We start from the raw sequence: 123940 nt of genomic DNA on the forward strand, positions 1-123940 counted from the left end.
CCCCCAGGTCTCCACCCTCCTGGGCTCCGTGACTCCTCCCCCCCCGCCCCAGGCCGCCCCCTCCCCCCAGAGGCTCAGCTGGCCCGTCTGGGGGGGGTTCTCAGGAAGAGCAGCGAGGACGCCCGGAAGGAGCGGCGGCGGGTGTCCAGCCTGCTGAACATGATGGAGCCCGAGCCTCCTCCAGTTCTACGTCTCCCGGCAGTGGCTGAACAAGTTCAAGACGTTCGCAGAGCCGGGCCCCATCTCCAATCAGGACTTCCTCTGCCTTCACGGAGGTGCGGCCCTGCCGGGGGGGCGGGAGCCCTTTCCCGAGGCTGCCCGGCTGCGGTGCTCCTGTACCCCCTTTTCCCAGCTGGGGGCAGGCCTAAGGGGGCTCTTTGGGGGTCTGTGGGAGCCTGAGGCGTCTCTGTCCACCTCCCTAGGGGTCCCCCCACGCAAGGCCAGCTACATCGAGGACCTCGTCGTGATGCTGCCTCAGAACATCTGGGACAACCTCTACAGCAGGTATGGCCCCCGCGCCGCACGGCCATCATCTTGGGCCTGGGGAGCGGCGCTCCGGCCGAGCCCGGAGGGCCTCTGGGAGGCAGAAGACCACGTCCGGCTGGATGGGGGGCGAGGAGGTGGGGAGATGGTGAGAAAAGGAGCAATCGAGGCAATTGGGACAGCGGAAGTTTCACTGGGGAACACCCCAGCTCTAGCACGGGCTTTAGGCCATCTTGGGAGAATGTTCATTCAGTTGTGGAAACTGGGGGGCAACCCAGCCCATTGTGACTGGAACCCAGAAATCGGACCCTTCCCAAAGGACCACGAGAAAGCCCAGACACTCTCTGGACATGCCAGGGGGCCCACAGCGACCCTTCTCATTCCACAATCCTGTCCCACAGTCTTGTTCCACATTCCCCTCCCATGTTCCCATCCCACATTCCCCTCCCACGTTCCCGTTCCACACTCCCCTCCCATGTTCCCATCCCACATTCCCCTCCCATGTTCCCATCCCACATTCATCTCCCATGTTCCCATCCCACATTCCCCTCCCACATTCCCATCCCACATTCTTCTCCCATGTTCCCCTCCCATGTTCCCATCTCACATTCCTCTCCCATGTTCCCATCCCACATTCCCCTCCCATGTTCCCATCCCACATTCATCTCCCATGTTCCCACCCCACATTCCTCTCTCATGTTCCCATCCCACATTCCCCTCCCATGTTCCCGTCCCACATTCCCCTCCCATGTTCCCGTCCCACATTCTCCTCCCATGTTCCCGTCCGACATTCCCCTCCCATGTTCACATCCCACATTCCCCTCCCATGTTCCCGTCCCACATTCCCCTCCCATGTTCCCGTCCCACATTCTCCTCCCATGTTCCCGTCCAACATTCCCCTCCCATGTTCCCATCCCACATTCCCCTCCCATGTTCCCATCCCACATTCCTCTCCCATGTTCCCGTCCCACATTCCCCTCCCATGTTCCCGTCCCACATTTCCCTCCCATGTTCCCATCTCACATTCCTCTCCCATGTTCCCATCCCACATTCCCCTCCCATGTTCCCATCCCACATTCCCTTCCCATGTTCCCATCTCACATTCCTCTCCCATGTTCCCATCCACATTCCCCTCCCATGTTCCCATCCCACATTCCCCTCCCATGTTCCCATCCCACATTCCTCTCCCATGTTTCCATCCCACACTCCTGTCCCATGATCCCCTAGTTGCTCATGGGCACTGATGCTTCCTGACCCCTTCCCAGCTCTGGGAGCCCCAAAACTCCAGGCTGGCGCTGGTGGCTTTGAATTTGCCCATCCCATTTGGTTGATGGTTTTCACTGCATCAACGTCCACCTTCCCCTGGACTTGGGCTCCTGCAGAGGAGCTCCTGCTCCTCCTGCGAGACGGGGGCCCGGGGCGGGCAGCGAGCAGCCAGCTCCTCTCCTTCTCAAGCTTCCCTGCGTCCCCGCACTGATGCTTGGCGGCTCGACTCCCCGGGCCCAGACTCCCCTCAGGCTGCCTTGGGGTGTCAGTGCTGCCCCCCTTCCCTTGTGCTCCAGGTACGGGGGAGGACCGGCCGTCAACCACCTGTACGTCTGCCAGACGTGCCAGATGGAAGCCGAGAAGGTCGAGAAAAGAAGGAAGGCGGAGCTGGAGATGTTCATTCGGGTAAAGGGGGTTCTCTGGGTGCCCAGATAGAGATGGGGGAGTCGGGAGGGTCTTCTCTGTACCCATAATGGAAACGGCTCCCCAGACCAAAGATGGGCCTCGGCAGAGAAGGCCCCCCTCCCTCTTGGGCCCCTAAGAGCCTTGGCACGACATCCCGGGCTAAGTGTCCGGGCCGGCCCTGGCACGTGGGGCCCTGGAGGGCACCCCACAGCCTGGTCCGGGAGACGTCGTCAGCCAAGCTCCGACCCTAGCTCAGACGCCGTCGGGGAAGGCCGTTCCGACCGCCCGTCGTTTCCTCCGTTGTCTCAAGATCGGGCGCCGCCCAGCCGGGCCACGGGTTCTGATGGGTCTGGGCCATGGTGCTGGATTGGGTCGGCGGTCTTCCTCTGGTGCCAGCCCAGCCCCGTGGGGGACGGAGCAGAAATGCCGAGACCACAGGGGACGGGCGGCTCGTGTTGGCCACCAGACGGGCGCCGAGGCCCGAGTCTTGGGGCAGAGAACGAGGCTCTGCGGGTTGGGGGGACGAGCCCTCGCGTGAAGATGGCGTCGTCTCGGGCTCGGACCCCCCACGAGCTCTGGAGCTCACCTGCCCGCCACGCCGGGCCATTCCCTGGGCAGGCCTGGGGTTTGGGGACAGAAGAGGCCGGACAGAGACGCCCCGAGGGAGGAGGGGAAAAGAGAGGCTGGGCCCAGACTGGGGGTCAGTGGCGGGGCCCGTGGCCAGAGGAGGGGGCCCTCGGCGGGCGGCCTCGGCCGAGCTGCCTCTTGAACCTCGCTCGGCCTCTCCCTGGCAGCTGAATCGCGCCTTCCAGGAAGAGGAGTCTCCGGCGGCGTTTTTCTGCATCAGCATGCAGTGGTTCCGAGACTGGGAGGGCTTCATGAAGGGCAAAGACGGAGGTGAGTGGCCGGCCGGGGCCCCCCGCTCCGTCCCGAGATGCTCCCCAGAGCCCTGGCAGTGCCGACGGACGGTCGCCTCCGGCCTGCTTGCCCAGATCCCAGAGGACCGTGGGCAGCCCCGGCGATGGGGCGTCTTCCGTGGGCCGCAGAAGCTTGTTTTCTGGGGTCTCGACCTGGAGGAGGCCAGGCCAGAGAGGGCTGGACGGGGAGCCGATGAGGGGGTCTCCACTGGGCTCCTGAGAAGACCCCCAAGTACTCTTGGGATGACTATCTCCCCGGGCTCGGGTTCTGCATGGGCCACTTGGTGGTTCTGGGACCCCTGCTGGACTCCGAGCTGCCCCCCAGTCTTCGCCCCGTCTCCCCGGTGCCCGAGCACACACAGCCAGGGAGCCGGGGCAGGGCACGGTGGCTCGAGGCATCCATTCATTTGTCGTCATTGCTAGGACTTCAGCCCCGTGACCACGGGTCCCTTAGTACGGTTCTGCCCTCTTCCTGAGCCCCCAAACAAGCTCCCTCCGAGAATCGCACTGACCTTTTCCATCGGCTTCCCCAGATCCCCCCGGCCCCATCGATAACACTAAGATCGCCATCAACAAGGGCGGGAACGTCCTCCTCAAACAAGGTGAGCCGAGCATCTTCCACTCGCCTGCCTGTGTGGAGCTCCCTAGTCACGTGGGCTTCTTGTCTTCATGCTGGATGTCATTTATTGGAACGTTGTGACATTCCAACAAGGAGGAAGGCTGCTCCAAAATGGGAGGATCCCTCCCGCTGGGCTCCCTGTTCCCAGGCTACCAGGCCCTCTCGGATGGATGGATGGATGGATGGGTGGATGGGTGGATGGATGGGTGGATGGATGGATGGATGGATGGATGGATGGATGGATGGATGGATGGATGGACGGGTGGACAGAGGAATGGATGGATGGATGGATGGATGGATGGATGGATGGATGGATGGATGGATGGATGGATGGATGGATGGATGGATGGATGGATGGATGGACGGGTGGACAGAGGAATGGATGGATGGATGGATGGATGGATGGATGGATGGATGGATGGATGGATGGATGGAAGGAAGGCTGAATGGATGGATGGACGGATGGACGGTTGGATGGACAGCTGGATGGATGGAAAGTTGGCTGAATGAAAGGTTGGATGGACAGATGGATGAATGGCCATGGACAATGGAGGGTTGGGTGGAAAGACACCATCTTCAAGGGTCAGGGCTTATGTTAGCCTCTCTTCAAGGTCGACCAAGGAGTAATAGATAATATGCTTTCTACAAAGCAGTTTTGTCTTCATCAGTGATGGTTTTTTGGACAAAGGAATTGGGTTGGAATGCAGGTGGAAGATGTTGGACCAGGTGGGGAGACCAGTGGTTTTTATGCTCTGGGTGATTGATTTTTTTTCTATTTTGAGTAGATGTGTGTTTTAGATTTGTTGGATGCTCTCCTGCACCCTTGTTCTTGCTGAAATAGGCTAGCTACGATGTCACTGATTTCTTCCTCTTGAGTCAAAAGCCTTTTGGAAGCTCCATTGCGCTTGCTTGCGTGTGGGGAAGGCCAGGAGTGGCAGCCTCCAGTAGCAGAGGCCCAATGGGATGGTTCCCTGAATTCGCTGTCTGTAAAGCCTGAAGCTGGGCTGGACTGCAAGAGACACTAACCTCAGTGGGTACTTCTTCCCCCAGGGGCAGACTCGGGGCAGATTTCTGAAGAAACCTGGCATTTCCTCCAGTCCATCTATGGTGGAGGGCCAGAGGTGATTTTGCGACCCCCTGTGGCCCCCATGGATCCTGACACCCTGCAGACAGAGGAGAAGATTGAAGTCGAGACTCGGGCCCTCTAACCAATCACGTCTAAGGAACATCGTTTCCACTTGCACAAATTGAACAAAATCATTCCTGAAAGCATGTGTATTTTCCCGCTTTTCCCCTCCCCCGTCCCCCTCCCCCCGGGCATTACAGTTGTGGACGAGCGCATCGAGACTCAGCGTCGGCCGTAGGTTGATGCGTTTCATGAGAAAATTTACTGTGAAACCTTCCAATGTCGCATTTTGAAAGGGACGAGCTCCGTGGCCGGAGATTGTTCAATCAGTGGACAGTAGGTCGTTGATCCTTTTTTACTACATGTAAACCGATGATATCCTTTGTAGGCTTGTCAAATAAAACTGCTTTGAAAACGTGGTCCATCCCCTCATCCCGTGATTCTGACCACGCTCGGGGGACCTCGGCCAAGGCAGCCGTGTGAACGGACGGCTCGGAGCAGGCGGACTCCACGGGGCCTCCTTCCACGGCCAGAAGCTGGAAATCGGGCGATGGGGGAGGACTTCCTCCTCTTGCGCTACCCTCTGTAATTACGAACACTTTCTTACCCGGATGTGTCAGTTTGTCAGCAGCTGTCGTCATCGCTGTGGCTTCACGTGTCCGCCCGTCGGTGCGGGCCCGGCAGATGTCTGGAGAGCACCCGGTGCGTCCTGCGTTCCCGACGCTGCTCGAGCCCAAGGGCCCTTGGGAACGTTTGTAGTACATGCGTGAACATTCCTTCCGCGTCATCCTGGTGGGGTGGCAAGATGGCAAGGCCGCGCCGGAGGACTCCTTCGGGCGTGTTGGGGGAGGGACCAGTTGTGGCTGCCACCAGCTCAAGCAATGTTCTGAACTAGCTCAATAAAGTGATTTTTAAAACAGTCTTCTGGAGGTTTATGGAAAAAAAGGGGAACCTTTTCCTGGCCGGGTCCCCGCGTGGCCCACGGCCTGCGGGTTCTAGGAAAGCTGATTGGTGGCGATCCAGAGCTCACCTGGCTGCTGCTGCTAGGAATCATCATGCGGAACGAGCGGGGTGGGTGGCAGGACCCTGAGCACGGGTCCTAACGGCCTCTGGGAAGGGCGGGGGCCCTCGCACAGCGAAGCACCCAGTGGCTTCCTGGGGGGCTCGGGCCCTCTTCAAGGCTGCTTCTCCAAACGTTCCCCTCCACTGGTCTTCGTTCAGCATAGATGGAGGACTTCCTCGCTTCAAGGCCAGCCCCCCTTCAGGGAAGCTCTCGGCACAATCAGCGTTTTGGGGCAGCTCAGCGTGCGCCGAAGGTCTCTCGCAGGGGCTGATGAGACCTGCGATCCCAGGAACTCTGCAGGTCCTTCACAGATCAAATCCATTCGCCTCGGCCCTGTTGTTTCCCCTCCGGAAAGCTGCCAAGACGTTCTGGCGCCCAGCCCTGTTGGCTGCTGTGGGCTCTCCCAGCCAACGGACAAAGGGGGCCATCTTTGCCTTTCTTCAGATCTTTGACAAGAATGTTGACAGCACAGGCCAAAGGTCAGTCCCTCGCTGCCTCAGACCCAGGGATGGCTGCTCTCTCCTGTCACTGGATGGTCTGCTTGAGGTGTCGGCCAGTCCACTTGTCCATGTTTGCCAAAACTTCCTGCCGATTTATGCCTCTGCCCAACAGGGTCTTCCCTCTGACTCTTCTCCCTTCTCCAGGATCCTTGTCATTTCTGCCTCTCATCTCCTTGGAGCAGTCCTTCCGCCTGGCTGCCTTTCACGCCGAGATTCTGTTTCCCGATGCCAAGAACCCCCTTTCTTCGTTTGCTGTCGCCTCACTCATCTGTTTTCTGGACTGTTGGCTTGCCCGCTCAATCGAGCCTCGCTTTTGTAAGTTGGGCCCCAAAGACTAGCATGTTCCCTTGTCACTTTTCACCTGATCTCTGCGGTTTTCCTCACATCGCACCCAGGAGTCCTCTTGGGACCGAGGATGTCTGACCCAAGTGACTTAGCTTCACGGTGGGCTCCTCCCAACCTCTTTCTTTGAACCCTCTTTGGGGATGTGGCAGACCTTGTCCAGGTTTCCTCCCTTCAGTCATCAACATGAAGGGATAGTGGTCAAGTCTCCCCATGGTTTGCCCCAGGTCCTCTTCTTCATTGTTCAAAATTGACTGCAGAGTCCAATTTCCCCTGTTGATTCCTTTGCATTTTTTTTAAACCCTTCCCTTCCCTCTTGGAATCAGTCTTGTGTATTGGTTCCAAGGCAGAGGAGTGGTAAGGGCCAGGCAATGGAGGTTAAGTGACTTGCCCAGGGTCACCCAGCTGGGAAGTGTCTGAGGCCAGATTTGAACCCAGGACCTCCTGTCTCTAGGCCTGGCTCTCCATCCAGTGAGCTACCCAGCTGCCCCCCTCCCCGCATTTTTAAAGGCAAAATGAGAACCAAGACACTCACAGAGTAATTTGTCTCTGCTATTGGCAGAGCTCTGGCAAATGTCTGGGCAGTAATTTTGAACTCTGCCCAAAAGATGCTACTGTAAAGATTAAAATTTAGGGGAGACTGAGGCAGGTAGAAATTAGTTTCTCTTTGCAAGGAGTATTATATTTTTTAGAGGTTTATTAAGGATTAAGGATTAAAGAAAATACAGGATAAGGAAAACATGCCTAGGCCAGAGGCCTAGACAAGACCTCACCTACATTATGGAAAGAGCCACGTCTGCTCCAAAACGGAAGTCCAAAAAGAGACTCAAAAACCTTTGCCACCAGCTTAAATCCTTCCTCAATCTCAGCCCACCTCAGAATTCCCGTGAGATTACAAAGCATTTTGGGGAAGTGGAGCAAGGGCTTGTGGGGATTGAAGTCCAGAGTTCAAATCTCAATTTTACACTAAAAGACTGTCTGCCAGTGCCATACCCATTGAACTTCCAAAATTTTTTTTACTGATTTAGAAAAAACCATAACAAAGTTCATTTGGAAGAACAAAGGATCAAGGATATCCAGAGAAATCATGAAAAAAAAATACAAAGGAAGGGGGCCTTGCAGTCCCAGATCTCAAACTATACTATAAAGCAGCGGTCATCAAAACAAGTTGGTACTGGCTAAGAGACAGAAAGAGGATCAGTGAAATAAACTTGGCATAAGTGACCTCAGCAAGACAGTCTATGATAAGCCCAAAGATCCCAGCTTTTGGGACAAAAATCCACTATTTGATAAAAACCGCAGGGAAAATTGGAAGACAGTGTGGGAGAGATTAGGTTTGGATCAACATCTCACACCGTACACCAAGATAAACTCAGAATGGGTGAATGACTTGAACATAAAGAAGGAAACTATAAGCAAATTAGGTGAACACAGAATAGTCTATATGTCAGATCTTTGGGAAAAGAAAGACTTTAAAACCAAGAAAGCTAGAAAAAAATCACAAAATGTAAAATCAATAATTTTGATTACATCAAATTAAAAAGGTTTTGTACAAACAAAACCAATGTAACTAAAATCAGAAGGGAAGCAACAAATTGGGAAACAATCTTCATAAAAACCTCTGACAAAGGTTTAATTACTCAGATTTACAAAGAGCTAAATCAATTGTACCAAAAATCAAGCCATTCCCCAATTGATAAATGGACAAGGGACATGAACAGGCAATTTTCAGTCAAAGAAATCAAAACTATTAATAAGTGCATGAAAAAAGTGCTCTAAATCTCTTATAATCAGAGAGATGCAAACCAAAACAACTCTGAGGTATCACCTCACTCCTAGCAGACTGGCTAACATGACAGCAAAGGAAAGTAATGAATGCTGGAGGAGATGTGGCAAAGTTGGACATTAATGCATTGCTGGTGGAGTTGTGAATTGATCCAACCATTCTGGAGGGCAATTTGGAACTATGTCCAAAGGGCGCTAAAAGACTGTCTGCCCTTTGATCCAGCCATAGCACTGCTGGGCTTGTACCCCAAAGAGATAATAAGGAAAAAGACTTGTACAAGAATATTCATAGCTGCACTCTTTGTGGTGGCCAAAAATTGGAAAATGAGGGGATGCCCTTCAATTGGGGAATGGCTGAACAAACTGTGGTATATGTTGGTGATGGAATACTATTGTGCTAAAAGGAATAATAAAGTGGAGGGATTCCATGTGAACTGGAAGGACCTCCAGGAAGTGATGCAGAGTGAAAGAAGCAGAACCAGGAGAACATTGTACACAGAGACTGATACATTGTAGCACAATTGAATGCAATTGACTTCTCTACTAGCAGCAATGCAATGACCCAGGACAATCCTGAGGGACTTCGGAGAAACAATGTATCCACATCCCAAAAAAGAACTGTGGGAGCAGAAGCACAGAAGAAAAACATAGGATTGATCACGTGGTTTGGTGGGGATAGGATTGGGGATGTGGACTGTAAACGATCACCCTGGTGCAAACATCAACATTATGGAAATAGGTCTTGTTCAAGGACACATGTAAAACCCAGTGGAAGTACATGTCAACTATGGGAGGAGGTTGGAGGGAGGGGAGGGAAAGAACATGAATCTTGTAGCCATGGAAAAATATTCTATATTAACTAATTAAATAAATTTTCCAAATGTCTATTTAAAAAAATGTTGTCTGGGCCGTAGAGTGCCCTCTTGCTTGGACTCTCCTGGGGTGGTAGGAGGGGACTGGACCTGTGATTGCATTGGTCCAGGGAAGACCCAAACAAAGACACCCCCCCTGCTGCCAGTGCCCACTGGCACTTGCTCTCAGTTGCCCACCCACACAGCCAGCATGGTCAGAGGCAGGCAGGACCTGAACCTGGGTCTTCTGGACCAAGAAACTCTGCCCTTTACCCTATACTGCCTCTGGAGTATGATGTGCTCTACACCAAAGGGGACCCCTTGTCCAGGCCACTGATTTCTTCACAAGTCTGTCTTCTAAACAGCCAGTGGTATCCCACCTTCTCTGGTAATGGCCAGCATCTGTAAGCCCCTTGAAGGCTTGCAAAGTGCTCCACATAGCTGACCAACCCTCTGCAGCCTCGTAGCAATCCTGGGTGAGAAGTGCTGTTGTTATCTCCATTTTTAGCTGAGCAAACTGAGGTGAGGCCTTCCTGGCTCCTGAGAGGGCCCTTAGAGGTCATCTTGCTGTCCAGAGCCAGGTTCTGTCACATCTTCTTTCAGCAGCTGAGGCGAGCGAGGATGCTGAGCCTCCTTAAAGCGCTGCAGAAATGCTGGTGCGCCCTGTAAAAATGGAGATTGAACTTCAACCCCCAGAAGTCCTCGGCACCTCCCAGAATGCCCTGTAATCTCCCCCGAGATCCCCACTGGGCCGAGAACAACATTTGCGCTTGAACTGACTGTACTGCCTACTTGGGCTCTCTCTGCTTCCGCTCCTAAGCACCCGCGGGCAGCTGGAAGCGGCTGTGAACGGGCTCCGTGCCTAGGCACGTGCTTTCTTCTTTTGTCTTTCTGCATCCTTGATTTCTAATCATCTTTAATAAGCCTCTAAAAATATAACACTTTTAGCAGAGAAACTAAATAATTTTACAGCTCCAAGGGCTGCCTCAGCTCTTCTCATCTCTCTGTGGAACCTGGGAGTCTCCACCTCCACAGCCAGACTCCCATCAATGCGTCTACCCGTGAGGTGCCCTGAGTCTACACCTGCTGGCTCCCTCCCTTCTCAGCCTTAACATCCTTGGGATCCCCGACCTCCGTGCATGTGCTTGGCTCTTCTCTCAATGGCTACCAGTAAAGCCTCTGGCCTTTCCCCCTAGCCTCTACAGTTTCTCCAGGGCTGTAGACATCAGCCTCCATTGGTTCTGTGGCCTTCTTTTCCAGGTCCTACCCAGTGGCCTTTGGTATTCATCCCTAGATGTCTCTTGACCACTAAGCATAGTCGATCCCTTTGGGATATCTCTCTTGGCCATCTCCAGCCTGGAGTCAGGAAGACCTGAGTCTTGAGTTCAAATCTAGTCTCAGACCCCAAGTTGTGAGAGCCTGGCCAAGTCACTTAGCTGGTTTCTTCCTAAGTAAGATGGAAATGATAGTGATGGCTCCTCCCCACCAGTTCAACAGGAATGACTCAACGGTGTCAGCAATTCAAACTTGATATGGCCAAAGAGAGCTGACTTCGTGCCCTCCGTCAGGAGCTGCATCCTGTCCATTTTACCTGTAGACTCCTCCTCCCTCCCTTTCTGGCCACTGATACCACCATCATGATGGCCTGTTCTTCTCTGCTCCCCCCTGCCTGTTGCCCACACAGCCACCCAAGGAGCCTCTGGGCCCTTCAGGTTCCTCCCTAGATGGCCAGCAAGTCATCTGATTATAAGACATGGCCGTCTGGCCTGAACCTGCAAATGGAAATGGTTGCTGTTCAGCCTTCATTTTTGTTTTTGATCAAATCTTCCATTGCCTGGTTCCACAGTGGAAGAGCAGCAAGAGCTGGGCAATGGGGGTTAGGGGACTTGCCCAGGGTCACCCAGCTAGGAAGTGTTGAAGGATGGATTTGAAACCAGGACCTCCTGTCTCTAGGCTTGGCTCTCCCAGAGTTATCAAAGTCCCCTGGCAAGATGGAAGTCAGGCTGAGAAGTGATGGCCCCAATGCGGGAAGGCCCTCAGTCACATATGAGCGAGCTTCTTGGCCGGAGCTAGAGTGCCCAAATGGAAATGGACCTGCTTGGAGTCCTGCTCAGGCCATGGACGGTCTCTGAACAAACTAAAAAGGGGATGGGAGGGGACGGCCCACTTGCATCTCCCAAGCTAAATGCCCCAGAGAGTAGCAGAGGAGGGGCTGGGTGGTCTTTTGAACATGCATTTCTTTCATTTCTCTATTTTTGGCTGTGGACCTTTTCTGTGATGGACATTTGAAAGCAGCCTTGGGCTGGTTACCATGGTAATGTTCCATTGGGAAGCCAGTCAAACCCACTGCCTCACTTCTTAGTTAGGGTAGAGTTGCCAACCTTTGCCCCCAAAGCCTAATTTAACTTGATTTTTAAAAATCCTTCTTTCTTTAAAATCCCAAATTGCACTGATTGGGATGGGGGAAGTTGATGGTGAGGGGAGCCGGTGTGGAGCTAGAGGACCCTCCCAATGTGGAATCTCTGTCGCAGCTGGGTCCAGGACTGACCACCTTCATGAATTGCCAGGTGAGTGAAGGTTGGAGTGGCCTGCTGGTCACCCAGCCAGCCTGTGTCCATCGTGCTCAGGCTGACCCCAATCCCTAGGCCGGGCTGTCTTTCAGCAGTGTGTGGGGGGGTGTTTGTTGGGGACCCTTCAGGATGAAGGACTTCCTGCTGCTGCTTGGGCAAGAGGCTTGTTGGCTGTTAGCCTGGAGTGAGAGACTCTCCTGGGCCTCTGGCTGGTGTTGGGTGGGGCTGGCCAGACCAGAGCAGGCCCTTTGTCCACTTGGCTCAGGGGTGCCAGCCTGCTGGCTATTGGACTGGGGGAGCTCCCCCCCGCCCCCACCAAGGGACCATAAAAGGCAAAGCCAGGAGAACTGGAGTTGCTCTGTATCCAGTGCCAGAAGGGGCTCTTCTATGAGTTCTATGAACTAGGAAGTTCCCATTTCCTGGCAGAGATTGCCTTTTCCTACCTGGTCTCTGCTCCCACTGCATGTCACGTGAAGCATCTGTGGCAGATTTTCTGACATTTGTCTCACTGTGTCACTCTCTCACTCAATCACCCCCAGGGCTCCCTATCACCCCCTCCGCTTGGCGACCGAAGCCCTTCCTCACCTGCCTCCCTCTCCCTTCCAGGCTTCTTCCACCTCTGGGTGGTCCAGCAAGCCCAGCCTCCTGGCTGTGCGGGGAGCCTCGATGCTGGGCATTTCCTCTGGCCGTTGGCTCGCCCTGCTCCACTCGGACTCCTGACCTTCCCAGCTCCTCTGGAGATGCAGCTAAAGAAGCCTGTGCGGAGCCCCTGACCTCCAGGGCTGCCCTGGGTTGCAGATGCGAAGGCAGAAGGAAGGCTGGCTCAGAGGAGAAGTCGGACGTGCCCCAGCCTCCCTCTTTTCCAGGGATTTCTGATCTAGAATCATGCTTTGTGACTAGAAGCTGTAAAATTGAGATTTGAACTCTGGACTTCAATCCCCACAAGTCCTTGCTCCACATCCCCAAAATGCTTTGTAATCTCACGGAATTCTGAGGTGGGCGAGATCGAGAAGGCACTTAAGCTGATTGCAAAGGCTTTTGAGTTCTCTTTCATTGTTTTTGGACTTCTGTTTTGGAGCAGACATGGCTCTTTCCATAATGTAGGTGAGGTCTTGTCTAGGCCTCTGGCCTAGGCACGTTTTCCTTATCCTGTATTCTCTTTAATCCTTAATAAACCTCAAAAAATATAATACTCCTTGCAGAGAGAAATTAATTTCTACCTGCCTCAGTTTCCCCTAAATTTTAATCTTTACAAAGCTAAGCTTGAGACCCAGTTGAACCCGCACCAGTAACTTTGGCCCTTTTCCCCACATGTGGTCAAGACCTCTGCTGCTCCCCCTGTGGGGCCAGGGCAGGTGGCAGGCGGCCAGCGTGGCCCATTTGGAGGCATGGTTGGCTCATGCCTCCCCCATTGGACTGGGAGCCCCCGGAGGGCAGGGACTGCCTTTGGCCTCTTTCTGCCTTCCCAGAGCCGAGCACGTGGCAGCCCTTCACAAAGGTTTGCTGACTGCTTTGGGGATCCTCGAGGGACTGGCAAGGAAGGGTGGAAAAGCACCCCGAAAGGGAGAGAGAAGGGGGAGCGGAGGGGGCATCGGGCGCTGGGCGGGAGCAGGGCTTGGCCTGGAGAGCAGAAGAGCGAGAGAAGAGACGGGGCAGACGGTGGGGAGGCCAAAGGGAGCGAGGGCCGGAGTGCAGTCAGGGCCATCCTGCGGCTGGGAAGTGAGGATGCCCAAGCCGGGCCAAGAAGAGGCTGAGGGAGGCCTTTCTGCATCACTCTGCCCAGCGAGCGGGATCAGCTGGACTCTGTCCCACAGCCCCTTCTCTCTGGTCCAGCCCCTCCATACCTAGCCCAGTGTGGGGCCTGCTGGGAGGTCTTCAGCCCCCTGGGCGTCTTCCTGGAGGGCAGCCCCCGAGCCAGGAAACGCTGGCATTCAGAGCTCCCTCTGGCCCTGCAGGCTCCTCCCTCCCTCCCCATGCTCTGGGCCTGGTCCTGATGGCAGGCCGCTGGCTTGCCAAGACCCTCCGGCTCTGAGCTTCATCCCCCTGCTGGTCACGATCGTCCGGAGCCTGCTTTGGACAGAGCCCTCCCGGGCCAGGGGCTGTCTTTGGGCTTCTCGTCCAGGGCCTGGCGCACAGTAGGTGCTTAAGAAGCACTGCTCCAGGGAGTGAAAGTAAGGCTCTGCGCATCCATCGCTGGCGCCCTCCTGGACGCGGTGCTTCTCCCGTCAAGTTCCATGGCGAGCCCACTGGGGCCAAGTGCGGGGGCCAGAGCCTCCCCCTGGGGCAGAGCCATTTGGCCAACCCCTCAGTGCATCCTCTGTCTCCCCCCTTTCCCCATGGAGCCTGGGAGCAGCCATCTCGCCCACACCCATTCCTGGAAAGACCTTGCTGATTGGGCAGCCCTGTGACTCCACTGGCCCGGCCGCCCCCTCCCCCTTGAGATGCCCCCTCCTGGAGGCCGGGCCCCAAAGAGCTCTCCAGCAGAGCCTTCGGAAGTGCCTGGAGGGCAGGAACCTGGGGCGCCCTGAGCTGCTCCTGGCCTGTCCCCGTGGGTGCCCGGAATCCTGGAGGCTCTCCCAGAAGGCCATGCTGCTCCTTGCTGCTCTCCTGGTGCTACTGAATGGGAATTCTGTGTGTATGTGTGTGCATGTGAGTGTGTGCGAGTGTGAATGTGTATCTGTGTGCTGTGAGTGTGAGCAGCTGTGTGAGTGTGTGCAAGTGTGTACGTGTGTCTGAGCATGTGTGAGTGTGTGCCTGTGTGCGAGTGCACGTGCAAGTGTGTACTGTGTTTGTGTGTAACTGTGCATATGAGTGTGAGTGGCTGTGTGAATGTGTGTGCAAGTGTGTACGTGTGTCTGAGCATGTGTGAGTGTGTGCCTGTGTGCGAGTGCACGTGCAAGTGTGTACTGTGTTTGTGTGTAACTGTGCATATGAGTGTGAATGGCTGTGTGAATGTGTGTGCAAGTGTGTTCATGTCTGAGTATGTGTGTATGCCTGTGTGTGCATGTGTGTGTTTGTCTGTGTGCATGTGTTTGAGTGTGTGCCTGTGTGTAAGTGTGTGCACGTGAGTGTGTCTGAGTTTGTGTGTAGGTGTGAGTCCTTCAGGTCCTCTTTTTGCTTGAGAACTGGAAAGCACTCAGAGGACCCTTCCAAACCGAATCCTGGATCCGAGCCACTCGAGTAAAGGCAGATTCGGGGATGAGTCGGTGGCAATGGGCACGTGCCCAGCTTAGGCAGCCAGGTGGCGCGGGGAGAGGGTGCCGGCCCTTAGGCAGCGATTTCTTGCCCCTCCGAGTGCCGGGAGCCATCGTGCCTGGAGGCTTCGTCCTCAGAGGTCTCGCTGCTCCCCGCCAGGGAGAACCCCCCAAGTCATCTTTCCAGTTCGGAGGACCTCGCACTCGTTTCTCTGGCCTCCCTTCCTCTTGTGGGCGCCTTCTTTCTGCCCACCCAGCGTCCCATGAGAGCCGAAGGTCGTCCTTCTGTCTTTTGAGGAACGCGTGGCTCCCGTTCTGCCAGCCCGGAGACTTCCTCCTCCTGTTCCGTCCCCCTGCGTTAGGCCAGCCCGTGCGGCTCTTCGAGGATGGGCCCAGGCCCAGGGCCGGAGGTAAGGCCCTCGCGGTGCTGCCGCCGGGCTCCTCGGCCTGCTCCTGTTGAGCACCTCGTCCGGCCGTGGCCAGCTTCCTTCTTAGTCCCGACCCCAAGTCCTTTCCCTTTTGGCTGAAGCACAGCTTTGTTTAGTTGGCCAGCGTTCAGCCGCCTGCCCAGTTCCGTCCTCATTTCCCTTCTCCAGGCATTTAAGCCTTCACTTCCTACTTCCGGAGCCAACACGCTCTTCCTCCGTCCTGGACTCTGCTCTTCCGGCCTTCACAAGAAGTCGAGTCTGGACTCGGACACTGTTTTCCTTCCAATTTTCCTCTATCACCCCCCCCCCAGCCTCTGACCCTCCCAGCTTCTGACCCCCTCCAGCCTCTGACCCCCCAACCTCTGACCCCCCCCAGCCTCTGACCTCTCCCCCCCAGCCCTCCAAATCAGCTCCGGGTGTCCTTGTCTTCTCCTCGAGCTCAGGTTCTCGAGTCTCCTCAAGGCTAGAACTGGCTCCCAGTAGTAGAGGGGTGCTGATCGTCCGCAGCTTTGGCCAGTAGTAGGGCCGTCCGAGAGGCGGCAAGGAGGCAGAGGCCCGAGAAAGCCACTGGGTTTGAAGGCTGATAAAAAGGTTCACTTAAAGGGAAACTAGCTCTGAAAAGGGGGAATCAGATTTCGTTTCCTTTAAGTGAACCTTTTTATCAGCCTTCAAACCCAGTGGCCTTTCCTCGGGCCTCAGCCTCCTTGCGCTCTCGGCGGTCTCTGGCGTGCGGACGTGCACCCTCTCCTTCTGGGGAGCGTCCCCTTCACTCTAGCTTGTCCTGACCCTGCTCTGCCCGGGTCCTCCTCCTCTCGAGCTCCCTCTCCTTTTCTGGGTCCCGCCTGCTCCCGTGGGCTTCCTCAGGCTCTGTCCGGAGCGATGTCGTTGGTGCCCAGGGATTCTGGTGTCGAGTCCAACCGGGCATCCGGGCGGAGCCCTGGGCCAGCAGCCAGGGAAACCTGAGCTCTAAGTCTTGGCTGTGGACCCTTCCTGGCTCAGGGACGTTGGGCGCGTCCCTTCGCCATTGTATCCCTTTCTCAAGTGCGAAGTGGGGCTAATGAGAGCATCTCCCTCCCAAGACCATTGTGCAGCGAGCTACGGTGCCTGTGAACTACAGGCACAAGTGCCGGCCCATCGCCTTTCCTCCCTGAATCCTCAGTTTTGCTTGCCCAGTGCCAGCCTCACATCTCCGTCACCTGTCTTTTGGATGCTCAGTCGCCACACTGAGCTTGCCACGTCCAAAGGCCCTTCCTCCCCAGCCCTCCCCCTTCCTGGGATCACATCCTGTCCATCCTGGCTCATCACTTGGGCTTGCCTCACTCTCCCTCCCCCTCTCCCATCCCCTCCGTTGCCAGGCTTGTCCTTTCTCTCTCAAACAGAGCCTCTTCTTCCCTTCAGCACCGCTTCTACCCTGGTCCGTCACCTTGTGCCTAGATCCCTTCGGCAGCAGCTCGCTGCTCGATCTCTGCACCTGGAGCACCTGACCTTGTCACCTTCCTTTCCAATGAGCTCCAGGGGCTCCTGATCATCTCCAGGATCCAACAGAAGAACCTCCGTTGGGCAGTCAGAGCTGCTGTTCCTGCCTTTCGAGGCTTACGCCTTCCCCCTACTCTGCGCCCCACTCCTACTGGCTTCCTTGCTCTTCCTCGTTCAAGGCCCTCCACCTCTCACCCCTAAGTCTCTCCCTGGCTGCCTTTCCTCCTGTCATTGTCTCCCTCCATAGCTTTCCCTCTTTCCCAGTTGGTTTCCTTTCCAGTCCCAGTTAACATCCTGCCTTATCCAGGAAGCCTTTCCTGATTGATCTCCCTTATCGTGCGTGCTCTCTCCTGCCCTGCCCTGTTCCGATGTCGTGTCTCGGCCATGGCGGGGGCTCCTCGAACGCAGGGTCCCCTTTTGCCTCTGGATCTCCGGCCCTTGGCACAGTGGCTGGCAGAGCATGGGATGCCCTGTGGACTGTGGACTGACTCTGTGTTTCTGTCTTCAGCTCAGTGGGACAGCCGTCCCCAGCAAAACTCTTCTGTGTCACCTCAGCCTCTGGCCACCTTTTGTGATGTCCTCAGTCCAGCATGGAACCAGGAAAACCTGGCTCAGAGAAGTTGGGGCATTTCTTATTCTGGGTAACACTTTCTCCCAAATTTTCTAAAGGGCGATTGTTCTTCACAAGTCAACTTCCTAGTCAGCTGGGTAGCTCAGTGGATAGAGGAGCAGGTCTGGGGAATGGGAGTCCTGGGTTCAAATCTGGCCTCAGACACTTCCCAGCTGGGTGACCCTGGACAAGTCACTTCACCCCATTGCCTAGCCCTTGCTGCTCTTCTGCCTTGGAACCAATACTTAGTGTCTATTATGAGAGAGCAGGAAAGTAGCCCAGTGGATGTTGGAGGTGTTCTGGGCTTCTGTGGCAGACATCTTCGTTGTCTCTATGCTGGGAGCCATATTGTAGGAGGATCCAATGGGAAAACATGGCTGCGGTCACCATGCAATGATCTGGGCCAATTCTGGAGGACTGATGATGGGGAAGCTCTGCCGGAGTCACACAGTGCGGACGGGAGTGGGCTTTCAGCCGTGTGTTCCAGGCTCTCTCTCAGCCACGTGTTCTGGGCTCTCTCTTAGCCGTGTGTTCCAGGCTCTCTCTCAGCCACGTGTTCCGGGCTCTCTCTCAGCCGCGTGTTCTGGGCTGTCTCTCAGCCGTGTGTTCCGGGCTGTCTCTCAGCCACATTTTCTGGGCTCTCTCTCAGCCACGTGTTCTGGACTGTCTCTCAGCCACATGTTCCGGGCTGTCTCTCAGCCGCGTGTTCTGGGCTCTCAGCTGCATGTTCCGGGCTCTCTCTCAGCCGTGTGTTCCAGGCTCTCTCTCTCAGCCATGTGTTCCGGACTGTCTCTCAGCCGCGTGTTCTGGGCTCTCAGCTGCATGTTCCGAGCTCTCTCTCAGCCGTGTGTTCCAGGCTCTCTCTCTCAGCTGTGTGTTCCGGACTGTCTCTCAGCCACGTGTTCCGGGCTGTCTCTCAGCCGCGTGTTCCGGGCTGTCTCTCAGCCGCATGTTCCGGGCTCTCTCTTAGCCGTGTGTTCTGGGCTGTCTCTCAGCCATGTATTCTGGGCTGTCTCTCAGCCGTGTTCCGGGCTTTCAGCTGTGTGTTCCGGGCTCTCTCTCAGCCGTGTGTTTTGGGCTCTCAGCCACGTTTTCTGGGCTCTCAGCCGTGTGTTCCGGGCTCTCTCTTAGCAGCGTGTTCCGGGCTCTCTCTTAGCCGCGTGTTCCGGGCTCTCTCTTAGCCGCGTGTTCCAGGCTCTCTCTTAGCCGTGTGTTCCAGGCTCTCTCTCAGCCCCATGTTCCGGACTCTCTTGGGGGTCGGGTTTGTGTTTCTCCCAGCAGTGACCAGGGCGGAAGTGGGCTTTGCATGATAATAAAAACAAGGATGGTCTAGTTGATCCTGTCCTCCTCCTCGGCTGGCTGTAAGTAATCTCTGCCTGCCGGAAGCTCGGAGGATCTCTTCCCCTTCCCTGCAAAGCACGGAGGAACGTCGATCCTGGGGCTTGGGGTGTTTTCTGTCTGTCTGTCTGCCTCCTGCGGCAGGATCCGGCGGGGGATTCTGCGCTGTTTTCCCGGCCTCGCACCACCCTGTGTTCTCTGGGCTATGCGCTGTGTCTTGATCTGGCCAACGTGATCATTTTTTCCGCCTGAGCCTGGCCCTGTGGTTCTGTTCCGCCGCCACGCCGGGCTGCCACTTCCTTCTCTCTCTTCTGGCGTTCTGCCGCTGTCCTCAGGGGTGCTTTTGCCTGCTCTTTCCTCAGTTCTCCCTTCCAGGACCCTGGCAGAGCGCCCCCCACCCTTCACTGCCCCACCCCCACCCCACTTTCTAGCTCCCCTTTACATGCTGTCTTTTTCTGGCGGATGAGGAGGGCCTCGAAGGCAGAAGCTGCCCGGCGCCCGCGATCCTCCCTGGAGCGTTTCTTTCATTGGTGTCTGCCCCCTTGAGGGGTCGCACCAAAGCTGGCGCCCCACCCAGGGCCCCCCCACGGCTGCCCAGAAGGGAGCTCGGGACTCTCCCAAATGGAAATGCCGTTTTCCCAGCAAGCCCAAATCTGCCTACTTTCTCCTGAGCAGCCCCTCCCCCCCTCCAGTCAGAAAGAAAGGGCACCAGTCTAGCCATCAGAGTTTCAAGCCCTTCAGAATTGTTTGACTTGGCAACACGGTTCGGACTCCGCTCCCTCCCCGCCTCCCTTCTGTCCTGCCTGCCCAGCCACCGCTCTGTTCTCCAAGTGCAGCCGTGGCCACTCCTCCAGCGCCAGCTGCCGAATCCCAACCCCTTCCTCCCTTTCCAGATGGACCGCCCCTCCCCCCCCCGCCCCTCCCTGACCATGTGACATCATTTCCCTGCAGCCCCTCCCCCCCCCCATTGCGCTCTCCTTGCCCGGGTGTCTAGTCTTCCCTTTAAGCTCATTCAGTCACTCCCCAACGTTGCCTCACTATTAGAGCTGACCCGTTGATTCACCCACGTTTCCCTCCCTTCAAGATCTCCCTGCAGCTCTGCTCTGCCATTTTCCTCAGGAATGCCGGGAATCCTCTATGTCCCTAGGCAGCCCTTTTCCCCTTGTAGGCTTGGAGTCAGTTTTGCTGAGTAAGTTATTCTTGGTGGCAAGTCTAATCATTCACCACCCTTTCCCCCTTCTTTTGAAAACACCCTCCATCTTAGAAACAGTACTGTGCATGGGCTCCAAGGCAGAAGAGTGGTCAGGGCTAGGCCGTGGGGGTCAAGGGACACGGCTAGGATGCGTCTGAGGTAAGATCTGAACCCAGGACCCCCCATCTCTAGGCCTGGCTCTCCATCCACTAAGGCGCCCTGGTGCCTCCTCATTTGCCCTCTCGAGTATTATATTCCAAGCTCTCCGCTCTTTAGTGGTAGCTGCTAATATGTGATTCTGGCTACCGCTCTCTCATGCCCAAATTCTTTGACTCCTTGCAGTATTTTTTTCCTTCGGCTTACAAGCTTTCCATGTTGGTTGTCATGTTCGTGGGAATGTTTCTTTGGGCTTTCTTTCAGGGGGCCACCAGTGGCTTCCTTCTCTGCGTCTCGGGGACTCGGGCAGCCATCTTCCCCAGTTTCTGCCCAGCTTCTCGTTTCGGTCCGGCATGCAGATCCCACGGTGGCTCTGGAGGTTTTTTCTCTCGGATCTGTTTTCTAGGTCATTGGTTTTAGCCAGGAGATATCTCGTATTCCCTACGTCCAGGCTTCGGACTTCATTTGCCTTCTTGGAGTCATTCTCGTTTGCTTGTACGAGGCTTTGTTGCTTTTGCTCCATCCTGTTGGTCGCGTTTCCAGTTCTTTCCAGGGTCGCCTCTCCTGCGGGTGTTGGCCAACTCTGCGTGGAGGCACGTCTCGATGGCGCTCCTTTCTGAGGAATCCTGGAGCCAAGAATAGTTGTAACATTTTAAAATACAACAAAACTTTATTGAAACATGTAAAAACACATTGAAAATCTATTTTAAAAAGAGGCCTACTTTGCTCTAACTGTTTCATTTCACTAATAAAAACCTTGAAAAATTTCTCAACGCTTGTTATTTGCTTTTGTTCTTTCCTTCCATCCTTCTTTTGAAAAACCCTCTCCTTCTACCTAAGTATACATTTTAAGACAGAAGAGCAGAAAGGGTCAGGCAATTGGGGTCAAATGATTTGCTCATGCAGATGGGAAGCAAGATCAGACTTGAACCCAGGTCCTCCTGACCCCAGCCTGGTACTCTGCCCACTGTGCTCCCTGGTATCGTGGGAATTCCAGTTGAGTTTGTGCCCAAGACATGCTTCTCTTTGAGTTTCTATAGATGTTCTAGAGCGGTTCTCTTCTTTGAAGTTTGTCTTGAGTGTCCCTGCTACGAGAATAGCTTTTTGTGGGTGTGGGATGAAATTTTCACAGTATTCCCCAGCACACATTGATTAGGGTGAGCAATTCTAGATCGGCAGCTTCCTCTCGAAAAACAGGGAAGTTTGGAGCCCTCGAGCACTAGGAGAAGAGTAGGAGAACCCCCTCGGTGTGCATGAACACAAGCCTTTCCTATGGGAGACTGCCCCCCCTTCTATTCCCCCAGTGGGAAGAGCTTAGGGGCGGCCCAAGTTACAGTCTTGGCTCCGCCTGAACACTAGAGCCCAGAGCTGCGATGCCGCCGCCTGAGAAATGTCTCCGGGAGGGTTTTCAGCTTCAAGTGTTGCCATCTGCTGGGTCCTCGGACGAGTCTAAAACCCTGACTCAGCTGAAAACTGCAACGCTGAGGACTATCCCCTCTGCTTGGAAACATCACAAGCGCTGCCAGGAGAGGATTGAGGGTACAGATGATGGGCAAGTAGAGACAGCACTGGGATGGATCCCTCTGAAATCTGAGCAAGCCTGGGCATCGATGCCCAGCGTTCCTGGGCCCTCTCTGTCTCTCTCTCTCTTGTCCCACCCCCACCCCTTGTGAGGAATCCTGGCCATGCCCGGTCAAGCTCCATAAATCCCAGCTGACTTGGGTATTTTCATATTTGGCAATTTCCCATGGTGACCACTTATTTTAGATTTTAAGTCAAAACACTAAAATTATCTTTACAGTTTGGCCAAAACCTTTACAGAGTTTGGCATTTACAGGTTTTTAACATTTACAGTCTCCAGAAGCCTGTCCCAGTATATCACACTCTCCTTTAGAGGATCGAATTCGGGACCTTCAGCTTGCGAGACTGATGTGTGCTACCTACTGCGCCAAAGCTGAAGTGGATGTCTGTTGTCTGGCAAAGGGGGAAACCTCTCCTGTGACAAGGTCAAAACCTGGGCTTTCTACCTCCCAACTGGATAAGCTGGGGACGTCTAGATGTCCATGTTGACACTTCTTGTGATTTCCCACGGCTGTGAAAGAGTTTAATTGAAATTTCCTTTCCTTAATAGTTTTGTTTAAGCCTTGCTTTGTGTCATAGAATTGATACCGAGTATTAGTTCCAAGGCAGAAGGGAGGGAAAGGCTAGGCAACTGGGGTTAAGAACCGTGCCCAAGGTCACACAGCCAGGAAGTATCAGAGTTCACATTTGAACTCAGGACTCCCCCCTCTCCAGACCTGGTTCTCCTAGCTGCCCTTCTTTCTTTACTATCTAAAGACCTTTCTCCTGGTTGCTTGTAGAGTCTTTGATTTGTCTTATGCATTACCAAATCTAGCTGCTATGAGTTAGAGTTTGCGGCATCGGATTTGGTCTGAAGGTGACCTATGGATTCTTTCAACTGTCACTTGGTTCTCTATGATCAGAAGTTCCAGGCAGTTTTCTGCTATTCTTTCTTGCATTACAATATAAAGGTTTTACAATTTTATTGGATCTTAGAAAGCCCACAATCCTTAAATTCTCTTTCTCTGTTCTGCCATCGAGATCAAGATATTTTTCTTGGATAGAGAACCTATTTTCTTTGAATGTCATTTTTGCTTCACCCCTCATCAAGCTTGCCACTGTGGTTTCCTGTTTTTTGTTCTGATTATTTCTGATGTGCAGGCCAGAAATTCTGCTTTTACAACTCCTTTTTCTCTCTTATACCATTCAGGAACATCCTGCTGTAATTCATGGTCTCTTGAGCATACCCAGAGTTTGGACTCATGGAAACGATGTGAAGGCCATCTTCTTTCTGTGTCTGTTTATCTGCTTATGCTTAAGGGCTCTAATGAGTTTCTTTCCTCTGGAGCTCTTTGGGCATTCCAGTCTCTCTTCCTTACATTTCCCCAATGCTCTTTTTCTCATTACTTTCATTTTGATGGCGATTTCCCAAGAGGGCTGTCTCAAAACTGCTTTAGCTTCTTCACACTTCACATCCCTGTGTCTTTGCCTCAAGTGACTTCTTTTGGTACAGACTGGCCTAAGTGGATGCCAATCCCTTTGCTTTACGATTGGTGGACCCACACATATGCTAGCACTCTGTTCCTCAGTTCTCTGTGGGAACACTGATATCGCACCGAGAGCGGCCACTCTGTAATCCCCACCAAAGCAAGCTTCTGCCTTTGGGTTTTCCATGGCATGGGAAGGAGAGGGAGGCAGAGTAGAGTTAGAAAGTGAAAAGAGCAACATGATTACTACCTCGGATTTCTATTGTACTGATTTTTAAAAATTGAGTGTGCATCTACCTAAAATCATCTTCTTGTGTCCTTGAGTTGAGCTCAGGAATTTTGCTTTCCCTCTGAGTTAGTTTAAAGTTATGATTAATGGGATAACTTATCTACCACACCTTCAGCTCCTGGAAAAATTCCAAGACCTCTGAGCTTATCTTTCAGGCCTGAAGCTAACTCAAAGGGACTCATTGCCCCTGAACTGTCCTTGAACCATTAAAGAAAGTCTTATCTCCCTAACCCATCTTTCTAGGTGCTAGGGAGCCTGCTAACTCAGTCCACTAACAAGGCCTACCATATGTAGATGGGTCCCATATATCAAGAGAGAGGTGATTACTAACCTCGTTATAAGCAATTCTATTTTTCCTAGCCCCCATGATGTTGTCTACCCTGTAGCCAACTGCATTGTCTTCCCTACCTATTCAGTTTTGTACTCTCCCAAACTATGTGAAGTCTGGTGAGTCCTAACTTGCTTTTATTGTGGTCACTGAAAGAGGCCATTGCCCCAATTTACTGGCCACTACTAGACTAATACATTCATCGTGCTGGGAGGACCACCATCTCTCAGCTTACCTGAATTTTCAAAAAAACAGAAGTCTTGGTGTCCCTTGGGAGAGGAGTTACTGAGTAAGGGATATAATGTCTTTGTTGTTAGGTCATCTGGTTGTTATCTCATTAGGGTTCTTGGAGTCTTGGAATGTGGAGAAATTGCTTTACTTCCAGAGTTGAGTTATAAAGTGAAAAGATCAAATTATTATCTTGGATTTCTACTGTCGTGATTTACAGTGTAATTGATTTTCTGCTGAATTGATTTTTTCATACTTGAATCTGCATCTACCTAAAGCCACCTTTCTGTGTCCTTGAGTCAGGCTCAGGAATTTTGTTTTCCCTGGGAGTTCGTTTAAATTTAAAATGAATAGGAACTGTCCCACCACACCTCTAGTTCCTGGGAAAATCCCAAGATGTCTAGGGTTATCTTTAAGCCCTGAAGCTAGCTCTAAAATGGATTCTTATTTTGAAGAAGTTATGAAGGCTGAAGGTAGTTAGTTTTCCTGTTATATTTCCATATAAGAAGCCAAGAGCCACTGTATCCTAATTGCCTAGCCTTGCTAAGTAAATCTCCTTTTATTGACTAAGGATTCGGCAGTTCCCCATTTCATCCTGAAATCAAACCTGAAATGACAGGGTGCCATTGTCGTTCCTTCTGTATGTCTTTCAAAAATGGAAGAAGTTAGCCGTTGAGTTCCCTGTGCATCAAAACTGGTTCCCAGATAACTTCCATCCATTCTTTAATGAAATTGTTTCCTTTTGTTGTCCTCCTGGTCATTGTCTTGGTCTTCATCATCTTCTTCTTCTCATATTTTTTCAAATTACAAGTACTTTCCCCACCTACCCAACTCCCCCATTGGTGGAAAAACCACTGCCAAGAAAACCTTTGTAACTCATATGCATAATAAAAGAAAACAAATTCCTACACTGACCTCCTCCAAAAGTCCCAATCTGCATCTCTCTGGCAGGAGGTAGGGTAGTGCTTTACCACTGATCCTCTGGAGTCAGGTTTGGTCATTGAGTTAATCGCAGTTCTTAATTCTTTCAAAGTTATTTGTCTTTATAATGAATGCTGTTATTGCCCAAATAGTTTTCTTGGTTCCGCTCATTTTTCTTCATATTGGTTCACTGAAGTCTTCCCCAGTTTCCCTAAACTCATCCTTTAGGCCACAACAGTAATCCATGAATTCATATACCAAAATTTGTTTTGCTAATTGGTAGTGACCTCTTTTATTTCTAGTTCTTTGCTTTTATCATGTTGGCTCTCTCCTGAAGAGTGTGAGGTGGGGAGAGAAGACTAAATGGGTTGGAAGTATTACCAGATAATCAGAGGACTGTTCCAGAATGGCTATACCAATTCACAGCTTCACCAGCAGGGCATCCTTATGCCCATTTTCTCATCATCCCTCCAACATTGGTCTTTATTCTTAGGTCGTCTCTCTTTGTGGAACTGATGAGTATGAGTTGTTTAAATTTTAATTTTTCTAATTATTAATAGAGGACTAGGCTGTGTTTTTTTTTTTTAACATGGCTTAGATGTCTTCTATTGAAACTTGTCAATTTATATCCTTTGACCATTTTGAATTTGAAAACTGGTTCTTATTCTTTTAGGCTTAAATACATTCCTTGCATATCTTGGGAATGAGACCTTAATCAGAGAATCTTTCTAGAGTTTTTTTTCCTGGTTATTGATTACATTGTGGTTTTAATTTGTGTGTGGAAAATTTTTATGGCATCAAAATTATTCATTTTATGTTCTGTATTCCTTACTCAGGTTTGGTCATGAACTCTTTCTCCTCCTAGATCCAAAAAGAAATGTCTTCTTGGTTCTTCTAATTTATATTTAGGTCATCTACCCACTTGGAACCAACCTTGGTAGATGGTATGAGGTGTGACTTGTGTTAACTGGAAAAAACCCAGAACTATTAAATAGTCAAAATCACTCTTTAATCAAGGGCAAAAGGGGTTCAGCGCTAGGAGGCCTCAACACAGAGCTGCTCGCCACACATGACTCCACAGAGTCTGAGGATTAAACTCTGGCCACTCTGGTCATTGACCCCTGGAAGTGACAGCACGCAAGATGGACTCCAGGGAACAAAAGAATTTGATGACCTCTATACCATTTGGGGAATCCAGGGGCAGGGAAAGATGATTGACATCACTATAGCTACAAAGAAAATGGGAGGGTTCAAACTAAACTGACAGAATACAATCAAGTTTATGATGAATTCAAGGAATCACAGCTAGAGGCTGGGGTGTAAGGAAAGGGGCTGCTTACAGTGGACACTAAAGGATGGTTCCTGCCCAGGGGTGGGTCTTCTTGGGAAAAGTTCAAATACAATAGGGGAGATCACCTAAAACAAAGAGGGTCCTTAGCATCTGTTTATCTCACCCAGCTAGGACTGTCAGTCCCCTGAGGGTCTCCCATTCAGTCCAAACTGCCAGCCTGGGATTCCCTTCAGGGTGGATTCTCATGGGAACAGGGAACAAGGACAAGCTTTGGGGTCTCCAACCTATAAGCTAGTCCTGAAACTTGGGGTTCATCAGATCCCACTAGGCCACAAGTTTGGGATTCCTAGATTCCATGTTGACACTTGTTAACTTGTAAATAACACAGAACTATTAAATGGTCAGAAAAACCAAATCTTGAATCAGGATAGAGACAAGTCCAGTATTCAATTCTTTACTCAGAGTCTGGCACCACAACTTTTTCAGGGTACAAACCCTAGATTCTGGGGACCTTATGCCTGGGAGTACCACCAGGCTAGATGATGACTCAACTCAGCACAACATGGTGGGGCTTAAACCCAGGACCCTGAGATCAAGAGCCTCATGCCCTACCAATTGAGCTAGCTGGGGTGGTAGTAGTCTCTCGGTAACCGAGGATGACGATTGTCTTTGTGTGTTTTTGTGCACAAAGACACTTGTGCATGAAGATTTAAGTGGAAAAGTCGATGCACAGAGACAGTCCCACTCTCTCGGCATTGGAAGCCTGGGTCCATTGGCACAAAAAGTCGTTACACTTGGAGACTTCCTCAGCTGCATTGGATGGCCGTGTTGTCCTTTGTGCTCCAACACGCCCTGAGCACTCCACAGTGCTTTGCTGCGTCGCCATCTCAGCAGATGAAACTTGTTGTTGGTTTCTTCCACCTGTTCCACCAAAGCAGTCTTCACATGCTGGGTGAGCAAAGCCCTGGTTCACCAGGGGTCGACGACCCGATGGCTACCCTCACAAGGTTTAGCCGGCCTGTCGAAGCCATTGCTTGGGGTGTGGCCACTGCCGCATGCTAGCAGCTACTAGGAGCCACAAGTGAGAGCTAGGTGTCAGGTGAGGGTCAGAGGCTGGAGAGCTGCCCTAGGAGGGCATGACAAGCCCTCCATACCAAAGATATTACTCTTCCCTGAGCACCCCATACACCCCTAGCTGGGGACACAAAAAGGAAAAGACCCAGCCTAGGGCCAGGCCACCTGGGTAAGGACTTTAGCCTAGGGGGAGAAACCATTGGGAGAAAAGAGATACTTAGCCTCTGATGGGATTAGCTATTCCCACCCAAAGGACAGGATAGTCTATTGTTAGCCTGAGACCAGTGAAGTAGGAATTTCCCTCAGGGAGGAACTTTCACATGACAAGGTCAAACCTGGGGTTTCTGCCTCCAAACTAAATAAACTGGGGATCACCAAATCCCTCTAAGCTACACGTTTGGGGACTTCTAGATTCCATGATGACATACCCTAAACTGGATTTTTGCTGGATTGCTTTCGTTTCCCCAGGAATTTTGGTCAAATAGGGAGTACTTGCACCAAGAGTTGGGGTCTTTGCCTTCACTGCACACTTGCCTGTAGGTTCCTATGTTTTGGCCCCAGTCTGTTGCACTGATAGACCTCTCGACCTTTCCACCTTTGATGCCTACTACTTTGTAAAATAGTTTGAGATCTGGCACTAGGAGGCCCCTTTCCCACTTTGCCCCACTGTTTCTTTTGAGATTTGGTTCCTTTTCCTAGTTCTACATTGCAATCCTTCAGTGGCTTGTGTGCGGACCTGAAGAAATTCATGTTCCTTTCCTCATGTTAGCTAGACCTCCTCATGAGGAATTAGGATTTTTCTTTCTTTAGCTCTATGCTTCTATTTAGTGTATCCCTAGGGTCTCTTTGGGTGACTTGTTAGGGAGATTCCCAAGCATTTTCTGTATTCTGTCATTTTAATTGGACTTTTCCTCTTTCTTCCTGTTGGGCTTCCTTTGTGATATGCTGAAATGTCTGTGGTTTAGTTTATCTTCTACATTTTGCCTGAATTGTTTCAGTTACATTTTTAGTTGACTCCAAGTTTCTTCAAGTACACCATCATATTAGCTGCAGAATGTAAACAATTCTCTCTTCCCTCAATTTCTTTGTCTTGGATTATTATAGCAATAAAACCAGAGAGCTTCCCCAGGGACTCAGAGAAAGCCAGCCCACCACTGCCTCCAGAAAAAGAGCCTCCGCTTGAGTTTGAATGCAGCCTGAAGCACACGAGCTGTCCTGCCCTTCATTTTGGGGGTTTGGTTCTCTTCCCCAAAATGGCCGGTATGGAAGAAGTATTTTACAGATCTGCACAGGTCAAATCTATATGATTGTGTGTTGTGTTGGGGACGGAATTTGTGACTCAAAATGAAAACCGTTGTTTGTGCATGTAGTTGAAGAGAAAAGAAAATACTCAAAACCCCAGACAGCTAATAGCACTTCTTCAATTCTGTGGAAATAGTGGACATCTTTGCTTTCCCCCTGATATTATTGGAAAGGTCTCTTGGTTTATTCTCATTAAATACGATACTGCCTCCGGGTTGCTTGCCATAGATACTAAGGGAAAGCTCAACATTTGTTGGGTTTTCTGGGGATGTTTCTTTTTTGGTTCATTTTCATTTTTTAGCAGAAATGAGTGTGGAATTCTGTGAAAAGCATTTTCTGCATCTTTTGAGTCAGTCAGGAAACAGGCATTTATTAAGTGCCTCTTAGATCTAGGGCTAGGTGCGCAAAGACAGGTACAAGCACAACACATCAGAGAGGGAAGTGCTCTCATCATTTCCACTTTGTGTCCATCTATTGTGTCTGACTCTTGGTGACCCCATTGGGGGTTTTGGGGCAGGCCATTTCCTTCTCCTGCTCATTTTATAGATGAGGAAGCAAACAGTGGGACGTGACTTGGCCGGGATCATCCAGTCAGGAAGTGTCTGAGGCTGGATTTGAACCCAGGGCTTCTTGAGTCCAGGCTTCTTCTGACTGTGAGATGTATTGCTCTCCAGGCCCAGAACTCTGGGTGCCCAAGTTGCTACAAGAGAAATTTTCATGGATAAGACTTTTTTTGTGGTGCAAGAATGGGGCTTCCTCTCTCTTTCATTGTATCTTGGATGGGAAGGACACTCAAGTAGAATTCCTGCTCTCTCCCGATTCTCTCTCAAGAGGGAGGAAGGAGATTGATTCTGAGTCCCAATGGGCCCTTTCCTTTCTATTCCCCATCGTTGTGGTTCCACTTTATTGACTCGGATTCAGGGCACAGAATTGTACCCAGGGCTGTGTCCCCCAATTTCTCCTCATCATAATTCCTTCTGCATTGAGGTAGTATTATTATCCATTGATGGGAGGTGGTGGGCACTGGGCAGAGTCCAGGCCCTAGAATCGAGTGCAGCTTCACTTACTGAGTGGCTTCTGCCTGCCTCAGTTTCTTCCTCTGTGAAATGGAGACAATAATAGCCCCTACCTGTCCAGGTTGTTGCGAGGTTCTCTTCAATGGGCAAAAACGTAAGGGACCTGATAGATATGCCCAGTGACTGGCCCTCTCACCTGATGATGCTCTTCAGGAGCACCACATTGAGTCCTCTGGCGTGTGCTCTGGGCTTCGCTATTTCTGTTGTGGGCTTCTGGGGCAGTCAGCTATTAGGGCCCCACTTCTGGCGCTGCCGGACCACCGACCTGCCTCACCAGCTCGCCATTTTGGGCACCTGTCAAGGCTCCCCACTGGATCAATTGTTTTGCTGTGTGACCTTCGTTGGTTTCTAGGATCTTCCCCCCCCCCCCTTTCTTTCAGCAATCCTCACCACTGCCCAGGGTCACCCAGCCAGGAAGTGTGCAAGGCTCCATTTGAACCCAGGACCTCCTGTGTTCAGACCCCCTCTCTATCCACTGCGCCCCCTACTGGCCCTTCCCTTTCCCTTTTTTCAGTCACTCCTTGATTCAAGATTCCTTTACCTTGAAGGGCTCCAGACTTGAAGGCCGAGCTCTCCTGTAAGCAGTGACCCAGAGCCCAGCCAAGAGGCAGCAATTATTAAGCATCCACTGTGTGCAGGGCCCAAAGAGGCGGAGGAGAGTTCCTGCCCACAAGGAGTTTACCTTCTCTTTGCCCTATTCAAGGCAAAGTGCATTTAGGAAATGGCAGGCTGCTGGGGCGCCGGCCACTGCTCAGACCTGAAGGCGGTGGGGTACACGCTAAGCACCCCACCAGTGCGTTGGCCCTCCTCGGAGCTGCAGAGGAGGTCAGGCCCAAAGAATTTCCCAGCAGCCCCCGGGGGGCTCAAAGCTTTGGAGCGTTGGGGAGCCTCATGCTTCACAACGTTGTCTTCTCTGTCCCGGGGCTCCACTCTTCGGGGGGCTGCAGAGGATGATTCTTCGGGCCCTTCACGGCAGCCTCCACTGCTGAGAGACGCCCGACCTGGTCCAGTGTCCCCAGGCCATAGCATTTATCATGAAGGTCCCTGCTGGGGAAGCCGTGAGGTGGAGCTTGGCTCCATCTGGGGACCTGCGTGTCCCTGTGTGCCTAGGCTTTGGGAAGGAGCTCTCTTTTGAGACCCGCCCTTTTATTGGCTCCCTTCGTCTTCCCATGGATTTTATTGGATGCTGTCCACATGCCAGGGAGTTAGTGCTCGGAGCTTTGCTCCTCCCCCCGGCTGGGGCCCTCCTTGGCTGACCAGGGCAGGCCAGCTCTTACCTGAGGGGGGAAGTGCTGTTGCTGACCTCCTGGCCCCAGAGCTCAAATCCCAAGCTCTTGCAGGTCCTGAGGCCTGCTGCCCCGCCTGAGGTACCAGCCAAGGCGGGTGGCATGGGGAGGAGCCCTCTCTCTTTGAGCCTAGGTCTTCTGGGCACGGTGCCGCCCCCTAGCGGTAGAGGCTAAGCTTCTGGAGAGCAGGGCCCCGGCGCTGAATCTATGGGTGGGTGGGGGCTAAAACTGGAGTTTGGAAGGTATTGGGAACTCCTCAAAGAAACCTCACTCTTGGCCCCCGCACATAGTAGGTACCTAATCCATGCGCACCCCCAGCGGCCAGCCCGGTGCCGGCACACAGCAGGCGCTTCCCAAGACCCGCTGCCTGGCCCCAGCTAGGCAGATGTTTCCATTTGAATTACGAGGATCTTTATCATTCTCCGGATTCGAACCTGTGGAACAGAGGGAGGGGGCAGGGAAGGGGGAGGGGGATGAGCAGGGAGAACGGAGGGAGGGGCCGGAAGGAGGCGAGGGGGCGACAGCGGGAAGTGGCAGGAGCGGGAGGCGGGCCGCACCTGGAAGCGCCGCCGGGCGGGCGGGCGGGCTGGCGCAGGGGCCGCGGAGCGCGGCCGAGCTTCCGGGGGCGGCGGCGGCGGGAGCGGGGGCGGCGGCCTCCCTCTTGGCCTCGGCCTGGGCCTGGGCCTCGGGCCGCCCGCCGGCCGCTCTCTCCCGTCGGCTCCGCTGTGGCGCCCGAGGTAAGGAACAGAGCCGCTGGGGGCACGTGGCGGGCGGGGGAGGGCGATGGGGGATGGGGAGGGAACAGGACGGGGGAGGGGCCGCGGAGCCTGGATTCGGCTGCGCGCTGCATCCCGGGAGGGGAGGGGGCGATGGCTGTGTGGCGAAGCCCCCACGTGGGGCGGGGTGCGCGCGCCTGGGCTCGCCACCGCCGCCTCGCTTGGGGGCGGGCCGCAGGGCGCGCGCACGTTGGGTCACGACCCTACGTGCCGCTGGTGGCCACGTGACACGTAGGAACCCTTCTGATTTGATGTAAAACTTGGGTGTTGGAAGTTCTTAGCGGGTTCGGGGAGGGGGGGGAGCATTGTGCGCATGCTGCCCCCTGCGCCCTTCCCCTCGCTTCCTTGGCCCGGACTGAGACTCCCTGGAGTTCAGCTGCCGCCTCTCTCGCGACGAGCACTCCCCGGGCAGGAGTCGCGCTCGGAGCGCCATGTTGGCTCTTGCCTAGCCTCGCGAGATTTTGCGGGATTAGGCGGTCTCGCGAGACGGCCTGGCTCTCGCGGGAGGGGGCCGGCCGAGACCGGGGCCCTAGCCGGCGGCGCTGTCGGGGTTCCCGTAACCTGGGGAGCCGCCACTCTTCGGAGCAGGCAAGTGGCGGCGGTGAGGGCAGGGACTGGGCGGGCAACGGGGGCGGTCCTCAGGCACGGCGCCCCTCCCTCCGCGGGGCTCCCCGCCTCCACGGCATCCTGGGGGGAGGGGCCCAGGCGGCCCCTCCCACGTGCACGGCTGGGGGGGGCGGGAGGGCGGGACGCCTCCTTTGCCCCTTCTCTGAATGCTTTCACTGTAGACAGACAGACAGGCAGGGAGGCAGGGAGGCAGGGTCTGAGCAGGCCGAAACGAATTCCAGTGATTACAGCAGAGGTGCCGGACTCCTTCTGAAGCTGAGCCTTCTCCAGGCTGTCCCCGGGGTCCCTTGCTGGGTGTCAGGGAGGCACCACGTTTTACTCCGCCTGTTGGGCGCATCTCTTGGGTCCCCACCGGCCTCTGTAACACTCAGGCTGAGCCAACTGACTCCAACCGGCCGTCGGGGCTTTGAGGGAGCCCCAGCTTTGCTCCCTGTCCCCGCAGCTCCCTTGGGCTTGCCTGGAGCTGGGAAATGAGCCCCTCCATGGTGCCCCGGGATCCCAAGTGGGCCCTCCGTGCCTTTCCTTCTCCTCCCCAGCTTTCACCACAAAGTGACTGCACGGAGACTGGTGTAAGTGGACAGCTGACTTGGCAGGGGAGGCGAGGGGGTGCCGCTAGGCCGGGCCCTTAGAAATGGTGGGCTCTCGAAGAGACACTTGGAGTCTGGGAAGGCTGCTTGCCAGGCTCCGATGCTCCTCCAGGCATGCCCAGAGAGCTGGGGCTCCCTTCTGGTCCTGATCCTTCTGCGGATCATTTCTGTGCTTCCACACAGCAGCCGAGATCCCTGGTGTGCCTGGCTTCAGCTAGTTTTCCCGAGGCCTGGCAAAGGTAGCCTAGCGGGGTCAGGGACCTTTGTGATGACCCCCACTTAGCCCCATGCAGAAACAGGCCCAGAGTCTCCCCTGCAGCAAGGGGAACTTGGACCTCTGGAAGGACAGTGCCTTATGTGAGGTCCTGGCCCGAGCTGGACAGTTTGCATGGAGTGGCCAGAAGACAGCAGTGCAGGCCCTACTCACATTTAATCCTGCTCTCTTAAATTGCTGCTTGGGAAAAGGCTCGCCAGAATTTCGGCTGTTAGAAGTGCCTCATCAGAATTACGGTGACTGACTGTCTTGGCTCCCTTCCTTACCTTGAAGTTGGAGCCCCACAGTTTACTTCCAAGGCATCTTCCCGCCCAGTGTGCTTTGGTCATTAGTTAGGTGTTACAGCAGTGACAGGCAACTTCTCGAGCCAAGAGCCACAGAACAAGTGCCTCTGCTCCCCTTCCATCTTTGGATCCATCCTGTGTGCTGGTTCCAAGGCAGAAAAGCGGTCAGGGCTTGGCAGCAGGGATTCAGTGACTTGTCCACAGTCACGCCGCTAGAAAGTGTCAGAGGCCACATTTGAACCCAGAACCTCCAGGCTTGGCTCTCAATGCATTTAGCTGCCCCCACTAAGATTCTATTTTGAAAGATATTTGCCTGTCTTGGGTCTTATTTCAGGCTGTAAGGGCTTGCCTATTCCATGTCGTTAGTACTCTTTAAAAAGAAAGATGGAGTGTGCTCAGAGGAAGGGCTGCGAGAGCAGCGTCATGGAACCACAGAGTATGTGGAAGTGTGAGGAAGGGGCCCCAGTTATGAAGGCCTTCTAGATCCTGCAGGTGATGGGGAGCCAGTGCACTTTACTTAGTAGGAGGGTCGGAGGGTGACATGGCCCAGAGTGGGAAGAGACCTGTTGGCAGAGCTCTTGCCTGCTAGAGGTTGCTAGGTGGCCCGGCAGACCTGGCTGCGGTCGAGCCTCTATGTGGTAGGGCAGCCGGGCCACCCTGCCTGCTTTGGTTTCATCTTCCCTAAAACGAGCCTGATAAAAAGCGCAGATGACCCAGGGTGGTCATGAGGGTCAGATGAGCTCCCGTTTGTAAAGCAAACAATTCGTAGGCGCTCCTTTCTTTACCCTTCCCCGCGGTCGCGGGAGCTGCAGACAGGCATCAGGGGCCTGACATTGTGTCAAGGCTCGAGACACAAGAGTCTCATGGGCTGGGAGCTTACCCTCTGGGGAGGGCAAGGCTTAGCTGCCGGGGAGATGGAAAAGCCCCCAGGTCTTGGGGAACAGTGGCACAGTCGGGGATGCTCCTGCCTGTAACATCGCTACGGTCTCTGAAGTCAGGATGTTTGTTCGTGCCACCAACCCTGGTCTGGGGGCACTGTGGCTGTAGCACCTGCAGGAGGAGTCACTGGCTTGCCCGCGCTGGGCCCAAGAAGCCTTGCTCTTCTCCGTCAGATCCTAGGGGTGCCTCCCCGCTCCTTTGGCACCTTGATGACTGGAAGGCCTAGAGCAGGACCTGTGGTCTGGGAGGTGCTGCCACTCCCAGGGTCTCCTCTGCCCTGTGGAGTCTCAGGGGGCCCACTAAGTGAGGAAGAGGGCGAAGATGCTGCCTGGTTGGGGGTGTCTGTCGGGCTTCCCTAGGAGAAGCATCCCAGCGTCGGGAGGATCGTGGAGTCTGGGGGAGCTCAAGGAAGAGGGCCCGTGGCCAGAGAGTGTGACCCAGGACAGGGATCTGAAAAGGAAGCGGACTGAAGCCCGGAGGGACTTTGGGAGCCGGGTAGGGAATGGGCAATGGCAGCGCAGTCAGCTGTTTCTTTGGCCAGCTAGGAAATACTTCGGTCATCATCACAGGGAGGATCTGAAAGTGCGTCCAAGGAAGAAGTAATCTGTGAATCTCCTTTGCTGATGGGCTTTGACCCACGTGGGGCCTGTGGCGTTTTCAGGGGCAGGAGGGGCAGTGCGCACAGAAGTCCTCGTGGGTCCCGGGAGCCCAGGGACTAGGCGGGGTTAATCTCCAGGACCGCGTGCTTTCTTTTTGGGTAGACTCAGACGTCCATGAAAACCTCAGTAATAGCCGTAGTCTAGTGAATCACTTAATCTAGCAATTGTGACTCGTCACTGAAGTAACTCTTGGACTAGGTGAATTCTAAGCTCCTTCTGCCATATTATGCTTATCATAACCCAGAGCTGAAGTCTGGGAAATACGCCATCAATGAAAAGAAGTTTGGCATTTCTTTTGAAGAGTAACTTTCCACAGTGATCTGGGAATCCATTTCTGTTGCACCACTTCATTGAACGTTCACAGAAAAGTGCGCTATGCCTGGACTATGTGGACAGCCCTTATTTTAGTCTGCTCTGTACCTGCGTTTGGCCACTTGGGGAATACATGAGCCAGGCAGTGTTTGACACCTGGCATCCCGCAAGAGACCCTTGGACGCTGCTCCGTCCCCTCTTAAGAATTGGGAAAGCTCCTTCTCGTGAGCCCCGGCCTGTCTTGGTTCTTCTCTTCGCCTCAGTCCCTTAGTTTTGTTCTCTGGAACGAGAACCGACTCTTTCCTCAGGCTACCATCTCTCTTTTGCTGTTTTCCACCGAGACAAAATGATGTGGACCCAGATGACCAATTTCCTGGCTGGAAGAGAGTGCTAACTCTGGGGATATCAGGAAGGAGGAGGTGGTGCTTGAGTTGGACCAGGAAAGAAGGTGGAAGCGGGGGAAGAGGGAGAGCATTCCAGGCCTGTGGGATGGCGCTGAGGTTATAAGGAGGGCCAGAAGGCAGAAGCTAGAATATTCCTGTGTAGGGAGAACAATGCCCCGTTTGGCTAGAAAGTAGAAAGTGGGGAGGGGGATGGTAATGGAAAACTAGTCTGGGAAGAAAAGAAGGGCCAAGCTTGTAAAAAGTGCCTAGCACCATGCCTGGAACCTAGTAGGTCATCTTTTTCCCTCTTCTCTAGAGCACTCAAAGTTGATTGATTTATGTTTATTTTTGGAGAATTTTATTTATTTGTTACATTAAAACTTGAAAAGGCAGCATTTAACCAAAAACAAAAAGCAGAAGTGGGTGTAAATAGCTATGTCTTCTGTTTCTGCTTATCAGTTCTTTCTCCGGAGGTGGACGTTCACAAGTCACTCTTTAAAGATGAATTTTGTAACTGTATGTAATGTTTTCTTGCTTCTCCTCATTGGCTTTTTGTGTACTCTTGGAAGTTTTTGGAGAGGGGAATGGCATAGTTGGCCTTCTGCTTTGGCTATATCAGTTTGGTAGCTCGTGAGACTTGGAGAGGGGAGTACCTGGAAGCAAGGGCGATTGTGGCCGTCCAAGGCCAGGGAGAGATGGGATTCTGGCCTCGAGTGGACAAAAGGGACGAGAGGCCTCAGTTCCTTTAGGTGTCTTTCCCTTGTGTGATTGTGTGTTAGAGAATCTGATCTCGGTCTCCTAGCATTAGAACGGGTCCTCTCTGTTCTTGGGAGGCCACACAAATGTGAGCCGACCTCCTCTGTCTACACTATTTTTCTAGCATTTTTTCCATTCATTTTGGGGTTTCTGATGGCCGTAGTGTGCTCTCTCCCTCCTCCCTTTCATATTTCTCTGTTGCCCTCTGGATGAGCTGCGATTTTCTTCAGTGGAAGGAATGTGAGGTTCGTAAGTCTGAAGGCAGGCCTCACTCTGCCATGCTAGCTTAAATTCTTTCTCCCTACGTGAAATGGGGAGAGTGAGGGTAGCTTAGGGGACTTCGTGTCCCTTCCAGCTTTACACCTGTGAGCCTGTCGATACTAGTGTCTTGGAGATGCCACTCAGGTCGAAGCCGTCAGTCAGGAATCCCTTCCGTAGAGCCCCAGAGAATACCGGAGGAGCAATAAGTCCTTCTGAGGAAAGCTGCCCCCCAGTGCCCACTCTGGAGTTCCTCATCCTAGAATGTGATGGGGGAGCTTGCTGCCATTATGATCTCAGAGACAGGACTTGCATGCAGGCCGCTTCTCGGGGCTCTGTAATAGGACAGTAAAAGTGTTTATTTTGAAAAGAGGCTTCAAGTCACTGAGAGGCACGTCAAGTTTTCCAGATTCAGTCTCTTTCTGGTCCCTCCTATTCAATTCTCCCTCCAGCATGCTCTGTACAAGATTTCTGTCCACACAGCTTCCTATCATTAATTTGGCCCAAAGGCCATCTTCAGAGAAGAGAGGCCTTGGAGTCTGAATTGGAAGGGCCCTTGGGGCCAACATGCGCTGAATGAACCCCCTGACCTCACCATTTCTCTGGCTGAGCTTGCCCTGCTGGCATGATCTCTGGCCTTTCTAGACACATCTTCCACCTTCCCCACCTCCACCCTGGAACGTGGCACTTGGAGTAGCTGAGACTCATTCCTTCTGAAATGGCTCCGACAGAAAGGAGTACAGTCGCCTCTGTTGTCTTGGACTCTCAGTGCCTCCACAGCCACCTCCTACCCCCGCTTCCTTTCCACCTTATACTTTGCAAGCTTATTTTTGCAATCCCTTAGAACTTTTAGCCTTGATTCAATGTGGTCTCACATTCCAGCCCTTCAGGATCTTCTTGGAGCTTGACTCTGTCATCCCTCCGTAAACACGCCATCCGTGATAGGCAGAGTCAAGGGCAGCCTTTGGAAGCACTCTGCAAGTGTCTTCCAAGCTGAAAGAGAACCCTCAGTGTCAACAGCACGGCAGGATTTGAAATGCACGTGTCACCCCTAGTTTAAAGGTATTCTAAGAAATAGACGCTCGACTTTGATCAGGGCAGGCCTCTGCATGTGGACAGTTTTCCTTAAAAGAAGGGCGTTGTACTGTTTGTCACTCTTCTGGGGAGCTGCTGCTTTGACGCTACTAGTGACCCTTTAATCCCCCAATCCCCTGGCCTTTTCCTGACTTCTCTAAAGCTTTTTAATTCTGTTGTTGACCACTCCCTGTGGCGAGATGATTTTTCTACTCTCTGCGCTGGAGATGCCCCACTCTCGAGCGGCTTTCCTCCTCCTTTAAAGCCTTGGCTGACTTTCCAACTCCTGGCTTTCCTGTTAGCATGGCTCTTCCACTGAGGGCTGTCTTTGGGCCAGAAACGTCTCTGACAGGAGGCGCGCAACATGTTTCGGCGCTGCTTCTCCAGAGACACAGCTAAGCATTGTATTGATCTCTTAAGTCTTTCCAAGTTGTTTTACTTGACAGTGTGGTTGTTCTTGTATAATTGTTCTTCTGGTTCCGCTCTTCACTCTGCATCAGACAATAAATACTACCTACAACTACTAAAACCAAAACAAACTTTTTTAATGCCGTTAACATTCCTCTGCCACAGTTTATTCAGCTATTGTCCAACCGTTGAGCACCTCTTTGAGATTTTTTTTTCTTTTCAGAACCAGGTAGCTTATTTTGTTTGTGACTCTTCCCGCCCAAATATTTCCTTTCCTCTTATCATCCTCCTCCTCCTCCTCCTCCTCCTCCTTTGTTTCCCTGTTGAGTTTAATGTGTTTCCATACGTGTGTGTGTGTGTGTGTGTGTATGTTCACTCCTCCTCAGTCCCTTTCAGCTGAGTGAGGTTTGTCTGATGCCTTCTTCCCCTATCCCTTCCTTTGGGTTTGCGTCCTCTTAGGCCCTCTTGAGATCAGAAATAGCAAGCTCTTTTTCCTTTCTCTATTAATACAGTCCTTTCACAAACCTTCCAGTTAAACAATTAGTCCACTCTCATGTTCTCCGATTTTCAACTTTCTTTAACTCCCTTGATAACTTTACAAAATGTTCAGATTCTGAAGGATCACTTTTTTCTTTTTAGAATTTGAATACTATGTTAGTTGCTCAAATATGTACCTTTTAGTCTTTGTATTTGCTTCCTCCCCCCCCCCCCCCATTTACATGTAGAAACAATTTTTTTTAAACCCTTACCTTCTGTCTTGGAGTCAATACTGTGTATTGACTCCAAGGAGAAGAGTGCTAAGGGCTAGGCAATGGGGGTCAAGTGACTTGCCCAGGGTCACACAGCTGGGAAGTGTCTTGAGGCCAGATTTGAACCTAGCACCCTCGTCTCTAGGCCTGGCTCTCCATCCACTGAGCCACCCAGATGCCCCCTAGAAACAATTTTTGACAATTGTTTTTTGACATTTTAGAATTCAAGTTTTCTTCCTCATTTCCTTCCCCCCCTCCAGGTGGTGAATAGTCTGATATAGGTTATGTCTCTACTTTCCTGTAATTCATATTTCCATCACTTGTATAATAGAAATCTCATGAAGGAAATAAAGTGGAAGTGGCAGGCTTTGATTTGCACTCAGACCCCCAACAGTTCCTTCTTTGACTGTAGAGCATTTTCATCATGAGTCCCTTGTGGTTATCTTGAAGACTTGCTTTGTTGATAATAGTTTAATCCTTCATAGTTGATCATTATAATGTTTCATTTACTGTATGCATTGTTCTTTCGGTTCTACTCACTGCACTTTGCATCAGTTCATATGAGTCTTTCCAGGTTTTTCTGAACTTGTCTTATTCATTATTTCCTATGGCACTATAGTATTCCATTACAACCATATACCACAATTTGTTCATCTAATCCCCAAGTAATGGAAACCCCTCAGTTTCTAATTCTTTGAAATTATAAAAAGAGCTTCTACAAATATAAATATTTTGGACAGGTAGGTCTATTCCCCTTTTCTCTGATCCCTTGCATTTGCATCTGAAAGTTCCTTCTGGGTTATAATTTCTTCATTAGAAATGCCTCAAAGTTCAGTTCAAAGTTCAAGATGCCTCAAAGTTCAAAGACCCATTTTCCTCCCCTTTTGGATGATACTCCATTGCGTACAGTAATATATTCTTGGTTGAAAGTCTATCCTTTTTGCTTTTTGGTATTCCAAGCTGTTTTATTGTTTATAGTAGAAGCTGCCAAATCTCATTTAATTCTGACTGTGGTTCCTTTGCATTTGATTGCTTCTTTTTCAGTTATTGCTGTATTTCGTCTTTGAGAGGGGAGCTCTATATTTTTGCAGTGACATTACTAGAACTTTTCATGAATGATCAGTGGATTCTTGCTATCTTTGCTTTGGCTTCTGCTTTAAGTAGATAGATCTGGATAGTTTCCATTTGTGATTTTTTTTGAAATATGGTGTGAAGCTTTTTTCTAACTCATGGTTTTTAAGGAGTCCCGTGATTCTTTTTTTAAAAATTAAGTTTATTTTAATGAATTAATTTAGAATATTTTTCCATGGTTATATGATTCATGTTCTTTCCCTCCTCTCCTCCCACTCCCCTCCAATAGTCAAAAAGAAATTCCACTGGGTCACTGATCAAGACCCATTTTCATATTATTAATATTTGCACTAAAGTGATCGTTGAGTCTGCATCCCTAATTATACCCCCATTGAACCATGTGATCAAGCAGTTGTTTTTCTTTTGTGTTTCTTTCCCCACAAATTTTTCTTTGAATCCCATAATTGTTAAATTATCTCTGTGACCTGTTTTCTAGGTCGTTTATTATTGACATAATTTATATTATTACATACATTATTTACATAATTCATAGGAAATGAATTTGGTACCTCTGTCATGTTGCCTTGATTTTGCTATGTTCAGAGCAAAAAGAACAATGGTGTATGTAGTCCCACTGTTGGGTTAGATGTGTAGGAGTAAAAATGGATAAATATTCCTAGTATTTAAAAATATATAGAATTTTTAAGAAATCAAAAGAGAGGGAAAAGAAAAAAGGTTCTTTCAGTCAAGTGAGCAGAGCAAAGAGAGACAGACCACACCTACAGCACTTTACCAAAAGCACAAGCTCTGAAAAAAGAGCCTCTCATGTGTGGGTCTCAGCCAAATTTATCTCCCAAGCATCCTTAAATGAGGATATAACAAAAGGATGCTGGGAATGTAGCTCAGGTGTGCCAAAATTTCCACCTGCATGACCCCCTGTGATCCTTTGGGAGACCAGTCTACCAAATGGATCATTTTAAACATAATTAACTCTAAGGTACATACAATTTTACATAGGGAAAATACAACTTGGGGATAAGTAAACAAAAGGGAATCAAGAACAAAACCAATTGGGGGCAATCCCCTTTGGTAGAACAAAGTACATATAAACAAATGTTTTCAACCCCCCAGTTTTGCTCAGGAACTCCTGGAGCAGCATGAGGTCTCCGTGGGCATCTCCATGGAATCTTCCACTAGGAATTCAGTCTCTGGATTTCAGGAGGCAATAAATTTCTTACCCTTAAAAATTTTTTTTTCCTCAAAAGGAACTTAAAACTTTTCATTATGAAATAAAAACACATTCCCCCCTAAGGAGGATATCAACACATTTCTCTCCCCCCTCTCCCTGGAGGCTACAGAGATACATATAGGAATCACACAGGGATATATGGTCAAGTCATAAGGTATATGAATCAATTATCAGAAACATCAAAGTATCCAAAGAAATTAAAAAATAAACCTCTAAGTGAAATATAGATTATCAAAAATGTGAAAAACTTATACAAAAAAGGGGGAGGGGAATTCCCAAATCACAAGAGGTTCTTACAACGATCCATGTCCTATAAGCCTGCAATAACAATCACTCAGTAACTCAATTGAGTCTGGACTACAGTAAGTTGTCACATCATGAAAGAAAATAGAAAAGAAAGACTAGGTCTCGAAACAAATGGGAAAAAGCATTCCTTGCTTTGACTCTTTCATTCGCTTTTAAGGATAATGGAGCAAGAACAATCAATGTTATATAATTAATAGAGTGTGGCACAAGGAAGTCCTATATTTAACATGTTATACAGCTGCAACCTCGAGTTTCACACATGATCAAATCCTTTTGAACTCTTTGCGCAGAATGTCATAAGTCACTGTATGATTGGTTTTTACCTTTTGTGCTTGTGTGGAGCTTCCCATTGCTCCTTTGTGGTCCGTTTTTTTTTCCTTGATTTCGACATATTCATTGAGCAAAAGTCTTTTGATATAAGTTTGTGGTAGGTTGAAAGTCCAAAGCTTTTTGGGTATGCATCTATATGCCAGGCAAATGGACATATTAGCTTATTCTATTGCAAAAAGTAAAGAGGTTAAAAAAATCTTTTCAATATTGATGACGTGCCTTAAATATTAAAAAATGAAAAAAAAACCCCTCAAAATCTGTATCTCACATGCAGGAAGAAAAACAATTAAAAATATCAAAATTCTATATATTTTACAATCGCAGTGGTAAAATATAGAGGCTACTTGCTGAAAAATAAGATTCATTTCCTCTTTAACTTGCCATGATCTGCAGTGTGAGTGCAAATGAGGTAGATAATGTAATGGAGGTATAGCAGCAATAATACATTTAAGAGAAAAAAGATTTATATAAGGCACAAAATGTTGTAAAAGGCACATCAGGTCAATATAAGTCACTAATATAGTTGTTGCTTTTTATTTTTTAGGTAATATGTATTGTTATATAAGGGCAATTTGTTCAAATAGAAGGATCAAATACAGTGCAACAAAATAATACAGATCCAACAATAGGAAAATCATCACTATCAATAGTCAAATAAAATCAGTACAATCAATTATTCATTATAAACAGAAGGTACTCATTTTAAATGACTACAATGAATCCTTGAGTCCCTCTCCCCAATTTTAATCGCTGTTGGTATAGTCAATAGGACTTGGAAAGGTCTATCATAGGCAGGTTTAGTTGACCCAGTACTTTTGAAATTCTTTATGTAGACGCTATCACCGGGGTTTAAATCATGAAGCAAGAAATCTATGGGGCCTGCCTGAACAGCAGCTCCAGAGACATGAAGTTTGCAAAAATTAAAATTAAATCTCAAATAATAAAATATCATATATTAAGGGATTTGTTAATGATCATTAGAAATCAAGGAATAAAGAAAATACAAAGTAAAGATGTGCCCATGGCTGATTAGGCATTTCAAAATCCCCACTCACCACCGTTACCATGCTGGATGCCAGCCAAAGAGTGGGCAGGACCCTCCCCTTTCTTACCCAATATCCCGTCTACAGGAAGTACATGACAGGAAGTCAGTGGGCTCCTGGGAAATGTAGTTTTTTTTTTTTAGGGTAACAGATTTTCAATTATACATTCCCTCTTGAGATCCATCGAAGACTAGTCTCTCCAATGGATCTTGTAAACATAACCAACTTTTTTTTTTTTAACCCTTACTTTCTGGGTTCCAAGGCAGAAGAGCAGTAAGAGTTAGGTAATGGTATTGAATGACTTGCCCAGGGTCACACAGCTGGGAAGTGTCTGAGGACAGATTTGAACCTAGGACCTCCTGTCTCTAGGCCTGGCTCTCAATCCCCTGAGCCTAGCTGCCCCCCATAACCAACTTTTAAATTATAGTAATTTAGGGATAAAAGGAAAGAGAACAAAACCAATGATTGCTAGGTGCATTGACAAAAAAGTCAGTTGGGGGCAATACCCTTTGGCATAAGAGTATACATACAAAACAAATTCATTCAACCCTACACGGTTCAAATTACCTCATCCAAAAGTTCACTCTGGATCTTCTGGTGCAGTGTGTGGTCTGATCTGTGGAGGCATCTTCATTATGCCTTCTTCAAACACTTCACTTTCTGGATTTGGAGAGGTATCATGTTTCTTATCCTAAAATTACTCTCAAAAAGAATTTAAACTTTGCATTTTAGAATAAAAATACATTCTCCCCGAAGAGAGTGTTGAAAAACACAGGGATCACTTAGGGATACATGGCTGAATTATGAGGTATATGAATCAATTGGCAAGAGAAAGAAAAAACATTTAAAAAATCCAAATAAAAGAGAAAAGATAACTTTTGGATGAAATACAGACTATCAAAGTTTTATGTGTAAACATTTTAAGTAAAGGAAAATAAACCTATAACAGGTCCTTAAAACAGGGCCCAATTAAAGTGATTTCTGTCCCACTAGTCTGTAGGACAAAATGCAGTAATATTTCACTCACCCATTTTCAGCCAAGTCTACAGAAAATTGTCATCCTATAAGAGAGGAAAAAGGACTAGGTTTTTGTGTGATAGGGAAGTTTCATTCCCTGGTCTGATTTTTCCTTCACTATCAGAGATAGGGGGAGCCAGGATGATAGCCAAACTTTGGTACTTGTCTGAGTGTTTCATAAAGAGTGTGGTATGAGGTGTCCTACATCTTAAAATGTCAAGCGTCGCAACCTCGAGTCTCACACTAGGTTCAAGTTCTTTTGGATTGGCTTAGAAGTTCATCAATCCTACCTGGATTGGTTTGGTCTTTTTTGTACCTTGTGCTCCATTGGCACTATGCAAGTGACTTTGTGCTTCTTTGGCACTGTGCAATGACTCTCTTTGTTTTCCTTTCTCCTGGAATCAGACAGAATCATTAAGCAATAATTTTTTTTAAACAATCAATGGCATCATTTTTATAGTCTAAAGCTTTGGGTATGCATTGACATTAGGGCAAATGTATTTTAAACTTATTGCAAAATCAAAAAAGTTAAAGAAAATCTTAATACTATTGACATGTGCTTCAAACACAAAAAGGAGAGAAAAAACAAAACTGAAATAACATCTTGCACATGCAAGCAAAAACAATAAAGTTTTTAAAAATAAAAAATATGTAGCTTACATTGACATTCATTGCTTACATTGACATCATTGACATACTGTGTCAGCTAAGGAAAGGTAGAATACAAAGGTTTCTCACCAAAAAATGAGATCCATTTTCTCTTCAAATTTGGCCATGATCCACTGTTAGTGCAAGCAAATGATTTTCATAAAGTTACAGTTTTTTAATAAAGCACAGTAATACAACAGGTAATGCACGTGCAAAAAATATCAAAATCTCCCAAATTCACAATAGTCCAGTTAATTACAATAGCAAACAAACCCGCTATCATATTTTACATGAATCTGCTGTATGACATTAGAAGCTAATGGATACTTGTCAAAAGTTTTTCAGGTTTAGCAATATTTCAACCTTGATGGTGATATTAAAAAAAAAAATCTATTACTACCATCATTATAAAAATGTGGCAGAGAAGTCTAGAAAAAACCTCTGTACTGTTACTGTTGGGTCTAAAAATGTCACCAGGAATTTAGAGCATTCTGGTGAAAGGGTATAGTAGCTGAAGAGTTACAAATGAGAGATGCTCCCTCATCAGAGCCATCCAGGGGTACCATGCCCTGGGATTAACTTCCCAGCTCCTTTGATATAAGACTCATGTCCCATTCATTCACATTTTTACAAATGCGGGAGGTGGGAACTATAATTGTACTTCACTTCAGCTACTAAAATGGACTATTTGCCTCTTGTTACAAATAATTCAGAGGCAGGCAAAATGATCAGTCAGAGTTATTGAAATTAAAAAAAAAATCATGTCTAAAGACCCCTTAAATTCAGTTTGAGATATTTATCTCATTAAATTCTCTAAAGGTTGTTAACCAGATTGACAGAGTCCATCATTACCTGTGTGACATTTTAACAAAGCCAAAGTGGAAGAAAAAGCTGGTTATGGACTTTTATAATATTTTACAATATTTTGTTCAGTAGTTATTATATCATATATATATATATAATATAGTTATTATATCCCCTATGGGATAAGTAACAATATATCTAATAGTTAAAACACAGTAGATTAAACTGATTCAGTGCAACAGAATAGTATTGATCAGATTAATATATGAACTTAAAACAATGAAATTAAATCTTAAAGCAGACAATCAGCAAAATACAATAAAATACATAGACTTTCGTAAAATAGTCTGAAGAGGCTTAACATTTTCACCTCCAGTCTCCAGTTCCTTCTCTATCAGTTTTGATGCCTATTGTCAGATTTTTGGGCTCTCCCATAGTGAGGGAGAATTCCTTGCTGAACATGGTGAGGAGGATTCCCAAATTGGATGAATCCTAGAGACTGGGCAGGCCCAAAATGGCCAAGGGTTGTAGGGAGATGAATTTCTCCCCAGAAAATCTCAGGCAATAAAAGTGAAAGAATCAGTGTATTCATGAATGATAGAAGCTGTTTGAAATAGGCAAGGTAGTGCTCTTTCATAGAGTATGCCCTGCTTGTAATTTACTTCCTGTTTAGAAGAGTAACTTTCTTCTTCCCTTCCTCCTGAGGTAAAGTGCTAGTTTCCCCAGCCACATGGAGAGGGAGTTATGAGGCAATTGTTTAAGAAAAATGCACCCTAATTTTTACCAGTTGTTTGGAGAGCGGCTCCAAGAACTCCTAACTTCTTGGGGGCAGCAATTAGCAGCCCAGCAGGATCAGGAACAGTGGTCAGGGCAGAGACTGAAAAGGAGCCAGGAGTAGGAGTGGGGCTGGAGATCAGGAGGATTGCCAGAGGCAGCAGTGAGGAACTGAGGAACAAGTAGAGTCCCCCGGCTAAAAATAGCTCAGAAAGTGGCCAGGCAAAAAGTAGGGAAAGAAAAAGACAACAGCTCTAAAGAGAGTTTGGAGTTCCCTTGAAGTTTGTGAGAGTGAGTGGGTGGGTGGGTGGATTGGGTTGGTGGAAAACTTTGGCAGGAGAAACATGGCTTAAGAAATTTATCTAGGCTATCTTTAAAAATTGAGTTTTTCCTCTAGGTTCTGGTTACCATCAATGTAAAGGTTAAAATTAAATCTCCAATGTGAAAATGTTATGTTTTAGGGATTTATTAATGATCATCAGAAAACAAAGAATAAAAAGAATACAAAATAAAGACCATGTGCCCATGGCTGATAAGCCATTTCAAAATCTCCACTCACTACCATTACCATGCTGGTTGCCAGCCAAAGAGTGGGTGGGACTCTCCCCATCCTTGCCTAATATCTCCTGTCTCCAGGAAGTACATAATGATAAGAAGTCTGTGGGCTCCTGGGAAATGTAGTTCTTTTTTAGGGTAATAGATTTTCAATTATTTAAGTTCTCCCAATTTCTTTTGTAATTGTCTGATATATGTAGCAATAGTTGTATCCTCTCTTAATAGTGAGATATAGGCAGGGGTAAATGGTTGCACCTGAATAGGTGGATGTCCAAATAGCATCTCAAGTGGTGAGATGTATAAACCACCACTGGGTCTGCTTCTGAGATAAAAATAAGGCCATTGGTAGAATTTCAGGCCTTTTTAAATGAGTGTGCACAATTTTCCAATCATAGTTTTAAGTTCTTTATTCATTCTTTCAACTTGACTGGAGCTTTGGGGATGGTATGGTGTATGAAATTTAGGAGTTATTCCCAAACATGAATTAATTTGTGATAAGATCGGATCTGTAAAATGAGTTCCTCTATCTGAATAAATCCTGCTGGTAGGTTAAAATGAGGAGTAATTTCTTTCAAAAAATTTTTGGTAACCAAAATAGATGTGGCCCAAGCAGTAGGAAATGCTTTAGGCCACCTGGTCAACTGATCGACCATGACCAAACAAAATTTATACTGTTCAGATTTTGGCATAGAGATAAAATCAATTTGTAAGTATTCAAATGGTGTGTAAGCTAGAGGACGTCCACCAAAGACTTTTCCATGAAAAGCATGCTGATTAAAGGCCTGGCAGGTAGGACAAACTGTACATACTTTGGAGGCAATTGTAGTTATTCCAGGTGCTATTTATATATTTTTTAACAGTCTGCAATGCCTTGGGTGCTGAAATGACCATGTTTATGGATGGAGTGACAAATTTGATTATAGAAATTTTAGGGAGCATAAGTTTGCCTTCTGATGATACCCATATTCCATTAATTTGTTTGGCTTTAAATTTTTTCTACCATTTTTCCACTTCCTTGTCATTGTAGGAAAGGGATAGATCCAAATTATTAGTAATTGTTAGGGTAAAAATTAATCAGGCCCTTCCAAAGCCGCTAGCTTTGCTGAGGTGCCTGCTCGTTCATTTACCCTGGAGATGAGGTCAGTACAATGCGTGTGGGCAGAGCAGTGAACCACAGCTATGGCTTTGGGGTGTTGGAGGGCAGAAACAAGGTCAGTAAGAAGGGATGCATTGGCAATACATTTTCTAGCTGATGTTAAGAATCCCCTCTGAAGTCATAGAATGCCAATAGCATTACATATGCCGAATGCGTAACGGGAGTCTGTGTAAATTGTGACTCTCTTATGCTTTGCAATGATTCATGCGTGTTTTAAAGCTGTGAGTTCTGCATCTTGTATACTTATATATGAGGGTAAGGAAGCTGACCAGAGAGTGGCAAATTCGGTAACTACCACAGCTCTTATATAGCTCACGCCATCCTTCATAAACAAAGAACCATCTGTAAATAAAATTAAATCTGAATTATCCAAAGGGCTATCAAGTAAATCATTACGAGGTTTATCAGCAATAGACACTAAAGATGTACAGTTGTGTAAAGGTTCTCCGGAAGTTTGCAAACCAGGGAGCAAGGTTGCAGGATTAAGAACTCCACAGCATTTTAAGGTGGTTTGTTTGTTATTTAATGTGGTTATTTTGTATCTCATGATTCTTTGGTTGGTAAATGCCTGTGTCCTATATCTTAATAATAATACCTTGACCTTGTGTGGGCACATCATGGTCAGAAGGCATCCTAACACTGGATCGGGAGATTTGGTAACTAATAAAGCTGTGGCAGCTACTCCCCTAAGGCATGGTAGTGCTTTTGAAGCAGCTAGACCCAACTGGGCAGAATAATAGGCTACCGGGCATTGAGCAGGTCCTAAATGTAGAATTAGAACACCTGAAGCTACTCCTCTTGTTCATGGACTTATAAGGTAAATGGCTTGTAGTAATCTGGGATGCCTAGAGAAGGGGAAGACAGGTTAGCCTGTTTTAGATTTGAAAGATCTGTCAGATATTCCTTTTCCAATTTAAGTTGTTCAGGGACCGAATTTTTTGTGAGTGATATGAGGGGCTTAGTGATTTCTCCATGAAGGGATCCACTTCTGACAAAATCTCATTCCTCCAAGAATGGCCCTCAATTGATTCTTAGTGGTAAGAGCACTTAAATTTTGGATACTTTCAGTATGTTTAGATGAGGTAATATGAGACCCAGTAGTTAAAATAATTCCTAAATATTGTAATTTGGGGAGATAGCACTGAACTTTTTCTTTGGAGACCTTGTGACCTCTCTTATGTAGCTACAAAAGAAGGTGTTTGCTACCCTCTTGGCATGCTTCAGCATTAGGTGATGCCAAGAATAAATTGTCCATATATTATATTAAATTTAATGTTTTTCATTTCTGTGTTTAAATTTAATGGCATCAATACCAGCAGTTAAGAATTGTGTAAACACTGTAGGGCTGTCCACAAAACCTTGGGGTAAATGGGTCCAGGTCTAATGGAACTCTTCCATGTGAAAGCAAAGATATGTCTGGAATTTTCATGTATGGGGATAGAAAAAAAGGTGGAGTACCAGTCTACTACAGTAAAATATATAGCTGTGCTAGGAATAGAAGAAATAATAGTGTTTATATTGGAAACTACGGAATGAAGAAATAGAGAGAGAGATGCTTGCCATTGGGCCCCAATTTTGGTTTCTTAACAGGGCAGGTGGGAGTATTGTATTCAGATGTACAGGGAACTATGTTGCCTTGGTCAATTAGTAAATTTATTGCGGTTGTAATGCCCTTAATTGCCTCCTTTGAGAGAGGGTATTGAAGAATTGAAGGAGGTGAGCTAGATTTTGTTTTAATTTTGAGAGGGACTGCTGATTTAAGTAGGTCCATATCAGAAGATGATGTGGCCCAGAGAGACTTGGGTATATCATTTGGGATTTGAAAATTAAGAGGTTCTTATATGTCCTGAGTATCTGAAAGAAGGACTGGGAGCTAAGTTAAGGTTTCCTCTGGCAACTCTAATGAGATAGAACCATTAGGAGAGCAATTTATTGTGGCTCACAGTTTACATAGTAAATCTCTCTCCAGAAGATTTATAGAAGAGCCAGGCATCAAGAGGAAAGAATGCTCAACTGACAAGGGTCCCACAGACACCATCCTAGGGGAAAGCTTTGGAACCTTTAGGGGTGTACCTGATATCCCCACTACATTTATTGAGCTGATGGAATTGCAATCTGAATCAGGTGTGCTCCTCAATACAGACCTTCAGTCTTCTCTTTCCAGAAGACAGTCCTAATAAGTGTTACTACTCTTTAAAGTCACATGGGATTCATCACTATGGGAGAGGCAGCGAATAGGGATAACGGGTACATCAGGGTTTGGAAAATCAAAGGTTATATCTTTTGATTCCTATGTCCCAACTCCTCCTCACCCTCATACACCATCGTAATCTTTGGGTAGTTCCTTGGGATTCCCCCTGAGGGCATTGGGATCCTGATTAGTTTGGGGATGAGCTCCACTTTAAATATACTGTTGAGGGGTCATTTGGTCTGAATTATCAGTTATTTGATTTAAATTTCTAGAAAAAATAGTTCTAAAATGCTGATTTCTAAATTCATTATTATAACTATAATTTGTATCTATTATTCCATTGAATATTGTTTCTAACTACTTGGAAGAAATTTCTACAATTCATCATTATATGGCCCTTCTTTCTGCAGAAGTGGCAGGTAAGGCATCAATAAATAGGTTTTTGGAGAGGAGCAAGTACCATTGGTTGAGTATCATGCCCTTTTTCTTATTTTATCAATTCTTTCAGTTAAAGATTTTAATTCTTTTTGGATCTTTTCTACTAGATCATTAGGTTTTGATTGTTTTTCTGTATTGCCTTTAAAGACATAAGCAGCAGTTCAACTCAACTCATCAGTGTCCATTTCAGGCCACTTTGGGCAATGTGTTTTTAAAGTAATCTTGGACAACTGTGGAACAGTTATTTACAAAATGTTGTTTTATATGTCTAATGTCTCTTTCTGTAGAAATATCAAGGCCTAGGTACCTACCTTCCAGTTCAGTGAGCTTATCCATAAATTGGGAGGGTGTCTCATCATCAGGTTGTTTAAGGCATTCAACAGGCCAACCATCAGGTCTTTTTGATCATTCTCTCATTGCTTTTAGAATGGCGTCTCTAGCATGTTGTAGTTGCATATGTTCATCGTGATCATTATAGTCCCAGTGAGGATCTACAGGTGGCCAGTGTGGTGCACTGAGCCCTCAGGCCCTATTAACATGAGAGATGATCTTATCCCTCTTATGTTCTGTCAAAAAGGCATGGAGCAATTGTTCAACATCCTTATAAGAAGGATCAAAATGAAAGAATATATCGGCCGTCTTTCCTGTTACAAGGATAGGTTCATCTTTGTGACTGGGAACATCTCATTTAAATTCTTTAATATCCTGAAAGGTCTATGTTGTCTTAATGTTAAGACATCCCCACTTGGTGCTAATGTGGGCCCTTCCCTTGAGGGGAAAAGAAATTCATTGGAATCAGTCAGTGGTTGTGGTTTTCTAGGAAGTATCTTATACTGGGGTAGTACAAATAGGAACCTGTATGGTTTCTTGGGGCTGGGATTGGTTGTGGGGGTGGGAGAAGGGACAGGGCAGGATGGGGCATCAGGAGAAGGAGCAAGGGAGGGAGGTTTAGCCAGGAGTTGCCCAATATGAGAGAGTAGGTTTTCCATCCAAGACATATGAGAAAGGTCCGTCTTTATTTCAGGAGAAGTAGGATTTTCCTCTCTGAGTAGTTTGGGAACAGGCTCATAAAAATTTGAATTCAGACATTTGAATGGGATCCTCCTTTTCTATTGGATTGTGTAAAGAGTGTTTGAAATTTTCAAGTTGAATTTGTTCTACTGCTTGTATGTTTGCTTGCAATTTCTGATTTGAAGCCTTTTGCATTTTAATATTAATAAGTAGGAAAAGAAGATTTCTTAGCAGCATTAGGAAAAGGAGCCATTTGGGAACCTTAAGGGTTTCCAATTTGACAGAAGCCAAATAGCTTTCTTGTAGAGAAGAGGTCATGTTGTGTGACTTTTATTCTCTGCAATGATATAGCGTGGCTTTTTATTAGATGTTTTTTATTTGCTATGTATGGGTGTATATATATATGTATACATATGTGTACATATATATTTGTATATATATATTTGTTATTAGTGCTGTCATCAGGTGGCAGAAAGGTAGCACTGCAGTGTGGCAGAAAAGGGAAAAATATACTGAGTGCTCAATACTAGCCTTTAGTGGCAGGGGTGATGAGTTTTAAGTCAAGGATTATGGGCTGGCTTTAGGGGTGAGGACTCCTTTTAGTTGGAGGGGAAAAAGCCTTTTAAAAATTATTATTATTATTATTTTGTTAACAGGAGGTATAGGAAACTGGGTGAAGTGTTTTTTGGAATAGGACTTAATTAGGAGAAAGGACCAGTACCCCCCAGAAAAGTGAAAATGGATTCCCCTCTGCTGGGCTGGGGTTTGGGGCAGGGAATTTAAAGTTTACTAGTAGCAGGAATAGTAAGCAGCAGTAACAGCAGGAGTTAGCAGGAACAGCTTCTGTGAGACCCAGCTACCCAGCTCTCCTGGTGGGCTGTTGTAGGCAGTGAGCCTGAGAAGGCTTTGAAGGGTTTCCTGGAGGGAGAAGGAAAAGGGAAGAGAGAGGGGAGAGGGAAAACCACAGCAGGAGAAGAAATCTGGTTCCTTTAGTTCTGGTATCCCTTCATGGTTGCCAATAATTTGTTGGAGTAAAAATGAATAAATACTAGTATTTAAAAATATGTAGGATTTTTAATAATAAATCAAAAGAGAGGGAAAAGAAAAAAGGTTCTTTCAGTCAAATGAGCAGAGCAAAGAGAGCCAGAGACTCACACCTACAGCCCTTTACCAAAAGCACAAGCTCTGAAAAACCCTGTGTGGGTCTCAGCCAAATTTATCTCCCAAGCCTCCTTACATAAAATGAGGACCTAACTTAAAAGGATGCTGGGAATGTACCTCAGGTGTGGCAAATTTTCCACCTGCTCAAATGATATGGTATGAATAGGTGATATACTAAGTAGAGAAGACTACTTGTTTTTGACTTCTGTTTTCTGAAGGATTGTGACTTTTCAAACTGAGAAGGGTAAAACAAACAGAGGTGGAGAAATTGAACAAAACCCAAAATCAATGAGGGCTATCCATACCCTATTGCAACTTTAAATGCCTCCAGGCCCAGATGGGGTACTGAAAAAATTTGCCAAAGGGATTTTGAACTTGCTCGTGAGAAATTGTAAAGAGAAGAGGTGTCAGGGAAACTGAATTTGTCTGATTTGTTTCTCCTCCTAAAAATGGGAAAAAGATTCTGGAAACTATTGACCATTGAACTAAAATTGTTTTTTGGCAAAATTTTGGAACGTGTTTATATATAATTTTTTTCTAGTGTCCTGTAAAAGAACAATTGATTACCAAGAGCTAACTCTGTTTTCCTGAATTCATTCCAAATGAGCTTCATTCTGTTTTTGAAAAGGTTGTAAAAACTAGCAGAGAAGGAAAATTTAATAAACATGCTATGTAGATTTTGGCAAGGTATTAATCTAGCCCAAATTTTTCCAGCCTATTTCATGATATATTTCTAGTCAAGGTGGAAAAATATGGATTGAGGATTTTCTAGTCAGCTGGACTTAGAGCTGATTTTGACTACTCAGACCCAGGTAATACTTGATGAAGTAGATCCTTGTTATCAAGGAAGGAGAGTTGCTGATGGTGGGCTTCAGACCAACAACCGAATGACACAACATGCTTATCATTTTCAGGTAATACTAACGAAGTACAGGTAGGTCATATGTTGGATAGCTGAGGCATGATTCAGAATCATTTCAGTGGTTAAAACCAAAAAGTTGAAATTTTCTAGTGATACATATGAATTCTTTGGATTGAAAAAAGCAAGAGAACATCTCATGTAAATTGTTGAGGTGGGATTAGGGAATTGCTACATAATCTCTTTGAACTCTGGTAGTTTGTGATGATGTAGACTTAAATCTTTTGACATTCTTATCGCTGCTCAACTGTCCCCTCTACCCACCAGTTTCCTTTGGAGAGACAGTTATGTACTGGATTTATTTACATTATTTAAAATTTTGTTTTAATCGGTCAAGACCCATGTTCTCATTCCCCAACCCAACTGAGAGCCCAAGAAAAACAAAACTCATTACAAATATATATGATCTTTTCATATTGGCCATCATGTTAAAAAAAAATTTCTGCATTCTTGAGCCCTTTTCCTCTTTCTTAGGAGGTGGATGCCATGCTTCATCATCAGTCGTCTGGAATCCCATTTTGTCACCACACTGATAAGAGTTCACTACAATAATTTCCTTCACTTCCATATATTATAACTTTGTTCATTTTGTGATACCTATCCTTTGCTACCTGGAAGGCATAGCAAAAACTTCTGCATCCCTTTTCCAGAGGACTCAGAATCTTCAGCCAGCCCTTTGTTTCCAGCTACTGTTCTCCTTGTGTTCCAGAGGCTCAACTCGACAAACATCATGGCTGTAAGTGGTAACATTTATGGTTGGACTGAATATTTAAGAGTATGGTCACCAGGAATTTAATTACTAAATTCCAATGAATTACTCAAGTCAGAATGGCTTTTATGGTAGTTTTATTTACAAATAGAGAGAAAGAAAGTAGGGAAAATGAGGAGGGGGGTGGGATAGAGGGAGAGAGAGAGAGAGAGAGAGGGAGGGAGGGAGAGAGAGAGGGAGGAAGGGAGGGAGAGAAGGAGAGAGGGAGGGAGGGAGAGGGAGAGGGGGAGAGGGGGGGAGAGAGAGAGAGAGAGAGAGAGAGAGAGAGAGAGAGAGAGAGAGAGAGAGAGAGAGAGAGAGAGAGATGCTCCAGTGCACTCTATATTGTATTAGTTGGTTGTTTTTTAAGGATTATGGTAATGAGGAATCAGATCTGCCACCCTCCTCCCTGTGTCTCCCTCCTCCCTTCTCCCTCCCACTTCAGTTAAATCTCTTCAGTTGGTGACAAACTGGAATTCAGTTCTGAATAAGTTTCTAGATATAAATTCACTCTTTGAATGGTTGGAACAAGGGGTTTATTTAAGGAAAGGGGAGGAAAAGGAAATTGGATAGGAAGGAGGGTTTAGGGTTTCCCTGATCTTAAATAATTCTAAATTGAGAATAATATTGTAGAGTCTTGAGTGAGGGATGTGGCTAACAGGTTGAGGATTTTTGAGTCACTTTCTGATACAATAGAGAGAAATCAGTAAGAAGAGGATCTTCTCAGTCCTTACTCCTTCCTGTCTCAGGAGAAAGAGGCCTCCAACAGTTTGGATGCTTTCCTTCAACAGTCTCCCTCTGGTCCTATTCCATTCCGGAATTCTCCTTGATTGACAGCTTCTGCAAACCTTCATCCATTGCCTCTGTTTGCAGGTTTTCTTTAATTTACTCATCCATAACATACACCTTGTAACCTGGGTTCAGGTCATGAAGTGAAAAGTCTAGTGGTCCTGCTTGTACTGCAGCTCCAGATTCATGAAGTTCACACAGTTTGCGCTGCAATTCCTGTATATAGGAAGCAATAGAAGTATCTCCCTCTAATAGTGATGTATATACAGGGGGAAAAGGCTCAGCTTATATAGGGGGATGTCCAAAAAGCATCTCAAAAGATAAGATAAGATAAGGCCCCTGGGCCTGCTTCTAAGGTAAAATAGGGCCAGAGGGAGAATTTCAGGCCATTTTAAATGTGTCTCAGTACATAATTTGCCAATCATAGTTTTACATTCTCTGTTCATTCTTTCAACTTGGCCTGATCTCTGGGGATGATATGGGTCTCCTGTCATCTGTACTGATTTCTGCTACAGGGGGTCTACCATCTTCCCATCTTTTGATGTAATTTCCAAATTCAAACTCTTATTTGGTGTCTTGCTTTTTTCTCTTTGTAGATAGAGGAGACAAATCTTTGCCTAAGAGACATTGAATTCAACTCTGGATTCTTTGCAGGTTGTAAAATTGATTTTCCATGTGACGATCCAAATTAGTTAGATAAAAGATAATAAAATAAATAACTTCGTTAAATCAAAACCAAGCTTGTCATTTAGTATCCACATGCAAACATTTAAAGTTACATTTGCCCTATTGTTCATTTATACAGTCATCTTTATTTGTTGTCGAATTCACTTGGTAGTAGAAAAGGGAAATGTGAGAAACCACGTCACCTCAGATTCTGAAACTTTGTGTGATGGAATGCAGGATGACATTTAGGGTTTCTCATTGTGACCTGAACTGGATCTGAGTAGCACTGGTATTTTCTGGCAGCTAGCTTACTTTGGCAATGAAAATAGTGAAAATAGGCCACATTTGATGAGGCAGCTAGCCGAGTTTTTTAACTTCTAATTTTTCAGCTGGCCAGGAAAAAGGCAACTGAAAACTAGAGAATCTTATAAAATTGGACTTGTTCCTAGGTAGTTCATCAGGAGGACCTCATGCATGAATTTCCCCTCCAGTGGTAGCTGATTTTTTATATTTTATTCCTTTAGATTTTTTCCCCCTTCTCAACTATGCTCACTGAAAGCAATCAGAGCCATATTCTGTAAATTCTCCTTGAAATGGATTTGAAATTGAACACTTCTTTAAGGATCTTTGAATAGTGAAGACATCTGGGACATGAGAATACTATTCAGGATTAATCACTTAGCCTCTGACTGCCTCATTGTCTTCTGTACAGTTGAAGAAAATAGCACTTCCTTATATGCAGAAAAGGCTTTGCAAACCATCCAGTGCTAGAGAAATGTAAGCTGTTATCTAACACGCAGAATTTGGCATGCCCTCTTTTAACAGCCACAAAGTTGAGGACCCCATAATTAGGGGTTTATTTTTATAAAAAAGAGGGATCATTTCTTCACTGAGGTATCCAGACTCTCCCCAACATCCCTGACAAATGGTGGTGCCACCCTTGGTGAAGACCTCCAGTGGGATGGGTGGCCACCCATTGAACTTTGAGGTAATTCGAATATGGAGATACTTTTAACCTTTGCCTTTCTCCTTAAAATCAATACTGCGTATAATTCCAAGGCAGAAGAGCAGTAAGGGCTAGGTAGTAGAGGTTCTCCCATTTAGGGAGAACAAGGGAAAAAAGCCACAGCCCTGTGTAGCTGTTTCTGTCCAATTTTTTCATATGAAAAGAGAGGAAACATCTCTATTAAGCGGAAGGAAGCTTTAAAAACTCAGAGAGAGCAATGAATCCCGTGTCTCTACTCTGATCAGTATTAGTGTGTTGCTCACACCAATAGGACACAGAAACTCTGTGTGTTGGCTTACTGGCCAAGTGCTTTCTGGTCTCCACAGAAGGAAGTTAATGATTTTCAGCTCAAATCCCAAAAGTAGACCATGTCATGCAATTCCTGAATCCATGGGGCTGTTCTGATTTCAGGATCTCTGCGATTATGGTTCTCCTGACCTTTGCCCTGCCCCTGGTTGGCAGAGATAGGGAGACCTGAGATGTTGTGAAGCTATCTCCCCGAATCCAATTAATGGGCAAGTCTTCTTTGAAAGTAAAGGCTGAGCAATAGCATTAAAAAACCCTTACCATCTCTTAGAACCACTACTGCCAAGGCAGAGGAGCAGAAGGATGGTAAGGGCTGGGCATTGGGGATTAAGTGACTTGCCCAGAGTCACAAAGCTAGAAAGTGGCTCCAGGCCTGGCTCTTAATCCACTGGCTGCCTCTAACAACATGTTGATACGGTGGAGCTTTTCCTCAGGGTTGTAAGAGTCTTGGTGAAGCCGTTGATAGCTGGTTGAGTTCTTAAAAACAAAATTAAACAATTTCCCCTGTTTCCTAATTTCCTTATTGGGTCCTGTCCTATTCTTTCTACTTGAATGCTGACTTGGATTTTATTTTTATAGCACTTTGGGTCTTGAAGATTTTTTAGCATCACATTTTTCTTCACTCTTCTCAGCTATCACCAGGACAGTGGGAGAGTTTGTGAAATGTTCCGTTTCCCTGCAATAAGGTTTAGAAATTGTTTTCATGGTTTAATTTATCTTTAAATGCTTCCTGCATTATTTGTAACTGTTTTTCTACCACTTGTGGATTTACTGGGAGACAAGGTTTTCCCTTGCTTTCTGTACCATTCCACTGCAGATCTGAGCTCTTGGAGTCTAACACAGAAGCACCAGTGTTAGCATCTGAGTAGTAAGGAAAGTATTCTTTGCAGTGAAGAATGGTCCTTGGATTGGCTTTGGAATGTTTGAATAGCAAGTGAATTTTATTAGTACATGGAAACAAGCAAAGCTCTGTGGGAGGGAACAAATGAAGAGGCAGTCAGGCAGGCCCTGGATTTGTAGGGCTTGCTTTTGGGGTAGATTTTTAGAAAATGGCAATTTTTAAGGAGTCTGAAATATAGGGAACCATTTGTGATTGAAATGAACCATTAACAGCATTAATTTAATTTTATTTCTTTTGGTATTTCTGCACTTTCTCTGGAAAGGCTGGTTTGAATGCTTATGTTTGAGATGCCCAATGAATACAATCTGGAACACAATGTAGGAGTATAAGACTTTTGGCCAATTTAGTTACACTGCTAATTCTAGGAACCATGGAATCGTCTTTTTTTGTTTTAAACCCTTATCTTCCACCTTAGGATCATTTCTGTGTATTGATTCTAAGGCAGAAGAGTGGTGAGGGCTAGGCAGTGGAAGTCAAGTGACTTGCTCAGGGTCACATAGCCAGGAAGTATCTGAGGCCAGATTTGAACCCAGGACCTCCCATCGCTGGGCCTGGCTCCCCATCCACTGAGCCACCCAGCTGCCCCCCATGGAAACTTCTTAAAAGGAACTTAGAAGCACCTAGATGTAGAAATAAGTAATAAGTTTATTTTTTAAAAATTCTAAACATAAAATCTTTAGACCTTTAATTGTCTAAAAATATTTTGGAATTTGTAGAAGGCTTAAGACAACAAATAGAATTGATTTTTATTTAATTCATGGCTACTGAATAGTTTAGTTCCATTCATTTGTATGGAGAAGATGGGCTAAATCAGTAACTCTCCAGGGATACTGCTCTGCAGTCAGTCAGCAAACTGTGCTTAGCTCTGGGATTACCAAGACAAACACAGAGCAGTTCCTGACCTTCTTTTGGTTGTCCTTTGGGCAGGTAGAAGAGAAGCTTCATTTACTTCTGTTTTAAGTAGACTGAATGGTACTATCATCTCCACTCTCATCGGTAACCACAAAAATTGTATTGGCAAATAAGGCGAAGAGCTGTGTAAGAGGCATCATTTGTTTGGGGATTTGTTGGGCGAGCGTCTGACATGTGCAGGCCATGTGGCCTTCCTTCCTAAAATTATTTGTTACTTGTGAATGGCGGCTGCTCCCCAAATTGCTTATAATCCCTTTACTGTATGACATCCCAATGAGTATAAGAGAGGGTTAAAGTGGAGCTGATCCAGGACAAGCGCCGGGCTGTCCTGGAAGGAGCCCTTCCCTACAGCTCTACCGTTCACCCAGTCACCTTCTGGTGAGCCACAGTTGAGTTGTAATAGATGATTGCCAAGATCCAAAATTCACTCAGCCTTGTTTCAGTCTATAAATCAGACCTCTTTTCCATTTTTTTCTGTAAGAATTTTGAAGAGACAGTTCAGCAGGGGGAAAATGGGGAAAGATAGAACCAACAAGAAATTCAGCAATGCCTTATAAAATTATCCTTCCTTCCTTCCCCCTCCCCTCCCCTTTGCCTTCTGCTTTAGAATAGTTCTGATGTGGAAGTGAGGTAAAGGTGAGGCAATTGGACTGGAGTTAAGCTACTTGTAAGTAAGCTAGGGAGTGTCTGAGGTCACACTTGAACCCAGGACCTCCCAACTCTTTAGCTTTTTATACTTTCAAAGTAATATTTATGAGAAAACCAATTATTTCCTGTTTTAGGTCATCTTTTGGGGAGACAGTTGGAAAATTTGCAAAGGTGGTATCTAGATTTGTTATTTTATCCATATTGTGATCTCATACTGAGTACCCTTTTTTTTTTGGCCTTCTCCCAATTTTTTTTTTACATATCATCTTCAACAACTTAATACCACAAACTCTGCCTATGAATAATTTTTCTATCATAATAAATGGAAACAATTTTTGAGTTACAAATATCATTTTTCCATATAGGAATATAAACAATTTGACCTTATTGAAGTCTTAAAATTTTTTCCCCCTCTTTTTCTCATTTACCTTTTCATATTTCTCTTGAATTTTCTCTTTGGACAGCAAATTTTCCATTTAGTTCTGGTTTTTTCTTTAGGAATGCTTGGAAATCTTCTATTGTTAAATGCTCATACTTTCCCCTAAAAGTATATAGTCAGTTTTGATGGGCAGGTGATCCTTGGTTGTATACCCAATTCTCTTGCCTTCCTGAATATCATATTCCAAGCCTTGCAGTCCTTTAGTGTGGAGGTTGCCAGATCCTGTGTGATCCTGACTGAGGCTTCTTGATATCTGACTGACAATCTTTCTGGCCGCTTGTAGTATTTTCTCTTTCACCTGGAAGCTCTTGAGTTTGGCTATAACATTCCTGGGAATTATCTCTTGGGTATTTAATGTAGGGGGTGATCTATGGATTCTTTCAGTGGCAATTTTGTCCTCTTGTTCAAGAATATCAGGGCAATTTTCTTGGATAATTTCTTGTAATATGATGTTAAGGCTTTTATTTTGTTTTCTGGTAGATCAATAATTCTCAAATTTTCTTCTATTTTTTCATTCTTTTGATATTTGCTTTATTAATTCTTGCTGTCCTGTGAGATCACTAGTATCTACTTGCCCAATTGTAGTCTTTAAAGACTTGTTTTCCTTTTTGGTTTGGTCTATCCTGCCTTTCATGGCTTCCAGCAGGTCAATCCTGCTTTCCAATTTGCTTATTACTTCATTTGATTTCTGTGCCTCTTTTTCCATGTGGGCAATTTTGTCTTTTAAGCTGTCATTTGTTCTTGTATTACTTTCATTTCTTTTTCCTACTTTTCTTCCTATTTTGATTCTTTCTTATTTGATTCTTGAACTCCTTTTTGAGTTCCTCGAGAACTTGTGGCCAATTTCTGTTTTTTTGTTTTTTTTTTTGATAGCGTTTGGATGTGTTTGCTTGTTTGTCACTCTGCTATCGCTTCTGTAGTTTGCTCTTTTTCTCCATAGAAATTATCTAGGGTCAAGAGTACTTTTTGCTACTGCTTGTTCCTTTTGTTACTAGTGGTTTGGGGTTCCTGCAGGTTGATTGCTTTCCTAGCTGTCTTGGTAGCCTCTTCCTTTCCCAATCATATGCCAGAGAGAGCACAGGTAATGTGATGCTTTTTGTGTAGGGGCTTTAAAGGGTTTTGCCCTGAGGCAATCTTTCCAGGCCTTGCTGCCTCCCCTGTGTCTAGCCCCATCTCTCCATGCTCTTCAGCCACAGGTCTCAAGTCTTAATGCCAAGGCCTTGCACTGCCCTCAGGAGGTGGTGTGGGGGAGGAGTGATCCCCTTTCCTTTGATAAGTGCAGTTTTGCCCCCTTATAGCATGGGAATCCCCAAACACCGCCCACCTTTAAGGCTGTGTCCAGTGGAAGAATCCCTTTATTTGTCCCTAATGATCGGTTGGAAGGAGATTCAGAAGGCTCTCGCCACTGAAGCTAGAATTCTTCTGCACTTTATAAGTTTAGAGCTGTCAACTAGTTGGCCAAGTGACTAGAACAGCAGACTCCTCTTTCTGAGACCAAATCTGGCCTCAGAGACTTCCTACCTGGGTGACCCTGGGCTCGGCGCTTAGCGGGAGAAGGAAGTGGCCCACTCTTCTGATATTTCTGCCCAAATGGGGTCAGGGGAGTTGGGCGTGGGACTGGGGCATTAAGAGCTTAGACTTGCCCAGAGGCTTTGCGGGCAGCCTTGCCACTGTCCTCCAAGTCATACTGGCCCTCTCTGAAGAAGACCAGCTCAGAGACTGTGTGGTGGCAGTTTGCCCCCTTTCTTTCTTCCCTCTCAGTTAAGTGCCCAGCTAATCCCCTCTGTCGCCTTTGCCGCATGGCATGTGGCTTCTTTTTCCCCTGAGAGGGCTTCCTGGGAGCCTTTCTTCTCATCTTTGCCGTCACCTCTTCCCTCACAGTTCGCCTCAGGCAGACAGGAAGTGTTCCCGGGTCCTCGGAGGTCCCAGCTTGGCTGTCTGCATCCTGTTTCTCTGGCGTCCCCGACAGACTGAGCTTCCTAGAGCAGGCCTTGTATTCCCGCTGTTAGTAAGCGTGTTGCCCTGCACCTGGCCCAACACGGGGTCTGTTTGGAAGGGGGCCGGCCCTGCGGTCGGCTTCCGGGAGTCGAGGCCGGGGAGGGCAGCCGGGACCAGGATGTTGTTCCCAAAGTCTTCTCTCCCCCAGCTTTCATTGAGCTGTAAAAAGCGTGTGCGTGTGTGTGCGTGTGCGTGCGTGTGCGTGCGGTGAGCCTTGGCACCCACGTCGCTGCGTGTCGGAGCCGCCTGGGCACGAAGGCGGGGCGCGTGTTGGCGAAGCCTGTCCCACGCGGCCGTTTCCTCCGTAGGCTGGCGCCGAGACCCTGCCGCTAATGGCGCTCTGCTTTCCCTTCCCAGATAGAAGGAGCCCGAGGCCCAGTTTGCCGTGGACATCAGCGTGAGGATCCCGATGGCCCTGCTCTAGGTCAAGCGTTTGTCCCGAGGTAAGCAAAGAGGACTTTTCTGCCCCACCTGCGTATAGTGAGGCTCTCGTTCTAGACTAGAGACCCCGGGAAGTGCCCCCCCCCCCCAGGGCCCCTGCCAAGCGCTTCTCTAGCTGTCTTCCGGCCACTTGGCCAAGTCCTCAGCCTTCCGATTCCTTTCTCCTTTGCTCCGAGAGCACGGAATGCCCCGGCCCATTGGCGCGAAGCCCAGTGAACTTGGCACCCCCTTGCCCGTCTTTTGGAGAGAACAGTGACCCCCAGGTAGAGCCCAAGGGCCCGGGAGCCCGTTCGCTTTTCTCCCCTTCGGTGCCAGCGACGAAGCTTCGCGACCGTCCTGGGTGGGGAGTGGCTCAGGGAGGCCCAACAGTCTTCCTCGCTTCGGCCGGCTCTGCCGTTGGCTTCTCTCGGAGCCAGCGTAGACGGACGGCTTCAGCTGGTAGGGCTGGCTCGGCTTGGCCTCTTCTTGGGCGGCCTTCTCCCTGTCTTGGAACAGGCACCCCTTCCGCAGGCCCCGCTCCCAGGCCCGCGCTCCTCCGTGGTCGACGGCTCTAACTGGCGTGAGGCGGTTCTCCGAGTCCTCCCCGGCCCTGGCCCGCCCTCTTGGGCCGAGTGCCCCGCTGTGGCCGGCTGCCCTGCTTTTAGGCCCTCGTTCGGGTGTCCCCTCTAAATGCCGAGTTCAGAAAGGAGTGTGGCGGGGAGGAGGGGAGGGACACCTGCCGGGGGCTTGGCCAGAGGGCCTCGTTGCATCCCCCCCCCGCGGCCTGGGAGGCACACAGGTGGGCAGCGACGTGCCCGGGAACAGTCAGGCCCCAATTCCAGGCCGGGGCCCTCGGCCGCGAAGGAGAGTACGGCGAGTCTCCTCGGACACCGCGTGCCCAGGCGTGGCGTCGGGCCGCTCCAGCAGGGGGGCCGGCGTCTCGCCACAGTGGTCCAGTGGCGCGTTCCCGGGGAGCTGCGCAGGAAGGTCGTGCGGGCCTCCACGGGCCGGCCCGGGCCGGCCGCTGCCCCCTTCCCGCACGGCTGCAGCCGAGGCTCTGAACGCCCGCCAGGCCCCGCTGCTGGCTGCAGTGCCGGCTCCCGTGAACGTGCTGCCGCGCGCGACGCTCTCGAAGCCGAGCCGGGGACAGCCGGCTGCGGGGGGGGCTCCCGTCGACAGCAGAAGAGCCCCGGGGCCTGTCGTTGGCCGCACGAGGCCCGGAGCATTCAGGGCCCGCTTGCTAGGCTTGTTTGGGCCCTGCGTGGGCCTCCCCGTCGGGTTGTCCCCCCCCCCGTGGTAGTCTCTCTCGGCAAGGACGGCCTTCACTTCCGGTCCTTCAGGTCAGGCCCTCGGCGGCGACGAGGCGCATCTGCCACCGCAGGAGTAGCTGCTCTCCGGGCCTCGGGGCTCTGGCAGCGGACGGCGACGACGGAGCGGCCTCCCGTTGGCGCACGCTGGGCTTCGCTGGCGTGGGAGGGGACGCCGAGGGAACAGAGGGAAGCTTGCCTCAAGGAAGCCTGCGCTTGGGGCCGTTCGGCATCCCAGAGCTTCGGCGCTCGGCTTGTTCAGCCGGGTTGCCTGTTCGTCTCAGACCCGGAAGCACGGCGTGTCCGTGGAAACGGCTCTTGAGCCCCTTCTCTGTGGAAGCCTCGGCCCGGGGCGGCGGAGCGGCTCCTTTTTGGACGACGGAGAGCGCTCCCCTGAGGTCCGCACCCCTTGGCGGAGGGGATTCGCGCTCTGTGATTGGATGGGGGCACTCGGGAAGAAGAAGCGACTTGGGCGATTCCCCGTGTGTGGCCCGAGCGGCCCCTCTGCGAGAAGGCAGCAGGCTCCCTCCCCCGCCCCCTGACCGTCCTTCCGTCCGGGCCGTCGGCGTGCCGGCCCTCCCCTTCCGATTGGCGTCGGCCATCGGTAGCCCGTGGGGGGTCCCCTGCCTGATTGCGGGCAGCTGCTCCCGCCTGTCAGCACCTTTTCACCCCGTTCTTCCTGCTCCCATCCGGGGGGCGCAGACAAAGGAGGGGGACCTTCAGGAGAGCTTTGGAATGCTCGGAGCGCACGAAGGCCAGAAGAGAATCCGGCTCTCGGCAGCTGAAAGTCAGCAAGTGGCCGAGGGCCAGCCCGGGGAGAATGGGCAGAGGGAGGGCCAGGCCGAGGCCTTCTCGGACTAGACGTGCTCTGTGAGCAGCTGGCCGTTTGGGGGGCCACTGGGCCAGGAGAGGCTCCCTCTGTCTGCCGCAGGCACGTCTCCTTGGCCGGGCCACGCATGGCCTGTGGCCTGGTGCTGGGCTTTCTCGTTCCTTAGCAGGCTCGGGACCCGAGTTCTGCCCCAGAACGCCTTCGCAGTTCCGGGAAGCTGGCGGCCATCGTGCCTCCCTGTAGCTGCTTCTGCAGCTCCCTGCCCAGTGGGCAGCCCTCCGTGGCGGAGCCTGGGACGTGGCAGGATGGGCTGGGGCCGGGAATGCCAGCACGCTCAGCCTTCTTAGCCAGGCACATCTCGGCTCAGTTGTGCCCTTCTTGGTAACAGCAGTGCACGTGCAGGGTAGGCGTCTGATCCCAAGGAAGTCCCGGAGCCTTGCCGGGGGGCCGTCAAAGATGGAGCCGAATGCAGTTTGTTGGCTTTCATTTATTTCTCGATTTAAAATCCTTCCCTTCCGCCTTAGGATCAGGACTGTGTCTGGGCCAGGGCCAGGCCGTGGGGGTGGGGTGACTTGCCCAGGGTCACGCAGCTGGGACGTGTCTGAGGTTAGCTTTGAACCCAGGACCTCGCATCTCCGGGCCTGGCTCTCCACCACTGAGCCACTCGGCAGAGAGATGCTTTTCCTTGCAGCACAGGCCACCCTAGGTGAGAATAGGCTTGTTTAGCGTGTAGAACCTTTCACGGTTTCTCAAGTTGGTGAATAGTGACCGGAAAGGGACGTGGTCTGTAGAAACGGTTTCGTCAGACATTTAGAGGCGCTCCTGAATTTGCATCTCTTCAGGAATAAAAGCGCCGGACCCTGCAGTTGAACACAATCGATGGCAGAGAATGAGTCGAATTGGCATCCAGAGCTGGAGTTAGATGCTTGCCTGGCTGGCCGCTGGGTGGCTCCGTATTCAGTGTGACCGCAGGCCCTTGGAGCTGGGTGACCCTGGCCAAGTCACTTAACCCCTGTTGCCCAGCCCTTGCCTCCCTTCTGCCTTGGGACCTATACTGGCTATCAGGTCCAAATAGGAAGTAAGTGTTTAGAAGACAAAGCCCCAGCTTGACCAGCAGCGGTCTGTTTTTGTCCTGAATGACTGTCTCTCTTGCCGTGTGAGCTTAGAAGGTCTTGCCCAGCTCAGATTGGTAGGCGAGCCAGGTCATTGGTTGGGGGCTCCGATCCTGCCAGTCGTCGACATCGGCTAAACCCTGTGGATTTGTAGAGTGGCCGCAGCGGGGGGAAAGCTGGCGCCAGTGTGCCCTTGTCTCTATTGCCTCCGGCCCTCCCTTCTTGTTCAAGGGGGTCCCTGACCTCCGGACGGAGAGCCTCACAGCCGGGCCTAGGAAGAAAGGGAGCTCATTCTTTCAGGCCCCGCCCCCCCCCCCCCCCCCCCACGGGGCGTTTCCAGTTTAGCCCTAACTTGGTCCACGTGCTCAGAGATTTCTCCTTTCTCCAGGCGGTCCGTTAGTTGAGGCTATGAGGCCGCTGTAGTCGAAGGAGAGCTGGGCCTCTTCCTCACTCTTTCTGGCCTGTCCACATGGCAGAGCTTCTCCTGTGGAGGGGCGAGATACGAGCAGAAGAAAGGAAACTTCAGATCCATTAGCAGCTCCCCGTTGTGCTTGGAGGGAGGGAGAGGGGCACTCACAAGCCTTTCCCGGCCAGTGGTCCTCGATGGACTGGCCAGGCCTGTCTGGCCCCCCTCCCCTCCCTTGAAGAGCCAGCCAGGTCAGAAAGGGAGGGGGCTGCCCCCGAGGTCCGTCTTTTCTTTCCTCTCTTTCCTTCCTCATTCTTTCTTCCATTTCCAGACACTGAACTTTGCCTGTTTGTTCCTAACCACTGCAGGCCAGGAATGGGACTTCGTGCCACCTTATGGCCACAAAATGCCCCTTTGGGTGTCACATGGGAGTGGCACTCATTTGGAGGAAGGGAGCAGACTCTTCCCACGTCCCTGCCGGGAACATTCTGAGGGCAGAAAATGTTGGGGGGGGCACACGGTTCTATGTCAGGGGACGAGGCTGAGAGCTAGCCCGGGAAGATGGCGGCCTTTTCTTAAAGGCCACAGAAACCACAAAACGGGGGGGGGGGGCAACCTAGCCCCTGGGTGGAGCTCCCTGGCAGTGTGGTGGAGGCTTAGTCTAGGGTTAGCTGAAATCCCATGAAAAGTTGTGACGTGACTGTGATCTTTGTGGCGATATTAACGATCCCTTTTTCTCATTATTTTGTTTACGTTTTTGAAGGTTTCCCAATGAGTGGATCATGATGGCCGTAATTTAGGGATTTGCCATAGTATGGCTGCTTCTCGATCTACTCGTGTCACCAGATCAACAGTGGGGTTAAACGGCTTGGATGAGACTTTTTGTGGTAGAACTTTAAGGAACCGTAGCATCGCTCACCCTGAAGAAGGCTCTCCCCATTGTCCAGTGCGTGCAAGATCGCCAAAGAAGAGACCCGAGCTCGCGCAGACGCTGAAGGGCCACGGCGGTGGCCGAAGCGCTGACCCGCGGCAGCCAGGCGCGCGAGAGCTCTGGGTCAGCCCGAGGAAAAGGGGGCTCTCGTCCTCCGAAAGGGACAATGCCGAGCGGCTGGCCCCGGACGGCTGCGAGAGGCGGCCGGCCGAAGCGGCGTCCCCCATCCTAAAGCGCCTCAAGCGCTGTCTCCGCTCGGAGGCCCCCAGCAGCTCCGAGGAAGAGTCCCCCCCCAAAGCTGAGCAGGAGGGGTCTCCCGAGCGGGCTCACTCCGTGCTGGACCATGGTGCCGATGCCCCGGGGGCTAAGCGAGCTTGTCGATGCCTTTTACTGGATGATTGTGAGAAAAGGGAAATTAAAAAGGCCAACGCCCGCGGGGACGGGTCCCCGGAGGCCGCCGCTGCCCCAGAGGCGGCCGCCTACGAGGCTTTAAACGGGGTGGACGGCAGCGACGCGGCTCTTCCCCACTGTGATGACTGTCGGCTTCTTGACGGGAGCCCCAGCCAGAGCCTTCCCGCCTCCTGTGTGCTGCAGGACCAGCCCGTGGCAGAAAATGGGGATCCCGGGGCCCGCCCCTCCCCCTGCCGGCCAGAGAGCAGGAGAGAGGAGGCCGCTGTAGACCAGAATGTGCCTTGCCCAGAGTCGCCCGGGCAGGCCGAGCCGGAGGAGCCCAGCCTAGGAGCCGCCCGCCCGCGCCAGGAGCCGACCCCGCTTCCCCTCCCAGACAGCCAGCCGGCTCTAAGGGACTCTGAGGAAGAGGTGGACGTGGTGGGGGAGGGCGCCTCCAGGGAGCAGCTGGCGCCCGACAACCCCGACGGGGCTGCCCGGGCCGGCCGCGCCAGGGCTCCTGTCCCCGGGGAGCCCGCAGCCGCTCCTTCCCCGGACTGTGTCCCCGCCGCCCTGAGCTCTCTGTCCGAGCCCCAGGAGCACCGCTACACCCTGAGAACGTCCCCGCGCAGGGCCGCCCCCAGCAAAGGCAGCCCCACCAAAAACACCTCTCCGTGCAGAGAAAATGGACAGATGGACGAGGAGCGGCTCAGCCCCGCGGAAACGAGTGTCCCCCTTGGCGCCCCGCGCAGCGGCTCTCCCGCGGACTCTGAGGAGGCCGTCCTGACTGGCAAGGGGATGAGCCGGGACCCGGGATCGCCCCCCTCGGAGGCCAGGCTCCCTCCCGGCTACGGGGCCCCTGCCAAGGAGAGCGCAGCCCCGCGAGCGCCCGAGGACGACGAGGAGGAGCCGGACGTCTATTACTTTGAGTCAGACCATGTGGCTTTGAAACACAACAAAGAGTATGTGTAACCATGGTAACCGTGCATTCTGCTTGCTTTGGGCCACCTAGCTAGGTGCGGGTTCTCCCCGAGCTCAGGCGGGGCGCGGATCCCAGGGGTCCTGCCAGACCCGAGGCCCCTCCTCTGTCCCCACGGCCAGGAGGCCCGCTCCCTCTACCCCCCCAAGGTGTGGGCCCCAAGGGCGGGCGCAGTGGTGCTCGGACCCGGGCTCGGCTGGCCTCCCAGACCCCCCCACCTCCATCCCCCTCCCCCCAGATGCCACGATTCCAAGCCTCGGAATCGTGGGGCCGGGCTGACGCCCTCCTGGGCCCTGGCAGCCATCGTAGAGCAGGACTGCCAGGCAGCCGCGGCCTCCCCAGCTACCTTTTAGCACTTAGCACTTTGTGCCCGATCTGTGTCTTCCCCGTGACGTTTCCCCGCACAAGCCCGGCTTTAGTTATGCATTAATGCGGAGGTCTAGCTGCCTCCCTAGGCAGCGCCTAGCGCGCTTCCGGAAGCTGGAGATTGCATGGGCTCCCTGGGAGAGTTTCCGCGATGACGTCACTTTGTCTGCCTCGCGAAGCTCTCACGGTCCCCGGAGGCCGTTCTGTGGGCGTGTCCCGGCGGCCGCGCAGGTGAGCGGGGCTTTGCGGCGCTTGTCGCCCGGCTGTGGGGGCGAATGCTGCTGGCGTCACAGCGAGACGGGCAGGCGGGCCCAGGTGGGCGGTGGGGTGGCGCGGGCTTTCCGCACCGGCAGTTGGCGTCCCTGACCGTGCTCGGCAGCGCTTCTGCACTGTTCCTCTGTGTGACTAAGCTCCCTTCCCTCTACATTTGACACCGACACGAAGCTGTTGGGCCGGCCTGCGCCAGGCCCATTCGGGCCTCCCTTTGAGTGGGATCCTTGTCGTAGACCGCGCAGCCCGTAGACGCGTCAGAGCCTCACAGACGTCGTGGGCCGCCCTTACGGAGGCTCAGCTCCCACAGGCGAGTTTCTGCGGACTCTGGCACTACATTTAGCCCTTCCTTCACCCAGTGCCCTCGTCGCGGTTTTCCCCCAGTCGCTTCCTACACTAAGCACTCCTGACTCGCTCGGCCTGGATCTTTCCATTCCGTTTTGACTAACGGTCGGGCATGCTGACCAGCCCAGGAAAGAGGGCCCTTGGGCTTGCTCGTAGGGGCAGAGCAGTGCTCACCTCGACTGAGAGAGGCCCGCCTGCCTGGACGCTGGCAACTTGGGGCAGACAGCTTGTAGGCGCAGCGAAAGCTCCTGGACGGGAGGCGACGGAGTGGGACCAAGGGCAGCACAAGCCAGCCTCCCGATGGCTGCCATTTCGAAGCTGCCGCCTCTGCCGCCTCCCCCTCCTCCTCTGCCGCCTCCGCCGCCTCCTCCTCTCCTCCTCCTCCTCCTCCTCCTCTTCCTCTTCTCCTCCTCCTCCTCTCCTCCTCCACCTCCTCCTCCTCCTCCTCTCCTCCTCCTCCTCCTCCTCCTCTCCTCCTCCTCCTCCTCCTCCTCAGCCTCCTCCTCCTCTTCCTCCTCCTCCTCCTCCTCCTCCTCCTCTCCTCCTCCTCCTGCTCCACCTCCTCCTCCTCTACCTCCTCCTCCTCTCCTCCTCCTCCTCCTCCTCCTCCTCTCCTCAGCCTCCTCCTCCTCTTCCTCCTCCTCCTCCTCCTCCTCCTCCTCTCCTCCTCCTCCTGCTCCACCTCCTCCTCCTCTACCTCCTCCTCCTCTCCTCCTCCTCCTCTCCTCAGCCTCCTCCTCCTCTTCCTCCTCCTCCTCCTCCTCCTCCTCCTCCTCCTCCTCCTCTCCTCCTCCTCCTCCTCTCCTCCTCCTCCTCCTCCTCCTCCTCCTCCTCCTCTTCCTCTCCTCCTCCTCCTCCTCTCCTCCTCCACCTCCTCCTCCTCTCCTCCTCCTCCTCCTCCTCCTCTCCTCCTCCTCCTCCTCCTCCTCCTCCTCCTCCTCCTCCTCCTCCTCCTCCTCCTCCTCTCCTCAGCCTCCTCCTCCTCTTCCTCCTCCTCCTCCTCCTCCTCCTCTCCTCCTCCTCCTGCTCCACCTCCTCCTCCTCTACCTCCTCCTCCTCTCCTCCTCCTCCTCCTCCTCTTCCTCTCCTCCTCCTCCTCTCCTCCTCCTCCTCTACCTCTTCCTCCTCTACCTCCTCCTCCTCCTCGTCCTCCTCCTCTCCTCCTCCTCCTCCTCCTCTCCTCCTCCTCCTCCTCCTCCTCCTCTCCTCCGCCTCCTCCTCCTCTTCCTCTCCTCCTCCTCCTCCTCCTCGTCCTCCTCCTCTCCTCCTCCTCCTCCTCTCCTCCTCCTCCTCCTCTCCTCCTCCTCTCCTCCTCCTCCTCTCCTCCTCCTCCTCTCCTCCTCCTCCTCCTCTACCTCCTCCTCCTCTCCTCCTCCTCCTCCTCCTCCTCCTCCTCCGCCTCCCCCTCCTCCTCTGCCGCCTCCGCCGCCTCCTCCTCTCCTCCTCCTCCTCCTCCTCCTCTTCCTCTTCTCCTCCTCCTCCTCTCCTCCTCCACCTCCTCCTCCTCCTCCTCTCCTCCTCCTCCTCCTCCTCCTCTCCTCCTCCTCCTCCTCCTCCTCTCCTCAGCCTCCTCCTCCTCTTCCTCCTCCTCCTCCTCCTCCTCCTCTCCTCCTCCTCCTGCTCCACCTCCTCCTCCTCTACCTCCTCCTCCTCTCCTCCTCCTCCTCCTCCTCCTCCTCTCCTCAGCCTCCTCCTCCTCTTCCTCCTCCTCCTCCTCCTCCTCCTCCTCTCCTCCTCCTCCTGCTCCACCTCCTCCTCCTCTACCTCCTCCTCCTCTCCTCCTCCTCCTCTCCTCAGCCTCCTCCTCCTCTTCCTCCTCCTCCTCCGCCTCCTCCTCCTCCTCCTCCTCCTCCTCCTCCTCCTCCTCTCCTCCTCCTCCTCCTCTCCTCCTCCTCCTCCTCCTCCTCCTCCTCCTCCTCTTCCTCTCCTCCTCCTCCTCCTCTCCTCCTCCACCTCCTCCTCCTCTCCTCCTCCTCCTCCTCCTCCTCTCCTCCTCCTCCTCCTCCTCCTCCTCCTCCTCCTCCTCCTCCTCCTCTCCTCAGCCTCCTCCTCCTCTTCCTCCTCCTCCTCCTCCTCCTCCTCTCCTCCTCCTCCTGCTCCACCTCCTCCTCCTCTACCTCCTCCTCCTCTCCTCCTCCTCCTCCTCCTCCTCTCCTCCTCCTCCTCTCCTCCTCCTCCTCTACCTCTTCCTCCTCTACCTCCTCCTCCTCCTCGTCCTCCTCCTCTCCTCCTCCTCCTCTACCTCTTCCTCCTCTACCTCCTCCTCCTCTCCTCCTCCTCCTCCTCCTCCTCCTCCTCCTCCGCCTCCTCCTCCTCTTCCTCTCCTCCTCCTCCTCCTCCTCCTCGTCCTCCTCCTCTCCTCCTCCTCCTCCTCCTCGTCCTCCTCCTCTCCTCCTCCTCCTCCTCTCCTCCTCCTCCTCCTCTCCTCCTCCTCTCCTCCTCCTCCTCCTCCTCCTCCTCCTCCTCCTCTCCTCCTCCTCTCCTCCTCCTCCTCCTCTCCTCCTCCTCCTCCTCTCCTCCTCCTCCTCCTCCTCCTCCTCCTCCTTTCCTCCTCCTCCCCCTGTTTCCCCCCCTCCCCCCCCCCCCCGCCCTTCCCTTCTGTGAATACCACGTACGGCTCCAAGGCAAAGAGCAGTATAAGGGCTGGCCAGTGGGGCTCAAGCGACGTGCCCAGGGTCACGCGGCCAGGATGTGTCTGAGGCTAGACGGGAGGCCTCTATTTGAGAAACTGTCTAGAAAGTCTCCCTCCCTCCCCTTCCTGCTTCCCTTCTAACTGGCCTCTTCACTGCAGTGTCCTCAGTTATCCACTTGTCATCCATCACTTACATCGGGGGACCCTGGGAATGGCTGGGGGCTGGCTGTGAGGCTGGAGCCTCGGAGCAGAGCGGGGTTGGAGGTTCCGCCCGGGGATGGGTGTGGGGTTTTCCTTAATGGACTTCCCTGACCAGCAGGGGCCCACAAGGGAAGGGGCTCCCCTTTGTGATGGGACCCGAGGAGAGGTAGGAACCGAGAACCAGGGTGGAGATGAAAGACACGGACAAATCAGTGATTGGATAGGGCAGGCAACCCCTATGATACTCCCTTTGGTAGGAGAGTGTGAGTACAAGGAACACCAGGCGGAGGAGGAGATTAAGGTAGGAAATGCAGGCCGAGATGGTCACAGCCTCGGGGAAGGAGAAGGTCAAGAGGAGAGACAGACATTGAGGAGCCCAGAGGAGCTCCATGGAAGGGAGAAAGGCCAGGAGGAAGTTCATGGGTTTGCCTCTGAGTTTATTCCTGTCCTGCCTGGGCGGTTCTCCCAAGGACGTAGTAACCACAGCACAAAGTATGGACACTCAAGATTGGGTGGCACGGCAGAGGGAGCACCTTTGGGCGCGCTTTCCCGGGGAATTGAGTCCGAGCATGTTAATGAGTTTGTCTTAGCCAAGGGCCGCATGGCCAGGTCAAGGTTACCTTCACAAGCCTCATTGGTACAACCTTGTGCTGGAGACACGGTCGCCACACAGTCATTTATGATTCATGGATGTGAATATGCCTGGGGTGCTACATGGGGTGGGGTGCCCCAGGGAAGGAGGACGGACAGCAGAGGCGGCTGACGTCTGCTTCTCTTTGCTTTTCCTCGTCCTCCTTTGATTGAATACTGGGTGCGAGCAAAATGACTTGAGGCCAAGTCCGTAAACCTTTTTAGAGCCTTTTTCTTTTTCGAGAATCATATATTTTTGTTCATGAATGGAAACTGCCCCCCCGCCCCTTCTTTCCCTGGGAACAACTACAGAAAGTGAGACCCCCGTAAGCAGTGTGAGAGCTCCCATTGCACCTGTCGGGTCTGGCCCCCCCCCCCCCCGTCGGGGCGGGCGGCTTCCACAGGACTTTGTGGTGCTTCCTGGTGCTGCCCTCACAGTTCCCTTCCGCCTCCCAAGGTTTACCCAGCTGTCCACCGCCGTGCAGGAGGCGCTGCTGGAAACGCTCGTGCCTGTTTTGGACTGGACATGCTCTGCGAGGGAGCAGGCAGCTAAGGAGGGGCCCAGCGGTCAGGGGCGGCCCAGTGTTTGCGCTTGGCGCCCCCCTGACAGTCGAGGGCCAGGAAGGGAGGTGAGGCCAAGGTGGGAATGGCGCGTGGGCGTCTGGTGGGATGGAGAGGCTGGCGTGGGAGCCCCGGGCCTCCTCTGGCCTCCTTACTGCCTCTGTGCTGGCCACGCCAGCGGCCCTTCTGCTCATTGGGGGGCCTTGTGCTGGCAGCAGCACGCCCCGAGTGGCCGTGGCCGTTCGGGAAGAGCTCGGCTATCACGGGGAGCACGACCCGGGCGACGGCGGGCTCTGAGGCCCCGGGGTCTGGGCCTGCTCCGCAGGCCGCCTCCGCTTCCTGGTTCTTGGCCGCGCTCCAGATGGGGCTCACCGAGACAAGTTCTCTGGGGGGGCAGAGTGGTTCGCGGTGATGGTGCTTCACAGAGAGGCCCCCAAATGCTCCGTTCTTTCCTCCTTTAGTGAACAGGCTTTGGGGCAAGAGTTGAGGCTTTCACAGTTTGCCAGGGCCCTCTTTCTGCTCAGATTTCGGGTCATGCCGTGATCCCTTTCTTGTGGCGCCTTCGGGTTTCTGTCCTGGCGGCCAGTCGGCGCCAAACCCTGTCCGCCTTCGCCTCTCTCCCCGTAGACTGCTGGGCCTGGCACGGAGGGGACAAGCTCCCACCCCGTCTTCCTCAGACCCCTCCGCAGCCCCCAGGCCTCGTGGGCAGCGGTGCGAGGGCGCCATCGGGGCAGGCCGGGTCCCTCCCAGAGCCCCGGAGCAGCCATCCCTCGATGGCCGCCTTTCCCACAAGGGGGCCCCGCTGGTGGTCGCGGCGCTCTCCGGAAGGCCTGCCTGACTCCGGTGGGGGAGGGCTGGGACTCTCCGGGGCTCCAGATTCGCTCTCTTCTCTCAGCGGGCCTTGATTTGCCAGAGGCCCCGGCGCGCCCGCTCATCTTCTGCCCTGATCCTTCCGGAAGGGCGGGACCCCTCTTCTCCGGTGAGCTCCCCGCCTTCTGGCCCCGACCCTGCAGGGCGCTGGGGACCCCCTCGCACCCCTCTGGGTCCCCGTTTCTTCCCGACAACATGTGAGGAACCCGCAGGTTGAAGAGCCGCTTTTCTGAGCCGCCTTCTTGGCACGGAGCTCTTCTGGCCAGCTCTGTCCTTCCTGTGAAGCTGCGCTCGAGAGGGTTTTCCAGGGCTCTGCTTGGGGGAGCAGCCGGGACGGGTCGGCTCTTGTGGACTGGCCCGTAGTCATCGGGACGTCCCCCTTGGCGACTGTCTGGTGGCATGCAGCGACCCGGGAAGGGCATTCCAAAGTGGCCGTCTACTGCCAAATGCCTGGTGGCCCCGGGCAGGCCTGCCTCAGTTTCCCCATCTGTCCAATGGGCCGGAGGAGGAGACGGCCAACGCTCCAGGGTCTTGGCCATGACTGACCGACGACAGTGTCGCTTTAGCTAGGCGGCGCGTCACGGCCTGGACTCCTGCCACGTCGGCCTTTCTCCCAAGCAGTTAGGATGGTGCTGAGCCCCTCCCCCCATTGGGCACCCAAAGCGGAGTGCGCCGTGGGAGGCGGCAGGGGTGTCAGCAGGGCCTGCCGGGTGATAGCCCAGCGGGGGTCCTCTCCCTTTCTTGGCCTTGCTGCCCCAGGAGCGGGCTCTGTTGGGCAGGGCGAGCATCGTTTAGCCGCGCAGCCTGGCCTGGCTGCAAGGGAAGGGCAGTAGTCTAACCGCAAGCGGCCATTCTTTCCCTTGGCCTTAGCCAGTGGGTAACTAGAGCCCATGCTTTTTACCCAGAGATCCGAGGCCGTTCTCTTGGGAGCTGCTGTGCGTGCTCTGTGCTGGACGCCTGTCCCGCCGCTCTGCAAAGGGCCCCCAAGAGAGCCTCCGCCCTCGGCCTCTTGTTTGCTGCTGGTAAGCTGTCAGGCAAAATGACTGCCCAGCCAGGGCCTGCCGGGAGGGGCGAGTTCTTTAGGATAATGTCTTTTTTTGAGCATTTCCAAACATTATTCACTGGAGACAAAGATCATCCCCCCCCCCCCCCAATAGCCGACGCGCGATTCCACTGGGTATCACATGTGTCTTTGCTCCGAACCCATTTCCATGTTGTTGGTATTTGCACTAGAGTGTTCATTTAGAGTCTCTCCTCAGACATGTCCCCTCCAGCCCTGCAGTCAAGCCGTTGCTTTTCCTCGGTGTGTTTACTCCCACAGTTTGTCCTCTGCTTGTGGATAGTGTTTTTTAGATCTCTGCAGATTGTTCAGGGACGTTGCATTGACACTAATGGAGACGTCCATTACATTTGATTGTGCTACAATGTATCCATCTCTGTGCACAACATTCTCCTGGTTCTGCTCCTTTCGCTCTGCATCAGTTTCTGGAGGTCGTCCCAGTTCACATGGAATCCCTCCACTCCATTATTCCTTTGAGCACAATAGTATTCCATCACCAACGGATACCACAATGTATTCAGCCATTCCCCAATGGAAGGGCAGCCCCTCGTTTTCCATTTTTTTTTCCACCACAAAGAGGGCAACTATGAATATTCTTGTACAAGTCATTTTCCTTAGGATCTCTTTGGGGTACAAACCGAGCAGTGCTATGGCTGGATCAAAGGGCAGACAGTCTTCTATCACCCTTTGGGCATAGTTCCAAATTGCCCTCCAGAATGGTTGGATCAACTCACAACTCCACCAGCAATGAATTAATGTCCCCACTTTGCCACATCCCAGGAGGGGCGAGTTCTTGATCAACACAAACGGCGCCACCGGTGAGCGTCATTGCCCGAATGACCCATTTTCTGCAGCTCTCTTTGAGGCGTAGGAGAGGAACGGAGGGACTTGACCAGGGAGGAGGCGGATCTTGAATCTAGGGCTTCCTGGCTCTCCCAGCAGCCCTTCCCCAGCCAGCCTTGCTTCCTGGAGTCTGGTGGTCAAATTGTCCTTTTCATTCGGTAGCCAACTCCTGCATATTGCTTGTGGACAGAGCCTCGTTGTGGGCATTTGGCTTCTTGTTCCCCGTTCTCTTCCCGTCAGAGCACCTGCAGGCAACTTTAAAAGTCAGCCTCCTCTCAGGAGTGACAGTCACGAGAGCAAATATTGGAGCTAATGCACCCCTTCGGCTTGTTTTTAAAAATTATTACTTAAAAGAAACACTTGAGTTTTATACCTTGCATCGTGTAGCCTCTGGGCAGCCAGGAAGGAAGAGGCAGGAAGACTCCTCTTTGTGAATTCAGATCTGGCCTCAGGAGAAACCCAGGCCTGGAGACAGGAGCTCCTGGCTTCAATGGAGGGCTCAGGAGCTTCCCAGCTGGGTGACCCTGGGCAAGTCACTTCTCCCCCATGGCCTAGCCCTTACGGCTCTTCTGCCTTGGCACCAATCCACAGGATTGATTCTAAGAAGGGAGGTGAGGGGGTTAGAGAAAGGATAGTCAGTGGACATTTTCTTTCGATTGCTTGGGGTAGATGCTGTTAGCTGGGCGGAGAAGAAATGCCAGCAGTCTTAGCTGTATTTAATTGGATTTATTTAGAGTTTCACTTTTTTCCAGATTCAGAATATTCACTAGCGACATTGATAATCATCCCCGCAATATTTTGGGCCCAGTGATAGGCCTTTTACAAAATGGCCAAAGGTGGTATCGGGCAAAGGCATGGCAATGGGAGATGAGCTCCCTTGGGGAAGGAGCAGAGAGAAGTCTGCTTTGGATGGCCAGTATGTTGAGTGTAGGAAGGGAATGATCAGCGAGACTGGAAGAGGCTTTGGAACGGAGTTGTGAAGGGCTTTACGAGCTGAACAGAGGCCTTCATGTTGGAGCACCGGCGTCCGAGGGAGCCAGCGGGGTCTGCTGAGTAGGGGGCTGCTCCTGGTTCTCCTTCATCTCGGTGGCCTCCCCTCTGTTGGTCCATAGTGGGTGGTGGGTGTCTCCGGCCCTTCTTTCCGTTGCCCGCACGCAGTTTGGGGGCTGGAATTGAGGGTGGCCTCAATTGGCTGCTGTTGAGAATTGTCTTGTAGGAGGGAGGTTGGAATGGGAGACCAACTGCCGATCCTTTCCGTCGTTCCCCTGAGAGGAGAAGCGGCCTTGACCCCAGGCGAGGCGGGCGAAGAGGTTCCTGGGCGGTGGAGACGGACGGCAGCGAGTTCACTTTGGCCGTGTCTGGGACCTCCGGGGGTCCAAAAAGGGCCGCTCCCCGTCCTGGCCGCGGAAGCACGAGGGCCCTTCTGAAGTCCAGGCTGAGCAGCCCATTGGAGCCCATTGCGCGAGGCTTTCCTTCAGGTCTTTCGCATGGGACTAAAAATGCCAGCAAGTCAAATACAAAAATCAGATCATGGGAACTGGGGAGCCCTTCGGACTATTTCACTGGGTCTGTGGCTTCACGGACGCGGCACCTCTCCAGCGTGTGCCCGGTTTGGGGCCCTGTCTTGTGTCTGTCATTTGTAATCGGCCCCTTTCGGGTTAGCAGAAACTCCAGCTCCTGCGGCTGTTCTGGGCTCTCTGGGAGACTTCACAGCTTTTTCCCGCCAAAGTTTAGCTGCATTTCTGGTTAGGGTTGTGCGAAGCACCCGGGTAGGTGTCTGTTAGGCGGCGTGTTCTGAGCTCTCCTCTCGCGCTGACTTCGGGGTGCTGCGTGGTGAGAGGAGGGAAGTCCTTGGAATGTCGCCTCTTCCTTTGGCTCCTCCTGACTTGGTGTTGGGAAAGGCTCAGCGGAGTCAGGAAGACTCTGGTTCACATCCCACCTGCAGGTTTCTGGGGCGAGAGCCGTCATCCCCCAAAGCTTCGGGCTTCAGAGAGGGGCGCGTTTGCTCCCCCCCGAAGAGCCCCCGAGGCGAGGCGTGTTTCAGTGTTGCTCTACGGAACGCCCAAGAGTTTGGTTTGGGCTGAGCCTCTGTGCCCCGTTCATTTTTATTTCCCTGAATGGAACAGTGGGGGTGAGTGGATCATTCGGTCACCCAAGCAGCGGCCTCTTGGGTCCTGGAGCCTTCGTGCTGCGGCGACGCGTCAGCTTGTGTTCGAGGGCTTTGAGGGGGATCCCTGTGCCTGGAAGCCACCCCTTGTGCTCTTCGTTTCTGCTTTCCATTTAGCCAAGGAAGCTCTTCCTGTTCCTCTATGCTTCCTGGGAACTCGGGGGACCCTTTCGGGAGCTCTTCTACACCCTCGTGTACACACGCACACGTCTGCGCTGGCTCAGGAGTGATTTGTGTGCACGTGTGTGTGCTCGTGTCCGTGTGTGCCCATGTGTGTCCATGTGTGTGCGTGCGTGCATGTGCACATGTGTGTCTGTGCATTGTGTGTGCATGTGCGTGCTCGTGTCCGTGTGTGCCCATGTGTGTCCAAGTGTCCATGCACGTGTGCGTGCGTGTCCGCGTGTGTCCACGCATTGTGTGTGTGCATGTGCATGTTCGTGTCCATGTGTGTGCGTGTGTGCATGCTCGTGTGCGAGTGCATAGGTGCGTGTGTGTGCGTGTGTCCACGCATTGCGTGTGTCCGTGCGTGCGCGTGCCTGCCTGCCTCCCTCCCTCTTTTCCATCCTTGGCCACCTGCTGGGTCGCAGCTCTCCCTCGGCCCCCGGGTGCAGCCTGTGCCGTCACCCCAGGGCCCAGGCTCGCCCAGGAGGCTCTCTCGAGGCTCTCGGTCGGGCTCTGTCCGGCAGATCGCTCGGCGAGAGGGAAGGGGATGACGGCAGCCGGGAGACAGTGCTGCTGTCCTGCAGGTTCTCAGAGGAGCCATGAAGGGCCGGTGGGCCCCCCGGCAGAGGCCGGCGAGGAGCAGCCCAGTGGCCCACGGGCCTTCGGGCAGAGCGCCGGGCCTGCAGACTCCGCACCCGGCGCACGCCCTCCCGAGCTGGGTCCCGTCGCTGCCTCGGCCTCCTCCCCGTCCCCCGAGCCGGAGGAGCAGCTGGCCGACTCTTGGGCGAGGGGAACGCGGCACAAGCAGGGAGCGGAGTCTGCGGGCGCCAGACTCGTTCCGGTGTTCTTCGATCGTAGCCCCGCGAAGAGCCGCGCAGCTGGGCCTCCGTGGCTGTCGTGAGGCCCGCGGGAAGGCGAGGGCCAAGCGGGGCCTCTTTCCCGGGCCGGCTGGTGACTCGGCAGCCCCCCACGTCCCCGCAGCCAGCAGGTCTTGGGCGTGGAGAAGCCTCCGCCCTCTGCCCCTTGCTCCGATGTCCGGCGCGGTCACGTGGGCGTGGGGCGTGGGGCGCTAGCGAGTGCCAGCCGCTCCGGGTCCTTGGGAGGCACCCCCACTGCAGCCGTTAGCCAGGGGGCGCCACGAAGGCGCTCTGGTTGGGGGGCAGAGTTCAGAGCGTCCACAGAAAGGCAGCTGAGCTCTGGCCTCCGTCCAGGATTTCATGAGCCCCCGGCGAGGCGCACCGGCTCTCGCCGCCTCCATTTCCTCATCTGCAAAATGGGCACAGGAACAGGCCCGGCTGCCAGGGGCCGGCCGGCCGGCCCTGCCCCTTGCTGTCCCCGTGGCCGAGAGCCCCGGCCTCCTCTGGGCCCTCATTTCATCTCTTGAAAATGCGAGGCATCGGCTCCGCCTCTCCTGGCACTTGGCGCTCTCCGCGGCCATCCCAGCCCCCAGAGGAGGGGCCTCAGGAGCGGCTTCCTTCCCGTCCTCCTTTGCTCCTCCAGCCGCGTCAAAAGAGCTTCGTTTCTCAAAGGATCTTCGGGCTTGAATTCTGTGACCTGAGAGGCGTGCAGTTGTAGGAGACACTTTGCCGGCTGATCCTTTTGTAGAAGGGAAGGCGACAAGGGAAAGATGCACACAAAAGGGCCCTCCCTGGAAGCGGCTGCCGCTTTGGACCTTGAGGCCTTCGCGCCGGGGTTGGCTCCTTGTGTTTGCGGGTTCAGGGCGCCCCTTGGCACCGCATTGCCGGCCCTGGGCCGCGCTCGGGGCCGTTCCTCAGGGGACGGCATCCCCTCCCACCCCAGAAGAGCTGCTCTCCTTCCGGTCCAGATAGTCCCTCTGGGACACGTCCCTGGTCGTGCTGTGGCTGGTCCCAGGGTAGGCTCTGCTTGGGAGTCGTAGGACGCCGGAGAGCTTTACTTACTTTGAGAATCGGGCAGCGGTCGAGTTCTTACACAGTCCTCGCCTCTCTGTGCCTTTGAGAAATGAGGCCTTGTATTCGAGACGCGCCCAAATGCTTTCTGCACCTTTGTCCCTATTTAGTTTCTGCTCACCCCCTTCTCTTCTCTCCTTGCTCCCCTGCTATTCTGGAGGGCAAGATAGGTTTCTATCCCCAATTGTTTGTGTATGTTTTTCACTCCCTGAGCCAGTTCTGAGGAGAGTAAGGTTCACGCGCTCCTCTCCCGAAGGCCTCCATCTTGCCCTCCACAGCAAAAGCTTTTTCATGCTACTTATGTGGGGAAATTTATCCCATTCTTCCTCTCCCTTCCCTCTCTTCCCAATGCATTCCTCTTTCTCATGCCTTAATTTTTTTTTTAAGCCCTCACCTTCCGTCTTGGAGTCAATACTGTGTATCGGCTCCAAGGCAGAAGAGCGGTAAGGGCTAGGCCATGGGGGTCAGGTGACTTGCCCAGGGTCACACAGCTGGGAAGTGTCTGAGATTTGAACCTAGGACCTCCCGTCTCTAGGCCTGGCTCTCACTCCACTGAGCTACCCAGCTGCCCCCTCTCATGCCCTAATTTAATTAAAAAATATATCATCCTGTCCTATTCAATTTACACCCTTGCCCTCTAATGCTAACAAAATTCTTTGGGGTTACAAGAATCATCTCCCCATGGAGGGATGTAAACAGTTTAACCTCATTGAATGTCTTTTGATTTCTCTTTCCTGTTTACCTTTTTATGCTTCCCTTGAATCTTATATTTGAAATAAATTTCCTATTCAGCTTCGATCTTTTCATCAGGAATGTTCAAAAAGCCTTTATTTTATTGAGGACCTCCACCCCCCTCTCCCCCCCCCCCCCCGAAACATTATACTCAGTTTTGCTAGGAAAGTGATTTTTGATTGAAGTCTCAGCTCTTTTGCCCTCTGGAAATATCATTCCAGCCCTGCAGTCCTTTAATGTAGAAGATGCTAAGTCTTGTGTTATCCTGACTGTAACTCTAGGATATTTGAGTTGTTTTTGACTGCTTGCAGTATTTTCTTCTTCACCTGGGAGTTGTGGAATTCGGTTATAATGTTCCTGGGAGTTATCCTTCTGGGATCTCTCAGAAGTTGATTGATAGATTCTTTCAATGTCTATTTTACCTTCTGGCTCTAGAATTTTGGAGCAGTTTTCCTTGATAATTTGTTTTTTTTGAAAAAATGGTTTCTCCGCTTTTTTAGTTTTAATTTTTTTGGGTGATACATGCATTATCACGGAAAACATTTCTTTATTATTCATGTTTGCAAGTGAATAATCTTATAAAACCAACACCGCAAATAAACAAGTGATAAATTGTGTGTTTTCATCTGCATTTATGCTCCAACAGTTCTTTTTCTGGTGGCAGAGAGCATTCTTTCTCATAAATCCCTCAGAATCATCCTGGATCATTGTATTACTGAGAGGAGTAAAGTCTGTCCCATTTAACTGCTCCACAGTTTTGTAGCTACTGTGTATGATGTTCTCCTGCTTCTGCTTATTTCTTGCAGCATCTGTTCATGGAGGTCTTTCCAGCTTTCTTACAGCACGATAGTACTCCATCACCATCACGTACCACTGTTTGTTCAGCCATTTCCCAATGGAGGGACAACCCTTTGGTTTCCAATTGTTTGCCACCACAAAAAGAGCAGCTCTAGATAGTTTTGTACAAGCAGGTCCTTTCCCATTAAAAAAAATCGCTTTGGGCTACAGGCTCAGTAGTGGTGTTACTGGATCCAAGAGCGTGCCTTCTTTTTCTGCCCTTTGGGCATATTCCGAAGCGCCCTCTAGAATGGTCGCATCCACTCACAACTCCGCCAGCAATGCATTAGTGTCCTAACTTTGCCACGCTCGCCCCAGAATCTGTTGTTTTCCTTCATTGTCCTATTGGCCAATCTGCTAGGTGTGAGGCGATTTACATTTCTTTAATCAAGAGGGATTTAGAACATTTTTTCTCATGATTATTGATAGCTTGGATTTCTGCATCTAAAAAGTGCTTGTTCATATCCTTTGACCATTTATAAAGTGGAGAATGAGTTGGACACTTATAAATTTGACTTGGTTCTTTCTGTATTTGAGAAATGAAACCTTTATCAGAGAAAGTTTTTAAAGTTTTTTTCCCAGTTTGTTGCTTCCCTTCTAATCTTGGTTGCATTGGTTTTGTTTGTACCAAACCTTTTAAATTTAATATGATCCAAATGATTCATTTTACACCTTGTCTTGTTCTCTGTGTCATTTGGTCTTAAATTCCTCCCTTGTCCATCGATCTGGAAAGTGTTCTCTGCTCCCCTAATTTACGTACAGCATCACTCTTTATGTTCCAATGTTACGCCCTTTTTGTGTGAGATACTGATCTCACCCTGATTTTTGCCAGTAGTGTTTTCCAGTTTTCCCCGGCAGCCTTTGTCAAATAGTGGGTTCCTGTTCTCAAAGCTGCGAGCTTTTGAGTTTTCCAAATTCTAGGTTGTCCTAGATAGAATTCTAGATAGGAAGACTGCTGCTGATTCAGCTGCCCCCAAGGCCTGTTGCCTCATTGAGGCTGCCTCGACATGCTGCCTTGGGCTCCACTTTTCCACCGTGCATTCGATCTTTCAGACCCGCCTTCTCAGTTGTCTGGGGCTGAAAAACTATCTTCCTCCCTCTTTTTGTTGCTTATGTTTCTCCAGAATTTGTTTTGAGGGGTTTTGGGGGAAGATGATTTGGTAGAGATCAGGTGGGTCAGTGGACTTCTCCACCATCTTGGCTCTGCCCTCGGGTGCCCAGTCTGAAAGCTGAGAGTTGCAGCAGTCAGAGGGCTGTGGATGGAGCGCCAGGTCTAGAGATGTGTGACCTTGGGCCATTCACTTCACCCCCGTTGCCTAATCTTTGCTGCTCTTTTGCCTTGGAACCAACACTTAGTATTGAATCTAAGTCAGAAGGGGTAAGAGTTTTAGGGGGGAAAATAAAATAAATTTCACAGTAGCCTGGTACTATGAAGGAAGCCAAAAAGGACCAAAAAGTGGATTTTCCTTCCTTGTCTATTGGTTCCTTTTATCTAATCACGGATTGGTTGATTGCTATCCTGGGGGAAAGAAGACAGAAGACGGCCTTGAGGGGGAGAGTCTGGGGAGCAGCCTGGGGGGGGGGGGGGCTCTGTTTTTGTCCTTTGTTTCCTCATGCAGAGTGATCCTTGAACCTGAAAGGTGGAACCCAAGGGATTAAGCCAAGCTAAGTAGAGCCAGATTAGCAGAGCATCCAGGACACCGCAAGGCTAGCCGAAGGTTGTGGAGAACAAACGGGGGCTGTCACAGTCCTCGGGGAGGCAGCAGCGTGATTTGAACACCGGACGAGTAGGTCATGTCAGGCTGATCTCGCCTCCTTCCCCCCGGATGAGTAGGCTGCCAAAGCGGGGAGCGGGGCTGCTCCGGCTCGCGGGCCCTGGGGAGAGCGTCATGCGGCAGCCTCAGGCGGGATGCAGCGTCTCTTGTGAAGGTCCTTCGCGGCCCGGCAGATTTGTTCGGCGAGCCTCAGGGCCTTGACGCTTATCCGTCTCCCCTTTCTGCAGAGCGCCGCCTTCCTCGGCCTTCCTCCTGGCCGGCCCGCGTGCAGGGCCTTCCCGGCGAGGATTCCGGGGCCAAGGGGGCGACGGGCTTGTGGCTCCCTCCGCCAGGTGCCAGCAGCCCGCAGCACGCCCGGCACAGGAACCCCGGCCTGATGAGGACCGTGAGGCTTGCATTGGGAGGCGGAAGGGAGGGCGCCCCGGAACACCTGCCTCTGCTTGCCTACAAAACGGCTGTCCGGCCTCGGAGAGTTGGAGCGGTGGAACCTCTTCCCAGTTGTCTGCCGGAGAGACGGTTCTGGCACGTCCCCGGGGAGGAGCAGCCTTGGGTGGGACCTCTGGCTGCTCAGAAGCAGCCCTAAGAGAACTGGCTTTAGGCACCAGCATCTGTTGCTGGGGAGGGGTCGTAGGGTGGGCGAGTCCGTCGGAGGCCTCCTTGGGCGTATCGAGCGCACTCTGCTGCTTCTTGGCTTGGGACCCCCTCACCGAACCATTCTTCCGTGCAGATAGCGCCCCCTCCCGGCCAGAAGGAAGGGAGAGGGGAGACTAGGCAACTCCTGCCCCGCCTGCCAGAGAGGGGAAGCTGTGCAATGGCTTTGCTCTTCTTTGGGCTCCCCTCGGTGTTCGGAGACGCGGGAGGGGGCCCAGCTGAAGAAAGGAGGCTTCAAAGGCTCCCCGACAGCTCCTGGCCCGTGGCGTACCGCAGACGCCGTGGCAGCCAGCGAGGTGAGCGGCGGTTCTCTGGGAATCGGCGCTGAATAAGCACCATCAGTTCCCAAGATCCCAGGTCGGGGGACACATCAGAAGTAGGCGGAGGTTCGGCCTTCAGTTGGGCCAGTTCCTCCTCACTCTGTGAGCTAGTGGCCTGCAGGGCAGGAAATGAAGCGGAGGACACCGTGGCAGTGGGGCAGGTTTCCGTCGCGTCTGGCCAGCAGAGAGCCCACATCGTTCAGTTGGCCAGTCACTGGGCCGTGTCTGACGCTCGGTGACCGCCAGCCGGCCGGGCCCTCGTGTCCCCGCCTTAGCCCGCCATCCTTGCCGGCATCAGGGCCTTTCCCAGTGTAACAGTTCAACTAGTCTCCATTTTTTACACCGGGGAGCCCACTCCTCGGGGGTTCCGCTTTCGCTTCAGCATTTGGCCTCCCACCGATCAGGCCCGGTGAAGTTCTCTCTTGTGAAGTCTCCTCCGGCCCCTCAGCCCAGAAGTGTGGATCTCGTGGCCCTCGGCTTGCCGTCTGTGTTGGGCCGGCTCTCCCAGCCATGCATTAGGACTGGAGGACCAGAGCCAAAGTCTTTGTTTTTTTGAGGTGAAGCTTCAGCTTTTATGCTTCCTCCTCAGGGGGCTTCTCTGCCCTCAGAGTGGCAGCAGCTGCCCAGCATGGTGGATGTGCCTTCCGGCCCGGCATTTCATGGGATAGCAGGTTGGGGTCCAGCCTGGTTGTGTTCCTTTCCCCATCTTAGACCCCGTCCGGGCCTTGTTCCATGTCAGAGTCTCACTGTGGCGTCTGGTGCCTCCGGAGAGAAGGAAGGTGCCCTGGTCCTCCTGTCTCTCCGAGCCCTGCCACGCATCGTTGTGGCCCACGGTATTCTGGAACACCCAGTGAATGGCCACAGCTTGGTCTCTAGTCTGTCCGCCTCTCTCGTAATCCAGGGCTCCCGCGTCGGCGTGGGACGGGAGTGTAGAGGCTGCTAATTTGGACACGCGTTGGCACTGCATAGTTTCACTTGGGCGGTTCATTTACTTTGCCTTTCTTGGTAAACCCAGCATTCCGCACGGTGCCTGCCTACACAAGGCGTGTAGAGAAATGCCCATCGATCGGTGGCTCGCCGGGCCGACAGCAGGCCTCGCGGCGCCAAGTTCCTTGTTTCAGGTACGGCGAAAGAGGGCTTTGGTGGAAGTTGTCTGCATAGATCTGGTTTTGTCTCATCTCTGAGCCCTTCCTCAGGGTGCGCGCGGCTGTGGTGGAGGTGCCAGCAGGCAGGCCTTGCGCAGCAGCCTCTGAGTTGCCTCCCAAGTGAGGAGGGCTTCCAGCGTGACTACCTTCCTCCGGACACGGGGAGGAAGCGGCGATCCCAGGGGGCTGTCGGGGAGGAGTAGAGGACATGATGACCGCCGATGCTTTGGCATTCTCCTTGGATCCCTCCCTCGTGTCTTTGGTGGAGTGCAGAGCGGTGACGGCGTTCTTGTCTTTGCTGCATTGACCTCAGGAAAGCTGGCAGTCCGTAAGACCACAAGGCTGGCTTTTATCTTGTGCCGTGCCTACCCACCACAGCTAGGCTTCCATTGACTCGATGTTTACGCAAGGGATCCTTCAGGAGACAGTCAGAGAAAACCCTTTATCGCTTTGTTCTTTTTCCAGTCCAGGCCTGCCTTCGCCCTCGCTTCTCCCTGTCCTCCCTCAGTGCCAGAAGGGCCAGTGGAACCCTGACGCTCTTCTTCTTGTCGTGGGACTGCCACGTCTTTTCTGGCTGCCGCTTTCGGGGAGGAGGCCTTTTACAGCACTTCTTTTATGTCGTTTCTCTGCTGTGATGTAGCCTATTCCCGCTTGCCCACTGGCTCTCCATTGCCTCTTGGGGGATGCTCGCTTTGGGCCGTGATTCCCGGCCATACGTTAAAACCAGTCGAGGATTAGGCTTGTAAAAGGCCCTGTATTTCCACCAGAGCCTTGGCTCAGTAGAAGTGTGTAATGCCTGCGTGCAAGCCAGCAGGTGAGGCCTCTCATCATGTTCCTCTGGCCGTGCACACTCACTCACACTAACTAAGCTGCAGGTTCTCTGTCCGGCTGCCCATGCTAGTCTGGACGCAAGCATTCTTCCCCAGCCAAGCCCTGGCGTGAGGGAATGAGCTCCAGGGAATCCCAAACAGCAGTGTTTGGGGACTTTGCCCCCGTGAGGGAATTCTGCGTGGGCCTCTTCCAGTTTGGGGCCTTGCTTCCTGGCTGTCACCACAGTAGGGTCATCAAGCAAGACCGGCTTGTCGTCCAGTGAAGGATGGAGACACCCTCCCAAATTGGTGCTCCCCCAGATGGTGCAGATGGCGGACATCATGTAGGCTCGTGTATGTGTCAGTGTGAGAAGCAAAGGTGCCCACACTGTGTGGGCATGCCAGGTGTGCTGAGAGGAAGCTGCCACTTACTGATATTCTCAGGCCTTTGGGATCTCCCCTGATCCTTCGGTGCCCTCCAACGTGATTTCTCACAGTCCGGCTGTTTTTCCTTTCTTTGTTCACTTCAGTATTGTTTCTGCTTTCCCCACATGGCTCTTCAAAGCTGGGGCGTGGACACAAGCAGTGCCATGTCTGGGGCCCTCTGAAATCTCTCTAGCTGTTCTCCTTTTGCCTTCCTTTCTCTTTTGTCATCGGAATGGCACGACGAGAAGTTCCTCCAGCCATTTCTTGAAACGGTCCGGTTAGAATTGCTTTCGTTCCTTTGGCTCTTTGTGCTGAGACGGCAGCCAACGCAGCAGGGACTCCCTGTCAGTAACCGCGTCTTTCCTGTACAGCGAAATCCATTTCACTCTTTTGGCGTGTTCTTTGCTCCGATTCTCTTCCATAGAAGCGTTCAGAAACGCATAGGTGGGGGTTATCCCAGAAGCCCCCTGCCCAATTGGCCCCCATCTTCCCCCAGAGCCCGCCTTTTCATTGGCATCACCAAGCGCTCGACGGTGTGCGGACTGAATGTGACCAGCCTTCAGAGTAGTTCTCCTCCGGCCGGCAGGTGCTGGCATATCCGCTGCAGTGGTTTTCTTGGTGGCCTTTTTGCCAGCCCGACACTAGATGGCCAGAGGCTTCACCCCGCCCCAGAGAGCCTGGAAGCAGCAGCTCTTCCACTTACTTACCCCAGCTGCTTTCTGATTTTTGCCCTTCCTTATAGTGATGGTCTCAGAATTGCTTAACCCGCTAGCCGGGAGAAAACACTGGCATTGCCTCCTTTCCTTCTGTTCGGATGTTGTCACTGCCCCCTGGAGGCCTTTCCAGCCTACCGGTTGGTCCTGATGAGCTTCCCTTTAGGCCCCGGCAGACGCAGACGCACTTGAAGCATTCTTCCTGCTGCCACCGCCGGCCGGAGTCAGGCTTTGGTGTTTCAGAGAATCTTACCTTGGCTCATCAGCAAGAGTCGCTCGCTGTGTAACATTGGGAAGGAGAGCCCAGCTTTGAGATTGCTGAGCCAGTCGGGAGTGATTGGGCCTTTGCTGGCTCGTCGCTGTGCTTCATTCTCTAGTTTCTCGGCATCTTTGGATATACGCTTAAAAACGGTGCTTTAGTCAAGAAGTGGCTGCCCAGCTTGGCTGAATCCTGTAACAGTAGTTTAGATGGGGGCGCGGGGGGTTCCTCACCTTTTTTGTGTGTCTGGGCCCTTGTGGCTCTCTGAATCTGTCGCCCTCTTCCCAGAAGGCTCTTTAAGTAGCATTTTTCAATAATTAAAGGAAAAATAAAGATGATTTTTTTCATCCAAATTAGACACACATCCCCCCCCCCCCCCCCCCATCTTACATTGTCCAGACCTCAGTTTAAGACCTACCTGAGAGAGAATGTCAAAGGCTCTGAGTTTCTCAGTATGGGACATGAAAGCAAAAAGTTGAGGCTCTTGTAAAAAATTAGCTCCCCAATTTTTGCATATTTTCACATTTGGTTTTTAAATTGAAAGAAAGAATATATTTTTTGAGGGAGAATTTATTATTTTTTAAATTTATTTAATTAGTCAATTTAGAACATTATTCCTTGGTTACAAGCATCATGTTCTTTCCCTGCCCTCCCCCCACCCCCTCCCACAGCCAACGTGCAATTCCACCAGGTTTTACATGTGTCCTGGAGCAAAACCTATTTCTATATTGTTGATGTTTGCACCAGGGTGATCGTTTACAGTCCACATCCCCAATCCTATCCCCACCAAACCACGTGATCAATCCTATGTTTTCCTTCTGGGTTTCCGCTCCCACAGTTCTTTCTCTGGATGTGGATACATTGTTTCTCCTAAGTCCCTCAGCATTGTCCTGGTCACTGCATTGCCACTAATGGAGACGTCCATTACATTCGATTGTGCCACAGTGTATCAGTCTCTGTGTACAATGTTCTCCTGGTTCTGCTCCTCTCACTCTGCATCACTTCCTGGAGGTCTTTCCAGTTCACGTGGAATCTGAGGGAAAATTTAAAATAGAATTAATCTCTCCAAAAACAAAGGTAAACATTGTCTTCTGAATCAGCCCACATACGCTGCGTGGCAAGCTCCCTGACTTTGTGGGGGCATTCTGTCTCCCCTCACATGTTAGGAAGTGCCTAGTCCACGGGTGATAGACACGTATTACTTAGTTGCTGAAATCACACAAGTTCAGTCAACATACTGCAGCTCTAGAAATGGCTGCTTAAGACTTGGTAATTTTGCAAGGCCGCAAAAGAAAAGTAATCCATTTTAAGAGCAATGACAACCCCGTCTCCCCAAGCATTTTAACAGTTTCCTTTAGGAGTTACTTATTGAACGTCTTAGGGAGGGCACGATTTGTCCATTCATCTCATTCCTATTGCTTTAAGTGGTCTCAAGTGTCCTCATTCCTTCCTGCCATCCCTCGGTTTCTGTGCTCATTTATTGTTCCAGGGTGCCCAACTCAACTTGACTCCTCATGACCCTACTCGGGTTTTTCTTGGCAGAATGCTGGAATGTTGGCTATTTCCTTCTCCAGCTCATTTGACAGATGAGGAAACTGAGGCCAACAGGGCGAGGGGACGTGCCCAGGGTCACCCAGGAAAGAGGCGGCTGAGGCTGGACTTAGACTCTCCTCTCTCCACGACATCCCCAGCTGCCCATCAGTAGTCATGACCTGTCTTGGTGTGACCACGTCCCCTGCCCTCTTGTCTCCTTTTCGGTGGCTCACATTTCCCCCTCTTTTCGTTGCCTCAGTTCAGGAACTGTTCCTGGCATGATCCTCTCTGGGCAGCCCTGGCAAATCACAGCTTACTAAAGAGGTGGCTGACTGTCCCCCTGGATCTTTTGGGGGAGGAATGAGGGGAAGCGCTTTGATCCTGTGCCAAGTGAACGGGGCTCTCCAAAGAGAACAAGCTCCCCAGTGGACAAGCTTAGGCCCAAGTGGGAGGAGAGAAGAGGACGTGCCCAAGAGGGAGGCTCTTGGAGTCTCGGAAATCGGGGGCCATTTCGTGGCCCTTCCCTGAAGGGAGGACTTAGGTCGTTTAGGCGCCAGGGTGGTCTTCTGGCTGGGGCAGGCTTGGAAGCCCGGCCCCCTGCCCAGACTGCTGGCCCAAACCCTCGCACCCTCTCCTGTGGGCTGGAACTTCATTTTCTGGTGAATAGCACTCTCCGTTGGGCGCTCCTCGGGCCTCTCCCCAGTCTGGCCCCAGCCTCGTTTCAGGCTGCGTTTCCCACCTCTCTGACTTGCTTCCCCAAACTCGTCCCCGGCTCGCCCGAGTCTGCCCTTTGCTCCCTTCTCCATATTCTCTGCCCTTTCAGAGGGTGCCCGGCTTTCCCCGAAACTCCGTTTTCCTTCCTCTGTAATCCCACGCCGTGGGGATGAGGCAGAATCTCAGGGGGAGGCTCAGGGCTCCTTCGGGGGATTTGGACATTCCGGTGTGGCCGATGCCCAGGCCTGGCTGGAGAGAACAGGAGGCCTGCCTAGAGACAGAGCGGGCCCTGGAGGAGGGGAGCGCCAGTAGGGGAGGCCGGGGCCCTCGACTTTGATTCCAGCGCGCCCTGGGGGGCCGCCGGCGCGAGGGGAGCCCTTGGTGGCTCCTGCCTTCTCCCAGACACGTGCCCCTTCGGGCTCCCCCCGCAGAGAGTGCCGGAGCGGGGCACGCACCCAGTTACGAACGGAGAGCCGCGCTCCTTCCTTGTCACCGTTCGGGCATCGCTTTTGTTTGGCGCGAAGCCACTCTGAGCTGCAGGAGTCCCAGCTGGGGCTTCTGAGGAGGACCCGAATCCCAGTCTGGGTGCTGGGGTGGGTGCAGAGCAACCGCGCGCCGGGCAGAGGCCTCCCTCGTCCCGGGGCAAGGCTGGGCTCACCGTCTCCCTTTGTCTCCGCAGCTATCAGAGGCTGTTACAGACCATCGCCGTGCTCGAGGCCCAGCGCACGCAAGCGGTCCAAGACCTCGAAAGTCTGGGCAGACACCAGAGAGAAGCCCTGAAAAATCCCATTGGATTTGTGGAAAAACTCCAGAAGAAGGTACTGAGTTAAAGCTTTCTGGGCCTCGGGGGTGTTGTTGGGTGTGGGCTGTGCCCTTTGGAGAAAGCTTTCCCTCCTCCCCTCCCCCTCCTCCTCCCCTCCCCCTCTTTCTCCCCTCCTCCTCCTCCTCCCCTCCCCCTCCTCCCCTCCTCCCCTCCCCTCCCCCTCCTCCTCCCCTCCCCCTCTTTCTCCCCTCCTCCTCCTCCTCCCCTCCCCCCCCCCTCTTTTCCCCTTGGCTTTGCCTTGTCCAGCTCCTTCACGTGCTCTTTCTCGGGGAGTCCCTAAAGAGTGTCCCTCTTGGCCGGAGGGGCGTCCTTGGCCGGTCACAGAGACTCGACCTAGAATGAGTCGGGGTGTTTGGGACTGTGGAGGGAAGGACCTTGGCCCGGGACCAGAGTGCTGTTAGTCTCCACGGGCTCACACAGCTGAGTGGGCGAGGGCGCGCCACAACACGCAGGGCGCCGGGCCTGGAGTCAGGAAGGCCCGAGGCCAAGCCCAGTCTCAGGCCCTCATGAACAGCGCCTGCACCTCTGCTGGCCTCAGTTTCCCTCACTGTAAAATGGAGGTCGCAGGAGCACCTACGTCCAGGGCTGCGATGAAGAGCTCCTGGTGCCCAGGACTGGGCCTCCTGGGACTTTGGTCCCCTCTCAGACTCGTCCTCGCTTGGCTGTCCTAGTCTCACTCCCGCTCATAGGGGCGCAAGGAGAGAGCAGCCACCCAGCGTGTTCTGTGGCGAGGCAGGCCGGGCCCGGCTTAGGCTGGCGGAGGTGCCAGGGACGTAGGGCCTGGGCACGCTGTGCTGTGGAGCGCGGGCCTTGGCGTCAGAGGGCCGCCTTGGCTGGCCGTTCACACGCTGCCCCATTCCAGGAGTCCGAGACACGGGCCTGGCAGCGTCTCCAGACCAAGGACGCCGTGGTCGCCGGGCCGAGGCCTCCTGGCACCGAGTTCAGTGTCCTTGGCGCTGCCTCCTGTTGTTGTGCTTGAGATGGCTCTGCGCATGTCCCGCACGGGCGTGGCTCTTGGCCCACTCTCTGGATCCTCCCTCCCTCCCTCCCTTTCTAAATGATGGGTTGTGAAATTGGTAGGTTTTAGTCTTTCTGTGCAAAACTGAGGTCCCCGGTGATGCAGAGACCTTTTTTAAAAGCCAGATCTGCATTGCAGAATCGGCAGAATAGACACGGGCTCACTTGCTGCCTCAGTTTCCCCACCTGAAAAACAAAGAGGCCAGACTGGGTGGCCTTAGGCCCCTCCTGGCTCTCCATCCCAATCCCCGTCTTCAGCAGGAGGGAGGGCCGGCCAGTGCCTCTCGTGGGTCTTGTGCCAGTCGGAGATGGCAGAGCTCGGGAGGCGGGCCGTGGGCAGACACGCCGGCCGAGGGCGCGCCTACAGGCCCGGCACGGGGAAGGCGCTCCCCAAAGGGCCTTCGTCCGTTCTGGTGGTTGTGGCTGCTTCTAAGCGTGCTGGCGCAGCGAGAGGGCCCGGGGGAGGGAGGCCCGGCACGCCGGGGACTGTCCGGCCGCCGTCGTGGAGGCTTGTCGGAGTCGTCACGACGGCTGTGGCCGCTGCCGGGCTCGCCGGGGCTGGGAGTGGCGCGTGCCGGCGGCCGTGGCGCTGACATTAAACGTGTCTCTCGTTTTGGTTTCCCCCCAGACTGATCTAGGGCTTCCATTTCCACAGAGAGTTGTGCAGCTGCCAGAGGTCGCCTGGGACCAGTACACGCACAGCCTGGGCAACTTCGAGAGGGAGTTCCGGAACCGCCAGCGCCACAGCCGGAGGGTGAAGCTGGTCTTCGACAAAGGTGAGCCCTGCGGACGCCGGCCGTGCCGGAGAGCCGCTGGCTGGCCGTCGCGTGCGCCTTCCTGACGCCTTCTGTGCTCTCCTCTGCAGTCGGTTTGCCCGCCCGGCCCAGAAGCCCCTCGGAGCCCCGGAAGGACGGGGAGGCCTTCTACTCCGTGCTGCCCTTCAGCGACGCTCCAGAGGGCTGCAGCAGCCGGCCCCAGGTACGTGCGGCCGGCCCTGCTCGGCCAGCCGGCCAGCTCCTTCGGGCCCCGAGACGGCGGCTGTGCGGGAGCTCTGAGCGGGCGCCCCGGGCCGCTCCTGCCGAGCCAAAACAGGCTCGGTGGGGCCCCACCCCGAGCCCCCCAGCGCCGAGACTTTGAAGGAAGCCTGGCGTGGATCCGCTCCTCCCCACGAGGCCCTTTCTCTGGCTCGCTTCCTCGGGGGTCCCGGCGGCTCCGCCCCCCCACGGCCGCCTCCCTCCTTCCTTCCGCCTTGGAAGCGGGGCCTCCCTTCGGGTGGGTTGTCCGCCCTGAGCTGGCCGGTGCCCTGCGGGCGCTGCCCAGCCTCCCCGGGACCCAGCGCCCGGCCCGGCCCGGGCTCTCGGGGGCTCAGCGCCGGCCTCTCTCTGTGCAGATGATACGGGGGCGCCTGTGCGACGAGACCAAGCCGGAGACCTTTAACCAGCTCTGGACCGTGGAGGAGCAGGTAGCGGCCGGCCCGCGGGCGGGGGGGGGGGGGGCGGGGGGCGGGGGGGGCCCTCGCCAACGCGGCGCTCCTGTGCTTTCTCCAGAAGAAGCTCGAGCAGCTCCTCCTCAAGTACCCCCCCGAGGAGGTGGAGTCTCGGCGCTGGCAGAAGATCGCCGACGAGCTGGGCAACCGCACGGCCAAGCAGGTAGCGCTGGGCCGGCCCGGGGGGCGGCCCGAGGCCCCCGCGCGGCGCCCACGGCCCCAAACGCCTCTCTTCTTCCCCGAAGGTGGCCAGCCGCGTGCAGAAGTACTTCATCAAGCTGACCAAAGCCGGCATCCCGGTCCCAGGCAGGACGCCCAACCTGTACATGTACTCCAAAAAGGTAACGGCGCCCTCCGGGGGGCCCGGGGGAGGAGCCTCCCCCCTCGGGCCCCCTTGGGTGAGGCTTTGGGGTCCGGGAGCTCTTTCGGGGCTTCCCCCGGCACACCGAGGAGCCAGAGCGGGCTCCGTGGCGGGCGGGCTGGGGAGCGGGGGGGCGCCTCTGAAGATGGCCGCTGCCCGCCAGCTGCTCTCTGGGCCTACGGAGGGGCCCGGGCCTGTCAGCGGGCCCTTTCCGCAGGCCTCCCGCGTTTCCACCGTCTGTCTGCCCAGTCCTTCGGGGGTTCGGACCCAGGCAGACGGGGGCCCCGATCGAGGGCGGGGCACTGCCCACGAGTGGGGGGCTTTCCCCCTTCGTCTGTGGGGCTGAGAGGGCCGTGCCGGCCACCGGCCTCCTCTGCAGCGAGGGCCCCCCGGGGATGGCAGGCCCTGTCCAGGTGTGCTCCGGCCGGCTGAGCCAGCAGCACCTGGCGCCCGCCCAGGACAGGGTCCCCTCCCTGCGGCTGCAGGAAGCGGCCAGCCAGTGGGGCGGGCCGGGCGCCCCTCCCGCCCCTTCCGCCCAGCGCTGCTGGGGGCTCTCTGCGGGCCCCCCTCCGGCTGCTTGGTTCCGGAATGCTTTTTCTCAGACCCGGAGGCCCTGCGTTCGGGAGTTTGCACGGAGATTTCCTCTGGGAGGGGCCTCGGCCCGGGGAGTCTTCCTGGCTCTCGAGTCTGGCTTTGGGGCCGTCCGGCAGTTGCTGCCGCCTCCCCTCCATCTGCTTCCGGGGCGGCTTCTTGCTCGAGGCCCGGCGCGGCTCTTCTGCCAGACCGAGGAAGGCCGGCTTTGGGCCGCCCCGGCTGGCCCACCTTTGCCGTCTCGGCGGCTACCTGGGCTTCACCCGTCCCCTCACTCAAGGCCCGTCTGGGCTTTCTGGCTCCCTCCGGGCCCCGGGCTTAGGCCAGGGGACGTCGGTGGGGGGGGGGCAGAGCCCGGCCTGGGCAGTGCGGAGGGCAAAGGCTCAGCGGCCCTTGGGGGGCGCCTTGCTCTTCCCCGGGGTTCCGGCCTGACCTCCTGCACGCTTGTGTTTTGTGACGCAGTCTTCGACCAGCCGGCGGCAGCACCCCCTTAACAAGCATCTCTTCAAGCCTTCCACTTTCATGACCTCCCACGAGCCTCCCGTGTACATGGACGAGGGCGACGACGGGGCCGCTTTCCACGGCCACTCGGACCCTGCGGCAGAGGAAGCCTCGGTGAGGCCCCCGTCGCTGATGTGGGGGCTCGCGGGGACGGGCTGACCCTCGGGGGAAGCGGGAACCTTGGGAAAGAGCAGGCCTGCCGGCGCCGCTCCGGGACGGCGAGCCGCGCGGCATTCTGGGCATTCTGGGGATTCTGGGTCGCGGTTCAGGGCTTTCCTGGTGCCCGTCTGCCCTCCCGTCAGGCAGCCGCCCCGATTGGCCGGGATTCGCTGAGGCTCCTGCGGGGACCCCCGCGGCCGGGCGCCCCCCAGGCTTTCCCTCATCCTGTCGTGTGGCTTCCGCCAGGGAGGCCCCCTCGGAGCGAGGATCGGCGCAGGAAGCCCCCCACGGCCCGGTCCTGGCGCGCCGCGCTGTGTTGAGCCTTGTCTGCGGCTGTCGTCCTCCCCCTCGTGTAGTCGTGTGTTGGGGGGTTGGGCAGGGGGGACGGGGCAGCCCTGCCGGCCTCGCGGCTCCCACAGCCAACGGTCGTGCCTTGACGCCTCCGAGAGGCCGTTTGCCGGTGCTTTCCCTGGCAGCATCGTTGGGCAGGGACGGACGGACAGACAGACCCAGGGCCGTCCTCGCTCAGAGCTTGTCCGGCATCCGCGGGGCCTTGTCGCCCGGGATGGACTCGCTGGCTCGGGGCCGGCCTCTGGGGACCCCCGAGATTGGCAGCCGCCCGCCCTGGCTCTCCCTGGGCTCGCGGGGCCGGCCCGTGGGCTGCCGAGCCTTTTTCACACCTTCCGCTCCTCCTCCATCCTCTTCCTCGCCTTCCACTTTTTGTCCTGACCGGAGAATTCCGGGGCCCCCCTCGGGGGGAGGGGAGCGCACCTCGCTCTCCCCCTAAAGCCCCGTTAGGCTCCGCAGGGCCTCAGCCAGAGCCGTTCCCCCTGCAGCAGCCCGGGGGGGGGAGGGGAGGCCCGGAGCGCCCCGCCGCTGCCCCGTGACCCTGTCTGTGCCGCCCCCCTCAGGACGAAGAGAGCATCCCTGTGTCCCACCGCGGCTTCCCCGAGTACAAGGAGCTGCTGGAGCTCAAGAAGCTCAAGAAGCAGAAGCTGCAGCAGATGCAGGCCGAGAGCGGCTTCGTACAGCACGCCGGCTTCAAGGTACGCCGCGCCGCCGCTGGGGCTGGGGGGCGGGATTGGGCCTCTGCGCACCGCCCGGGAAGGCGGCCCTGACCCGGTCTCTCCTGACCCCGACCTAGTGCGATAACTGCGGCATGGAGCCCATCCAGGGCATCCGCTGGCACTGCCAGGATTGCCCCCAAGACGTGTCCCTGGACTTCTGTGACTCTTGTTCCGACTGGTGAGTGACGGCCCCGCTCCGCCCGGGACCCTCCCGGGGTCCCCCTCTCCGCCCGGGACCCTCCCGGGGTCCCCCTCTCCGCCCGGTACCCTCCCGGGGTCCCCCTCGGGGTCAGCGGCCCCCACTCTGCCCGGGACCCTCCCGGGGTCCCCCTCTCCGCCCGGGACCCTCCCGGGGTCCCCCTCGGGGTCAGTGGCCCCCACTCTGCCCAGTACCTTCCCAGGGTCCCCCTCTCCGCCCGGGACCCCCCCGGGACCCCCCTCGCGGTCAGTGGCCCCCACTCTGCCCAGTACCTTCCCAGGGTCCCCCTCTCCGCCCGGGACCCTCCCGGGGTCCCCCTCTCCGCCCGGGACCCCCCCGGGGCCCCCCTCGCGGTCAGTGGCCCCCACTCTGCCCAGTACCTTCCCAGGGTCCCCCTCTCCGCCCGGGACCCTCCCGGGGCCCCCCTCGCGGTCAGTGGCCCCCACTCTGCCCAGTACCTTCCCAGGGTCCCCCTCTCCGCCCGGGACCCTCCCGGGGTCCCCCTCGCGGTCAGCGGCTCCCACTCCTCCCGGCACGTCCCTTGATCTTTGTCTCCCGGTTTCCTCATCGGTCAAACAGGGCTGACGGGGCCCCTCCTCCGGCTCCCGTGCTCTGGTAGTGACAGCGGCGTTTCCGGGGGGCTGGGAGGCGGGGCTCTGGAGCTCCCCCAAAAGGCTGACGGCCCATTGTCGGGCGTGTCCCCTGCAGCCTCCACGAGACCGACCTCCACAAGGAGGACCACCAGCTGGAGCCCGTCTACCGAGCAGAGACTTTCCTAGACAGAGACTACTGCGTGCCGCAGGGCGCCAGCTACAGCTACTTGGACCCCAACTACTTCCCGGCCAACAGATGACATGGGGGGCCCCCTGGGCCGCGCGCCCCTTCCACACCCAGCCACAGACACTCCTGCCTTGACCGCCCCCGAGGGGTCCTTGCACCCGGGCGGTCATCCCCGGCGGGGGGCCCCCCCGAGGGGAGCCCCTGGGACGGGCGTCGAGAAGAAAGGAGCCGGAGCGCTCGCGGGGCCTCCCGCCTCGGCCGCCCCCCGCACTGAAGCACTCCCGGAGGCCCCCATGGCGGCGGCGGCGGCGGCGCCGCCTCCTGAACCAGCTCTCGTGTGTGAGTGTGATCCAATCGTCCCTCAGATCTATTTTTGATGTCCTGTTCTCTGAGCTGATCATGTGATGTGTACAAACCATGGTGAAAAGTGCCAGTGCTAGTGCCGGTGTCCGTGTCCACTCCTGCCGGCCCCCGGCCGCGCCGCCCTTTTTGTAGTCGCCCCAGAGCCACGACAGAGTGTATTTTTATTACTATTTAAACGCGTGATTACCTTGTCTGGGTCGCGGGCCTCCTTTTCTATTGCTGGACTGGGTCGTTCCTTCTTCTCTGTGTAGACGTCTTCTTCGCTGATGTCCATTTGTCCGAGAACCGTGAGGAATAAACTCTGTGGAGCCTGTCTGTTTCTCTTAGACCCGGCTGCGCTCCCTTCCTTTGCTCGCGGGGGGGTCCCGGGGGGCCTTTAATGGACTCGCGTGGAAGGGCGGCGCTCCCCGACTCCACGTTGTCCCGGGAGCGGCCGCCGCCTTCTCACCTTGCCGGGGACGTGCCCCTCCCCCGCGCCGCGAGCACCCCCGGGCAGGGTCCGCCGGAGCGGGCTTCGCGTCTTTTCCCGGTCCCGGTCGCTCGGGTCGGCGCCGGCTTGGGGGGAAGGGAGCGGCCCGGGTCATCCGGACCGGAAAGACCACGGCCGGGCTGTTGGCAGGCCCCTTTCTGGGCCGGCCCTTTGCCCTCCTCCGCGGCCTCCGTCAAGCCCCGGCTTCCTCTCGGGGCACACGCGGGACCCGAGTGAGAAGAGGCTCCTCTGGGGAGGGGCACGAAGCGAGGGCCAGGGGGAGAGACGAAGAACCGGGGAGCATCTCCAAGGGTCAGCCGCAGTGCTTCGGGCCCCACGTGCCGTGTGCCGGCCAGCCCCTGGAGCCCCGTCTGTGCCAACGAGCGCCTCCCCTTGGGCTTCAGCGTTCAGGGGGGCCGGTCAGGGCTGCTCCCCGAAGCCTCCTGCATCCCAGAGGCTGCTGGCTCGGACCGCGTCCGGCCCAGATTCTCGAACACGGCGTCCTGGCCAGGGCCTTCTTTGGGCCGAGAATCTGAGGCTCGCTCAGGTCGAGGCAGAAGCGGCCTCGGCACTCCACGTCAGGCCCAATGTGGGCAGAGAAGGCTCGGGGGAAAGGGGGGATCGTTCTGGTGGCCACAAAGGGCAGAGCTCGCCGGAGGGAAGGACGAGGGGCTCGGGGGGCTGGGGGGAAGGAAGCCGAGGGGCCCGAGCTGCTCTAAAGCGCCCCCTCTCCAGAAGGACCGAGCAGGAGACGACGGCGACGTCTCTTAAGACAGGCCCAGAGCGGCTTAGCTCGCTGTAAAAGCGTCCTTTGGTGGCGGAGGCCGTGCCAGCCCTTGGTGCTCTCCATCGCGACCCGGCGCAGCCTCTGCTTTTGTCTGTGGGCGGCCCTTGGTCTCTGTTGCTTTGCCACTCGAGAAAGGGCTCCTGGGATCCAGGGTGGGAGACCTTCCTTTCCTTCTGCATCTTTTGGAGCTTTACGCTTGGGGCGTCCCGGAACGGTCAGACACTTCCCAGCTCCCTCGACGGCGCCTTCGACCCCTGCCATTTCCTCGGTGGCTCGCTTCTGCCCCCCGATCCCTCCCAGGGCCACTGGGGAGCCGTGACTCGGAGGATCGGGGGACTCGGCTGCAGAATGGCCCCTCGTTTTGCTTAGCTGTGACGCTTGGTTCGTCTGGTTTTCTTCTCCCTGTGGTCAGGGAGGTGGGGAGAGAAGAAGATAGATTTTGGTTCAATGGAAAAAACTCAATTTGTAAAAAGCAGGAACCGCGTAGCACAAACTCTGCCTCTGAGGGGGAGAACACAAGCCGAGAGACGTGAAAAGTTGTCTGAGCTGGGATGCAGTCCCTGGGGCCCCAGGGGAGCCCTGCATGGCTGAGGGCCATCCCAGGAGGTTCCAGGGTCCAAAAACCTGTCCCAGACAACGTCCGGTCCTCGCACATCCTCCTTCCCCGCAGTATTTGGCCTGTGCCGGGATGGGACGCAGCATCAGTAGGAACCCAGGGCAGCACTCTCCACGTCCAGGCCAGAATCTCGGCAGTGCAGTGAACACTGCGGTTAGGCCTTGGCCAGGAGGCTGGTGGGAAGGGAAGGGGGCGGGGGGAGTGTCTGCTGCTTAGGTGGAACGGATGGCCTTTTTACTGTCATCGTCTTCTTTTTCGTTTTGGAATGTCAGATCTCCACAGAAGTTCTGCAAAGGTCTACGATCCAGATCGTCTTCCTCCTCTTCCTGCAGCTGGCAAGCCATTCAGTCTGGGTTAGCCACACGCTGTCCCTCAGAGCGTATTTCCTTATGCATGGCTGTACATGAGTTATCTTGTAAAACCCATACCCCAAACCTAGACCCAAATAAACAAGTGCAAAGTCGGACGCTTCCATCTGCATGCCCGCTCCCACGGGGCTTTCTCGGAGAGCATCTTTCTCCTCGGTCCCTGGGAGGTCCGGGGTCACTGCATTGCTGTTATTAGCAAAGTCAGTTACATTCGATTGTGCTACAATGTATCAGTTTCTGTGTACAATGTTCTCCTGGTTCTGCACCTCCCACTCTACATCCTTCCTGGAGGTCATTCCAGTTCACATGGAATCCCTCCAGTTCATTATTCCTTTGACCCCAGTAGTATTCCATCACCAACAGATACCACAATGTGTCCAGCCATTCCCCAATCGAAAGGCATCCCCTCATTTTCTAATTCTTGGCTACCCCAAAGAGAGCAGCTATTAATATTCTTGTACAAACAGGTCCTTCACCATTATTATTTTTGTCTCTTTGAGGTACAAACCTAGTAGTATAGCTGGATTAAAGGGCAGACAGTCTTTTAAAGTCCTTTGGGCATTGTTCCCAATTGCCTTCCAAAATGGTTGGATCCATTCACAACTCCACTAGTAATGTATTAGTGTCCCAATTTTGCCCCATCCCCCTCAACATGTTACTTTCCTTTGCTGCCATATTGGCCAGTCAGCTAGGTGTGAGGTGGTACCTCAGAGTTGTTTTAATGTGCATTTCTCTAATCAGGAGGCATTGAGAACTTTTTTTCTTATGATTAGTATTGGATTTGACTTCTTCATCTGAAAAGTGCTTGTTCATATCCTTTGACCATTTATTAATTGGGAAATGACTTGGAATCATATATTTGACTTAGTTTCTTAAAGGTTTCATTTCTCAAATCAGAGAAATTTATTTAAAAAAATTTTCTGTTTGTTGCTTCCCTTCTAATCTTGATTGCATTGGTTTTGTTTGTACAGTTTTTGTGAAATAGTGGGTTCTTATCCCACAAGCTGAGATCTTTGGTTTTATCCAATTCTAGATTGTTGAGGTCATTTATCCCTAATCTATTTCATTGATCTACCTTTCTATCTCTTAGTCAGTACCATATTGCTTTCATGACCACTGCTTTATAGTACAGTTTAAGATCTGGTATTGTTAGGCCACCATCCTTCACATTTTTTTTTCCATTTACTTCCTTTGATATTCTTGACCTTTTGTTCTTCCAGATGAATTTTGTTGTTATTTTTCTAGTTCTATAAAATAGGTTGTTGGTAGTTAGCTAGATATGGCACTGAATAAGGAAATTAGGTAGGATTGTCATTTTTATTGTGTTAGCTTGTCCTACCCATGAGCAATTAATGTTTTTCCAATTGTTTAGAGCTAGTTTTAATTGTGTGGAGTGTTTTGTAGTCGTGTTCATATAATTCCTGTGATTGTCTTGGCAGACAGATTCCTAAGTATTGTATATTGTCTAGTGATATTAAAAGGAGTTTCTCTTTCTAACTTATGCTGCTGAATTTTGTTGGGAATTTATAGAAATGCTGATGCTTTATGTGGGTTTATTTTGTATCCTGCAACTTGCTAAAGTTATTATTTCCACTAGCTTCTTAGTCAATTTTCTAGACTCTCTCAGTAGACCATCATGTCATCCGCAAAGAGAGATAGTTTAGTTTCCTCATTGCCTACTTTAATCCCTCTCATGTCTTTTTCTTCCCTAATTGCTGCTGCTAGTGTTTTTAATATAATATTGAATAACAGAGATAATAACGGTTGCCATGGCTTCAGTGGTCCTCAACTGGGTGTAGCGGCACTGAATGATGGAGAGACAGTTGATAGTGTCAGTCTAGGGCCAGGCTTCACAAGGAACTGCTTCGTCCAGCCCAGGGTGGTCTTTAATTTTGTAACCCTCCAATGATTACATAGTTCCTTGGCACACAGCTTCACTATTCAACACACATGTTCTCTATGGATAATTGGAGAAGTGATACATTAACTTTTAACAAATAGTTTAACATTCTGTGATCATTCTACATGCTATGTTACTATTGATTCTGACAACACACACAAAGCTTTTGCAAAAGATAAATGATTTCATCACAGGAGGTGTAGCTAGAGGTCAGTTCTTTCATTAACCTGTGAGGTGCTCAGACTTGCAGATAAACTAAGAACAATCATGTTACCTTTAATAAAATAGATAATCAATCAGGAGGATGTCTTAGAAGACAATCAACAACTGCTACTAAGTTTTTTAATATCAGGCCAATCATTTTTCTAGTGTTGCACTGGGGGTTTCCAAGACAGATTACTTATGTTTTAGTTGGTAAAATAAGTCAAGTCAGTGAAGCATGGTGTACCAGCCTCTCCCTGAAGGGTAATTAATATACTGGCTTAGAAGAGCTTATTCCTATCCTGTACATGAGGATGAGGAATTCTGAGTGCAGTTTTGTTAGAGATTTAACCCATAAGAGTCTTTGGGTTTGATTTATGTATGATCTTTTGGTGATATTCTGGGGGAATAAAATGGGACATCTGTATTCATCCTACAGTCATTTGCTCTCATATTAGTTTTCCTGAAGCCAGGGAGAGAACAATAATCATAGCATATTCCAATAGCAATTTGGATTTCCATCCATAGCAATTCCAATAATAAGGGATGTTAGTGAGAGAAGTCAGAGTGGGGTTGAGTGGGCGTCTCCATCTTTCCTGGGGATTGCTTTGCTCAAGTGACCATGTAAAAACAGCATGGCTTGATGGCCCCTGGCAAATGGGCATCCTTGTTTCACTTCTGATCTTATTGGGAAGGCTTCTAACTTCTCCCCATTGCATATGATGCTTGCTGATAGTTTAAAATAAATACTAGTCTTTTTTTTTTTTAAAGGAAAAGCCCATTTATTCCTCTGCTTGCTAGTTTTTTTTTTCAGTAGGAATGGGTATTATATTTTGTCAAAGGATTTTTCTTCAGCTATTGAGATAATCATGTTATTTGTTAGTTTTGATTATTGATAGGGTCAGTTATGTGGATGGTTTTCCTAATATTAAACCATCCTTGCATTCCTGGTATAAATCCCACCTGGTCAGTGGATAATCCTTGTCTCATCACTTGCTGGAGTCTCTTTGCTAGCATTTTATTCAAGATTTGTTAAGGCGATGGTCTGTAGTTTTCTTTCTGTTTTTGATCTTTCTGGATTTAGGTATCTACTTTCTTTGTGTCACAAAAAGAATTTTGTAGGACTCCTCCTTTGCTTATTTTGCCAAACAGTTTATATATTATTGAGATGAGTTCTTTAAATGTTTGCTAGAATTCACTTGTGAATCCATCTGGCCCTGGGGACTTTTTCTTAGGGAGTTCATGGATGTCTTGCTGAATTTATTTTTCTGAGATGAGATTAATCAAGGATTCAATTTCCTTTTGCTAATCTGAGCAATTTGTATTTTTGTAAATATTCATCTGTTTCACTGAGATGATCAAATTTATTATCATATAATTGGGCAAACTAGCTCCTAATGAATGCTTTATTTTCCTCTTCATTAGAGGATCATCCTTTTCATTTTTAATTCTGGTAATTTGATTTTCTTTTTTAAAATAAAATAATTTATTCATAGAACCAGTTCCTACTCTTATTAATTCAGGAGTTCCTTACTTTTGATTTTAGAAATTTCTCCTTTGATTTTTAGGATTTCCAATTTAGTGTGTTTAACTGGGGATTTTAAATTTGTTCTTTTTCCAATTTTTTTTTAGCTGCATGTCCAATTCATTGATCTGCTTTTTCTCCATTTTATAGGTAAGAATAGTCAGGGATATAAATTTCCCTCCCAAGTACTACTTTGGCTCTATCCTATACATTTTGGTATATTGTCTCCTCATTGTCATTTTCTTCAGTGAAATCAGATGGTTTCTATGATCTGTTCTTTGACCCACCCTTTTTGATGAATTGTATTATTTCATTTCTAATTCATTTTTCATTTGCCTCTTCATGAGTCCTTATTATAATTTCTATTGCACTTTGATCTGAAAAAGTTGCATTTATTATTTCTGCTTTTCTGCATTTGGTTGTGAAGTTTTTATGTCCCAGGACATGATTGATCTTTGTCTATGTACCATGGGCTACTGTCAAGATGGTCCATTCCATTTTGTCCTTATTTGTTTTTCTCCAGATAGATTCACTCTTCATCTTTCTAACCTTTCGTTCCCTTCTCTTCCTTTTCTGATTCCTAGTTTTGGTTCGATGGATATGTCTACTTCTGCTAGGGGAAGGTGGGGGGTCCTCCCCAAGATGGTTTACTCTTGGATTTCCTTCTTGAGTTCCAGTAGTTTCTCCTTTAAAAAAATCTGGATGCTGTACCATTTGGTGTCTATGTGTCGAGTCCTGATAGTTCCTCCTTCTTTGGACTGCCCTTCATCCAGATGGCTTGACCTCGTTTTGCTTTCTCATTGTCCGAGCTCCTGATGGTGCCTCCTGTCTTCCTTGTCTCTGTTGACACCCCCCCCCCCCCCCCCAGCTCATTCTGCTCCAGTCTCTTCCCTTGACCCTGTGTGTGTGTCTTCCCGCCTTGGATGTTTCCTGTTCACAGCACAGGCTGAGCGCTCAGCTTCCGTTTGGTGGGTGGGTTTATCCCGTTTACATTCAGCATTGGGATGCCCTGAGCCTGTGTCTTCCACTCCATTTTGGCTCTTTTAGCCCTGTGCTTTCTCCTTTCACTCTTTCCCTCCACACCAGGGTTTGGCTTTTAGTCACCCCCCCCCCCCATTCTATTCCCCCCTCGAGGGTCTCTAATCACCCCTCCCTCATATTACCCCCCATCCCCCCAGGGGGGCCCTTTTCCCTGAAAGGGTTTGAGGCGAGGCCGCTTGTCCAGCCACTGGGCCCTGCGGTGTGAGGGGAGTCGGCCTGGGTCACCTCCTCAGTTCTGAGCCTCTTGTCCTTCCTTTGCCGACGAGGGTGGGGGGAAGCCCTTCATTGCTCCCTTCTGTCTTCGAGCCGACACTGTGTTTGGGTTCCAAGGCAGAAGTGACTTTCTCAGGGTCACCCCACCAGGAAGGGGCCAAGCCTGGGGGGAGGTGCGGCTCTGAAGGGAGAACTCTTAGGCCGGGCATCTGTCGTCCGTCTGACTTTATTTGTCCATCACGCATCATCACAAGAAGAGGAGCTTGGGGTCTGGGTGCAGCACAGACAGTGGCCGGGAGCGAGATCATGCAAGTGGGGATGCCGGGGAGGAGTGAGCACAGGGACGGGCACTGGTGGTCAGCAGGGACGCCGAGTGGGCATCCCTGCAGGTACGGCTGCCTGTGCCCGGCTCTCCGCAGCACGCCTTTGGGCCCCACCAGGCCGCCATTTTGAGGCAGGACATCTCGGGCGTCACAGGGAGGAGCCGACGTGAAGGCACCGAATGCCGGGAAAGAGGTGAGCCAGCAGGGTCCTCCCCTCAGGAGGAAGCCCACCTGTGCCTCCTGGAGCCCGACTGACCGCCAGACCCTCCCTGGCTGTCCTGCTGCCGGTCCCTGGGCAGATGGAGGGAGGGGGAGTCCGGACGACACACTGGACAGACGATGACCCAGGACGCGCCGGGCTCCTGTCCCTCTTCAGAAGATGGCGTCCACGGCCGAGCACACGTGCAGGAACACCTCCTCCGGGCTTCCCTCCGCGTTTATCTGTGGGAGGAAAAGGGAGCTGGTTACTTGGCCTCAGGAGAGAACGGGCGGCCCCTCCCTTCTGCCCCCCCGGGGGGGGGGGGGGGGTCCCACCAGCCGCCACTCCAACACTGACCCTCCCTGGGGACTTGCCCCAGCTCAACCAGCGATCGGGCCGGGATTTGAATTCGGGGCCTCTGTCTCAGGGTCCATCCCTCAGCCCATGTTAATGGTCTTGCCTGGGGAGTTCCGGCCTCCCCCCAGTCTCCTTTGCCGAAGTTCCTGCCTGGCTGCTGCCCAAGGAGAAGCACAGGCACAGCCTCGAGGCCCGCTCGGTCCTAGCCCCAGGGGGAGCAGAGGCTCAAAGCCGGCCAGGTGACTCGGAGGAGAGATCCGAACCCAGACCTGCCCCCCGCAGCCCCCCAAGAAAGGAGGAAGCCCGGACTCGCCTTGTGGAAGGGGGCCGTTTCCTCATAGTGGGCCGCCACGGCCAGCGAGGCCCGGTAGTAGGTCTGCAGCCGCCGGGCCACGGCCTCGGGGCTCTCGCCGTCCCTCTGGAGCAGCCGGCGGCTCATGGTGTCCGCCGAGCACTCCATGCACATCACCAGCTGGGGGGGCCCCACCTGGACAGGCAGATGGGGGTGCTGAGGGAGGCGGGGGGGGGGGGGGGGGGGGAGGGGGGGTTGCTGGGGGCTCCTGAGAGTTTGGGGGGCCTGAGGGAGGCTGGGAGCCCAGGGCAGGGGCCGGGAGGACTCTTCTGCTCCTGTGAGCCGCCATGCCGGGGTGGAGGCCGGAAGGACTCACCCTGCGCTCGAACTCGTGGCCCTGCTTCAGCTCCTGCGGGTAGCCCTCGATGAGGAAGCCCCTGAGCCCGGGGGCCGAGCGGGCCAGCAGGGCCTCCTTCAGGAGGTCCAGCACGGCGGCCTGCGGGAAGGAGAGGCGACCTTGGAGGGGCTCCCTGGGCCCGGGACATGGGGGACCCCCAAAGCTGTGGCACCCCCCCCCCCCGGCCCCCGCTCCCCTCCCCAGCCCTGGGGGGGGTCTTCACAAGGGCGGCGGGTGCAGACGGGGGCAGCCAAGCGGGCACCCCAGGCCAGTGTCTCCCCCAAAGGTGGGCCCTGGGGGCACCCAAGGGTGCCCGGCTCACCGCGGGTGGGGCGGCTCCGAGCAGCAGGCTTCTGGGGGACCCCGAGGCCAGCTCGTCCCTCAGGAGCTCGGCCACGCAGACGTGGGCAAAGCCGTATTTCCGCACCAGCTTCTCGCACTGGGTTCCTTTGCCGGAGCCGGGACCGCCTTGAAGGAGGAGCAGAGGCTGTGGGCGGGCCGCTAGAGGGCGCCTCGTAGAAGGGAATCGGAGCGGTTGCTGGGCCGCCCCGCGGACGGCAACGGAAGTCCCGAAGGAGGGAGGGAGGGAGGGAGGATTCCGCCGGGTTGGAGGCGAGAGAAGGGGCAGAGGCCGGGGGCCTTCTCCGTCGGGGAGAGAAAGCGAGCGCTTCCCGGAGAACTTGCTTGGCATAAGAAAATGGGAGCCGCACTCGGGAGGGAAGAGCCAGCCCAAGGGAGGAGATGCCCCGCCCCCCCGCGGCTTGCACATGCGCGGCAGAGGTTCCATCCAGGCCTGCGAGAATGGGAGGGGCGCCCGCAGGAAGGCGGGGCCAGGTGGCCACGCCCTCCCCGGCTCCATCTCCGTCCATCCCTCCCCGCTCTTTAACCTCCCCCTTCAGAGCCGGTCTCCGCCCCTGGCCCTGCCCGTAGCCTCCCTCAGACCTCGCCCAGGGGGCACGGGGATCCTCGGGGATCCCCACAGGGGTGCGCCGCTTCCCCCCTCTCACGGAAGAGCTTTGGGAAACGGGGGCTAAAGGGTCCGGTTTGGGGTGGAGGCTGGGAACAGCTTCGGGCCCGGCGAGACCGGAAGTATCTGAGGCCGAATTCGAATTCGGGACAGCCCTCTGGGGTCGCCGGCTGCGAGCACAACCCCCCTCTCCCCCCCAGTGGTCCCTGCTGCCCGCGCACGCTCCTACGTGCCCAAGCGGAAGGAGGCTGAGAGCCGGGGCTGCCTGGGCCGGTGGGACGGCGGGGCCTCCTGGGAAGGTCCCGGGTTTCAGACGGGCCACCAGAGGGCCCCCCAGCCCCGCGTGTGGATCCAGACCACGTGACCGGCAGCCCCGCCTCCTCCAGGAGCCAAGAGCCGTGAGGTGAGCCCTGCTCTGGGCACCCGCACCCTCCCCTCTCCAGGGCCTCTCCAGGGCGCGTGCGTGGCTCTGGCCCCCTTCTCTCCCCTCCGGGGTCCCTCGGATGGGCGCCGCCGCTCTGGGCCTGCTGTGGGCCTCGCAGAGCCGGGTGTCCACTGTCCCCAATAGAGGAAGTAGGACTTGAATCCGGCTCCCGACTTCAGGAGAGCTCTTCTCCCCGGGGACCACATGTGCTGGGAATCCCTGTCTTGCACCCCACCGCTAGCCCGATGGACCCTGCCCGAGGGGGGCCGGAGCTCTGGGCCCTCTGGCTCTGCCACAAGCCTCAAGGGGAACTTGGAGGTGGGGGATGGCAGACAAAGGTGTGGTGGTGGGAAATTCTGCCTTCTAGAGAAGGGGGAGGGAAGAGGCAGCTCCTCAGGGGCCGAAGACTTCTAGTCTCATTCTGAGGCGGCTTTAGAGCATGCCATGCCCAGGCTAAAGCCAGCCTCCATCTCTGGTGCTGGTGGGCTGGCGGTGGCCCAATGGAGCCCCCTCTGCCCCCCTCCCCCTTGGCGAAGGGGCTCGAAGGCCCAAATCCCGTGGGCGGGTGGGCTGCCCCTCGGAGGCCCCCAGGCCTCCCTGGAACTCAGCCCCACGGACTCGCCCGACAGACCAAGGCACTCACCGATCACAAAAACAATCTTGAACTTCCTCAGCTCGGCCAGATCTGTGGGAGTCAAGGGTCCAAGGTGATTGGCGGGTCGGCCGACACCCCCGGGGGTGGGCTCCTCCTGGGAAGGGCCAGGCCTGAGCCCAGCCTCCCCCCTCCCCTCCTCTGCCTCCCACGTACCTTCGGCGTCGGCATCCCCGCACACGTCTGCCTCGTCCTCGTCTCCCTGAGAAGGGAAGGAATCGCGCTGAGCGAGCGCACGGAGTCCCGGAGCGGAGAGTGGGAGCTGGGCGGGGCCTCTGGCCTCCCTCCCGAGAACGTGCCCCACAGGACGGTCCGGAGCCCGTTATGGCCGTCGCTATGGGAGACGCCATTGCCGCAAGGGCAGAACAGGCAGTGGGGAGTCCCACGGCCACCGCTCTGCCCGCGAGCGCCCTCGGCGCGTCCTCGCGCTCCTGTTTGCACCAGCCCAGCCCAACAGCGGGAGGGAGAAAAGGAGGCGGCGCTCGGAATCGCCGGGCCAGCAACCTACCGACACCATCCCAAGACGCTTCTCACGGCTCGGGCCGCCCAAACTGCTCATGGACAGGCCGAGCCAACGTCACAAATGGCAACAGCGAAGCTACTGGCACGAGCCGACCTGCTCAGTGCTGTGCCAGCCGAACTGCCTCCAGGCTAGTTCAGAGAGCCCGAAAGAAGAGCAAAACTATCTGGAAACCCAGAAAGCCGCGAGAGAACATCAAGAGAAGGAAGGAATGAAACGACCCCTGAAGGGAGGCGGCCCAGGCAGGCCACGGCCCAGCCTGAGCTCCAAAGCAGCAGCCATTAGAACGCGCCAGGAGCGGCGGTCCACGGACTAGGCCAGGCAGCCCCGAGACGCCAGCGTGGGGAGGCAGGCCGAGAAGCACTCACTGTGGGACAGACCAGCGGGATGCCGGATCCGGAAGGGAGGGGGACGCCGACGACGGGAACACGGAACGCTCTCCAGTTGGAGAAGCAGACGTGCCCAGAGAGCCACGAAGGATGGGGCCGGGTGCAACCGCGGCGAGAAGGGAATGACGACCACCAACGGGGGGATCTCGGAGCCGGGATCTCCCACAGACGCACCTCTCCAATACCTGGGAAGGGACTCCACCAAGCATTCCCCAACCGCTGGACATCCTCCGCCGGCCAGCAGAGGGATGTCTGAGCACACCACGTACCCCTGGACAGGCTTTGCAGGCCCCTGCTGCCTCTGGGACAAACGGCACTGAGGGCCGCCATGCTTTTCCTCTCCAGCCGACTTCTGGGCCTGGCCGAGGGGCCCACACGAGGCTGGCCTTTGCCCTCATGCCCTCGTGCCCAGAACCTCCTCTGCCTCTGAGAATCCCTCCAAGCCTTAGCTCAGTTGAGGCATCTCCTCGTTCTCCCTGTGCCGAGTCACACGGACTTGCTCTTCCTGCCCGGCAGGGTCCTTCTGGGGCCCACAGAGCTGGCTGGTTCCCCTCTCCAGGCTTTGAGCCATGAAATCATGGATTCATACCCAGAAGGGATCTTCAAAGTTGTCTCATAGAGCTCCCCTCAGTCTACAGATGGGGAAACCGAGGCACAGAGCATTCGGTAGCTTGCCATGGTCATGGCGGTCACAAAGATGCTGGAGCTTGAAATTCATCTCAGGTCTCTGACTCCATGGACAGAAGCCCCATGTCCCCTGCCAGTTGTCAGCCTCAACGTGATGGCCTCCGCCATCCTGGCTGCTCCCCTCTGCAGAGAAGGCAGCCAGCCCCTTGCTGTGCTCCTCCAACATGCTATGAGCAATGCTCCAGCGGGCCCAGGTCCACTCCTCCAGCCCCACGAGCTCCAGTTCTGGACATCCTTTCCAAGATGCCTCATCCCAGGCTGAACAGGTGGGTGGCCTGGCCAGAGCCAGCTGCCTTGTGGCTTGAACTGCAGGGAACCCCCAGTGAAGAAAGTCCCTCTCCCTGTGCAGGTGGACAGTTTGGAGTGAAGGAACTGCTGGGGGGGGGGGGGCGGTCAGCCATTCCCTTTCCCTTCAGCCAGCTCAGGACAGTGGCAGCCAGAGCCCGGCTCTCGGCTTGTCCTCTGGGGTCCCAAAGAATTTGCTGTTGTTGGCCCAAGTCCACACGTTTCCCACATCAACCCATGGGCAGGCATCTGTGAAGCCCTCAGTGTGTGCTGGGTACTGGCCTCCTTTGGAGCTTGAGCCTCCCTGCCCTCTGAAGGCCTCTCATCGGCCCTATTGATGAGATTGAGCCATGGTGGAGTTGATCCACAGAGCTGGATGTGCCCTGAGGCCAAAGCCTTGAGAAGTGGGGGGAGGGGGCAAGGTAGAGCATCTCAGCTGCGACTGGGCTGCGTGCTCTGCACTTCTCCTCCAGCTGGCGCCCCGTGGCCTGTGTTCCACACCCTGAGCCTGGCACAGCTTTGCCAGGAAGGTACTCCCTCTGAACGAACACCCTTGCCTACCCAGAGATTACAGCCGCCTCTGGAGGCTCAAGGCTGTAGATGGGGGAGGGGTCCTGGGATCTCCCTTCTTCCTTCCCCTTGAACCTGCCTGATCTAGAGTTCGGGCTTTTTTTTTGGGGGGGGGGATCACCTTTTAAATTGGCTCCAGCAGGAGGGCCCCCTAGCTCTGTCCTGCTGTTAGACTTGGCTTTCCGTCCCCTCGAAGCATTGTGTTTTTGATCGGTAAGGAAGGTCTGAGCTGCTGCTGTCTCCAAGCCGCCATCTCGACTCCACCTCCTGCTGGGCTCCTTTGGGCCACCCTGTAAAGCCACTTAAAGAGCAGGCTGGGATTGTAGGAGTGGAGCCCGCCGTGCCCCCACAGTACAGACAGGGAAACTGAGGCTCCACGAGGAAGGGGTCTGCTCAAGCTTCTGCAGCTGGAGCGGATCCGGACCAGTTCGGGTGTCTTTCTCAGAGACGGGGAAGGCTGCCAAGGCATGCTTGTTCTCTCCAGGAATAAGCTGTCTGCACCTCGTGGAGCGTCCCCTGGCTGGCTGCACCCTCTGCTGCTCTCCGCCTTCTGGGCCTGGGTGGGAGGCATCGCCGCTCCTTCATTCAGGGGCAGCCCCAGAGGCTGCGGGGCTGGAGGCACCCCTTGGGATGGGGGGTCGCCGGGCCTTGGTGTTCCTGAAGGTGCCACGATGGCCCCCTGGAGGGTTCTCTTTTCCCCGCCTTCGAGAGACATCCCTGGGGTGGCCCCCGAGCAGAGCCGAGTGTGAGGCAGGAAATGCTGCTTTGGGGTCCTTTCTGGCCCCTGCGAATGCTCGGCCCACACGGGGGAATTCTGCCCATTGCCCGGGCTGTGATGTGGCCCGAGTGAGGTCACGTACGCAGGGCTCCTGCCTGCCCTTCTTCTGGCTACAGAGTTCAGAAAGAGAGGGGGACCCTCCAGCCACCCTTCCAAGGCACCCACAGGCTTCCCACCCGGCTAAAGAAGGGAGGGAGGGAGAGAGAGACAGAGAGAGAGACACACAGGGGGAGACAGAGAGAGACAGAGAGACACACAGACAGAAGGCCAGAGAATGCAGACAGCTGGGTTTTCAGCCTGGCCAATGAATGCTGTTGCCAACTGTTTTCCCTGGGATTTTTTTGGAGCTTCACTGGCCGGTTCCCATGACAACAGGTGAGGAGGAGGAGCAGCAGCAGCAGCAGAGGCCGCCTCTGCACCCCCCTCCCCCCATCGGGCATGGGCGGGCAGCGCTGGCACCGGCTCCCTCCTTTGGGGTCTTGGTTGGCTCAGGAGGACTCGGCCTCCCTGACTGTGCCCGCCGGGCCGGGCCCTGCTGGGCACAGAGGCGGGAGAGCCTTGGGAGCTCGCTAAGCGGGCAGGGCGGAGGCTGGGTCTCTCCTGGGCCGGACGACACAGGAGGGTCTCCCAGAAGGGAGCCTCCCTCAGCCTTTTGTCAGCTGCTTGCTGAGGTGGCCGAAGCCTCTGGGGAGAGGGAAAGGCTGTGCCAGGGGAAGCGGGTTCCCATTCTGTCCTGCTGCAGCCTCCTTGGCCTTCCTTGGCTGTCTGGGCAGCGGGGCAGGGACGAGCCCTTGGGAGGGAAAAGGAGGCGGAGGTGAGGTGACCTGCCCAGGGTCACACAGCTAACAAGCAGCTGAGGGCACATTTGAACTCTTGCTTCCTCCAAGCCCAGAGATCTCTCCAGGCCCCTCCATGCTGTGTTATTACTTCATTGGTGAAAAGTTCTCATGGAGCTCCGCCCGCCAGGGTGCTCTTTGGGCCGTTGCCTGCCACCTGGGGCCATCTTAGGTCTTGGCCAGCGGGCTCTGGGAAGGGCAGGTGGAGAGTCGCCCGCTCTCTCCCTTCTCTTTAGTATCAACTCCATCTTCACAACCTCGTCACGAGGCACAACGTGAGGCTGCCACGAAGGCCAGGACGGGTGCACGTGGCTGCCGGGACTCACTGGTTACAGCCCTATTTCTGTCGGAGCCGAGGAGATGCACGCCCAAGCCAAGAGCTCTGTAGCCCGAAGCTCGGATTCTACCAAAGGAATCGGTGCCATTTCAGCCATTCCGACCCCTCCTCGCCCCCTCGCCCCGAAAGCCTCCCCCACACGGTGCAGCCCAAAGGAGCTCCGTGACCAGTGAAGATGCCCTGGGACTGTGCTGGTGGACTGCCTCCCGTCCACGTGTGCCTGGGATCAGTCCTCCCACCAGCAGCTCACTGTGCTGTGAGCATGGCGGTTTGGGCATGAAAGCTCTCAAAGGCTTGCCATCACTGTCTTAGGAGCTGGCGGGTTCTCCTTCACGTGAGAACTTGCCCAGCTGGGTCGACCGTTGTCCCACCTCTCTCCTCCCATCCCTTGGCCATGTGGTGGATACACGCTGCCACGCTTTCTCACGCTTCTTACCCTTCTCTAATCTGTTCGACTCCCCTCTTCTCTCAATAGCTTCCCCCAGACCAGGGGTCTTTTGCTTTTTGACAACCCAGAGGCACCAAGTGCATCCTGAGGGTGCCGGGCTCTCCTCTCCAGGAGTGCACATCCCCTTGCACCCCCATCCTTTGATTCTCGAGGTATAGAGGACCCTAGATGGGAGGGAAATGAATCTGGAAGAAACTGGTCCAAAGCCAAAGGTGGAGTAACATCATGGCGGACAGAGTACTGATGGTTGGACTTCCTCCCAAGTGGGCACAACCGAGTCAGAACACAGGGAGGTTCATGGCTGGCCACGACACTTCTGTAATCCCACTCCGAAAGGGGAAAGGGTCATCTTGGTCAGGGGGGGGGTCTCTGCTTTAGGAACTGGGCAGCCACAATGGCCACGTGCCCTCTTGGCTCCTGTCAGCCTGGACACAAAAGATGCTCCTCTACCTCACTCCAGCACACGCAAGTTCCCGAAGGCCATTTAGGTTGGGGGAAAATTGAGCTGCTGCTGCTGTGGCTGCTCCTCAGTGAAAATCGGCTTCTCTTCCCTGAGGCGCAGGAGGAAGGACTCCAGGAAGAGAATCTTTTCCTCAGGCTATGGTGAGAAGGGCCATGACAAATGGTGCCAAACTGCCAGGGTGTGAAATGGAATCACCAACCTTCTGCCACTAAAGGCTCTGAGGGGGGACTTGGTCATCAAACACAACTTCCTGCTAATGTTTGTCGTAAAAATGGTCCCATGTGCCTCCATGGAGAATTCCAAGTCAATAAAAATGGGCAGAGACTCAGAGACTCTAGAAATAACAACCGAGGCACATGTGCCTGCTGGGCACCACCCAGCCCATCAACCTCCAGTTGTGGCGCCAATGGAGTCCCATAATGCCAAGGGGCTCTCTAGCCCCATGATCCGACATCTAGAGAGAGAAGGTCTATGGAGGCCCCCCCCCCCCATTTTACAGATGAGGAAACTGGGAGGTAATAAGTGGCAGAACCCAGGGCCTGTGACTTTGCTTCACCATACCAAGTTGAGGGAGGAGGGGGGAGAGCTCAGAACTTTGCAGGGAACTTGCCATGGTCTTCGCTGCCATGATTGTCCACTCCTTCCACGGAACCCTGGCCCCCTGCTCTGGGAAGCCCTGCCTTTAGATGGGAGCTTCCTGAGATCAGGGCCCATCTTCCTCCTTATCACTTGGCACCCTCAGCCCCAAGCCAGCCTGGTTGGCAGCCCAGGCCAAGTCTGTGGGGAGCTCTGGGCCCTTCTGCTGCCCCCAGTTCTCATGAACTAGGCGACCCAAGAAACTTCACAAGTGCTCCCGCTGGGGCTCCCAGAAACAGTTTCCTCTGTGTGGCTCTGCCTGCTTCGGCTTTCTCTCATGCCCACTTGCCAGGCTGCTCTGGATCACAGAGTTGGGAAGGAACCTTGAAACCATCCAGGCCAACTGAGGCCAGACCAGGATCCCAGTGGAGCCCGGGGTGGGGTGGGGTGGAGAGCCTGGCTCCGCCCACTCACTCCTCACCTACCCCATCTGTAATAGGGGAGGCTTGGGCAGGCTGGCCTCCGAGGTCCCTTCCATCTCCATGCTCCCCCCATGATTCCAGGTCATGCTCTGGCAGGCCTTGCTTCAGCTTCTCCTGGGAGGACAGAGGCAAACTCTTGGCCTTCCCCTTTGCCGCTGGTTGGCAGAGAGCTGCTCGGAGAAGTCCCTCTTGGCTCGGTGCTCTTCTGGCGGGGGCGTGGGGAGTGGGGGGCAGAGGTGGGGAGGTCTGCGGCCCATCAGCCCTGCCAGAACTCCCAGGGGCAAAAGCAGGTCAGCTGGTGCTTTAGGGACGGGCTGGAGACCTCGAGCATGTTCTGGCCAATGTGGAGCTGGAAAGGGCCACGTGTGGGCCTCAGGTGAGCTTCCAAAGATGTGCTTGTGGGCAGTGGCACAGAATAGACCTCATGTGTGTGTCTGGGGGCACAGAAGCACCAGGACATGTGAGCCTGCTGGGGGGAAGAAGCAGATGCCGTCTGGTGCCTTTCGATTTAGCCAGCACTGCTAACTTGCTGCTCACCTCTCCTGTCTCCACATGGGTAGTGCTTGTGCTATCCACACCCAGGTAGGTCTTCGTGCCCAGGGCCTAGTTTGCCCTGCTCTACCTGGGAGGTCAGGCTGGAGCTGGGCCTTTGCTGATGGGGGAATTCCCAGAGGGGGAAACTTCATCGATGCAAGCTGCCTTCATTCTTAGAGGGTAGCTTGGGAGGCTGAGGGGGAGGGCCTGGCTCAGTTGCCCAGCCAGTGTGTGGCAGGGGTCTGCTCTGCTCTGAGTTGAGAGGTTGAGTGCCAGAAGGCACAAGAGAGAGAGAGGGAGAGGGAGAGGGAGAGGGAGAGGGAGAGAGAGATACAGAGAGACAGAGATTGGCACCCCCCTCCTTTCCCTCTCCACCTTCCCTATGTGACCAGTCCAAAGTCTCCCAGCTGGGGGCAAAAAGGGCAGGGATGGGTGGTCTCTGTTGGTTGGGGAGGCCAGGGGCCAATGGGAAGGTAACCCACAATGGGCCTTTCCTGGCAGAGCGTGGGCTGGATGACTCACTTGGCCCCCTCCCCCACTGGGCCATCTTCCTGCATGGACACCCCCCCCCCCCCAGTCCCTTGGGCTCTCCCTTAGAAAGGTCAGCACAATCACAGGCTGGGGGGGGGGCTCTTTTTGTGCCCCAGTCCCCTCGGGCAGTCCTGAGGAAGCCTGTGGGCCCCTTCTCTGAATGGCATTTGTAAAGAGACAGGAAGGAGGCCTGTGGAGGAGAGGCCGAGGGAGAGAGCTGGTTCAGGTTCGGGGCCACTGTGACTGGGAGCTCTCCGGGCCCAGCTGAGATTCCTAGGAGGCTGTGGGCCCAGAGGTACCCCAATTGCCTGCCCCCAGGGTCCTACACGCCTTGGGCTCTGTCCAGGCTCCTCTGTGGCTGAAGGACCGAAGGACGCCTGCTCCTTGCCCTGCCCTGCCTCAACTCCTCCAAGTCCCGGTCCTGAGGCAGGAAGGGCCATTTGCCGGTGCCAGGCCTACCAGGCCACTGGGTTTCCCAGGCTGCCCGCCTGCCCCTGGACCGTCCTGTTCCTGGTGAGGCGAGCCAGGCCGGTCCCTCTGCAGTGCCGCCCACCCGTGTATCTGGTTCCACTGCGGGTGGGAGGCGGGGGAGCGGGCAGGGCTGCTGGGCTCTCCGGCTTCTGTGGCGTCCATTGCCTGGGCTCAGCAGGGTCGGCCAGCGCAGCACCATGTGTCTGGGCCGCTGGGTGGGATCCCTGCGAAGCCTCATCTCCTTCGTGGACACCACGTGGCCTCCCTTCCTCCTCCGCAGCCCTCCAGGCGGGGGAGGGGTCAGGGCGGCCGGCTGCCCCCCAGCAAAGCTCTGGGTCACGTGTATGGAGAGGGGCCGGATTCAGGGCTGGCTGGGACGCCCCTGAATGCCTGCCGCGCCTGCGCCCATCTCTCCTGCGGCCACTCTCCGCCCCGCCCCCACTCCTGTTCCGCCTTTGGGGCACCGGGAGGCCGGCAGTGCCCCGTGCTGAGAGGAGGAGAAAGGGCAAGGGCAGACGGGAGGCGCTGGATGGCCAGAGCCAGAGCTCTGCTGAAGGGAAGGCGGCCAGGCCTGGAGTCAGGAAGACCCGAGTTCAAATCGACCCAACCCTGCCTGCTGCCTCAGTTTCCTCGCTTAGAAAGTGGCCTGAAGAAGCCATTCCAGCAGCTCCGCTCCAGTCCGGAAGGGGGGCAGCTCAGTAAGGGGCACCGCCGGGAGCAGCTTGAGTGGGTGGAGGCCGCCCCGCCCCGCCCGGCCACGCCCCGCCCCGCCCGACCCCTGAGGAGGGGCTCGGAGAGCCGCTTACACCAAAGGGCGGCCCAGAAGCTCTTACCTGCTCCTCCCAGTCGGAGCCGGCGCCGGGGGCGGGGCCGTCTGCAGCGTCCACACGCAGGTCAGGGGGCCCTGGGGGGGAGGGGAGGGTCAGTGTTTCTGGGCTGCTCCTGCCTCTGCCCTGGTGCTGAAGGGGGAGGAGCCCCCCCACCCCCCAGGGCGGCCTCAGGCAGGAGGAGCCATTTTCCCCTGGGGGAGCCCTGCGGCATGGCCGGGGAGTGCTTTGGCTCTTGGAGCAGTTCCAAAGAAGCAAAGAGGGAGCTGGCCAGGCGCAAAGCATTTATTAAGCACCAGCTGTGTCCCAGGTAGGAGGGCCGCAGCCTTCTCCTCCCCCTTCTTTCTTGAGATCCAGGCCGGCTCCAACCAGGGGCCTTCAGCCTCCTCCCTGTGATGGGAAGGGTTTGGCATCAGAGGGCCTGGGTTCGAATCCTGACTGCTGCTGGCTTCACCTGCGACGAGTCAGCCAATTTCTAGGATGCCCCAAGAGCGGCGTCCGGGGTCCTTTGGGAGCTCAGCGAGAGCAGGGCCAAAACGTCCTATTGAGCCTGGCGCTCCCTGGGCAATGCTCGAGCCTTCTGGCAGCACACAGCTGGCGCTTCATAAATGCTCAGAACCCAACACGGCCCTTTGGCGGACGCTGTTCTCGGTCTTTGGAAAAGCTCCCTTCGGGTCTGAGAGCATTTCACCCGTGGAGTTTGCGGTGCCGGAAATCCAAGGCTAAGGAGAACCACGAGGGTGAACACAGAGCCTGGCCCGGCCCAGCCCCCCTTGGGAATCTCGGACCCGGACATGGTGGCCTCCGCTTTCTGGATGCACTTCTTCAGGCTCGCAGCTCTCTTGGACGCCAGGAAAACTGTTCTGGGGGGCAGCGGCCAGCCCAGAGCACCTCCTTTAGGACGGCCTCTCTTTGGGGACTCCACACTGATTCGATGCTCCTGGGCCAGGCGGGCCTCCATTCAGAGGGGACACTGAGGCCCAGAAGGGCCCTGGCCTGTGATGAGCCTCCGGGGTGTGCCACCATCCTGGCTGGAGTCAGGATTCTTTGGCTCTTTTCTTCCCTGGGCCGCACGGCCAAGCCTCTGCTGCTGGCCCCTGGGGACGAGCTGCTTGCACCCTGGAAGAGCCAAGCCTGCCTACTGCCAGGGCATCAGGCTCCTCCTCCCCCAAGCTAGGGGTGGAAGAGCCCGAGCCCAGGGAGAGCTGGAAATGGCCAGGGCCAGGGCCAGGGCCAGGGCCTCGCTTGGCCAGCAGGAAGGTGTGAATTTTAGATTTACTCCACCCTGCTTAGTCTAACAAAACAGGACTGTCTACACCCCTACTGAAGGATTAAGTGTTGAGGAGGATGGCCCATGACAGACATGTGCTAGCAAATGACAAATCAGAAACAACTGACAGACCCCCTGGGCTGTCCTACATCAAGTTTAAGCTACCATTTGTAGATGTGAGACGCGGGAAGTAATGTAAAAACAATCTACATATTTCACCTCACTTCCTCTCTCCAGCCTCTTTGACGGTGGAGAGGTGGCTGGCAGAGTGTTTCGGCATCTTGCCATGGCGGAAGCTATTGTCCAGTTTAGTGGTGAGTTTTCCTTGATACAATGAGGCATCTTCACTGAGCTCTCTCGGAGTTTCAGCTGATTCTTTTCTCCTTTACCTTCCAAACACTATCCTCTTAGAAAGCCTCTAATCTTCTTCAAAGACTTTGTGGCTTGTCTGGCACAGGCCAGGCAGGAGAAATCCCATACCCTCTCCCTCTCTCTTCTTGATTTCTTCCCTCTATATTGATTAAACCACTATAGATTTCCAAACTGACTTGGGGATTTTATTTGGGATATTCCCTGGCAACCAAATGAATTTAGATTAAGTCACAACCTTAAAATTATCCTTACAAAGGAGCATCTGTGCTGAAGCCCCTCTGGGAGGATGCAGTCCAGACACAGCTGGGCATCCCGGGGTTCCTCCACCATCGCAGGCTGGCCCAAGGCCTCCCCTGGCCCATGCCATGGGCTTTTCCCATCCCTAGAGGACGAATGTCGGCTGCTCACCGGGCTTTCCGGCTGTACTAACCTGCTATGCTCCAGTTGGCTCACAAAGACCTCCCATCCAAACAGTGACTCGGACCGCCGGTCTCTGCGACCGGCACACTGCTTTGCACCAGGTCTCAGAGGAGTTTGCTGAGCCAGACCCCAGGCGGGGAGGGAATGTCCTTGGGGTCCAGGCCTGGCAGCCACTTTGGGCTGCCCTTCCTGAGGCACAGGAGGAATCTGTCTTCCACCTCGGCAGCCACCAAGGGGACCGGAGTCTGGAGGGTTTCTCCTGGGGACGGACACATGACTGAGTGCTCCACTGCAGCCCCAGGTCTGCTGCTCGGGAATACCTTCACCCCTGGCTCTCGCACTCCAGACTCTTCTGCAGGGCCAGGCAGCCTCCCTCCTCCTGCCCTGACCAGCTCCCACCAGAACAGAAGCTCCTTTTGCTTCTTTGTCTCTCCCCCTCCCCACTTCCTTCTCTTTCTTTCTCCACCTTCTCCCTGTTTTCCCCAGTCCAACGGTGTGGCTAGTGGAGATGCCCTCTGAAGAGCGGGCTCGCTGAGCATCGGGAGTGCCACTTCCTGTCACAGACTCCAGGACAGCCGCCCAGAAGGGGAGCCATCGAGGCCCTGCGGTCCTGAGCTGTGTGGGAATGGCCTTGGTCAGCTGCATCCACTTGTGCCCACCCTTCCCCATCCCACTGGCTCTGTGCCTCACATTCTTGCTGCACTCCTTCAGTGAATGTCTCTGGTAAAGGACCAGACGTCTGCTGCCTGACTGTTAAGAGGGAGCCCGCTGGTGGGGGCTCAGGCGCTCGCATCAGGCTCTCGGTCACCCCCACAGACCCCTGGAAGGAAGAAGAGCCGCCCTTCCGAGGAGCCACCTTTGCAGCGCTCGTGACAACCGGCCAGCTGGGAAGCAAACCCAGAGGAGGGCTCCATGGCCACGCTGGGGGGCATTCGGAGAGGACCAGGAAGGCGAAGGCGGGGCATTTAGATTGGAGATTCCCCGAGCACCGACGGGCCGGATCTTGCCTCCAGCCAGTGGATTGGAGCTGGAGTGATCTGGCCATTCGGCGGGTCTGTGGGTCGGTCCGCCTGCTGGTCAGCCCCATCGAGGAGGGGTCACCTGACTAGTTCTGGAGGCCGCCCAGGGGACGGCCCCGACGTTTCCTTTGTCTGGAGCCCCCGGGCCCCCCCGAGGCGCGTCTGGGGGTGAGAAGGGAAGGAGGCCCGGAGGGAGGCGGGGCCAGGAGGACCAGGCAGAGTGCGGAGAGCCACCTACCTGCTGCCGCGGCGGCCTCCTGGGACGGGAACAGCTTGCTGGCCACGGCCAGGCTGATGTCCCGGAACACGTCGTCCTCCTCTCGGTCGGCGTCGAACTGGGGAGACAAGAAACGTTGAGCGTCCTCGGCGCGGCCGCCCAGCCATACCTGTGGGCGCAGAGAGCTCGGGGCGGGGCTCGGGCACTTCCTGGGTGCCCGCGAGGGCTCGGAGCAGAAAGGGAGGCGGGAGAGGCCGGGGGCCGGCCAGGGTTGGGTGCCTAGGAGAGGTGGGAGGAGGAGCCGGCCGAAGTCGGGATGTGAGCCTGGCCCGGGACTAGTCAGCGGCGGGAGGCTTCTCCGGCTCCCGGCTCGGCCTTCCACAGCACGGCTGGTGGCGCAGGCCTGGCCTCGGCCGCTTCGCAGCCGCATGACCCTGGGCGAGTCCCTCTTCCCCCTCAGAGCCGGGCCTCGGGAGCGGTGCGTCGCCTCCCTTCCACGGAGGGCAGGGGGGGAGGCTGGGCAGGAAGGCCAGGAGGGACGGAGGAGGCCCGTGGGGAAGGCAGCCCAGGCGCCTGGAGGGGAGACGGAGGGCTCGGGCACGAGGGAGGTCTCGAGGGGCTCCTGGAGCCGCCCGCATTCCGGAGGCCCTCGAGGCCGGTGTGGGCAGCCCTGTTTCAGGGGCTGAACTTGGGCCCAGAATCCCTGGCGGGCCCCGCAGGCCCCAGAACGCGTGCAGGAGTCCCTCGGCCATCCGGGCTCTGGGCCTCAGGACGGAGAACGGCCTCCCCCGAGCTCCAGCCTGCTGGCCTCTTCCTGGCCTCCCCGGCAGAGCCGCTGGGCTACGACGCCGGCCCATGTGGCTCCTCCGCTCAGCGCCCCCCTCCGGCCACCAGCTGGGCTTGCAACCCGCCTCAGAGGGCCTGGCGGTCCCGCTGTGCCCCCAAGCGGCCGCTCTGGCGCCCTCCGAGCCTCCGCGGCCGACTCGGCTTTCCCGCCTTCCTCTCGTCTCCCGACAGCCAAACGGTTCTGAAGGAGACGGCCATCGGCCGCGAGCGCCTCTCGAGCTGGCAGCTGGGGAGCAGAGCGGCCCTGGGTTCAAATCCAGCCTCGGTCTTAGCTGTGTGACCTGGGGCCAACCTCTCTGCCGGCCTCAGTTTCCCTGTCTGGGAAGGGGCCGACCACGACGCTCCCTTGGCTCAGAGGTCCAGTACTGGGCAGCACAGCAAGTAGGGCAGCCTCAGAGTGGGGCTGGTCAGGGTTCGGGGGGAGTTGGCAGCCTTTCAGACGGTCCTGAAGGGGGGGTGATGGGCCGTGCCCTCCCCCAAACAATGCTCTTTGGGCAGCAGAGGAGCTCGCCATTGGGCAGCAGCTCTCCAGGACTCTCTGGGACTCTCCAGGGTTCTCTGGGGCTCTCCGGGTTTCTCCAGACTCTCTGGGTTCTCTCGGGCTCTCTGGGACTCTCCAGGACTCTCCGGGTTCTCGGGGGCTCTCCCGGACTCTGGCACTCTCCGGGTTTCTCCGGACTCTCTGGAGTTCTCTAGGGCTCTCTAGGACTCTCCGGGACTCTCCGGGCTCTCCGGACTCTCTGGAACTCTCCGGGACTCTCCAGGACTCTCCGGGACTCTCCGGGACTCTCCGGGACTCTTCGGGGTGCTGACACTCACTTTGTCGGTCTTCAGTCGTGCCGTTGGACATCCTGGTTCTTGGGCAGCCAAGCAGAGAGCCAAGCCGGAGTCGGCCTTCCTCGGGGGTCTTGTCTGGGCTGGCCCCGACAGCCCGGCCCGGCGGCTTCTCTTCCAGGGCCTCAGTGGTGGCTGGGGGTGGTGTGGACGGCCGTCCCTCGGAGCACCCCCACAGGCCGGTCCTCAGCGATGGGCAGGCGTGAAGCAAAAGCTCCCATTCTGGGTCTCTGCACATCCGGAAACCAGGAGGGAATTGAGCAGGAACCCTCCCTGCGGCTTCCTGCTGGGGAAGCGCCTTCTGGGGGCTCCTCGGCCTGGGTGGAACCTCCCCCCCCCCCAGGATCGGCACCCAGTGACGGCTCCGGGGCTTGTCGGGTTCGGCTCTGGCCAGGCTTGTGGCATCAGGGAGGAGCCCAGGGAAGGGATGAGCCCCCTCGGGGAGGACACCGAGCCTGAGATGAGCCGCGCCATGGCCCGCCTTGGATCTTCCCAGCAAGCCTCGGAGCCCATTGACAGACGAGGAAACCAAGGCAGACAGAGACGACTCCTCCAGCGGGCCAGGCACGTCCCAACACCCCCCTCCCCCGCCTCTCCCACCGCCCCACGTGTCCCTGGAGACAAGGAGAGGCTTCCGGTTGGCCAGCTGCTGAGCAGGGGCGACACATCTGGTGTCCTTTCATTTCCGGCTTGGTCAGTTGGGTTGGGGGGGAGGGAGGGAGGAGGGAAGGGAGGAAGGATGGAAGGAAGGAAGGAAGGAAGGAAGGAAGGAAGGAAGGAAGGAAGGAAGGAAGGAAGGAAGGAAGGAAGGGAGGGAGGAGGGAGGGAGGAAGGGAGGGGGAGGGAAGGAAGGAAGGAAGGGAGGGGGAGGGAAGGAAGGGAGGGAGGAACGGGGGAGGGAGGGAGGGAGGGAGGGAGGAAGGAAGGAGGGAGGAAAGGAGGAAGGAAGGAAGGAAGGGAGGGAGGAAGGAAGGAAGGAAGGAAGGAAGGGAGGAGGGAGGGAAGGAGGGAGGGGGGAGGGAGGGAGGAAGGAGGGAGGGAGGGAAGGAGGGAGGTAGGAGGGGGGATAGAAAATCAATACTTGCTAATTAAAGACAAATTGAGTTAGAAGTGAGTCTCTCGGCACCTTCCTACCTGCAGGGCAGGGAAAGGGGAGGACGTGCCTTATTGGGATCCTGGGTGATTCCTACAGGGAGCCTCATCGCCCACGTGGTGTGAAGCCTTCCAGAGGACGAGGCCCAAACGGGACACAGCCCAGGCTACGAGGCAGCGCCTTGGGGCTGGGAAACCCGCTGGCCTCTTTTGAAAGGTATCGACTCCTCTGCACCATTCGCACCCTCAGCCGCAGAGGGGAGGGCTCGGGGTCTGTCCCCAGCATCCAGAAGGGGGCAGCCCAGGGGTACCGTGGACGGAGCGCCAGACTTGGAATAAGGAAAGCCAACCATGACCTTTCCTAGCTGGGTGACCTTGGGCAAGCCCCACGTGCCTCAGTTTC

At 53.8% G+C, this 123940-nt stretch overlaps 4 protein-coding genes across 10 annotated transcripts in view; 2 read left to right on the forward strand and 2 right to left on the reverse strand.

Annotated features, from left to right (window-relative positions):
* USP33 (ubiquitin specific peptidase 33) overlaps window positions 1-5735 on the forward strand; it is a 25117-nt gene extending 19382 nt beyond the window's left edge. Inside the window, 7 exon segments of the mRNA XM_056820188.1 lie at window positions 105-168; window positions 170-275; window positions 423-504; window positions 2046-2154; window positions 2949-3051; window positions 3605-3673; window positions 4741-5735. Coding sequence (XP_056676166.1) covers window positions 105-168; window positions 170-275; window positions 423-504; window positions 2046-2154; window positions 2949-3051; window positions 3605-3673; window positions 4741-4898 — 691 coding nt within the window. The 3' untranslated portion in view covers window positions 4899-5735.
* A 24856-nt stretch (window positions 5736-30591) lies between these two features.
* LOC130457605 (translation initiation factor IF-2-like) lies at window positions 30592-32372 on the reverse strand. The gene is made up of 4 exons (XM_056820189.1): window positions 32267-32372; window positions 31721-32182; window positions 31155-31239; window positions 30592-30859 (listed from the first exon to the last, which is right to left on the reverse strand). Exons 1-4 carry the CDS (start codon window positions 32370-32372, stop codon window positions 30592-30594), a joined length of 921 nt encoding a protein of 306 aa, XP_056676167.1.
* ZZZ3 (zinc finger ZZ-type containing 3) lies at window positions 31669-98328 on the forward strand. 7 transcript variants are annotated; one of them, XM_056814894.1, is made up of 14 exons: window positions 31765-31900; window positions 54397-54658; window positions 62693-62778; window positions 67173-68689; window positions 91335-91473; window positions 93124-93271; window positions 93361-93473; window positions 93886-93957; window positions 94043-94144; window positions 94227-94322; window positions 95396-95548; window positions 96505-96639; window positions 96738-96838; window positions 97568-98328. In XM_056814894.1, exons 4-14 carry the CDS (start codon window positions 67224-67226, stop codon window positions 97710-97712), a joined length of 2670 nt encoding a protein of 889 aa, XP_056670872.1. In that variant the 5' UTR covers window positions 31765-31900; window positions 54397-54658; window positions 62693-62778; window positions 67173-67223; the 3' UTR covers window positions 97713-98328. The 7 variants fall into 7 exon arrangements, with proteins under 7 accessions (XP_056670878.1, XP_056670872.1, XP_056670871.1 ...); XM_056814893.1 differs by having other exon boundaries at window positions 62697-62778; XM_056814897.1 differs by having other exon boundaries at window positions 62697-62778; window positions 93151-93271.
* A 7004-nt stretch (window positions 98329-105332) lies between these two features.
* AK5 (adenylate kinase 5) lies at window positions 105333-121330 on the reverse strand. The gene is made up of 8 exons (XM_056814901.1): window positions 120787-121330; window positions 117474-117544; window positions 108890-108935; window positions 108725-108766; window positions 107013-107158; window positions 106670-106789; window positions 106315-106488; window positions 105333-105886 (listed from the first exon to the last, which is right to left on the reverse strand). Exons 1-8 carry the CDS (start codon window positions 121193-121195, stop codon window positions 105818-105820), a joined length of 1077 nt encoding a protein of 358 aa, XP_056670879.1. The 5' UTR covers window positions 121196-121330; the 3' UTR covers window positions 105333-105817.
* Window positions 121331-123940: the final 2610 nt, after the last annotated feature.

Source organism: Monodelphis domestica, chromosome 2, assembly GCF_027887165.1.
Source record: "Monodelphis domestica isolate mMonDom1 chromosome 2, mMonDom1.pri, whole genome shotgun sequence".
Classification (NCBI taxonomy): Eukaryota; Metazoa; Chordata; class Mammalia; order Didelphimorphia; family Didelphidae; genus Monodelphis; species Monodelphis domestica.

What these genes read in the sequence shown, in the direction of transcription:
- LOC130457605 (XM_056820189.1), bottom strand. Translation starts at nt 32,372, where the DNA reads ATGGCGCTCCGAGCGCGACTCCTGCCCGGGGAGTGCTCGTCGCGAGAG. An exon ending in AAGGAAGCGAGGGGAAGGGC is followed by an intron (nt 32,183 to 32,266) that starts GCAGGGGGCAGC and finishes ACATCAAATCAG; the next exon opens with AAGGGTTCCTACGTGTCACG. An exon ending in CCGCCCGGCGGCGCTTCCAG is followed by an intron (nt 31,240 to 31,720) that starts GTGCGGCCCGCC and finishes CTGGTACCTCAG; the next exon opens with GCGGGGCAGCAGGCCTCAGG.
- ZZZ3 (XM_056814894.1), top strand. Translation starts at nt 67,224, where the DNA reads ATGGCTGCTTCTCGATCTACTCGTGTCACCAGATCAACAGTGGGGTTA. An exon ending in GCTTTGAAACACAACAAAGA is followed by an intron (nt 68,690 to 91,334) that starts GTATGTGTAACC and finishes TTGTCTCCGCAG; the next exon opens with CTATCAGAGGCTGTTACAGA. An exon ending in TGGAAAAACTCCAGAAGAAG is followed by an intron (nt 91,474 to 93,123) that starts GTACTGAGTTAA and finishes GTTTCCCCCCAG; the next exon opens with ACTGATCTAGGGCTTCCATT.
- AK5 (XM_056814901.1), bottom strand. Translation starts at nt 121,195, where the DNA reads ATGCGGCTGCGAAGCGGCCGAGGCCAGGCCTGCGCCACCAGCCGTGCT. An exon ending in CGGGGATGCCGACGCCGAAG is followed by an intron (nt 108,767 to 108,889) that starts GTACGTGGGAGG and finishes TGACTCCCACAG; the next exon opens with ATCTGGCCGAGCTGAGGAAG. An exon ending in TCGGAGCCGCCCCACCCGCG is followed by an intron (nt 106,790 to 107,012) that starts GTGAGCCGGGCA and finishes TCCTTCCCGCAG; the next exon opens with GCCGCCGTGCTGGACCTCCT.